This window comes from Felis catus, chromosome B4, assembly GCF_018350175.1.
Source record: "Felis catus isolate Fca126 chromosome B4, F.catus_Fca126_mat1.0, whole genome shotgun sequence".
Taxonomy (NCBI): domain Eukaryota; kingdom Metazoa; phylum Chordata; class Mammalia; order Carnivora; family Felidae; genus Felis; species Felis catus.
The window spans coordinates 123,057,576-123,201,754 of record NC_058374.1 but is presented as its reverse complement, the minus strand read 5'-3'; the positions used below and the strand labels follow the sequence as shown (position 1 = coordinate 123,201,754).

The 144,179-nt window shown below is 44.3% G+C and overlaps 2 protein-coding genes across 4 annotated transcripts; one reads left to right on the top strand and one right to left on the bottom strand.

Annotated features, from left to right (window-relative positions):
• Positions 1–35,108: 35,108 nt before the first annotated feature.
• On the bottom strand, positions 35,109–37,416 carry ASCL1 (achaete-scute family bHLH transcription factor 1). Of its 2 annotated transcripts, none has more exons than XM_006933981.4 (2): positions 36,625–37,416; positions 35,109–36,260 (listed from the first exon to the last, which is right to left on the bottom strand). In XM_006933981.4, exon 1 carries the CDS (start codon positions 37,414–37,416, stop codon positions 36,673–36,675), a length of 744 nt encoding a protein of 247 aa, XP_006934043.2. In that variant the 3' UTR covers positions 35,109–36,260; positions 36,625–36,672. The 2 variants fall into 2 exon arrangements, with proteins under 2 accessions (XP_006934043.2, XP_019690980.2); XM_019835421.3 differs by having other exon boundaries at positions 35,109–36,254.
• Positions 37,417–37,449: 33 nt separating this feature from the next.
• On the top strand, positions 37,450–142,208 carry PAH (phenylalanine hydroxylase). 2 transcript variants are annotated; one of them, XM_019835418.3, is made up of 16 exons: positions 37,450–37,466; positions 56,006–56,081; positions 56,793–56,912; positions 68,236–68,384; positions 74,635–74,742; positions 91,356–91,539; positions 106,233–106,321; positions 117,826–117,893; positions 124,715–124,911; positions 127,056–127,191; positions 128,491–128,560; positions 130,761–130,817; positions 132,143–132,238; positions 132,897–133,030; positions 137,427–137,542; positions 139,558–142,208. In XM_019835418.3, the coding sequence occupies exons 4-16, from the start codon at positions 68,328–68,330 to the stop codon at positions 139,599–139,601; spliced, it is 1,356 nt and encodes a 451-aa protein (XP_019690977.1). In that variant the 5' UTR covers positions 37,450–37,466; positions 56,006–56,081; positions 56,793–56,912; positions 68,236–68,327; the 3' UTR covers positions 139,602–142,208. The 2 variants fall into 2 exon arrangements, with proteins under 2 accessions (XP_019690977.1, XP_044918180.1); XM_045062245.1 differs by lacking the exons at positions 37,450–37,466; positions 56,793–56,912 and having other exon boundaries at positions 56,025–56,081.
• The last annotated feature ends 1,971 nt before the right edge of the window (positions 142,209–144,179 follow it).

Below are 144,179 nucleotides of genomic sequence, written 5' to 3'. Positions count from 1 at the left end.
TCAGTTGGTTAAGCGTCCACCTTTGGCTCAGGTCATCATCTTGCAGTTTGTGAGTTGGAGCCCCGCATCCAGCTCTGTGCTGACAGCTCAGAGCCTGGAGCCTGTTCCGGATTCTGTGTCTCCCTCTCTCTCTGCCCCTCCCCTGCTCACACTCTCTCTCTGTCTCAAAAATAAATAAACATTAAAAAAAAAAACTGCTGACAATCTGATATACCCTGTTATGAAATAACTCACCCAAGGTTGCAAAATAGGATTAGCCAAGAGTTAGCATCTCTGGAGACAAGCATGTGGTCAATCCAGACCAGCTGAAATTAATCCATTATTTATAGCCCTATCTATTAAAGAAATTGATTTTGTAGTTAGGAAATACTTCCTACACAGAAAACTCTGAATCCAGATGGTTTCACTCATATGAAATATTTAAGAAAATAATGTTTATTCTGCCCAAAACTCCCAGAAAAGTGAAAATCAGAGAAAACGGAATATTCACCAACTCATTCTTTCAGGCCAGCATTATTTTGATACCAAAATCAGACAAGGACGTTACAAGAAAACTGTAGATCAACATCTCCAAAATATAAAGATGATAAATGTATCATGACCAAGCGGGATTTATCCCAGAAATGCAAGGTGGGTTTAACACCTTAAACTTTATCAATGTAATTAACCATATTAATAGACTAAAATTTTAAAAAATATGATAATCTTATTAGATGGAAAAAAGCATTTGGCAAAATTTAACATTCATTCCCGATTAAAAAAAAAAAAAACTCTCAGAAACCTGGAAATAAGAGGAACTTCCTAAACTTGATAAATGGCATCTATAAAACACTTTCAACCGATGTCACACTTAAGGAGGAAAAACCACATGCTTTTCCACTAAGATCAGAAAAAAAGTGGGGCACCTGTGTGGCTCAGTCAGTTGGGTGGCCAACTACAGCTCAGGTCATGATCTCGTGGTCTGTGAGTTCGAGCCCCGCGTCGGGCTCTGTCCTGAGCACTCAGAGCCTGGAGCCTGCTTCCTATTCTGGGTCTCCCTCTCTCTCTGCCCCTTCCTTGCTTGCTCTCTGTCTCTCTGTCTCTCTCGCTCTCAAAAACAATAAACAATAAACAAATTTTTTTTTAATTTTTTTTCAACTTTTATTTATTTTTGGGACAGAGAGAGAAAGAGAGAGCATGAACGGGGGAGGGGCAGAGAGAGAGGGAGACACAGAATCGGAAGCAGGCTCCAGGCTCTGAGCCATCAGCCCAGAGCCTGACGCGGGGCTCGAACTCACAGACCGTGAGATCGTGACCTGGCTGAAGTCGGACGCTTAACCGACTGCGCCACCCAGGCGCCCCAACAATAAACAAATTTTTAACAAAGTATTCTATTCAACACTGTACTGTAATTTCTAGCAAATACACTAAAGCAAGAAGAAAAAAGATATCTACATTAAGAAGGGTAAGATAAAACTGCTATTATTTGAAGATGACACGATCATCAGTGAAGAAAACCTATGTGGAAAATTAAATGGAATTTGCAACATAGCAACTAGAACTATTAAGTGGCAGAATGTAAGATCAAAATGCAGAAATCGATTTTATTTCCACATATGAGCAATGAACAATTGGAAATTGAAATTTTTACAGAATCAATACCATTTATAATCCTATAAAAATTGTATCAACAGATACAATTATTATAGAACAGAGTAGTATTGAGCAGAAGTCAGAAACCTGTGGACTAATAACAAAGATCCAATATTTACATCATTATGGTGCCAGAAGAAAAGGAGAAAAAGAGGGAACTGAAACAGGATTTGAAGAAATATGCACTGAAAATGTCCCAAACTTGGCAAAAGACACAAAACTACAGATCCAAGAAGCCTAGTGAACTCCAAAGAGAATAATCCCAAAGAATCCCATGCTGAGACACAACATAATTCAACTTTGGAAAACTAAAGACAAAGGAAAAAGAAATTGAAATGACACACTGTCTCTAGGGAATAGAAGACCCTAGAATAGAATAGAATAGAATAGAATAGAATAGAATGGAATAGAATAGAATGACCAATCTGAATGACAATGGCTTTCTCATCAGAAACCACTGAGGCCAGAAGGAAGTGACACCACATTTCTCAAGTGCTGGAAGGAAAAAAAAGACTGTCAAGTATGAATTCTGAATTCTAGAATAGGTGAAATAATCTTGATAAAGAAGAATAAAATAGAAATTACCACTCTACCCAGTAGTAAGTTTCACTATTTACCTACAGTAATCAAGACAGTGTGGTACTGATGGATCACTACATAGTTAAATGCAACAGAAGAGAGAACCCAGAAATAGTTTCACATAAATATGCCAGACTAATTTTTGACAAGGGCGCAAAAACAACACAAGGGAGAAAAGAACTTCGCAACAAATGATGCTAGAGCAGTTAGATGTCCATAGTCACAAGAATGAACTTCAATCTAAGATAAAAACAGAGAGGGAAGCAAACTATGAGACTCTTAAATACAGAAAACAAACTGAGGGTTGCTGGAGGGGAGGTGGGTGGGGGGATGGGCTAAATGGGTGATGGGCATTAAGGAGGGCACTTTTCAGGGTGAGCACTGGGTGTCATAGGCAAGAGATAAATCGCTGGGTTCCACTCTTGAAGCCAAGACTACACTGTATGTTAACTAACTTGAACATAAATTTTAAAAAAAGAATATATGAAAAAAAGAATGAACTTCAACCTATACCTTACACTTTATAGAAAAATTAACTCAAAATAGATCATGAACTTAAACATAAAATGTAAAACTGTAAAACTTTTTAGAATAAAAAATAAGAGAAAACTTTGGGGGCCTAAGGCTAGGCAAGGAGTTCTTAGATCTGTACGAGGAAAGATTAATACATAAAACTGCAACAATATTAGACATTTTTACTTTGTGAAAGCCTATGTGAAGAGAAGGAAAAGATAAGCTACGGCCTGGGAGAAAAATCTTTGCAAAACCACACACCTGACAAAAGATAAGTATCTAGACTATATAAGCAACTTCCAAAACTTAACAGGAAAGAAAAATTTAAATTAGAAGGCAAGAGATACGAACAGACATTTCACAGAGAAGGATATGTATATGGCAAATAAGCCCATGGGAAAACAGTCCACATACTTAGCCATCGGGAGATGAGTGTTAAAACCATCATGGGATATCACCGCATACCTATTAGGATGGCTAAAATTGAAAATAGTTAAAACACCAAATGATGGAGAAACTGGTTAACTCATGCGTTGCTTGTGGGAATATAAGATGGTCCAGCCACTCAGGAAAGGAATTATTTATTTTAGTTTCTAATAAAGTTAAACATTCAATTATCACACAATCCAGCATTGTACTTTTGGGGATTTACCCCAGAGAAATAAAAACCTACGTCTACACACACACACACACACACACACACACACACACACCCTGTATACAAATGTTCATAGCAGCTTTATTTATAACAGCCAACGACTGAAATAAGATTGCATGTCCTTCAACAGGTGAATGGTTAAATGGGTGTGGTACACATACACTATGGAATACAACCCAGCAATAAACAAAGAGCAGGCTACTGGTACACAGAACAACGTGGACAAATCTTCAGGGAAGTATACTGATTGGGAAAAAAGAAAGCCAACCCAAAAAGATTAGATTCTACACAATTGCACCTATATAACTTCTTTAAAAATTACAAAATTGTATAAGTGAAGGGACAATTTATAGCTACCAGGGATTAGGGATGTAGGGAAAGAGGAGGGTCTATAAAGGGCAACAAGAGAGATCCTTGTGGTGATGTGCCCGGTCAGTATCTTGACTGTGGTAGTGGATACACAATCCTGCACAGGTGGTAAGATTGCACAGAATTAAAGACACACAGAACTGAAGATGAGAATAATCACACTCATAAATGAGTGCATTGAATAAGATTGGTGGATTATAGCAATGTCAATACCCTGGTTGTGATATTATACTATAGTTCTGTAAAAGGTTACCATTTGTGCAAACTGGGAAGAGCGTATATGGGATCTCTATTATTATTTACAACCACAAGTGAATCTACCATCATCTCAGTAAAAATTCCAATTAAAAATCAAACCAAATCATACACTTACCCTACAATCCAGCCGTTCACTTCTCAGGTATTTGCCCAAGAGAATTGAAAGCGTTTGTCATACAAAGACTTTTACATCAATATTTGTCACAGTCAAAAGCTGTTAACAACTTCAATGTCCATCAACAGGTGAGTGAATAAACAGAGTTATGTTGCATCCATACAATGGGAAACTACTCAGAACTGAAAAAGAATGAACTACTGATACACACAACAACACGGATGAATCTCAAAATAATTATGCTGAGTGGAAGAACCCAAACAAATAAACAAGATGAATACATGCCGTATGTTTCCATTTCACAAAAATTCTAGGAAATCTAAACTAGTCTACACTGACAGAGAGCAGATCAATTGTTGCCTGGGGAGGGAAGAAGGGTTGAGGTAAAAACAAAAACAAAACAAAACAAAACAAAAAACAAAAACAAAAAAAGGAGGACTTACAAAAAGGCCCCAGGAAACTTTTCTGGGTGATAGATCTGTTCATTACCTTAACTGTGATGATAGTTCACAGCTGCACATATACGTCAAGCTTATCCTATTATCCACATTACACACATGTAATTCATTGTATATCAATTATTCCTGAATGAAGCTGTTTTAAAAAGATGATTTAGGAAAAGGGAAGCGAGGAAGAGATTATTATTTCCGTTAGCCTAAGAACCGAGGCTCAAAGAGGTTTCCCCCAAAGTCCCAGAGCTAGTAAATATTTGGAATTCAGGATTCTAAACTAAGTCTATCTTATTCACAAATCTATATTATTTCCATGACATCTTACCGAATGGCAAGATGTACGTATGAGTTATCACCACGATAATTCTGTGTAACGAACCATCCCCAAATTAAACATATATCCTTGCTCATTCATCGGCAAGTCAGCTGGAGGTCTGCTGATCCAGGTTAAGTTCAACTGGGCTTGGCTCCTAGGTGCAAGTTTCATGCAGGTGGGCTCCACAGAACGTGCCGTCTTCTAGGCAATGTCAGCAGGGCAAGTGCACAAAGCCCAGCTGCTTAAGCATGACTCAAGCCCCTGCTTCTATCCCATCCCATTGCCCGAAGCAACTCACCTCCACAGGAGGGGCAGGAAACTTGCTCGACCTCAAGTGGGAGGAGCTGGAAAGCCACATGGCAAAAGCAGTTGATACAAAAAGTACAAAGGGAATGAGAACAATAATACAATCTACCCGGGCAGGCGCCTGGGTGGCTCAGTTGGTTAAGCCTCTGGCTTCGGCTCAGAGCCTGATCCCACAGTTGGTGGATTCAAGCCCCGTGTCCAGGCTCTGTGCTGCCAGCTCAGAGCCTGGAGCCTGCTTGGGCTTCTGTGTCCCCCTCTCTCTCTGCCCCTCCCCTGCTCATACTCTGTCTCTCAAAAATAAAGAAATGTTAAAAAAAATTCATTAATGAATTAAAAAAATTATGCAATCCCAACGCTTGATCAATAAAAGGAAGAAAAAATGAATACCATTTCAAGATAGAGGCAACACTGGAGTCGATCAAGGAGGACCACTTCTGTGATGGTGACCTCAGGTGCCGGGAGGTGGCAGCAGGAACCAGAAGCCAGGGTCGGGAGCCTGACACAGCCATACCCGAAAGGACAAGATGACTATTTCTTTTTTCCCTACAAGCATCCAGCCGGCCCATACTTCAGTTAAAGAAGCCTAATTTCCATCAAACGAAATTTCCTTCCACTCCCTCTCAGCAAGTAGGGCCACGGCAACGCATTCAGACTATCTCTGTGATGCTTTAACTCTTGAGTGGAGTGAGGTCCGAGTCGTGCCGGACTCACCGCAGCGGAGAACCCAGGAGGACCTTGCGTCCTGGCCCTCAAAGATGTCTCTCCCCTGCTCTCCACCAAACCTGCTTCTTTGACCGTTCTGTAGGTTTATGAGCCTCCCCACACCTTTCCAACGCGCTTCCTTTTTCCTCACGTCATCAGAGTTAACTGGTTTGCAGCCCAAAGAACAGAGTAACAGAGTCCACGTTCCTGTTTGCGGTGCCCCAAAGACCACAAGGTCTGAATCAAGTCTCCGGTGGTTCCACAGCCACGGTAGCAACTGCCCCCTCAGATGGTCTTCATCACAACTCCTCTGTACTCAGGACTCAGTCCCTCTCTCTGCCTCCACTCCACCTTCTCCTCCAGACGGGCCTTCCCTCCACCCGTCAGCTGATTCCCCTTCCTGGTCCATATTTCCCTCAGGGTGTCTCCAGTTGACGTCCTCAAAAGAGAAGAGCTGTCTGGGCGCTGAGGTCACCATGAGGCACTGAGCCCCCTTGGTGGCCAGAAGTCATAAGCCACCGCCCTCCTTCTTAGGCTGCCTATAGATGGCTTCTCCTGGGGCAGACACCTGTGGTCAAAGTCATGCAGCTAGAAAGCATCAAGACTTACGCATGAAGTGGCCTCCCTCAGGAAGGGCTGTAGGCACGCCAGCACCGGGAGCCCTGCCCACGTACCAGCCTTTGTCTGAGTGATGAAGCAGCGAGGGCGAGATGCGGGGAAGGGAGGAGAAGGGGAGCTAGAAGGCTAACGTTACAAATGAGGGATTCCCAGGGGTGTGGGCGAGGGAGCCAGGCAAGTGTTTTAGCGGCCCATTAGAATACCCCGGTGAAGACCTTGACAGATGTTCTGTCTTGCCCCGAGCTGCTGCTGCTCGAGCTGAAACAGGTCTAGGGAAGCCAGCCGCGCGGCAGCTTGGAGCCACCTCTGAGCCACGCTCTGATGCGTGCTGTCGGGTCACGGAGTGTGCAGACGAGGATGAGCTAATGAGGGATGTGTCAAGAGACCCTGAGATCTTACAGAGCCTAAACCAGGCTGCTGGCGCTCCCCCTATTTGGGGAGTGGTGCATCCAGGAACTCTTGTCCAGCTCCCTCGTGGCGGGAGCTTTTGTCCTCCCTCCTACGTGGCAAATCTCCAGCCAAGAGAGTGGCTCTGCTTTTAGGGTTGCGCGGAGGCTTAATTACAGCTGGGGTCAGACCTGGGTGATGTTCAGTTAGAAAAAAAACCAGGGAAATCACCCTGCCTTCTGAGAGCACCTGATGCAAATCAGCCCCAAAATAAAATGCAAGTTTAATAACTGGCATTAATTAAAACTTTGCACTTTAGAAAATGCTTTTAAATACCCAACTATAGATCATCTTTGAGGTCTCACTTACTATTGGCAGATACGGAGCTAAATGTGTTAAATATATAATCTTATTCAATCTTTTCAATAAATCCTTAAAGTAGAGGATATTATCTCCCTTTTACAGATAAAAAAAAAAAAATCAAGGGCTTGAGAAGCTTATACAACATGCCCAGAATCACACAGAGCCAAGACTCTAACTTAAGGTCATTTAAACCCAAAACCTAGCCCTTACCACTACATTCTACTTCAATTTTCTAGAGACTCATAAAAATCAGTGGAGATGACATTTATTAGCTCCATTTTAAAGAGGAGAGATTTCAGCAAAATTAAGAGATCGAGAGACTTACTCGAGGTCACATCACTTAGTAGAAAATGGACCAGGACTAGACCTGGGTCTGACACCAAAGACAATGCACCAGGCACAGTAGAAAGATCATGTGCTTGAAATCAGACAGACTTGATTCAAATGCCTGTTGCAGAATGTATTTACTGTGTGACGTAGGCAAATTTCTCAACATCTCTGAGTTATAAGACAGAATTTTTATACTTACACCAAAGGGGAATTGTAAGGATTCAATGAGGTAACTTACATGCTATCAATGTTAGCTTCCTTTTTCCTCTCCAAAATGATATAATCTCCCTTGGTGATCTTTTCACCAAGCTGGTAAAAAATGGCATACTCCCATCTTAAACCCACAAATATATTCATAAAAACTAGAAGCTTAACTTATCAATGATGGTATTCAAAAGATTCCTTTAGCAGGTATTATTTAGAACCCTGGATGGATTTTCCAATAGAAGTAATTCAACAGTGGGTTAAATTGTGTCTCCCCAAAAAGATACATTGAAACTTCTGCCCCTGAAACCTGTGAATGCGACCTCACTGGAAATAGAGTTTTTGAAGATGTAATTAAGATGAGGTTGTACTGGATTGAGGTGGATCTTAATTCAATGTCTGGGGTTCTTCTAAGATGAGGGAAGTTTAGACAGAGGCACAGAGAAGAGAACACCATGTGGTGACACAGGCAGACCCCGGGGGGGGGGCGGGGTGTGGGGGGGGGGTGGGCAATGCATCCGCAAAGCCAAGGAACATCAAGGATTGCAGGTAAGGATCAGAAGCTAGGAAACCCGGCGGGAAACAGATTCTCCCTCACCATCTCCAGAAGACAAGAACTCACCAATTTCAGACTCCTAGTCTCCAGAATAGCAGAGAATAAATTTCTGTGGTTTTAAGCCACCTTGCATATGCTACATTGTTACAGAAGCTCTAGGTGAGAACACAGTATGTTACATGGAGTGTCAGCTTCTGCTGCCTAAAATATAAAACCAGCATGAAGCTTCCTGGCCTAAAGCAACAGGTATTTATGTAGCCCATGCTTAGTGAGTCAGCAATTTAGACTGGGTTCTGCCGAGCAGTTCTTCTGGTGCTGGCTGGGCTTATTCATGCATCTGCTGTCAGCGGGCAAGTCAGCCAGGAAACAGCTGATCTGTTTCAGCCACCGCTGGGATGGCTGGCTTGCCTGGCTACTTCTGATGGGGGCAGGACAACGTTCCAGAGGTGCACAGGGTAGAAACATACAAAGCCTTTTGAGACCTAGATTTGGAATTGGTACACCACTCTTGCCATATTTGGCCATATTTGGCCAAACAAGTCATAACTCCAGTCCAGATTCAAACTGGGGAAATAAACTCTATCTGTTGGCGGGAGATCTGAAAGTCAAGCATCAAGGGGGCTTGGTCACCTGGAGGGGAATAATGGTGGCCATTTTTACCAACAACTCCCCTCAAAAGGCAGAGAAAGCCACTATCCCCACTCAGGAGGAATCTCTAGTAGGTTCTTATGAGGACCTCTCCTCCTAACAAGTTACAGGACAAGGGGATTTTCCTTTGCCTTCCCCCTTCCCGCAGTAGCTCTATTGGGCATCTGGGGCCTCACCCTCCCTCTCTCGGGTCTACAAGCATCCTGGGATACCTGGGAGAGAGCTGTCCTGATAGATGTGCAAGGTGGGAATGGAGAAAGTCCTGGGACACAGCTCTCTCCCCACTGCCCCACAATGCAAGGTGCTGGGGCTATAGAAAGGATGTCCACGTCAGAGGCTGACCATAAAATAAGCTCTCTCAGTCTTGGGACACCAAGGATGGTGGATAATGCTCACTCATGGGAGGGCTTGGCAGGCTATAGGTGATTCCATTCCTGGGTACTCCATAGAGGCCCTGCATCTCTAATTCCTGAATGCATGGTATTAGGGTCCCATTGACCTTCGTCACTCTTTCTTCTACTTTTTTTTTTTTCAACGTTTATTTATTTTTGGGACAGAGAGAGACAGAGCATGAACGGGGGAGGGGCAGAGAAAGAGGGAGACACAGAATCGGAAACAGGCTCCAGGCTCTGAGCCATCAGCCCAGAGCCTGACGCAGGGCTCTAACTCACGGACCGCGAGATCGTGACCTGGCTGAAGTCGGACGCTTAACCGACTGCGCCACCCAGGTGCCCCTCACTCTTTCTTCTAAACATTTCATTTTACCCAGAATTTCTTCCGTTACTGAATATGCAGGTGATGGAAATGAGTCAAGTGGACCAGGTAGGGGCTGTGGCCCACAGGGGACCCTGTCTCTGCCATGTGGGAGGGTAGGCCGTTGTACCCAGACTATCCAAGTTTTTAAAAGAAGACAGCAATATGAATTTGTATGTGAAATCCAACTATTTTTACATATTAAAACAGTTAAAATTCTAAGCATGTGTTAATATAAAATTCTAAGATGTGTTAATTGGAACCTATCTTCAGGATAGATTTGGCCTGAGGGGCACCAGATTGTGAAATTTCGGAAAGGAAGGAATATTCCTTTACTTCTGTTTCCAGTCTTCTCAATCCTTTCCCTGAGGCGGAGTACAGAACTGACTCTCTTTTTCACTAAGACCTGATGGGGGCTGGAGGGGCACAGGGGATGTTGGAAAATTGTGGACCATGAGGACCAAAGCATATGATATTATCACTGGTGAAGCCTAGTGTGAAGTCAGCCTGTGGGAGTTGAAGGCATGGCCCAACCCCCTTCAGAACCTGGCATCTGGCAAGTGGATTGATCCCTTGTTAATCAAAGTGTGGTCCAGGAACCAGCAGAATCAGCACCATCTGGGAGCTTGTTAGAAATCTCAAGCCCAACCTAGCTAGGCCTACTGAACAGGAACCCACATTTAAAAAAAATACTTGATTCTTACGCACATTAAAGTTTGAGAAGGACTGAATTAACACATCTAAGTCTCAGGCTCCCATTAATAAAATGGGGAGAACCATAGTAGCCTCATAGGATATAGAAAGATTGAATGAGTTAATGAGTGTAAAACATTCAGCACAATGCCTTGCAAACACCACACGCTCAGTCATCTTAAACAAACAAGGCTTAGATTTCTAGACCTCTGTAAAATGAATGATAAGAATGATAAAAAGAGTCATATGTGAGAAGCTGACTCCACCGCCCCACCCCCCGCCATTGCCAATGTTTTTTGGTATTCTGAATTCTGGCTGAGAACACAGGGATTTGTCTTTTTCTTCCCTTCTCTGTGTGGCAGCCCCAGGTCCCACCAGAGAGGACCTAGCAGAGGGGGCCCCTGGATAGGACAGGGGCAGTGGGTGTTCAGCAGCCAAAGTGAAATACTGTTTACCAAGTACCCAACATCCTGCCTGGCACATAAAGGGTGCTCAATAAATGGCATTTTTATATCCCATCATTAACTTCCTATGAATGAATCTGTGAATCAAACCCAGCTTTATTCTGGGCTTTGTGAGTCAAAAAAAGCCCCAGACTCTGAAAAAGTACTTATTCCCTAAATCATTTATGATGCATATGGGGGAGTAGGGAAGGAGGGAAAGGGAGGTTGCTTGTTTGTCTACCTGTTGCTAGATTTCATACCATTTGCATTTTCCTGTTTATATAAATAAAATGCACTCTCACACAGGAAGTGTTTAAAAAGATAATTAAAACCATTTGAAATCCTGCTACCCAGGAATGTTAGCATGCTGTTTCTTTTCTTTTCTACTCTCTCTGGGTGGTTGTATATACCATATTTATACAGTTGGTTGGGGGACGTACTGAATATGCAGTTTCTGGATCCCTCTTTTCACATTTCACTTCACATTTTATTGTGATCATCTCCATGTTAATAAATAGACTTTGAACAAACACTTTTTTTTTTAACATTTACTTATTTTTGAGAGACAGAGAGAGACAGAGCAGGAGTAGGGCAGAGTCAGAGAAAGGAGACACAGAGCCCGAAGCAGGCTCCAGGCTCTGAGCTGTCAGCACAGAGCCCGACATGGGGCTCAAACCCATGAACTGTGAGATCATGACCTGAGCCAAAGTCCAACGCTGAACCAACCCAGCCACCCAGGCGTCCAAAACAAACACTTTTTGATGGAGACTCTAATAGTTCTCGTTATGGCTCCACCAGCATTTATGTTACGATTCCTCTGTTGTTGGTCACTGAGCTTATTTCCAGGCTTTTGCTATGACAAACAGTCCTTCAATTATGGTCTTTGTAGATAAATCTTTGGCTATATTTCTGATTGTTTCTTTCTGATTGTTTTCTTGGATGTTAATCCCAATGAGTGGTATTTCTGTTTTACAGGGTATGAGATTGTCAAAATACTTTTTTTAATGTTTACATTTATTTTGAGAAAGAGAGAGAGATAATACGCATGTGTGAGCAGGAGAGGAACAGAGAGAGGGAGAGAACCCCAAGCAGGCTCTGAACTGTCAGCTCAGAGCCCAATCGGGGCTCCATCTCACAAACCATGAGATCATGATCTGAGCTGATATCAAGAGTCGGCTCGACCAACTGAGGCACCCCAATTGTCAAAATTCTTGAATGTGTGTTGTAAAATTACTTTCCAAAGGGCTACATCAACTTGGATTCCCACTTACTGTTGTGAAATATTTATTCCCATGGTCTGAATTGAGTCTTACCAATTTTTTAAACTTTATATTTTAGGGGTGCCTGGGTGGCTCAGTGGGCTGAATGTGTCCTTTATAAAAACTCTTTTCCTTGGACAGAAGACATAAATAGACATTTTCCCAAAGAAGACATCCAGATGGCTAACAGACACATGAAAAGATGCTCAACATCACTCATCATCAGGGAAATACAAATCAAAACCACTGTGAGAAACCACCTCACACCTGTCAGAGTGGCTAAAATTAACAACACAAGAAACAGCAGGTGTTGGTGACGATACAAAGAAAGGGGAACCCTCTTGCCCTGCTGATGGGATTGCAAACTGGTGCAGCCACTCTGGAAAACAGTATGGCGGTCCCTCAAGAAACTGAAAATAGAACTACCCTACGATCCAGCAATTGCACTATTAGGTATTTACCCAAAGGATACAAAAATACAGACTTGAAGGGGTACACGCACCCCAATGTTTATAGCAACATTATCAACAATAGCCAAACTGTGGAGAGAGCCCAAATGTCCATCGACTGATGAACAGATAAAGAAGAGATGGTGTATATACTTGCAGTGGAATATTGCTCAGTCATCCAAAAGAATGAAATCTTGCCATTTGCAATGACGTGGATGGACCTAGATGGCCCATGTGGGATGGACATGTTCCACTTACTAAGTGAAATAAGTCAATCAGAGTTAAGACCATACCATATGATTCCACTCATATGTGGAATTTAAGAAACGAAACAGATGAACATATGGGAAGGGGGAAAGAAAGAAGAGAGAAGGAAAAAAACCCGCAAGAGACTCTTAAGTATAGAGAACAAACTGAGGGTTGACAGAGGAAGGTGGATGGAAATGGGTTAGATGGGTGAGGGGTACTAAGGAGGGCACTGATTGTGATGAGCACTGGGTGTTGTAAGTAAGTGATGAATCACTGAATTCCGTTCCTGAAACCAATATTGCACTGTATGTTAACTAGCTAGAGTTTAAATTTAAAAAACTCTTTTCTTATTGAAAGTACCAAATATTTATAATATGCGTTGCAAATGTTTTTCCAGATTGTCTTTCACTTTTTAATGTGATGATGACAATTTAATATACTGAATTTTAAATTGTCCTTACAGTCTAATTTATTTATTTTTTTTTTTTTGGTCTCATGTGTTTTCTTTTTGTCTTTGTGCTGAAAAATGTCTTCACATTCCACAAATCAATTAAATGAGGATGTACTTTGTCTTTTAATTATTCATGGCTCTATTTTTTTTATATTCCCTCTAGTCCCTCGCCCAAGCCAGATTTTATTGCGTTATAGAGTAAGTAAGGTCAGAAGGTCACTTACTGTTTTCTCCTCAGCCAATTTTACCATCATATGTTGAATAAAGCATCCATTCCCAACTGATTTATAGTGTTCCACTATCTCACGCTACTTTCTTTTTTGAAACATTGTTTCAAGATGCTGTATTCCATTCCACTGATTCATTTGTTAACTTGTGGATTATTACCATACTGTTTTCATTATTGTAGCTTTCCAAGAATCTTTAACTTCTGGCGGTTGCACTCAGACTTTTGATATAATTACTCAGTTAGAACTTCTAAACATTCCGGTCACACATGAAAAATAATCACTAACCATCAACTCCGACATATAAGAGCCCTTGTGTCTTAACTCGCTAAACAGACAAGTTTATTCATGTAAAAAAAAAAAAAGCTGAAATAACTTGCCCAAGATTTCTGAGCTCACTAGAAGCAGGGCTAGAATTTGACCCCAGGCTGCTACAACCAGTCTAGAGTACTTTCCACCAGTTCATACGATGTTTTGCTTTTATGAGGCATCAACAAAATGCAATATTGGATGGTTTCGGTTCAGCCAGAGTGAGTGTTAGCAAGATGCAAGTACTGTAATATGGTTCCTGACACCGGAAGCACTACTATTCTACAAGTTTCTTCAATAAAGTATCCAAGCGTGGGAAGTGTTGAAGGAAGGGTAGAGAGGGAGGGAGAGAGTCATTCCAGCTGGAGGTTGGAGGTTTCCAACAAGGGATGACCTCTGTACGGAGGCTCGAAGGATGGGTGGGACTGAGATAGAAAGGAGACAATGAACAGTACAGAATGGATGAAAGCATAAAGCATAAAGCAACAGGATTTTCGGGGGCTCTTTTATTCTGTTCCCTCACCCTAACGCCACTCAGCCAGTCCATGAGCTCCACTGACGACTCCACTTTCAAAGTAAGTCCTGTGCCAGCTCATCATCATGTTAGTGATCATCTCAGATAATTGTGTTCCTTCAAAATGAGGGGCGCCTGGGTGGCTCAGTCGGTTGAGCGTCCGACTTCGGCTCAGGTCACGATCTCACGGTCCGTGGGTTCGAGCCCGGCATCGGGCTCTGTGCTGACAGCTCGGTGCCCGAAGCCTGCTTCCGATTGTGTGTCTCCCTCTCTCTCTGCCCCTCCCCTGCTCACACTCTGTCTCTCTTTCTGTCAAAAATAAATAAACATCAAAATGCTGCTTATCCCTGTGGTCCTGTCTGGCTGCTGAGCTCCCAGAGCTGCCTCCCTGCATCCTCCACCTTTCCTCTTTACCTCGTTATTCCAATAAGCTTTCATTTTTGCATCTGAAAAAAAAGAAAAGAAAAGAAAAGAAAAGAAAAGAAAAGAAAAGAAAAGAAAAGAAAAGAAAAGAAAAGAAAAGGAAAGAAAAGAAAAGAAAAGATCTTCACTTCTCTCAGGAAACCCATTCTCTGCAGAATCAACCATTTGGGATAATAAGAGTGTATTTCATTAATGACCCAATGAGGCTTTTAAATTAAGTACAGCAGGTGACAATGCTTACTCCTAATGTAATTTTCCAAACCATCCATTTTGTCAGATTCTTGAGCCCGCTTTTCCAATTCACCAGCTTACATGACAGCAAAATGAGACAACATATATGAGAACACTTCTTAAAACATAAGTGGCTGTAGAGATGTGAACTGCGATTGTTCCATGGTTGTGAAAATCCTGTGCAATGGCCCTTTTGACATGTACAGCAAGCCATTGTCTGTCAACATCTGATCTCGCTTTCTCTTTCATAGTAATGGAACCATTGTTGGTGGGTTTTTGTAGCTGAATGCTTGACTATATTAAAAAACAAAACAGCTCAACATTTCCCAGACACCTTTGCAGATAGATGTGGCCACGTGACTAAATTTTGTGCATGAGCAGCGAATGTGACTTCAGGGTGCATGCTCCTCCTGTCCTTGGCTGGAAGGCGGATGTGACCATGGGCCATCTTGGACAAGATGGAACAAGACAACACCTTAAGACAAGTGAAGTAAGATAAAAGGCTCTGCGTTCCTACCACGATGGATCTTCAGAGCCATCCCTGGACTTATTACATATTGATACTTATGTGTGAGAACTCATTTTCCAAACTTAGTTTAGCCACTATTATTTTGGATCTCAGCTCACCACCCTAAGTGATGCAACATGGATGGGCCAGAGGTTTTACAGTTTCTGTCATTTTCAACCCCTTACTCTGAAACGCTGGACCTCTGCTTAGCTCAGTTGGTCAAAGCACAGTGCTCAGATAAGAAGTACCACCCCTGCCTGGGTCAGGTAAGTCCACAGTTTCCAACCACCTCTAACGGACTTCTCCTGTGTTGGAAATGAGAGTGTGGATAGATCTAGGCAAATATATCCCTTCCATCATGGGTGAGAAGATTTCAACGAATACAGCACCTACAAACAGTAGTACTCTGAAAGACACAACCAAGAAATGGTACATGATCCTATAGTCTGGTATAAGTTGGTTAGGTTATTGAGGAGGCTAATTTGGCAGTATATATTAAAATTAAAATGCTAATGCTCTGTAACCCAGTAATTTCACTTTTCAGTAGCTATCCTAGAGACAGACTCGTTGATGTGTGACAAAGAGGTATGCAAAGCATGTTCATGGACAGTCAGGCAACATTGACAGACGACGGATGTCTTTAGAATGTAGATGCTTACTTTGAAACTCTGTGCAGCCATTTCTTGAATGAGGTGATTCATGTATACCGATTTCACAGATATCATTGATTAGGACTAGAGTAAAGTAAGAATTTAAACAAAAGGCATGAGTCCATTTTACACATCTGTGGCAAATATAATGAAGTCGTAATTTGAATGAGTTATGTTTGTGATAGATACACTGACAGTCAGCATCCCACAACAGGCTTTACTATTCTGTGCCGAGCTCGGTGTCTGAAGAACGGTTATCATGTGTCTTGTCTCCCCAACGGCACAGACCTTGCTCTCCTTTGCATGGCCACTGCTGTGCATATAGCCTGTGCACAGAGAGCTCTTAATGAGATATTGCCTTTGAACCAAGTGACGGCTAGTTGCTTCGATATTGTAAATTGTAAGATGGCTTTCCTCAGTGACAAACAGCCCCTGGGAGGGTTATGTTGGGGCTGACCTGCTTGCTGTAGGTCAGCAGTTCTTGACCTTGAATGCACATAAAAAACACCTGTGGAGGTTTGTAATCTCTCCATGCCTAGGCTGCACCCCAGACCAATTAAATCAGAATCTCTGGCCAGGGGGACGAGGCCTCTGTACTTTTGTAGTTCCCAGGGGACTTTTGACATGTAGCCAAAGTTGAAAACCACGAATCTGTGATAAAGCTGCCACCAGCTAGCTAAGTGACTGAAGGACAGTTGATCTTAAGGAAAATGACGGCCTCAATAGATTCTTAGACTGTGAAGGACTTCACTGTAGGATGTTCTCTCTGCTAGAATGCTTTGCCTTTGTATAAATGCGTCGCTGACTCTCTCATTTCCTAAAGGTCGCCACCAAATCCCGCTTTCTCACTGAGACTTACTCTGACCACCATATTTCATACTTCAGTCTGCCTCCAACCCCACCCCGTGGGGTTCCTGTGCCCCTTATTCTGCCCTCCTCTTTCCTTATTACCTTATAAAATATATACTTTACTCATTAATTGCCTTTACTGTTTATGATTGGCTCATCCCTCTAGGATATAAGCTTCTGGGGCACAGGGATCTTTGTCTGCTTTCTTCCCTACATATCTCAAGAGTCTGGAAGAGTGCTGTGTACATGGTAGGCGCTCAGTAAATATTTGCTAACTGAACAAAACTCAGAGCCAGCAAAGGCCTGTGAGATCGTTTGCTCAACCCAACCTTCTCATTGAACTGATAATAAAACCGCTGCCCAGAGAAGGGAAGAAAATGCATCCAGGGCCACAGAGCAAGGACTGGACCCCAGTCCCATGATGCCCAGCCCAATCCTCCTTCAATCCAGTAAGCAGATTTTCTGTTTAGAAGTGTGCATGCAGGGGCACCTGGGTGGCTCTGCCGGTTAAGAATCAGACTCTTGGTTTCAGCTCGGGTAACAACTCACTGTGAGTTTGAGCCCCACATCAGGCTCTGCACTGACAGCAAGGAGACTGCTTGGAATTCTCTCTCTCCCTCTCTCTCTGCCCCTTCCCGGATCTCTCTCTCTCTCTCTCTCTCTCTCTCTCTCAAAATAAATAAATAAACACTAAAAATTTTTTAAATAAATAAAAGGACGTGTGCATGCAAACAAGTTCCAAACTGTGAACCATGAAGAGAAGGCTTTGTTTCTGCCAGCATTTGCAAAAATCTCTTTGCTTTGAGAGGGCATCATTGGCATTAGGCCTTGATGAATGTGATTCAAAATTTGGGAACACCACTGTATGCTGTCTATGTAATCACTCAGAACCTAGAGACCGTATAGACAGATTGGTTTTTACCAGGCTTTTCTTCCTTCCTTCCTTCCTTCCTTCCTTCCTTCCTTCCTTCCTTCCTTCCTTCCTTCCTTCTCTTTCTTTCTTTCTTTCTTTCTTTCTTTCTTTCTTTCTTTCCTCTCCTCTCCTCTCCTCTCCTCTCCTCTCCTCTCCTCTCCTCTCCTCTCCTCTCCTCTCCTCTCCTTTCTTTTGTGATTTTTGTTTGTTTTTTGTTTTCCCTAATCTGGGCTGAAATAAAGAAGCCCCGAGATCTGCTCTTTGGATGTTGTAAATGAGCCCGCCGCTCATTGCACTTTCCAGCAAGATAAGGCACAAATGGCATTTGCAGAAATGCTTCGCTATCTCTCAAGCAATCCGGCTCCTGTGTGGGCCCCTTGGTAACAGCTTGGCAAATCCGCAAAAGGAATGCGACTATATAGTTTGTGTGTGGACTGCGGAGTTATTATGGCTTCCAAATTGCCTAGCAGGTCATTAATCATAGGCCAAGATAGGCCATCGCCGCGGCAGTGGAGTGAAAGCGTCCAGCATAATGCCAGCGAAATCATGTTTAACATGCAGCTCTTGGCGGTGTAGATATGGAAGGGGGAGAGGCAAGGAAAAAAATCACTCCCCTTTTAGGAAAGAAAACTTCTACTTATCTTTGATTTGCATTCAGTCTTCCCTCAATAGTCCTTAAGCCTGTTATTTAATTCATTTTGGTGCCAGGGTTCATCACAAAGCAAAAACCCTAAGCGAGACCTATGCAGTCTGTGACCTCCAAACCCCCTGTCTTTTCTTGTCAGTTCTATGTCATTTGTGCAGTTGAACTCCACCAATTTGAAATGCTGACCTCTTCCATAGACAACCTTATTCTCCTCCAGTGAAAGAAAGGCCCAGGGCCGACAAACCACTCAAGCGGAGATGGCAAGAAAAGAGAAAAGTGGTTGACTCGTAAATCAATTTCCACAGCCCACCCAAAACCCACACACACATTGAATTTGTATAAATTTAAAAAAAAAATTGCTGAATGGATCTATAAAGAAGAGGGCTCCAAGAACAAAATAAAAAAAATTATGAATCAGGGCCAGAAAGAATGGGAGTCGGATCCCCGCTCCTCGTGGGCCCAAACAGCACTGAGCCTCCCCCCACCCCCACTTCTTTTACACCTGGACTTCCTTCCTGAGGTTGTTTGAAAAGAAAAGTTGAAAATAAAATGCAGGAATAAAGTTCCATGTCACTGGCAAAGGCAACAAAAGAAAGGGGGTGGGGAAAGTGCTGGAAGAGCAGAACTTGAGTTGTGGAGCCCAGAACTGCTAGGCACAAGACCTGGGAAGTGCATACGGCCCCCGTGCACCGTGTTCCATGTATGCACAGGTAAGACAAATTCCCCAGGGCTGTGCACGGGTCCTGTCTACCCACAAACACAGAACTAGACCATCCCCTGTGGCCTGTGATTTTGCACAGCCAGTGTTTTTGTTTTTTTTTTTTCTTGCCATGTCTACCACTTCCTTTAGATTTTAGATCTTTTCCCATCAAAACCAATCACCAGCTAGATAATGTTATTTAATTACAATCGGCACTTACTGAGCACAGACTGTGTTTCTGCAGTAGGCATTGAGGATATAAACCACAGTTGCTTTCCCAAATATCCAACAATCTATTGTGAAAACAAAATTCAAAAGCCCCTCTTATGGGAAAAAAATATTATGAGAATAGAAATATGAGTTTCTCTTTTAACATGTGAATCCGTTTTTCGTAGATTCTTTCCATACCCCCCATATTCTTGCTACCTGGATTTTTTAGGCTGAGAAGAAAAGCCCAAAGTCAGTTTGCATTTTGCTACAGACTGTTCTTTCTGCTCTCTTCTGACACCTAAAGAGAAAAAAAGAAAGAACGAACGAATGAAAGAAAGAAAGGAAAAGGAAAAAAATAGTTCTCTTCTTGTGTTCTGAAAATTGAGGGTTTCTCCCTAATTTGAAGCACACACTAATACCCCTTATATTCAGCTACTTTTAAAACTTGTGAAGCATTGGTAGACAATTAATGAGGGTTCACAAATTGTTACAGTTGAGAAGCATCATGGAGTTTCCTGGCTCCTTTTCTTAAGAGCTATTGTTCTCAGAGCTACAAAATGCTCATTGTAACTCCTGGTGGTCAATATGAAAATTGTCATCATTTCCCTTGTTGATACAGCAGAGTCTACTTAATAAAAGTGATTAGGGCAGTTTTTCTGAATTTTAAACACAATTCAAAGTCCTTTTGTTTTAATCATTTCTTTACCAAAAAAAAAAAAAAAAAAAGGGAAGATCCATAGTCAAATAGAGGAGGGAACATTGTGATAAGGGCAACTAAATAACAACAGCATATATAAGAGTTCCAGAGAAAAAGTGATTCATCTGTGTAAGGTAAGGTCAAGAAAGGCTTCCTGGAGGAGGCAGTGTCTGAGCTGGAACGTAAAGAAAGGGTAAACGAATACACGAGACTAACAAAGAGGGCATGTGCAAAGGTAGTGAGAGGAGAAAAAGCAGGAGCATGCAAGGGATCAGAAACTGATTGGTGCTGCTGGGGTTTCAAGGTCCACGGGGATGACTGGAGATCTGGATGGGGCTGCAGGCAGAAGCAAGGTTTATCAACCATTCATAAGTGAAGCACTATCATGGGCAGAGGGAAAACCATAGAAGTGTCTTAAACAATAAAGATACATGGTCACACTTCAGAATGGTCACTTCGGTGGCAGGGGTGTGGTCTGCATATTATGTTTAAAGTACTCAGTTGTGCACAGTACAGATTGGATGTGACACAACAAGGGGAGAGGCAGAGACCCCGGGAGAAAAGAGAAGGTCTTAAACATAGGAGCAATGGGGCTGGGAAGGCAGGAGCTGAATCTAAGAGATCAATGTAGGGTGTCTAAAAAGTCTGGAAACGGAGAAAAAAAATTATATCTAAACAATAGATTTGCTACATTTTCAAATAACATGCTCCGTATGTTTCCTTCAACTGCTAGATGCCTTTACAGGCAAAATATCTCTAAATTAAAGCCTAATGGGTCTAACTTTTAATCTGAGGAGTTCAATAACAATTTGGGTATGTTCCCTGTTTTTATAGATCTTTCAGATATTATATAGCATCTTTTGGATTTAGTGATGCTCCCTGGGTGCCAGTTGGAGAGGATGTGAGAGAGAGTCTTGCAAATGACTCTTGGGTTTCCAGTGGAAGACACGGGGTGTGTGGCAATATCAGCCACGCAGATTTGGAAACTAAGTTCCGTATGTTCTTTCAATTAACATATTCAAACCTCCTCAACACCTAATGACCCTTAGAGGCTCTAGGAATGGAAAAAAATAGGAATAACTGAACATGGAGTTCCAAACATCAAGGTCAGTGCCATGGGCTTAAATGTAGAATCCAGCAGCAAAAGGAACTAGTTAGAAAAGATGCCACCTGGTCTTGATGGTTTGAGATTCTTGCCATCTTGAAATCTGAGAACATAACCCTTTGAAAGGATATACCTGGCATTCTGTCCATGTGTTCTAATCTTGGAAATACTCCTTCCTAGCTGTGTGGTGTCGGGCAAGTCAGTATCTCTGGGCCTCCGTTTCATCATCTGTAGCTCACAGGACTGAAAGAGGACACCTTCAAATATTCAGTGACTCCACAAATGAAATTGGTGATGCTGTATTGAGAAATCTGATCTAGTTTCCAACTTAAAAGAGACAAATAAGGGAGGCTGAAAGGACTGAGAACAGATGCGTGCTTGGCGTGGGCCCCAGGAATCAGTGAAAAGCGACTCTTGGGGTAGAATCTACTGTAGAGGGACCTTGAGTGCCTTTGAGACCCAATGTTCAGCCTCCTCTTGTTGGTTAACAGAATCCCATTTGTGTTTGAAGCAGCCACATTCCCGGCTTAAAAAGTTGGTTTCTGGCTTTTTTTTTTCTCCCATTCCATAAGCCATTTGATATAGTTCTGGCCAAAGGGATAAAATCGGGGCTATGGGAAGAGGTTTCAGGAAAGCACTTCAGAGGAGAACAGCTTTGGTGGGCACAGCCCTCCTTCTCCTTACGCTCCCCTCTGCTTGCCTTAGAAAGCAGACATGATCTGGAGGTGGAAGGGCCACCCTGGGGCCACAGGGCACCGAGCCAAATGCTAAGTAAGGATGGAAAGGTAGTCAGCACAGGTGGCCTGGGAGCACCATGAGCTATCACCCCAACCCTAATTCCAACAGCCAGACTTCTTGCTCAGAGAGAAAGGAAAGGAGGGAGGGAAGGAGGAAGGAAGGGAGGGAGGAAGAGGAAGGGAGGGAGGGGCAAGCCCCTCATGTCTGGCTCACCATCATGGGTTGGCTATTTTGCACATATGCTGCCAAACCTATTTCTGATAAAAGTGACGCCTGAGCTCCCTCCTATCATGATGAATAAGCGCATTTCCCTGCAGCATTTAGTAGGCTTGGGAGACCCAGATATAATAAATGACTGCTTCTGGAAAAGAGCTTGCTTATAAAGATAAAACTAATTGCAATCCTCCAGGACAGAGATGCTATTTTATTCATCTTTACAGCCCCAGTGCCCAATGTGGACATGACATACTTTAGGATCACAGTCCCCGAGTTAAATGAATGATGAAGAGAAGGAGACGATCTTTTTCCGTCAAGGAGTTATTCTATCTATATGACAGCAAACATTCCCCTGTGATGATTCGTCAATGAGTCCATGGCACTGACTTTCGGGCCCCCCACCCTCCAGGTCACATAAACCAGCCTATGGGAATGTCACATAGAAAATATAAGAAGCTATTGATTTTTTCACCAGTGTGGTTGACAAGCCTCAGGAAGAAATGAATCTCTAGGCTCCTGGAGTAAACTAAAGGCTCTTCTGGTACCATCATGGCAAGCAATGATGACGCTTGCCCTAAAAGATGTAGCAGAGCTGCAGAGAGAAGCACCTGGGAGAGCCAGGGGGCCCCTGGGGTGACCGTGCAGGAAGGCAGAGACAAAGAAGGCTCTTCTTTTGCTGCCTCTCCTCTGCCACACTCCTCACCTGGACAGTGTCTCATCTAAGGCTTAGCTCTGAACTTCAATTCTATTCAGATGCAAACCGTTTCTCTTTTTTTAACCCCCCAAACTAGGAAACAATTTTCAGAGAAACCAACAGTTTCCAGTGGCAGAGGCACCGAATGAGGGGAGATATCCTGCCAGAGCACAATGTAAATATTGCTCCTATCTCCACCTGCATCCATTTCCAGCCAGGACCCGAAGGACAGTTTCTAAAGTTACCCTAGTTGTCACCATCAGCATCGCTCTAGAGCAAGTAGCTGCAAACTATGATCTGAAAGCCAAATCCCGTCTTTGCAAATAAAGTTTTATTGGAACACAGCCACCTTTTCATTTCCATATTGTTCCTGCTGCTCTTAAACTGCAGTTGCAGAAACCATCTGCTTGTTACTCTTTACAGATAGTTTCATGATCCCTGCCCTAAAAGCTGTTTGTTGGCTTTTATTGTTACTTTTTTGTTTGTTTGCTTGCTTGTTCTTTTGGTTTTTTGGTCTTTGTGTTGTGCTACCCAGCATCTGAGTGTCCTTCCTTGCATGCTGCTAAGCATTTTGGTCGAAAGCAAAGCCTATCTGCTGCTCTAAAAGCTGGCGAGGCCAGACGCTGCCTTCCTGTCTCCCCTGCATCTATGTCTCAACCAATCAGAAGCTCCTACTCCAGCTGTGGACTTGACAGCTAGTGGCACAAAGAAGCAGGGCCGGCAGAGAATTCATCTTTATCACAATCGCAGCTGGGGCTATGGCCGCGGCCGGCCAATTTCACAACCAGTATCTAGCGCTGGAGATGGTGTCAGCATCAATGGTGGTATCCAGAGGCTGGAGGCAGAAGGGACTGCAGCTTTACCCAACTATTATGGAGAAATATGTTGGCCATGATCTTGACTTCTGTCAGCCTCATTTTCTGACCCCAGGAATCAGCCTTTCCAATAACTCTGTGAACAACTGAGAGCCTTTCAGTAAGTTTCTTTTCAGTGTAAGCCACCCAATGCATCTCTGTAGCTTACAACTGAGAGCTCTGACCAATGAAACCACCTTGGGTATTTTTGGGGTTTTTTTTTTTTACACTAGTAGAGCCACTAGCAGATTACAAATCACCATCACATAACCTGTTTTGTTCTTAAGACAATCCTGTGAAGTGTGTTTTTATGCCCTCTTCACAAATGAAGAAACTGAGGCTAGGTGAGGTCAAGCAATCTCTTTGAGTCAGTCGACCCTCGGAATCCCTTTTGCTGCAATCTCTTTCTATTGTGCAAAGCAGGCAGAGCTGTTTTATAACATCAGGGACATGCTCATTGGTTATACTTACAAATTAAACAAGTCACATCTCAGCCTCAAAGGGCACAGAGGGTTGAAAGCTCTGTTAATCTTGTCAACTTTTGCCTCCTTTATTCCAGTCCAGGTGGCTTTATTTTTGCATTTGAAAATGTCATCACCGCGTCATTAGCAATGCACTGTTACCTGGCAGTAGGAAGAAGCATCCTGGGCCATATGGCTGAGTTTAATCTACATGGTCACGGTGTAATCCCGTTGAAATGGCTTCCCTTTGCAATCAAAACCGAATTTCACACTTTACCAAGATGGGGACAGCTCTTGTCTTCCCCAGAGTAATATAGATCTCCCCAGGCAGCCAAGGCCAATGGAAATGGCTTTCTTCTCTAGGCCAGCAGCAGGTGGGGAGCAGGGCTGGGAGGTCAGCATGAATGGGACGAAGCTGGAAAGGAGAGAGGCGGGAACACTTGGGGAGTCAGAATCCAAAGTAATCCTTCACGTTCCCCACCTATGGATTACCATTGGGAACATGCAATCTCTGGAACTTCAGAAAAGTAATTTTGGGATATAAATCACTTCTATGCTATTGGTGGTTTTATCCCATTCACCGTTGTCATTTCTAATGTTGGTTCTCTGACTTACCTCCCCAGGAGGGCTCTAACATTAAAATCACTGTCCACCGACAGGCCTTATATCAGAATCATTTAGTTCATCAGAATCTCCAGGAATATGTATGTTAGGCAGATATGCCCCCATTTCTTATAATGCAGCTTCATTATAATGCAGTCTAGTATATGAGAAACACTGGTGTAAATAAATATGGAAAAAAATTGAATGTCACTAATGATGTAAGACAAGCAGAATGCAAGAAAGAGATGTTGCTTTTAAAAAAGCAATTGGTAAGGTTGTTTGTTTGTTTGTTTGTTTGTTTGTTTAAAATATAATAATATCTAGTGAGGTCATGGTCTTCATCATTGCTGGTGAAATTGCAACTGATTCAGCCTTTCTTTTTTTTTTTTTTTTTTTTCCAACGTTTATTTATTTTTGGGACAGAGAGAGACAGAGCATGAACGGGGGAGGGGCAGAGAGAGAGGGAGACACAGAATCAGAAACAGGCTCCAGGCTCTGAGCCATCAGCCCAGAGCCCGACGCGGGGCTCGAACTCACGGACCGCGAGATCGTGACCTGGCTGAAGTCGGACGCTTAACCGACTGCGCCACCCAGGCGCCCCTGATTCAGCCTTTCTGAAGGCAATTATGTAACATGAATCCAAAAGTCTTCAGAAAACACATTTCCTTTAACAGAACCATTCTCCTTCTTCCCATATGTCCTAAGGATATAATTATGTTTGGTTATAAAGTTTTTCATCACAGGATTTAGTCACACATGGCAAAAATAAAAAAATAAAATAAAATAAAGAAAAAGAAATCTCTTTGTGTAAAATTACACAGATTAGTTAAGATGTTATGGTACATTCAGTCAACATTTGAAATGATGTTGTAGAAGACTGTGATGAATCAGAAATATGTAACTACAAGATTTTTCTCATGTCTTTCTTACCGCACAGACTGTAAGGGCTGGGGTCATGTTGGTCTCTCATTCTGGTATCCTGAGGGTCTAGAACAGGGCGTGGGAAAATACGTGTGGAATTAATAGCTAAACTGATTAACGTTCATATTTTAAGTAAAAAAGTGAATTATATGAAACCACTTTGCCAAAAAATATATAGATAATTGTACATTGACTGGTTTTCTCTGGCTGGTAAAAGTATAAATGATGGCTATTCGTTTTACTTACAAGATAGTTATATCACAGATTCACCAATCTACATAAATTTCCTAAATATATATCACTACTTACAATTCTGCACAATATACTATCGTAGAATCCGGCCAATACGTATTTGAACCAAAACTCCAACATAAAAGTTTGGGGTTGTTTTAAATTCTTCAACACTATAAAAAAAAATAATAATAATACTACAACACTCTTTGCTGTGTGTCTTTTGAGCATATCGGATTTTTTTTTTCCTTAGGAAAAGTACCTAGAATTAGCATTAGCCTGTGTTTTTTTTTTTTTTCATCTCTAGAGGATCTCTGTCAACATAGAAGCTGTTCACTGAAATGTTTACCCTATTTAGGTGCCACGGGAAAACCTGCCCTTTGTTTGTGTATCCCAGTGAAGCAGGGGAATATTCCTGAGGGTGGGAAGGTGGGTACAGAGCAAGCTTCTTGGCCACTCTGACAGGAAAAGACTGGGAAAAGAACATGCCCAGAGCGGGCTCCGCCTTCTCCCCAAGCCTTTGCCTCCATCCCCTTGGAAAGTGGAGACATTAGGAACTGTCTGAAACCTGAAGCTGGACTGGTCCGGCCTGGCCCCCTCCCAGGCCTGCGATGTTTGCTCATTCTGGTTTTTTTTTTTTTTTTTTCTTTCACAGAAAAAATATCATCAGTTTATATAAACCACTACTGGCTGTATCCCTGCAGTAAAAGAAACCAGTTTTCACTTCAGCCATCTTTGATCATGTGCTTGAGGAGGGGGGGCACTCCTAAAGATTGGCCTGCCTTTCAACATGACTGTATTCTGAACATACTCAGGCAACATAATATTCTCATAAAATATGCTCAGAGTAGACCCTGTGTTTACACTCCTCCCTGATCACGGCCAGCAGTCCATGAGGTAATGATTATTTATCAAGGACAGACTCTATCTTCTGGAAGATGGAGAAGGCTGTTCAGAGAATGAGTGAAAATGAAAATGTGGGAGAGACAAAGGACGTGACAATCATTCACTCCTGTTCTCTGGAAACCAAAACATCCCCACAAGAGATCGGAGGAAAAACAATGATGGAGAAGCTGACCAACTGTTGCAGAATTATTAAAAATTCCTGGGCTTATAAAAAAGCTTTACTGGTTTCCTTTCTTTCTTTTCCTTTTCTTCCTTCCTTCCTTTCCTTCCTTCCTTCATTCATTTTCTTCCTTCCTTCTTTCCTTTCTTTCTTTCTTTCTTCCTTTCTTTTTCTTTCTCTCTCTCTCCTCCCTCTCTCCCTTCTTTTCTTCCTTCCTTCCTTCTTCCTCCCTCCCTCCCTCCCTCACCCCTCCTCTCTCTTTTTCTTTCTCAAATTGGTGGTTAGGAGCCTGGAAGAACTGATTGGTGGAATTACAGAGATTTGAGAGTTGATACAAATGGAAGCAATCTCAGGAGGCCCAGGTGGCTCAGTTGGTTAAGCAGCTGACTCCTGATTTCAGCTCAGGTTATGATCTCACGGTTTGTGGGATTGAGCTCCCTGTCAGGCTCTGCAACGACAATGCAATGATTCTCTCTCTCAAACTAAATAAACCTGAGAAAAAAATGAAGTCATCTCACCAGTGCCAGATGCAATGGCAGTGATGGCCATCCTTGAATTTCTATGAATGAAATGTGCTTCCTTTCTCCTGGCAAAGTGATCACTTCTTGGAGCTACATTTTTGCCTTCCACAAAATGGGCTGATGATTTCCTGCCTGTCTCGCCGGGGAGCAATAAGCCACAGCCAAACCATTTGGCTCTTACTAGACGGTGACTGCTCTCTTCTTGGGGGCCCTGGAATTCTTGCCCACCACCAGACAGTCTCCCTAAGACCCATCCGCATGGATTCTGCTGTAGCTCATACCTTCCTGTGGTAGGAGCACCACAGAGCAACAATACAGAACCTCCTGATGGCTTAGCCATAGCCGTCATCTCATCACATCCAAAGATCATTTTTGTTTCACGGATGTAATTGCACACGCAGCATTTTTCTCCTGGTCCGCAAAAATAAAGGACTCAATCCTACTTAATTTTCACCTGAATTTTCTTGAGCAGCCTACTGTGTGCTACATACCAAGCTAGGCACTTTTACGTGGTTTATCCTATTCTATCTTTGTAATTACTCTCACGGATAACTGTTGTTATCTCCACTTCTGCAGATGAGGAAATGGAGATTCAAGTCCCTAGCTAATTGATGATAGTACATGGAGAACCCCAGCCTGATTTCTTGACCCCAAAATCAAACACCTGGAACCTGGAACAAAATCTTGTTCAAAGAAAATCAGAAGGACCATTCTAAGGAATCCCACCCTCCCTTCCTCCTTTCATTTCTTCCTTCCTTCGTCTTTCTTTCCTTCCACAAGGTTTTGAGTGTCAAGATGTGGGCCAGATGCTGTTCTACAAGCAGGAAGTGTTCTTGGGAATACAAGAAAGAACATGCTTGCGTCTTGGTCATGTTTTCAGAAGCAGACAAACGGAAAGTTGGTCTCTGGATCTTATTGGAAAGACTACGTATGGGCTAGATTATGGTTGAAAGATGTGGAATTGGGAGTCAGGCAAAACTGAGTTCACATCCTGACTCTGCCACTACTTAGCTTTGTGATCATGGAGAAGTCATGGAGCTTTCCCTGAGCCCCTCATTTTTTTTCCATCCATAAGGTAAATATAATAACACAACACCTTACAGGATTGCTCTCATTATGAACAAAAGGAGACGCCTGGCACTTGGAAAATGCTCAGTCAGGAGAGATGAGGGTCTGGCCACGTGCGCCCAGCCACACCACGCCATTGCCAGAAAAGGGCCTCCTACACTGCCCTCCTCTGGGAGGCCCCTGTGCCCATCCACAGGACTATCTCCTATGACCTCTCCCAGGCATCTGGTGCTGACTCTTAGGAAGAAGAAGCCGGAGGTATCTTTGCACACCCCCGACACTGAAGGAACCTCACTCGGGACCCATCTCCTTCCGCTTTCAAATCTGCGCCCCTTCCGCCCGGCGGGTGCTTCACCGGGTAGCCGGGCCAATTCGCCATGGCGGTTTGTATCTGCAGCACGCCTGACAGGCTGGGAGAGGAAGGCGTTAATGTTTTCTGACAGGCGACCCCTAATTGTGGGAGCTTTTCTTCTCCGGCTTTCTGTGAAATTCTGACTTAGGCGAGCAGCATAACAAAGTGGTAGGGCATTGAGTGGGGCTTGCACTACACTGAGCTGGGGGGGTAGGGGGGGTGGGCCCAGCATTATTCATGAAGACTTTCAGCTGTTTTTGTCTTTTAACTAACCTTTGAGTTTGATCAGAGGCCTGGCCGGCCTCCCTTTCGCCAAAGGCCTTGCTGGCATCTGCACAATGGGGACAGACTGTTTTTCCTAGTAAAGAGCGATAGCTGGGGGAGGCCAGGGCTGTGTGCACTGGAGGTGGGAGGAGAGGGGGAAGCCAGCTTTACTTCTGTCCTGGTCTTAGGAGAGGGGTGATTACTGATAGAATTTCCAAGCCCCAGCGCTAGCGGCCACTCTGATGGCTCCGCGACTTTACCCAGGAAAATGCACACAGTGGGCTGTTTTTCCCATTTGATTTTCAAATGCCACACTCCCTTTCGCCCCAAATATTTTTCTTCCTCACCCACTCCCTCCTTCCAAAGGGCCCACTGGCTGGAGCAGGGGTCCCATCTAGAAGTGTTTGGGTGTTGTTAATTGAAAATAATGATAGGGGAAAAGAGGAGACAGCAAATGAGGGAAGAAAGGCGAGGGGAAGGAAGAAATAAGGGGAGAAAGGGAAATGAGAGTGGAGAGGGAGAAAGTGACTCAAAAGGCAGGGAAAGACCCAGAGGAAGGCTGGCCGAGGGATCCCGCCAGGCAGGGTCTGGGAGGGCGGGCTGAGCGGCGGGGCTGGGCAATGCCCGAGCCCAGAGGCGCAGCCTCCCCGCCCTCCCTCCCGCAGGGGAGTGGTGGGGGGGCGTCGAGACGCGAGGGGGGAGGTGCCCTCCAAGCGCTCTTGCGTTTGGCAGGTGCCGCGCTTTTGTCCCCGGAGTCCACTTCCTGCCCCGACTGCCCGGACCAGGGCCCAGTCCTCTCCAACGTACTTTGCAGAAAGTGACTCCCGTCAAGGAGTGTGGGTTGGCGCCTTTTCCCCCCATCTCATTCCCAAAATAGCCCTGGTAGCCAGCGCATCAAAGGCGGCTTTGTGAGCGGCCGCCTGCAGGCTGCCTGGAGGGGGGCGCACGTGGGACGTTCTGGGAGCGCTTCCCACTCCCCTCTCCAGCCTCTCTCGATTCTCTCATTCATTTCTCCCCCCTCCTTCTTTGTCTCTTTTCCCCCTCTGGTTTTCTCCTCTTCTGTCCCCTCTCACCTCTCGCTCTCGCCTCCCCTCTCTACCCCGGACTTCATTCTCGAGTTTTTCTTCCTCCTCTCTCCTGCCTCCCCGCTTCTCCCCCCTCCCCCCATCCCAATCTCTCTTCCCCTTGTTCTCTCCCTCTCCTCTCCCCCCACATCCCCCCCCCCCGTCTCTCTCTTCTCCTCTCGCTCACCTTCTGCCTCTTCCGCCCTTTCACACCTCCGGGCTCCGGCGCCCCCCCCCCCCCGCCCCGCTCCCCTCCGGCCCCCACCGCACCCCTGCAGTCAGGTAGCTGGGCGAGGCCGGCGCGCGCAGCTGACAGCGGACGCATGCCTGGAGCCAATCAGCGCCCGGATGCTCTGCAGCTTGAATAAATCATTAAACCTGACACGCGCTCGGGGCCCGCGCTCCGCGCTGCAACTTGCTTCTTGCCATTAACCTACACACCCTCTTTTGTAACAACCTAATCTTGCATACAAAGGAAGAAGGAATATAACTTCGACCTGCCTTAGAGCCCAGCCCTTTGCACGCGCAGCGGGAAAAGAACGTTAGCGTCAGTGAAACCACGTCCCTCCCTCCCGTTGACTCGGATAACCTGGAGTTTCTGGGGGAATCCGAAAACGGATCATTTCTTGGCCCGGGAGTGGAAAGAGGGAGAAAAAAAAAAGTTCAGAGCCTTCTCGACAGTGGGAAAAGGAACATAGGATTGAGGGCATTCAATACTATCAGAGACGCATCCACAGTGTTCTGAAAGGAGGTTGCAATAAAACAAGCTTCTCAGAGAGTTCACTCTAGCAGATACAAGTTAGGACAATGAAGTCCTAGAAATGTGGGCTAAATTTAGTAACTCGTTCCTCCGTTTCCGTGAGGACATAAATGGCTGAGTGAATGAACGAGTGGCTCCCCCACCTTAAGCATGGCCTTTGTCTTCGTGGCAAGCCTCCAGCACCACCTTTCTATCTGGTTCAGGAAGATAGGAGAAACGGTTATTTTCTTGCAGTGACATTTCTTGTGCTGTCAGCTCTAAAGCCCTTACGTTTTCTATTTACCAAGAGAGGGTGTTATCCTCATTTTCCAGAAAAGCAAACTATAATTGACTTCTTTTGCCAACGCTCTGCTAAGTCATTCCTAGCTCAAAAAGATGAAGTGATTCTCCAAAGTTAGGTCCTGAACAGACCTAGGTCCACCTCTGACCTAAGAAGTTTCTTACTGACAGACCTACGAGTCCCTGGAAGTCTTAAGCAAAATGAACACATCCTGGAGATCCTGTAGAATAACCAGTGTACCAGCCAAGGTCAACAGGACCGAATGGCACACTTGAAAAGGTAAATGAAAGGAGTTTAACGGGGAGACAGAGTTGTGGGTGGGACTAAGGGAAGCAAAACCGTGCAGCACCCTGAAGACTCCCAACAAGGGGGAGCCATTACCACCTCTGTGCCTGAAGGAGCAAGAGGAAGAAGCTGTTACTACATCCCAGCAAGATCTGCAGTCGTGGGAGAGAGGCCTCCTGACAAGAGCCGTGGCCTTAGACCAAGGAGCAGAGCCACTGCCAGAACAACTGAGCCCAAGCAGTGAGGAGCAGGTCTATAAACCTCCCAGCCTACCTCCCCTACTACCTCTCAATCTCCTCTTGGTGCCTCCCACTGGCCACACCCAGCAGAAAGCCGGAGGGCAAGGGAGCCCTCCGGAGGAAGTCCACAGCAACCAGCCTCCTCAAACACAAAGCAGAGCAGAGAAGGGGGGATGGGGGAGACTGGAGGAGGAAAAGAAGGTTAAGTAGCTCGGCTATGAATCCAACAGGGCAGACCATTCAGTCAGCAAATACCTATCGCCACAGCAGGGGCTGTGGAGATTTCAGTGCGCAAGACGGGTAAGGTCCCTGTCCTCATGGAGCTTACTGTCTAGCAGGGGGCGACTGACAGCAATCATATAAACAAAGATATAGCTTTCTCACATAGTAGTAAATGCCAGGAAGGAGAAATAGCGTAATGGGTAGTGAGTGCCTAGGGCCAGCGGAGAGCTGCTTTAGATAGAGTGTTCAGGGAAACTTCTTGGAGGAGGTGGCATTTGAAGTAAGGTGACCCGAACTTCCCGGTAAAGCGGACCTTAACTGCACGTCGACTCCCAGACTTCTTTCTGTTTTATGGGTAAGCCTCAAATCTAGGCTGTGATTTACACGCATCAGCTGACTGTTCCTGTGGAAACTAGGGGCAGGACTGGAAGTCAAGAATTCACAACCACAGGCTCTGCCATTTCCATATAGCTTGTAAACTCCCCCAGAAGGCAAATGCTAACTGCTTTCCATTGTCTCCTCTTGCTGCTGTGGGGACCATCAACACCAGGTTACAAACAAGAATACTGAAACTCAGAAGGAATGGAATTGCCCTGGCTTCTGTGTTCCACCAGCCCCAGCCCTGCAAAAACAGCCAAGTGGGAATGCACAGCCACTCCTTTCTTATTACATCTCAGCCCTATTCCTTTGATGCTCTGTGCAGAGAACAGACTCATTTCTTCACTCTCCCTTGGGCCAGCCTGATGTGAACTAGAGATAAGTTCTCCACACACACACAGTCCTACTGCCAATTAAAAAAAAAAAATTTTTTTTTTAAGGCTTTGTTTGCCAGGGAGGTGCAAAGTGTGTCCCAGCAGCTCCAGCTCAGCCTATAATACTCGCGTTCAACAGTTCGGCCGCCAGCGAAAGTCTGCTTTTTTCTTTAGCTCCAGCACTTTGCACTCCTCGTCAATTTCAGGCGTGCCTCCGGTCTTAACTCGGTGGTCTCCAGGCTATTCTTTGAATAGGTAAGATTTCTCAGTCAATAAAGTCAAGGCAGTTTTCTTCTCCAGTTACCCCTCTCCCAAAAAAAAAAAAAAAAAAAAAGTGAGGTGGGGGCTAGGACGGGGGAGAGGCCGCGATTGCTAGTCGCTGGGGTCTACATTTTGTATTTCGCTGACAGCCCAGGGCCGCTGCAAAGCCCGCGGCGCAGCCAATGGGCAGCGGTGATTTATGGAGCTGACTAATGCTGGCTGAATGCGGCCTGTCAGAGCAGTGTGAATGGCTTCCCTTCCCCGCACAAGCCCCGGCTTTGTGTTGCTAAGCGATTAGAGCAGATGTAATGAGATTTTGCCCAATCCCCGCTTTGCCCTTTCCTAGCTTCGGCAAAATTGTGTGTGTTTTTGTGAATTTTTAGAGTTTGCCTTCGCATTGTGGCAAACAACGGCTAACTTTGCCTCGAGTTTAACGAGACTGGATATTTCCCATTCAGAAGTGAGTAAAAGAACACCTGTCTTCACCAGGAGAAGGGGGGAAAAATCCCCTTTGTGGGTGCTGAAACATTATCCTAATGTTATATTCATAGCCATAAATGACTTGCTACACTTTCTTTGCATACCTTATCTGGAAACTTGCAAAGGAGCTAAATTAAAAGAAATTGGGGGGGGGGGACCCCAGCTCTGGTCCTCCAAATGAGAAGATAAAAATAAAAGCAGGCATCACAAAGGCATTACTTCCCTCAAGTAAGCTCTAAATTGGCCCACTGCTGGCAGAAAGTCCGATTATTTATGGCGATGAGGAATTTACTGATTTTTTTTCCCCTTAATTACGCTCATCTCTTTGAAAAGGACTGAAGCTTCAATGTGCATTCTATAGAGGGTCATTTACCAAAATGACATCAGACGCTGTGGCGTGCTCCGTGCATCGCGGCTTTAAAAAATGATTATTCTGTGCACTAAATGGTATAGATGTACCAACACAGACTAGATTTTTAACTCTGGAAGACATGCTGGCTCTCCGTTCTTTGTTGGGTTTTGTAAGATGCATTTTGCGCTAGGCTTTCCGCTTGGCTGGAGACACGCAAACTGAATCTGCAAGTAATGCAGGCAGGGAGCGAAGAGCCAACGAGAGAGGGGGTAGGATTCTGATCACGTCCTTGCTAACTGACAAGAAGCAAGCCAGCCAAAAACCCACCAATTTCTTTTTGAATCTTGGTAATTGGGTACTTTTACACGCAGCTCACGCTATTCGGATAGAGTCACAAACGTAGATAGGCCAAGTGTCTCAAAGCGACCACACATTTCTAAGGCTTTTATTCATTTAAATCTAACTCCTTCTGCAGAGAATTCATATCATAGGTGCTCCTTACTTAAAATCAATATGGGAAGTGTGTGGAGTGGGGAAAAGGAACAGAAAATGTGTGCCTAGCCTAGAAGTGAAGGAAGAACACACCCACCACTGGGAGCACAGCAAAGACTGCCTCCCCCCCCACCCCTGCCCTGCACAAGCTCCAGTACCAGCAGCTATACCCCCACCCCTAATATCCATTATCTCATCCAGCTTTTCCATGGTTTCACAATGAGAAACTCTCCAAATGGGGTTAAGGGTTAGAAAGTGAAGGTGAGGATCCTCTCCTTCCAGTTCATTTTTCTGGGAGATATTTTAAATATGCAATCATGTCATCAAAAGACATTGCAGTCATTACTCACCACCTGTTCTCTAGGTGTGTGTGTGTGTGTGTGTGTGTGTGTGTGTGTGTGTGCACGCTTGCGCGTTTGCAGCATAAAAGTGGAAGAAAGTTGTCTTTACTTACCTATCTTTTCCCTCTACGTTTGTCATAGAGTCACCTTGGGTAGGACTGGTTATAGCACTTATCTTTGTCAATTCTGCCACTTAGCATGCTGTATACCACCCTCTTCTCCCCCACCCACTCCTCCCCTTTGGCATTTCGAAAATAACTTGTACAGGGACCGTGGAGTCAAGGAAGACGTGGAGGAGGCTGATTATTTTCATTTGTAAAAAAAGAAAAAAGTTTTATTACGAAACTAGTTTGTATAAAACAGGGTTATACACGTTTCTTGTAAGTCTGTAATAAAACAGTAAGGAAAAAAAAAAAGGCAGTGATAGAAATTTCCCAAAAGGCAACCTATCAAAACCAACTGGCTGCCACTTTACGTTTGGACAGTAGCTGCATAAACTTTGTTCTTCTTGAACAGTATTTAATAACATCATTAATACATTAACAAAGTTTCTATAAAGTAAGACACATTGGTGCTGAAGTACATCTGGTGGCCTCTTGATCTCACCTGTGAGGAGAGTTCTTTACAAAACCACGTGGGGAAAATGGCAGTTGTAAGGTGAACTACACATCTAAGATAGGCAGAGGTAATAGCATTACATGTTAAAGTATCAAGATATACACATTTTAAACCATTTGTACAAAACTCTATAAATTTTTTCTCTCTTTCTCTCTTATGTACAAAAATATCTTAATATATCCCCAAACTGGTTAGGATAGATACAAATAGATTTTTCTTATAATAAAAAAATTCACAAAAGATTGGAAGCATTCTATGATGAAAATGGTAGAAAAGATGCTGTGAGGAAATGGGGTTTGGGGAGCCCCCCCGCCCCGGGGAGGATCTGGGTTTCAAAGGACTGAGTATAGCATAATTTCACTGCAGACAAATGTCCACAGCATATTGGGATGGGGATAATGAGAAGAAAGACACCAACCCATTTCTACAGGGCTTAGAACTGCACTTTCAGAGAGGGCGGGGAGGTGAGGGCACCCTAGCAAGTGCTTTCAGTTCTGCCTGTTACTGGTGGGTGGGAGTTTTCTCTAGGGCTGTGCTGCTCCCTTCCGCCAGGAGCCCACTGCTTTTGCACGCAAGCTGCATCCTGCACTTTGACTCAGGTCCTAGTCACCCTTCATATCCCCGTAAAGAATTGGGAGTGCAAAGATAGAGTTCGGAGCGCATCCCTGTTTTGAGAGAGCCTTGCTTCTCAGGCATGCGCTGCTTAGTTGGTCTTGCGGTTGGTTGCCTGAATTTATTTTTTTCTTTCCTTCTTCTCTTCTTTTTTCTTTTTTTTTTCCTCCCTTCCAACATCGCTGACAAGAAAGCACTAAAGATGTAGGTTGTGCGGTGACCCTATAACTTGAGAAGAAGGGGAGAGGTTAGTATGAACTTGGAGGCTGGCAGTGGGGGAAAGTGGAGGTTTGAGGGAGGATCTGTCAGGTGCAGCACCTCTTTTGACAGGTCCCAGTACTCGGTTCTCCATCGTTCGCAAACCGCCCCCCCCCCGTTATCCCCCTCCTCCAGCCACTCTTAGAGGCCAATCCTGAAACTAACAAACCAGGGTTTGAAACCGACAAACTTTAAATTAATTTACAAATTCTTTAAATCAACCCCCCTCCCCCCTCCATCTCCGTGGAGACAGTCCCCCTCCTACAGACACTGAGACGGAGGAAAAAGAATGAAGGTAAGAATATCACACTGTTCACTCCCAAATGCAACCTACCTGCTTCCAAAGTCCACTCGCACCGGGGCCGGGACAAGGCCGAGCCCCTCAGAACCAGTTGGTGAAGTCGAGCAGCTCTTGCTCCTCGGGGCTGAGTGGGTCGTAAGAGCCCTCGTCGGACGAGTAGGAGGAGACCGGCGAGCCGGCCATGGAGTTCATGTCGTTGGAGTAGTTGGGGGAGATGGTGGGCGACAGGACGCCAGCCTGGAAGGCGGCGCTCACCGCGTCGTGTTCGTCCAGCAGCTGCTGTAGCGCGCGGATGTACTCGACCGCGGAGCGCAGCGTCTCCACCTTGCTCATCTTCTTGTTGGCCGCGCCGTTGGGGACGTGCTCCCGGAGCGTGGCAAAGCCCAGGTTGACCAGTTTGACGCGGTTGCGCTCGCGCTCGTTGCGGCGGGCCACGGCGGCCGGCTGCTGCTGCGGCAGGCTGTAGCCGAAGCCGCTGAAGTTGAGCCGGCGTTTGCAGCGCATCAGTTCGGGCGAGGACGAGCGCTGTCGCTTGACTTGCTTGGACGCTGACTTGTGACCGCCCCCTGAGGGCTGGCCGTCGGCCGCCGGGCTCAGCTGCGGCGCCTGCTGCTGCTGCTGCTGCTGCTGCTGCTGCTGCTGCTGCTGTTGCTGCTGCTGCTGTGCGCTCTGCGCCGCCGCCGCCGCTGCCGCCGCCGCCGCCGCCGCGGCCGTGGCAAAGAAGCAGGCTGCGGGCGGCAGGAAGGGCTGCTGCGGCTGCGGCTGCGGCTGCGGCTGCGGCTGCTGGCCGGCGCCGCCGCTCTCCATCTTGGCAGAGCTCTCCATGCGCAGCGGCCGCCAAAGAGTCGCCGAAGGGGAGCAAGCGGGGACGCGAGGTGCGGGCGCGCGAGGGGACACAGACAGGACTTGGGTGCACGAACAGAGAGGGAAAGAAGGGGAGAGGTGAAGAGGCAGCCCGGAGGGAAGTTAAAAAAACAAAACAACAACAAAAAAAACCCAAACAAAATCCCGGGGAGACTTCTTTGGGTGGGAGCAGCGAAGGTGCAAACGCTTTTCCTCCTCCCTCCACTCCTCCTCCTCCTCCCTCCCCTCCTCCCTTCGCGGGTTGGCTTCAGGAGCCTCGCGTGGCGCTCGCGTGTGAGCCTGCCGCTCGCGCCTTCTTGTTTTTTTTTTGTTGTTGTTGTTGTTTTTGTTTTGTTTTGTTTTGTTTTAAAGGCAGAAGGAGCAAAAGTCAGTGGTGAGCACGCTCTGCTGAGTCTCCCGTTCCTCGCCCCCTAGGGCTGCGCTCGCTTGCGCCGGGGTCTCGGTCTCTCCAGCCGTGGCTCAGGCTGTTTTTGTTTTGTTTTGTTTTTTTAAATTTTGTTAACTCCCTTTCTTTCTTATTTCCTTCTTGCCCTCGCCCTCCCTGGCCGGTGCCCTGTCGGTGCGCCTTCCACGTTCCCTGGCCAGAAGTGAGAGAGTGCTGGGCGGCCGGAGTGCGGCCGCCTTTTCAATGGGACACCCAGCCCCACGCGCAGCGCTGGCCCCGCCTCGCCCCCCACTCCCCGCTGCTGTAGCGAGCGGCTGCAGCCCCCACTCCCCCCTCCTCCTCCCTCCTCCTCCCACCCACTCCCTAAACTCTCCCTCCTCCTCTCCCCTCCCCCCGCCCGGTCCCTGCGCCGGCTCCTTGCAAACTCTCCATTCAGCCGGGTTTGTTGTTGCAGTGCGTGCGCCTGGCGCGTGCCGGACTCCCGGCTGAATAAACAGCCGGCGCGCTTAGGGCGGGCTGCAGCCGGGGGTGGCTCTAGAAAGGGGGGGCCGGCGTGTCTGGACGGGCGAATGGCCCTGGGAATTGGGGGTGTATGGGTGGAAAGGTTTGGGGTGAAGTGCCTCGGGATTCTCCTGAGAACTTGGAGCAAAGCTCAGGGAAGGCTTTGAGCAGAAAAAGTGCCACGAGGCGGTGTGCGGGTTGACGAGACTGGGGCTCCATTTTTCCTGCTTTCTTCTACCTACTGTCATTCTCTTGGGGGGGGGGGTCTTCGCCGTTCTTGGGAGCTGAAGCAAATTTGGGATCGAAGGTTAGAAAGATGGGGAGAACTCCGTGGGAATTACTGGACTGCGAAAGTTAATAAAAGTACCGTTAAGGCTGGGCTCTAGTCCCAAAGCATCCTCTCGCTAGCTCTGCGGCCCTTGGTGAGTGGAATCCGCTCCGAGCCTCAGTTTCCTCGTCTGTAGCAACATAAGTTTGGATTGGATGGTCTCTGATGTCCCATCCAGGTATAAAAACTAGGATATGCTCCTCACAACTGAACAACTGTGGAGGGGGCCGATAAAGACGGGAGGTGATCTCCTTGAGGGTTGGTTGGGATCAGAACTATACGTAGGTGTTTGGCCGCGATGCCCCCCAGGATGACCTCAGTGGCTTTATCCCAAAGGATGATTTCCGGACCGGCTGGGGGATGCATAAAGCGCGGGGCGCTCTGGGGTTTCCCAAAGTGGGTCTGAGAAAAGAGTTGGGGGTGGAGGTTGAGGGGCCAGAGGAGTTTCTCTGGTCGTTGGGCACCGCCGCAGTTACCTCGGCTGCCTTGGCGCAGCCTCCATCCCGCCCCAGGCGTGTGCCCGGCGGGCCGGTGGCAGGCGACTGGGAGCGGAGCCCGGCGGGGCCGCGTGCTGGCGCCGCGAGGGAGGGGGAGTCGCTTGCAGCCGTCGCTCGGCCGCTGGGACTGCGCCCACCCAGGCGCCCTTCCTGGGCCTCGGCCCTGGCGCTCTCCGGCCGGAGCCAGGTCCAGCTTCGGGGCGCCTTGGGAAGCGGCCCTTTGGAGAATGCTGACCCAGCCGCCGCTCCCATCTCTGCACCGCTCTGCTGGAGGCGGGGGAAGGAGGCTGGGGGCACGTCTCAGGTCGCGTAGTAGACAGAAGAAGAGGGAATCGTCCGGTTGATTTGTGCAGTAGAAATAGACAGTTTTGATCGGAGACCTGCAAGCAGGGATGATTGTGGAGAATTATCCAAATAATTGCTTCTCATTGGACTTCCCTTTGGGGAGATGGGTCTTTCTAAAGGATCTACGGGGGTGACCCAAGGAGCCACCTTTGGTTTGTGTGCCTAGCTTCGAGGGTTGCCAGAACAGTAGTGGTGGTGGTGATGGGCAGTGAGGAGGAATGGCTCCGAGATGAAGCACCTGTCTTCTCTGCCTCAGTTTCCTCTTTGAAAACGTGTGGGTTTGGGAAGCACTGGACCTAACCGTGCCAACAGAGACCAGTTCTGTAACCCTCTTTCCCCACCCAGCCTCCTTCCTCACAGTAACCTGTGGCTTGTCGACCCCACAGGACTGATGGACTCGGTGGCATTTACACTTCTGTCCTCTCCCCTCACCCCCACCCCCCGCCCCCCACCCCGGGAAAGGAGTTGAGAGGACTCCAAGATAACTTTTGTCTTCATTTCTGGGAAGTATAGGAGGCTGTGAGGCCTAAAACAGCCACATCACCGCTTTGCTACCCCAAGAAGCCCCTGGTAGACCACCTGACCAAATAGCGGTTATTCAGGCGTGTATCCCCACCCTCACGCCCCGGCGGTGAGCCCCGGGTGCAGGCCGCTAGGAGGCGTCCACGAAAAGCCGCCTGTGCCCCATCCACTCCTCTTGAGCAAAATGAGTGGAGTCGCCAACACGGACCCATCGAAGTGCATTTTCTTTCGCAGGCTGATTCAAGCGCCCTTCCAATTCAGACTCTATCATTCCGTCATTTGACAAAGTCTGTGGTCCTGGCTCTAGCACTGTTTCTGCGTTTTAACCTTGAACAAGCTCCTCTTTCTCTACGGCCCTCAGTTTCTCGATCAGTGCAAGAGCGGCGAACACCAGCTCATTTCCAGTGGTGTGTCTAGGGGTGCGGAAGAGTTGCCAATAGCCCGCCCGCGTCCTCGGTTTCTTTTTCGGGTGCGGACTTCACTCCTGCGCCGAGATCCTAATTGTCAGAGACTTCAAGGCCACAGCCTAAGCCCAACCCCCAGCCCCCCCCCATCACATGGGCTCCCGAATAGTCCTACTAGTGAAGCCATGCATTGTAGTGGTCCTGCGTGTTGGCCTCAGCCCAGGAGAAAAAACAGCGAGCGCTGGGATCCTTCCGGCCAAAGCCACCGGAACGTTTGTCCCTTTTCTCCCTGCTCCAGCCCAGAGCCAGCTCCCATTCTCAACCCGCCCCACTCCCGCATCCTCAGCCTGAGACCTTACCAGCTTTGCAAAATCTCCAAAAACCCAGGCGTTCCCTTCTGCCTACTTGAGTGAGCGCAAAGCAGGCTCCTCCTGCCACCCACCCTTCCCAGCCCGGCAGTGTCCTCTCCATCTTCTCCGACCGCAAGGTTGAGTGGGCTAGCTTCCCTTTCGAGGGGCTTGGCCTCTGTCTTTGGGGATCGTGCACCACCAGCAAGAGTTTGCCACGGAAATTGCCCTTCTGGTTGTTTCATTGGTTTGAAACAAACACTGAGGCTTAAAAGGCCATTGGAATCCTGCCTCTGACCCTGTGACCTAGATTAGGACCCACCCCTGCACACACACACACACACACACACACACACACACCCCTGAGAGAACTGCCGTATACTCTCTGAGGCCCAGGGAACCTAGACTTTGCACTGGCAGATAGAACAAATGGATTTGATTTGGTATCCAGGCTCTGTTGCTTAACAGCTATGACTTTGAGCAAATAGCCTCTGTTCTAGTCCTCATAGCTAGGACTTGATACAGTCCTCACCTGCCCCATGCTCGGAGTTATGGTACCTACTTCCAAGAGTTGTGAGGTTTCAACCAGATGTATGTGGAGCGCTCTGGGCCAGGGGTAAATAGGAAGGGATTAATGAGAATAGCCTTTCTAAAACTATGAGGAAGTCGCTGCTCACACAGCCCATGCAGGAAAGGGATTGTGGGAGGATGCTTCCTGGTACCACGCTGTGATAATCGCTGTAGCCATTGTCCAGCCATCGGATCTTCATCACCACCTTGTCCCACTGTCCCAGCACCTGGAAGTGGGTAATTCTTGTCATTTTAGAGGAATGGGGTGATGCTCAAAAATCAAGGTGGCACTGAACCCAACATTTTAACATAAAACAGAAGCAAGTGAGGTCAGATATGGACAAGCTTCACGGCTTGTGCATGTAGGGGCTTTAGCAGAACCACTGGCCCTGACCTCTAGCTTTCTGTGGCTCTCTTGGCAACCAGGGGGCCTGCCTCTGAGCAAGTCCCCTGGGCTTTACTTGACTAGGACACTCAAAATGCCATTTATCTAGATGCGGAGGGAGAAGAAAACTCACAAAAGGAGTGTTTAATACCTTCATCCATAAATGGAGTAGTGACACTTTCTTTGCTCATCTGTCAAGGCTGTCAGGAGAATTAAATCTGATGTTTGTGAATTCACTTTGTAAATCCCTCCACACATATCAGGGATTGCCATTCTTGTAATGGGGTGGCAGGACATTGACCGCCTTTGGTGTGTATTACCCAGAATATAGACATCCCGGAAAGATGGGAAGGTTTCTCTTTCTCCTGCAAAACAATGAAAGCCGTTCTGTTCTAGCATTGCAGGCCCCTCTTCTGTTAGGGAATCCTGGAACTGGACCATACTTTAGTTTAATCCTGGTCTGCCTTCAGCACTGGTATCTACATGGGGAGCCGGCTTTCCTGGTGATACAGGAGGATTTGCTGCCCCAGAGACCTGAGGCCCTGGTACCCCAAGTCTGTTACCGTAATTTCCACTCACAGTTAAAGGCCAGACCAGTGCTACCTTTGCTCACACACTCTCCTCAAGCTCCAGAATTGTGCACCTTCTCTCCACGGAAAGGAGATATGCCTTATGTCTTTTAAAAGGTTCCATCCATCCTTTTTGTTTGGGGGGAAGGGAGTTAACATTAAAAGTGAAACTAGATTTTCCATTGAACAGATCACTTAACAAAATTACATTTAAGTACAAAGATGAATACAGGCCTTGATTCTTGATTTGGAGACAATATTTTTAGCATAAACCTCAATTTCAGTGAACGCTAAGTCCCAGAAGTCACAGATGCTTCAGGAAAAGTGGGTATACAGAGTATTCATGGCCTGTAGTCGACACCGTCCTATCCAGGAAAAATGAAAAGTTTATTAGTGCTTAATCTGTTGTCTCCAAGCTCACCCTTCCCAAGGTAACTTCAGAAACTGTTGCTGCCCAGCCCCGAGTTAGGTCTGACCGGCCTGGGATGGCCTGGGGAAGGGGGGGTGGTGGTGGGGGGGGGGGTGTGAGGCAGAATAGCATGAACCACAGATTTGGCTTGGCTTCTTGGTCACAGCAGCCAGGCCTGCACCTGCATTAAGGAATCCAGGCTTCAAACAAATCTATTTGCTTTTTCAATACGCCTTAAAAAGGAGAAAAAGAAAAGCTGGAGAAAAAAACAAAACAATAAAAGCACAAACTATTATTTTATTGTGGCTTTTTGGTTGGGGGGGGGTTTCGGGCGGGGTGAGGGAGTAATTTGCAGCCACTCTCACAAGTCCTTTTGAAGTTCTCCAAATAGGAGAACTAACGCTGCTAAGTCTTTATTTTTTCTAAAGCCCCATTTACATTATGATTAAATACCTTCCTGGGATAAGCATAAAGAAAGTCGTTAATCTATATAGCTCTCCAAAGAATCAATACATTCTAAACTTTTGTAGGATTTGTTACACTCTATTTTGTTACAGTAGGCCAGCTCCTCTCCGTCTAGGCACATGGCTCTCTGTCCCTCCCCCCCCCCCACCTCCTCCAAGAATGAAAATAAAGTAAAGGTCTTTCACGGTAAACAAAACCAGCTGATTCTTCACAGAGACCCCATGAATAGCTGCAGAAGAAAAAAAAAACTTACAATAAATGGTGCATTTTTTTCTCTGCTGGGTATAGTATTCAAGGATCAGGGCAGTATTCAAACAGAGGTCCATTTTTTGCTCAGCAAGAGAGTTTAGAAAAGAAGCGTGGGGTCCATTCAGAGCTTTCCCCCCTTCACAATCGCAGGGTTCTATGAAACCTATATTCCATGCCTTGTCGGAGTGTTTCTGGGGACCAATTATTGCTTTGTTGCACGGCTTCTTTGCTGAATCTTTGAGCAGCAAGAAAAAGAGCTCTCGAGTCTACCCTTATTTTGACCATTTCAGTCATTACTCAGTGTAATAATTAATATGACAACTGGACGCTTGAGTTTGTATAGAAACACCTCAGCTACAGGAGCGAGCGTGCAGTGGGTGGTAACATCAGCCAGGGAAGCCACACACACAAAAAAAGGAATGAATGGCCAAAGAGAAAGAGAAGGAATAAAGATAAAATAGTTGGCACAACGCAGAGGAACATAAAACAGACTGGAATGGAGGGCGGGAGGGGGAAGGGGGGGACAATTAGAAGGGGAGAGGGGGGGACACCCTACCGAGGTTAACTTATTTTGAAACTGTTTTCTGAATAGAGCCCTGGACATGAGTGGCCGGCTTGCAGCCGGGCGCCTTTCCCCCCAATTTACCAACTCTCTCGGAACGCGGCGGGGGTAGCGGTGGGGGAGAGGGGGAAGAGGGCACCCCCACCTTCGGGCTCTCCCCAGGGTCCTTCTGGGAGGTGCACCCAACATACCACCCAACCCAAGCTCCAGCTCCTTGTTCTTTTGCAAAAATACTGTTTCCTTCCCACCAACTTCGGTCTTTAGATTTGTTAATTCAGAGGACCGGGCGCAAGCATAGACTGGAGAGGCGAGGGCTGCGCCACGTCACTGGGATGGATGCGGGGGTGGGGGGGGGGTCTTTCTGGTACGCCCCAATAATTCTGCCGCGTTGCCCTGAGGAACAGCTCCCCGCGGGGCTCCTAGCAAGGAGGATCTCACCCTGGTAGCTTCGAGTCGCACTGGGCGCTGCGCCCCAGCGGCGCGCAGTGTCCGCCTCTGCGGGTCCCCGCAAGGGCGCCCCGGGGTTGCGACCTGCTCCGTGACGGCATAATAAATAATTAGAGGGTTTAAGCGCGTTCGCCACAGCTCATGCTAATGAGCCAGATAAGGGCTCACGCTAACCCGAAGTGACAGTTTGCATATAAGGAGGGAAGAAAAAAAAAAAAAAAAGCCTTGCTATTTTTTCCCCAACTTGATCGCTCCTTCTCAAATTCATACGGCCTCCACTCCCATCCCCCCTTCCTCTCGGTTGCCTCTCCTCCTATCCCTCCCCCCCCCCCACCTCCCACAACACCCTCTCCACCCTCTTTTGGCCTTTCCTCTGTCTTTCGCCCTGCCCCGCCGCGAGGAGGCGTCACCCAGTCCCTGGGTGCCGGCATCTGACACGCGGGGAAAGTTCGCTCCCAGCACGTCCTGGCCAGAATCAGCCCCAAGGAAATGGTCCTTGTGCCTGTCTTCACACAGTGTGCACCGCATCAAGGCTCCCGTGCTCCAGGAAAGGCTTTAAAGCTCAGGGTGAGGGGCCTCTCAGAGCTCTGGAGGGGGTGGGGGATGAGCGCCCTTGGGTGCTCTCTGCCCTCAACAGGGTGACGCGAGCTACGGGCTGGGGCGAAGGACGCAGGCGCCCAGGGTTCCGGAGCTCCTGAAGCTTTCCTGCCGCTCTCCGAAAGCAGGGGCAGTTTGCCGAAGTGACTGAGGTCAGTCGTGTGTCCCCATTGTGTGGCCACGTGTCCTGTGTCCATCATCACCTCCCAAAGTCCGAGCTCAGCCCGACTCCTTGCGGCGCGGCCCGGGAATGCGCTGGCCTATAAATCAGCCAGGCGGCTGGGAGCCGTCTCCACCTCGGTGCAGACCTGGCCGTCTGCCCCAAGGGCCAAGGGCGTTTGCTCACTTGAGGTGAGGAAGGAGGCCACCGCCAGGGTCCCGGAGTCTATTTGGGAAACTGAGCCCCCAGGTGGGCCAGTTAACTCTTTCCTTTCCCCCCAACACTCTTCCCTATGCCCGGTATTGCAGGGTCTTTTGGGGGGAGGAGGAGGGAGAGGAAGAGGGTGATTTCTGACACGTGGATATTTATTGACAGGGAACCTTAGAGAAACAGCAACAGAAACGAAATGAAATGAGTTAATATTTGTAACATTCTGAGAACAGTGCTTGCCACAGAGTGAACACTGTATGCATTTGCTAAATAAGTGTGAGCATACTGAGTACATAACAGGAGGAATATGCTATTCATCTAAGGTGTTAGAAAATGCCACTTTGATCCCAAAGTGATCAGGGTCGATATGCTCATTGATGCATCAACTAACTATAGATCATAGTTAGAGGTAACTAAGACAAGCATTGCCTTCACTAAGCTTGTAGTTTAGCAGGCAGAAGAGGAGGTGTGTAAGAAAAGGAGGTCCATTAAAAAGTCACGGTGGGGCAACAATGGAGAGCCCTCTGACTCAAGTTCCATTAGTCTAGACTCTCACCCTCCCTCATCTGCCAGCCTACCCCCATTGGGTAAATACACAATCTAGTTAGGAAGGGGAGATTCTTCTTGGAATCCTAAAGTCAAACAGCTTCTCTTCCCCAACCAAATGGTCATCCCTAGCTTCTCCCATATGGCAAGTCACGAGCAGACCCTGGTGAACTGCAGACACATGCAGACCCGTAGTGTTAAGGACAGTGCAAAAGCAAGCCACTTGAATTCAAAGAGATAGACTCCAGGTTCTGGAACTTTCTAGCGCTGTGTCCTCAGGCAAATTGCTCACCTTCTTCCTAGACTAGTTTTCATCCACAAAATGAGGGACTGAGTAGGATACCTCCCCTCCGGCTCTGACTATATAGACAATACAGACATCACCACGTGACCCTTTTGTGGTCATGGCTTGCTTCTTTGAGCAGACAAACATCTTTTCCAGTTTTTTATGGAAAGAACCTTCAGGGGGCAAATGATCTCATCCACAACTTCATGATGTAGACCAGTACCTACTGGTACCAGTACCTGCCAGACCAGTACCTGCTGGCCTCCTGAGGAAAGGGAAAGATGTGGGTGGGCCATTGCTCATCAGGAATCTGGTGTAAAGGGAAGTAACTCACCTTATCACTAACAGCTTTGCTTAGGAAACAGGATTCTTCTTTATTGGCCTGAGCAGTTTTTGGTCAGGGATTTGGGGACCAGGAAAACTCACAGTCCTCCACTGCGGGTTGTGTGAGTCGCTCGCCACCTGCCGGTTGTTTCTAAATCTGCAGGGAGTACTGCGTGAAAAACCTTGGCATTTCGATTCATTCTACTGATTCTACTCTGTACAATTGACTTCAACCATAGAGTGCTGTGCGGCTTGTATCGGGTCCCCACAATACCCACATTAGAAACACACGAGGGGCACCTGGGTGGCTCAGTAGGTTAAGCGTCCCACTCTTGATTTCCGCTCAGGTCATGATCTCACCGTTTGTGAGTTCGAGCCCTGAAATGGGCTCTGTGCTGACATTGCAGAATCTGCTTGGGATCCTCTCTCTCTCTATATGTGTTCCTCCCCCACTTGTGCTCTCTCTCTCTCTCTCTCTCTCTCTTTCTGTCTCTCAAAGTAAATAAATGAACTTAAAAAAAAAAAAGAAACATACGCGGTGATTGTTAATGTTCAGATTCTGAAACTTCATTCCTGACCCATCAAGTTATAATCTGGGCCAATTGGCCTTTTTAAAAAATGTTTATTTTTATTTTTTTTAGAGAGAGAGAGACAGAGAGAACAAGAGAGGGGCATAGAGAGGGAGACAGAGAATCCAACACTGTCAGCACAGAGTCCAACATGGGGCTCAAACTCAGGAACTGTGAGATCATGACCTCAGCTGAAATCAGGACTCCGGTGCTCAATTGACTGAGCCACCCAGGTGCCCTCCAATTGGCCTTTTTGACAAGTTATAGAGTGAAATTTTTGTACTCTGAAAATGGAGTACTCTAGAGGTATTCGAGATGATGAGACACAGTCCATTATTCAGAGCTGTGAAGAAGGAATCTCTTCTGGTAAAGAAATTACACTAGTCCCATAGATACTCTCTCTTTGGGTAAAGGGGATGCCCTGGTGACTTCTGAAGGGGGTGGAGAGGTTTGGTAAGTTATTACAGAGATAGTCTTTGATGACGGCATGAAGAATGGTCAGAACTGTTCAGTCTGAATAAAAGGGCCATGGGAACACCCAGTACCCAGCTTCCTTGACTTTTGAAACTCAAGCAAACTTCACTTCCCCTTTGGCCACTCCTTTTGAGGCTACATCTTGGACTTTGCACCCAGAACAGCTCCACCTTGGAAACCTTAGCTTTCCATTCTCCACTTTGATTCCTTCTCATCCTTATTCCTACTGGATGTCTCTCCAACCTCCTTTCCCAAATTCTATTTCTTCCCAATCTGGTCTCTCCCCAGCTGAGTCTGGAAGGTGTGATTGATTATTTCATAAACCTGTAGCATAAAATGCTTACCTTCCCATCCTAAAAATCAGCCAACCCACTCCTTGATCTTATGACCACCTTAAGCTGTCAATCATATTTCTTAGAACAGTAGTCTACACCACAGTTCCATTTATTTAATTCCAACTGATGCTCCGAGGTTTGTCCCCAATGTAGGTGGGGAGCACCCAATTCACTGAAGGCCAGAATAGAACAAAAAAGGTAAGTAAGGGAGAGTCCCCCCCACCCCCCTCTCTCGTACTCTCCCTGATTGTCTTCAAGCTAGAACATTGGTTTTCTCCTATCTCTAGACTTGGACTTGTACTGGAACTTACACCATTTGTTTTGCTAATTATCAGGCCTTTGGATGCAGGCTGGAACTACCCAATTCTGTTCTCCTGGGTTTCTATCTTGCTGACTGCAGGTTTGAGGACTTTTCAGCCTTCATAACCACTGATCAATTTCTTATAGTCTCTCTCTCTCTCTCTCTCTCTCTCTCTCTCTCTCTCTCTTAGTATTTATCTATCTATCTATCTATCTATCTAATCTATCATCTATTTACTAGTATAGATATAGATAGATACATATATAGATACAGATCTCTCCTACTGGTTCTGTTTCTCTGAAGAATACAGACTAACACACTCACCAGTACTCCACTTTGTTAAATGTAATAGCTACTTCCGGTCCTACATTACTTGGCTGTCCCAATGTCCTTGGCCTTGTTGATTGCTCACCTCTTCTTAATGTTCTCTCCTCCTTTGGCTACCGTGATTCTTATCCCTTGGGTAATTTTTTCTCAGTACTAGTTTTTAGTTTCCCATCTCCAGTTTCCCAAGGACACATGTTATCTGTAGATTTGAGCTTCCACATCTTTTGCTGACGACTCTCAAATTCCTTTTAAACTTTTAAAAATATTTTTAATGTATGTTTATTTTTAAAATTTGTCTTTTTGAGAGAGAGAGAGAGAGAGAGAGAGAGAGAGAGAGCATGAGTGGGGAAGAATGGCAGAGGGAAAGAGGGAGAGAGAGAGAGAGAGAGAGAGAGAGAGAGAGAGAGAGAATCTTTTTTATTTTTTTAGGTGAATTCTACCAAACATTCATTTATTTTTTTCAGGTCTTTAGATTTTAACTTTTTTAATTTAACTAATCAATTAATCTTTAATTTTATTTTAAAATAAATAAAATTTATTTTTAATAAATAAATATAGTGTAATAATGGTTTCAGGAGTAGAATTTAGTGATTCATCACTTACATATAACACCCCGTGCTCATCCCAACAAGTGCCCTCCTTAATGCCCATCACCCATTTAGCCCATCCTCCACACCTAACACCCCTCCAGCAACCCTCAGTCTGTTCTCTGTATTTAAAAGACTCTTATGGTTTGGGGCACCTGAGTGGCTCAGTTGGTTAAGCTCCCGACTTGGCTCAGGTTATGATCTCACAGTTCCTGGGTTCAATCTCCGCATCAGGCTCTGTGCTGATGGCTCAGAACCTGCAGCCTGCTTTGGATTCTGTCTCTCCCTCTCTCTCTGCTCCTCCCCTGCTTGCACTCTGTCTCTCTCTCAAAAATAAATAAACATTTAAAAAATGTTTAAAGAGACTCTTATGGTTTGCCCTCCTCTCTGTTTTTATCTTATTTTTCCTTCCCTTCCCCTATACTCATCTGTTTTGTTTCCTAAATTCCACATATGAGTGAGATCATATGATATTTATCTTTCTCTGACTGACTTATTTCACTTAGCATAATATACTCTAGTTCCATCTATGTTATTGCAAATGGGAAGATTTCATTCTTTTTGACCCCTGAGTAATATTCTGTTGTGTGTGTGTGTATATATATATCTATATATCTATATACCTATATATCTATATCTATATATCTATATCTATATATCTATATCTATACAGATAGATATATATATATATATATATATATATATATATATATATATACCACATCTTTATCCATTCATCAGTCAATGGACATTTGAGCTTTTTCCATAATTTGCCTATTGTCAATAGCACTACTATAAACATGGGGGTGCATGTGCCCCTTCAAAACAGCACACCTGTATCCTTTGGATAAATACCTAGTAGTGCAATTGCTGGGTCATAAGGTAGCTCTATTTTTAATTTTTTGAGGAGACTCCATACTGTTTTCCAGAGCGGCTGCACCAGCTTGCATTCCCATCAGCGGTGCAAGAGGGTTCCTCTTTCTCCGCATCCTCACCCACATCTGTTGTTTCCTGAGTTGTTAATTTTAGCCATTCTGACAGGTGTGAGGCAGTAGAGAGAGAATCTTAAGCAGGCTTCACACGTGAAGCCTGATGCAGGGCTCAATCCCATGACCCTGGGATCATGACCTGCGCCGAAATCAAGAGTGTGACGCTCAACCCAGTGAGCCACCCAGGTGCCCTGACTCTCAAATTCTTATTTCTACCCTGGACCTCTGCCTGGGATCTCAAACTGCACCACCAACATGGCTACTGGGGTGTTCCCCTGGTGTATCCACTACAACACGTGTAACACTGGGCTCATCATTCTGACTCCCTCAAATCCTTACTTCCTTTTTGTTCTATAATTCAGGGCTTGGCATCATCCATCCACACACTCAAAACAAAATCATGGGAGTCGTCCTACATTCTCACTGCTCTCTCACGCCCTCTCCACAATGGCCAAGTCTTAACTATATATAACCTCTTTCATCGCCTGTTTGTATAATTTATATATCGTTATATCGATCAATGTATATATTTATGTATTTATATGGATTTAAAAATATATGTTTATATAAATAAATATTTCCCTCCCGTCTAGTGCTAATATCATTGCCCTATGACAATAGTCTTCCAGTTGGTCAACCTGCTTCGGGTTTTTTCCTGCTTCCAGTACAATCTCCCTCAAACATCGTCACTGCTGCCGGAACAATATAAGTAGATGACACAGTCAAATGCATAAAAGGCATCAGAGTGCAAAGAAATGGTACTTTATGTCACAGTTCAGGCAAAGTAAGTTTTTCAAAGTGTAACATAACCTATTGCTCCTCTATTCAAACCTTTCAATAGCCTCCCAATTTTCTTAGGACAAGAATCCACTGCCCTGACTGCTCCATAATAGTAGGGGTTCTGCTTGGCCTCCTTTTGCATGCTCAGCATGGTGTCTGGAACAAGGCAGGTGCTCAATAAATGCTTGTTGATTGAATGAATGGACTTGGTGGAACTAAAGCTGTTTGAATGTGTGCATCTGTGATACAGAGAGTGGCATGCAAAATGCTCTTAATGAAGAATTTAAAGGATTCAGAGAAACCATCCCCCTCCTTTGGGGTGTCTGTCCCCTCACTTCCACTTGCCCTAGGCTCCCTAGAGTCAGCAGTGATCTTTTATGTGAATAGCTTCCTCGCCTCTAGGAAAGCAATCAGATCTTCTCTCCAAGGAACACACAGAACCTGGTATTTAGCAGGTAATTAGGACTCGGTGTACTTGACATTGATGGGGTCACATAATGAGGGTTGTTAACGTGTCAGAACTCTTCGTGTCTGTTTTCACACACGTGTGAGCAGGGGAAGATAGGGAGGAGCGGGGGCCATGTTATGGTGAATGGTAAGGGCTGGGTTGGGTTGGTTTGGGCAGGGTAGGCTGGGCTATGGGAAACCTTGAATGACCGACTGATGGTCTAAGTGTGGTGGTCTGGGACATTTTAAAATAGGAGAGTGACACCATCATATCCATGGGGTCAGTCTGGAGCTAAGGAAGAGAGATTGGTGGGGACAGACTTTGATTAGCTCAGTTCCCTTTCCTAGCATCTCTTTTAGTGAGCTGTCTTAACATACACACTACCATTCATTCATTCTTTCAACAGACACTAGAACGTAGGCCCCAGGAGGGCAGGGATTTTGCCTGTTCCGTTTGTTAGTGGGTTTTGGTGTCCAGAACAGGGCCTGACACATGACAGGAGCTGAATAAATATTATTTGCAAAAACATTTATCGAATACCTCCTCTATGCCAAGCATGTAGTATGCTCCAGGATGCAAAACTTGAAAAAAGACTCAGTTCCTGTGTTCTGAGAGCTCACGTAATACTCCGTTTTGCAAGAGGGCAAGCAAAAAGGCAGTTTTCAATGCAAGACCAGACCGAAGGAAGGGGCAGTTGACTCTCCTTGGTGAAGTTGGGCCAGGTAATTCAGGGAAGCAGTAAAGGAGGAGGAGCTCCCAAGCTATTTCGAGTCATCAAAGCTTTCATTAAAAGCCATTCATGAACCTTAGATCAGCTAGTGAAGATTTCATGCCACACTTATGTGAGCTCAGGCTCTTCTTTCTACATAGGAAATTCTCACCTCACCTTGCTGCTTGGGTATCAGGGTATCCCCATCCTTTCCTAACCATTCCAATGGACCGTAAACACAGTAGGGCGCTTCCGATGCTCTCCCACACCACTTGGCCTTCACCTAGCCTAACCTGTGCTCACCTGCTGCTACTGCTTGTTTCATGGTCTATTTTCTCACTAGACTTTACATTGGATCCAAGCAGGGCACTTTTTTCCCTGTCTTAACCACGTAATTCCTACGCGGGCACAGATCCAGATTAGGGGACTCTGATGCATATAAAACTTTGGGGGCTCTATTTAGGAAAAAGATAAAAAAAAATTATAAATATTATTTAGAAAAATGAATATACCTTTAGAGCAGAAATATAAACAAATCACACATTACATAAAGCTAGCAAAATGCCACACAGTTCAGACAATTTAACATATTTTTATAAATTAAGTGCCTGATAAACTTCTACAACTTGTTCTATATTTTTGGTGAAGACCCTTATCATCTCATCAAAATGTTTACTCTTACCTACAGAGCAAATGAAAAGATAAATCATTTTTTTCAATAACATATGGTTGATATTTGTTCTTTAGTTTTGATAGTTTGGAAGCTTAAAGCATATTACTTTACAAACTAAAGTTTACAGAACCGCTGTAGATTTGTGCCATATAAACATGAGAATTCTGATAAATTTATTTCACAAAATTCTTATTGAAAAAGGAAAAAATGATGTGTTAATAATTTTCATGCTTTACTGTCAAGTATATTCCTAATAAGGAAGGAAATTCTGATTTTTTTTAATTAGGGGAGGGGTTATCCAGGCATATGATATTTTTCTTCAGCTTTATTGAGGTATAATTGACAAATAAATATGGTGTATATTAAAAGTACACAACTTGATGCTTGGATATTTGTAACACCACAATCAAGTTAATTAACATACTCATCATGTCACATAGTTACCACTTTCTTTCTCTTTTGTTCTCCTTTTTTCTGTGTGTGTGTGTGTGTGTGAGAGAGAGAGAGAGACAGAGAGAGAACACTTAAGATCCACTCTCTTAGTAAATTTCGTGTATACAACACAGTATTTCTAACTGCTGTCACGTTGTTGTATGTTAGATCTCCAGAAAGGAAATTGTTTTGACCAGGGTTGGAAGAAAACTGGACACTTAGAACATAGCCTCAAGACTTCTGTTCCCAAACCTTAAGACTCCCTGACTTAAGAGGGTGGACAGTGGGCGTGTTCCTGGAAACCCTTCTTATATCCAGACAACCAGCAATAAATCTCCATGAAAGCGACCACAAAGATAATAAATGCATCCACCAAATGCAGATAAAATGCACCTTCATCTTAACTTCTCCTTAGGTCGATCTCAAAGATGTCTGGACCACTGGACACAACAAGTGTGATACAGAGGATGTCAGAGTAGAAAGACAGGGCAGTCTTTTTTTTAATTTTTTTTTAACGTTTGTTTATTTTTGAGACAGAGAGAGACAGAGCGTGAATGGGGGAGGGGCAGAGAGAGAGGGAGACACAGAATCTGAAGCAGGCTCCAGGCTGAGCCATCAGCCCAGAGCCTGACGCGGGCTCAAACTCATGGACCTCGAGATCGTGACCTGAGTTGAAGTCGGACGCTTAACCAACTGAGCCACCCAGACGCCCCAAGACAGGGAAGTCTTATCTGACTGTGGTGTAAGTATCTTTGGAAAGCTTTACAAAAATAGAAGCCCACTTATGGCCAGATGAAACTATTGCTAAGGTCCCTTCCAGGGCTGTGGAGTGGTGTTTGTAGGTGCAGGGCCCCGATGAAGCTTTAGCGACATTAGCTCTGTGACAAATCTGCCTTTGGTGCCTGTGAGTAGGTGGTAAACATAGAGAATGAATGGCTGAAACAAAGTTTTAAAAGCATGGAATTTGGATTCAGATGGCCTGTGTGACTTTGAACACATCACTTATATATTCAGGGTTTATTTCCTAAATTTTTAAAACAGGAAGAGAACTTCATATCTTACTGATAATGTGTGTGAAAGTACTCTATAAATAAAAAGAGCAAAATACACATAGAAAACTTGTTTTTAGAAATACAGCACGTAAAGGGAGATCTAGCTTCTCCACCTTTAATTTAATATCCCAATGAGTTCCAGTTCCACAGGGATCTTCTCAATGGCTAGCTAGAGAGTCCAACTCTGACAGAGCTCCTTGGTCCGTCAAGAGCAGGGACACAACACCTCCAAGAATGGTACTATCTTGGTCGACTCAGCAGCTCAGGATTCATCTTTGACCTGTTACTCCCCTTCACTCCTCATATCTAAGCTGACTCCTTCTTTCAATCTTCTGACTCTCAAATCCATCCCATTTTCTTCATCTCAGCCATCCGTCATCGATGCCACTTTAATCTGAGGAACCATGGCCATTTCTCACCTGGACAACTCTATTCATCTCTTAACTGCTCTTGTTGCCCTCCCTCCACTCTCCACACTGAAGCCAGAGTGGTCTTATGACCACTTATGGTCAAATCTCAAAGAAGCACCTTCTAATTATATACCTTGCTGGTTTCCCAACTTTTTCAAGATAAAGATTTAAAAAAAAACAAAAAAACATGGAGTTCCTCGGTGGTTCAGTTGGTTAAGCATCCGACTTTGGCTCAGGTAACGATCTCATGGTTTGTGAGTTTGAGCCCCACATCAGGCTCTCTGCTCTCAGCACAGAGCCTGCTTCAGATCCTCTGTCCCTCTTTCTTTCTGCCCCTCCCTTGCTCATTCTCTCTCTCTCTCTCTCAAAATAAATAAATAAACTTAAAACAAAAAACCCTCAACATGGTCTACAAAGCTGTCCCTAGTTCTCCAGTGGCATCTTCAACCATGAATCCTATTGTTTATACCACATGAATTTTGCATACACTGCTTATTTTGTTTGGAGGTGCCAGGCAGTTCCAGGTTCTTCTCTTTCCCTTTTGTCTGGGGATTTTCTACTTCCTAAATTTAGACTGAGAACACTTCCTGTGGTGAAGTTCTTACAACAGCACGTACATCTCCTTCATGCCATTCATTGCAGTTGTAAATTTAAATGTATTCCTATGGTTTGATTAATATCCATTCTAAAAGAGTATTCTAAAAAAAAATATAAATTCAGGGAGGCAGTTACATCCTTGAACCTAGAACAGTGTTTGTCTTACAGCACAAGCTTCATAGATATTTTTAAGTTGTATGGATGAATCTCACTTACTTCTAGTTCCCCAAGTGTCTTCTTAATCTTAGAGTTCATCCACCTGCCCCCCTGATGAGACAGAGGCAGAAGAATCCAAGCTTCAGAGCACATATTTGTCTTATCAAGGAACCGAGCACTCCATGGTCTGGTGGGTTGAGTGCCTCAGTAGATGTTTCCCAAAGTTATTACTCAGTGAGTAGTGACAGCGGCCTCCAAGACTTAGATTTCAAATGGTCAAACCTACTGAGGAGGCTCCACAGGGGCCAGGAGTGTTTGAATGGACAGGGATGTTTATACCACCGTCTTCTTCTGAAGAGGAAGGATTCATGCAGGAGTCAGAGAGAAAGGATAAGAGGTAATTTTCCCAACCCTAACATCACCACCCCAGGTCTTTTGTCCCCTATTCCACAAGACCACACTATCCTCATTCATCCAGTGAGAATACTAAAAATCTATCTCATTGGATTGTAGAAAGCGTTAAATAAGATGACCTCTGCAGTATGCCTGGTACTAAATAAATATTTAAGTGCTGAATAAATATTTATCCCTTTCTCTTCCCAGAGAGGATGAGATGGAAAGAATGATGCTGAGGGATGGCTAACTAGAAATCCAGTATGGCTCTGGGCAAATTCTTTAGGTAAGCTACTTTTTCTCTTTGCAACTTTTCTTCCATACAAATATAAATGTGAAAGCATAAAGATAACAAAAAAACCTCTTTCCTAATCCTACAATCTAAAGAAAACACCTCTTTCCCCTCCTTTTTTGTGGTTGTATGCCTCTTTACATATTTGCACAATGGGAAATACAAGACTTTATATTTTATCAATCACCAATTGAATTGTGAGCGTTTTGAGATACACAAATTTTTAATGATTTAAAAAATAATTTTTATGGCTGAATCTAATATGAGAATGAACTGTATTTTAATAATTCCCTTACTGCTGAAGTGTTAATTTCTCCCTAAGCTTTTTTGTCCCAGACATTTTTGTGTATGTTTTTCTACATTTCTGATTAAACTAATATGAATTGGGTGCTTAGTATGCACTAAGCATCATGCTTAGTCCTGGAATTTGAAAAGACTAAGATTTGGTCTCTGGTCTGAGAGCTCTTTATCTAGAAGGAGGAGACAGAAAAGTGAAAATAAGACATGAAAGTTGATGAGTTTAGTTATAGCGGAAATTTCAAGATGCTGAGTTGACTGGGGGCAGTGAGAGAGAAGGCTTTTTGGAAGAGGTCGTACTTGGGTTACGACTTGGAGTACTAATTACCTACTTGGTGTACTAAGCCTTCCTCCTGAGTCCCACCATTGAGGCGCCTTCCCTAACTTTGACTTTGGATTTTTCTTCAGACTGAATCTTACCCTGATCTGCTTAGATTTGATGGTGTTACTCCACTGACCGGTGACTGAGTTCATTCTGCCCTAAAATGTCTTCAATCACTGAGTGACATTGCTCTCCTGCCCTCTAAGGTATCTGGCTTCAATCCGGTTCTACTTGTGGTTTTGCTGCCATAGTTATGGTCAGTGGGATGTGGTAGATGTTTATTTAGCAAATCACTGACTCTACCCCTGATTTGTAGTGTTGGCCAATTTCCCTGGTGTAAATATTCCCGCTATGGCAGATTTCACGCTACCAATATGAACACGAAACTGAGAAGGGGTATGCAGTAGCATTTAATATAGTATTTCTACCACACAGATATCATAGGCATAAATAACCTTGAGAGCATGGACAATGAAATTGGTAAAATAATTGTGAAATAATGAATTTTGAGTATTTATTACCTTTGTTTTTAATACACTTCATTCAATTATAAGTTTACGTAATTTAGTTTTTAATCATGGGTATGTTTAGCAACAGGCTCACCAAACCTCTGAAAAATCAGCTCTCACAAGTCTGTATGAGCTGACCTTTGGACACCACTGGTCATAAATACAGGAACTGGTTCTGCCCCCTCTCCAAACTCAGTGCACACTTCTTTGCCCTCCATTCTTTCTACTTCAACCACAACTGGCCTCTGTCTGCCCTTCAAAGAAGTCCCACAGGTTCAATATCTCAGAGATTTTGTACAGAAGTTCCCTCCACTGGGAGCCTCTTCCCCCAGATCTTTTTATTTAGAATGAAGCCTTCTCATAATTCAGTTCTCAGCTCCAACAATGCCTTCTTGAATAGGTCTTCCTTGTGCATCCCACTGCTTTATTTCTACTCAGTGCATCTTGCTTTTTTTTTTTTTTTTAATACTGCTTGCTCACTGGTCATGTTCCCTAATGGAATCAATGAGAGCTTTGACTGTCATGCTCGTTACTATGTGGAACGGTTTCTGACACCTAGTACATTCTCAACAAATATTTGTTGAATCAAGTGGACGTATGAATGACAACACTCAGTGACCTTACGCTGATGTTGCCAACAAGGAAGGCTAATGTAATGACTTCAGAGTCTTCAGACTACACATTCATTCACACACACACACACACACACACACACACTAAACCTCTGATCAAATACACTTGATTTACCAGCTGATTTTATTATAATCTGAAGAAATGTCTAAGTTTTCCTGAGAATTCCAGGAAGAGCCCGCTTTAAATTTTATCTTGGTTAAAACCACAACTTCACATGTTAATTGCGTTTAGTTTGTGTGGGCACCGGTCGGCGGTGATCTTCAGACTTCTGGATCGTCTACGTGGGAAAAGCTAGACGAAGAAGAAGTGTGCCACAGAAACCAGGATCTGAAGAAGCTCACAGTTAACTGATTTTGCTGGGTGGGAATTTCCCAAGTTTTTCCAATGAGACTTTGCATTGTTCTCTAAATTCTGATGACAAAAGAGTGGTTCTTGGACAGAGAAATCCATCTGAAGTATCATTTCCATGCTTCTCATATTCTTAGAATTAGATTTGGCTGTGAGTGACAAAAATTTCAAAATAAAGGCTTGAACAAAACAGAAGTTAATTTTTTCCTATATCAAATAAGTCCAAAGTCCAAGGCTGCCGGAGTGATGCTCCATGATGTCAAGAACCAGGCTTCTTTTACCTTTATCCTTCTCTCTTCTTACTCTGAAAAGCACAGCCCCCACTCCTACATTTACCTCATAATCCAACACGGCTGTTCCGATTCCAGTCAGCATTTCTGCCTTCCAACCTGCAAGAAGGAAACCATAGAAGGAGAAAGGCATGCCTCCTGCAGATACACCTCTCCGATGTTGCACAGACCTCTATTCCTTGCATTTCTTTGGTCGGATATGAGACCTGCAGTACGTCTAGCTTCAGGGAAGGCTAGGAAGTGTGGGTTTTTATTCTGGGAAGTCTTGGGGCTGGCTAGCTAAAATTTAGAGCTTTTGTTTCCATGAGAGAGAAGGAAGGAAAATGCTAGCCATCATATGCCACATCTCTGTGCTTTCTCTGTCAAGTAGGTCAAGTGGTTCCTAAACATCAGTGTGACTGTTGGGATATTTGCCATACTTCCATGAAAGTGGCCAGCAGGGGATGATGAGCCCAGTGGTTTAAACAGTTTATTGTTCAGAGCACAACAGACATGTGCGTCATGTTTACATGACTCGTCGCCCACGTCCTATGGATGTCAAAGCACAGTGGATCTGGTGAATGCTGAACACCCACTGGATCTGTGTCACAGATGAGGAACACTGAGCTTAGGAAAGTTACATCTTCTCTGGGGCTGCTGGCAACTTCTACAACCTTCTCTCCAAAGAGAGGTGTTTTCTTTACTCTGGGATGTAAGCACATTTTCTTCAGGGAGAGGGGAAAGAATTTATTACCACGGGATATTTTGGGGGATGGATATCTTCTCTATCTTTCATACTGGTCAGGAACCAAATCTGCCCTTTGATCCAGAAGGAGATACCATCTCCTTCTTCCAAGGCTGTTTCTGTGCAAAGATCCTTGAAAAGATGGTCCAAGATGGGTACAAGTGCCAGGGAAAGTATGTCTCAACTTTCACCTTCTCTAAATTCTGCATACATGCATAGACTTCGTTAAATATTTAAGGGAAAACCTCAAATTTAAAAACATCCATCAGTCCAGTTAATACTCCAATTATATGTTAAATGGAGTATGTTTTGGAATATTAGACTTTCTATACAGGACATGGGGAAGCCCATTTTGCAATCCTTGGCTCAACACTTATTGTAAAGATTTATAAAAGGAGACTAAGACACTAACACAGATGACTGGAAAGAGAGAATTTTATTAAAGAGAGTTCTGTTAGTGTGCTGTGATATTTCTCTTTTCTTTCCAGAAATCCCTCTCCTTCCCCTTGTACCAGATTAAGGAGGGTAAAAAGAACCTATCAGAGAACAGCCTATGTCCTCTGAAATTTGAGGGCCGTAGGGATTCTACCTAAGTCATGTATAAAGGCAAGAAACTGTCTAGCTTCTCTGAATATTAAATATAGACAGATGGCCACAGTGAGGACAAGCTGTACTTCACCATTGGCAAGAGAAAGGTATATAGTTTACTGTGAGATGGACCTCTCTTAGCATGGATCACAGAACCGTGTTTCAAAGTCCCTCGTGAGTAATCTCCAAGGCACATACAAAATTCCCCATTAGAGAAATAACCAGAAAGTAGACATATTTTTTTGGTACCAAATGACAACAATGCTACATTGTAACTGTAGATGCTTCCATGAAGAGCACGTATCTTCCGTGGTTTAGTGTATCTGATTTTGGGGGTGGAGGTTAGGGATGAAGCCTAGGCCAAAGATTTTAAAAATAAGTGGCAGGGATATAATCCAAGGAATAGATGGTTCACGGAAAAGTAAACGCAAAGACAAACCTTGCTCAAAATAAAAGATATAGTAATGAAAAGTATAATGAGTTTTTTGTTCTCCAGATGGTCAGGGATTTGAAAATTTGGTAAGTGCAGGAGCCTCATGGCTGGTCTAAAGGCCACATGTCTGGGCATCTAACATTTGTTCTGGTCCCACAACAATAAATTCTTAAGTGTTCTTAGCTCAAGCAGTTTATGTTGTTAGTGTAAGGAGTTTGAATGTGATACATGGGAAATTGGTTCTGAGTTTTGTGCTATATATAGCCTCTCCATCAGCCTGTGGAATGTATGGCTGAGATTAATGAGTTATGTCTATTTTAGAAAAGACTCTGTCCAGAACTGCTTTAATCTCATGGCCATTAGTTGGGTATAAAGGTGGTGGTGGCGTTGAGCTTCCAGAAGGAGTGATACATCTCTCATTCCCAGAAGGAGCACAAGTGTGTGCTCCTTGGTGAGGGTTATGGGCTAGAAACGTAGACTCCTGCTTGTCCCTAGATAATGTTGACGATCTTTTTGCTGTGACTGTTGACTCAGCAGGCTTGTTTGATTTACCCAAGTGATATCTGGTCTTTTTGTGTATCTGAACCGATCTGTTGACCTTTCTTTTTTCTTTAAACAGAAAAGCACTACATATGCTTGTTGACATTTCTTAATACTGAGGTAAGCAACCTCCCATGGGGTGGAAACATTATAAAGAAATAGAAGCTGTCACATTTTTGTTGTCGTGTGTAAATTGGCAGAACACGTGTGTATTGGGAGACCATACATAACAGTTTGCCTGTGATAGTCCCAATTTATACCCGTTTTCTCACTATATATACCACGAGCGCTTCTTTTCACTCTCAAAAAACTCCAGTTTGGATAATAAATTATATGGGCACCCTCTGGAGGATTATTTGTCAATATCTACTAAAGTGGTAAATGCCCATATCCTTCGACGTGGAAATTCTGCTTACAGTATGTTTTCATACAGACATATCCTTCCATGTATATAAAATGTGCACACATGTGCACACATGAAATTATTCATCACAGCATTAGTCGTAATAGCAAAAGATCGGAAACAATAACATTAACAAGTACTGATTAAATTATGACAACCCATACAAAGAAATACAATGGAGCTATTAAAACCAATCGAGGAAGATTTGCATGTAGCAAGCAGGTGATCTCAAGATATATAAATTAAAAGTTTGAAGTGGCAAAGTACATAACCGTGGCTGCTATGCTGCCATTTGAAAGGGAGAGGAACACAGGCTCACAAACAAACATGAATCAGATGTGCTTAAAAATCCCTGAAAGAAACTGATAACACTCGTTGTCTTTGGGGAAGACAATCAGGTGTCTGAAGGATAGGGAAGTGTGAGAGAATTTTCACTATGTGTGTTATAACTTTTTTCTTTTTGATTCATATGAGTATTTAACTCTTCAAAAATAAATAAATGACATAAAAATTATGTCTAACTTAAAAAATGAATAAAGACTTAGAGATAACCAGTTTCTTAAGCAGTGTGGGATGGCACGTTTAAACAACAAACATTTATTTCTCACAGTTGTGGAGGCCACCAAATCGGAGACTGAGTCGCTTGCAGATCCACCCTTTGGTGAGGGGCCCCCGTCTGGTTGGCAGATGGCCATCTTCTTGTATCCTCAGGCAGAGAGAGAGGAAGAGCAGAGGGAGAGGAAGCAAGTTGTCTCTACTGGGAAGGGCACTAATCCCATTTATAAGGGCTCTGCCCTCATGACCTAACTACTTCCCAAAGTCCTCAAATACCATCACACTGGAGATTATACTTTCAACAGAGAAATTTGGTGGGGTCAGGGGACAAACATTTCAGTCCAGCAAAGGAATTAATGGACCAGCAAAGGAATTAAAATAGAAAGGAGAACTTTCAAATCAGCAAAAGAAAACTTGACCTATTCCTCCAGTGGAAGGCTTAAAAAGAGAAAACGAAATAAATGGAAGTGTGGGAAGTGGAAAATATGAAATAAAATGGCAGAAATATGTACTAGCATAAAAGTTTTTATAACAAAGTAATGGGCTAAACTTACCAGTAAAAAGAAACTATCAGATTAGATTAAAATACAAGTTATACACACATACACACACACATTTGTATCTATGTATAAATGCATGGTCTACAACTTTTTTCTCTGATTTATATATTAATTTATGAAATAGGGATTTTAAAATATAATAGATATATGTACACACACACACACACCACATATATACCTTCAAGAAATAAAGAATACCCATTCTTTGCTAGTATACCTGAACATTTACACAAATGGACGATATGTGCCTGGTCACAAAGCTTTGATAAATTTCAAAGAGTAAAATCATGAAGACTGGCTTTTTAACTATAATGTAATATAGTTAGAAGTTAAAAAAAAAGAAAGAAAACCAACAATATCCCAAATACCTTGACTTTAAATAATACACTTTTAATAACTCTTGGGTTATTGAGAAAATTACATTCCAAACTTAGAACTAAACAATGATAAAAACACTAACTGTATCAAATTAATGAGACACAGCCAAAATGGTACTAATAGTACTTAAAAAAATATTTCATTTTAAATGTTTTCTTCAGGAAACAAAGAACTTTGAAAACAAATAAGCCAAGGGTTCAACTCAAGAAGTTGGGAGCAGTGCAGTAAATAAAGCAAGCTCAAGTAAGGAAATAATAAAGAAAACTGGGGAGAAACAATTCAATAGAAAACAACACAAACCCTAAAGAAGATCAGTCTTATGAATGCTGAGTCTTCACGGACAAACATCTGGCAAGATGGGGAAAGACACAGATAAAATATGGAACTAGAAAGAGAGAATAAAGACAGACAATATAACTTTTAAAAACAAGGAAAGAATGTTATGAACAGGAATATGTCCGTTTTGTTGAGATCTTGATGGACTGAATTAATTTTGGAAAACTATAGAATGAGAAGAAATAGCATAACTAGGCCAATAATAGTTAAGTAAATTGAAATATAATCTACTACTTTTCCTGGCCCTTCAAATTTTAGATCCATTGTATTTATAAGAAATATTACTTGGGGCGCCTGGGTGGCACAGTCGGTTAAGCGTCCGACTTCCGCAGGTCACGATCTCGCGGTCCGTGAGTTCGAGCCCCGCGTCAGGCTCTGGGCTGATGGCTCGGAGCCTGGAGCCTGTTTCCGATTCTGTGTCTCCCTCTCTCTCTGCCCCTCCCCCGTTCATGCTCTGTCTCTCTCTGTCCCCCCAAAAATAAATAAAAAACGTTGAAAATAAATTAAAAAAAAAAAGAAATATTACCAAATTTTCAAGAAACAAATAATTTGCATCTTCTGTAGTTTTTCCCAAAATTATAAAAACAGGGAAAAAAATTTTTTTACAACTCCTTGTGTAAGGCTACCGTAATCTTGATTTCAAAATAAAATAATGATGGAACAAGTAGTAAAATGGTTTATCTTAGTATGCAAGGAGAGCTTAACATCCAAAAGTTTTGCCAGTATAATTTTCCATGTTAATAGACTAGAAGGAAGCCATCGCATAATTTTCTCAGTAGATGCAGAAAAGGCGCTTGCTAAGTTCAACACTTCGTGATGAAAACAAACAAACCTCAGCACACGAGGGATAGAGAGGATTTCATAAATTTAATGATGGTTCCGACACCAAAACCCTATAACACACATAATAGGAATGGAGAAACTTTGGCTGCATGTATGTCTGCTATTAATGCTATTGTTTAACACAAGCATCCCCTGATGAAGCCAAATCAGAGCCAAATTCAGAGCCAAATCAATAAAAATCTCAGCTGGAATATGGAAGAATAGATGTGCATAACAGATAAGTACACTTCGGGAAAAATAAGAGAAGAAGGGGGACTTGCCAACTTGATATTAAGATACATTACCAAACCATACTGGGATATTAATAAATGCAGCAGGATAATGACACAAAAGGAGGCATAACAGAATGAACCAATGGAATAAAAATTAAATCTCAGAGGCAGGCTCAAATATAAATGGCAATTTGGAAAACTGTACACGTGGTACCAAAAGTCAAAGGGGTGTCTCTTATTATGTATCTCTGAGAAGGGGTCATTTCATCTCAGCGGAGAAAGTTCTGACATAAAAAGTCAATGACGAAAAGTCTTTGTCCATGTTGTTGAAAAACTGACTCATGACATGAAGAGAGGAGAGACAGAAAAACAAAAACAAAAACAACTCTGGGTCAGTACTCTATCCCACCCACAAAGAGATACAGATAGATTAGAGATCCAAATGTGAAAGATAAAACCAGTGATGATGAAAGGAGAGAATATTTTGTAACTTGAACGACTTCTTAAACAAGACACTAAGAGTACAAACCACAAAAATTTTAAAAGATCGATCTTTATTACATCAGAATTATTATTTTTTTTCTCAAGGAAGAACACCAGTTGACGACTGATGGTGATAGATTAGTGACTGAGAAAGGCATATGGCTGACATCTAGACTATACAAGTTATGCCTGCAAGTCAACATGGAAAGACAGGAGTCCTAGTAGAAAAATAGGCAAAGGATATAACGAACTATTGACAGCATGGGAAATCTAAGTGGCATAAATGTCTAAAGAGATATTCAAACTCAGTTGTCACAAGAGAAATGCAAAATAAAAACAGCAAAGGCATACATTTTTCAAACTGATCAGATTGACAAAGAATCAGACATTTAGAAGATGCCAGGTACTGGGGATGCTCAGCAACAGGAACTATTTGGCCCTTTCGGTAGGGGTGTGGGCTAGTACAAGCCTTTCTAATGGGCAATCTGGCAGTAGTCTGTGCAGTTAAGAATGCATGTTCCCTAGGATTTAGGATCCCACCCTTCCATCCAAGACAAATTCTCACACAGGTCTCTAAGGGGACAAGGAGTAAGGTGTTTCTTGCAGAATTGTTTGGGGTGGGACGGCCGAGGTGTCCATCACTGGGGAATGGAGAAATCAAATATGGTGGAGTAGTCCACACCAGTTAGGAAAGCAAAGAACTAGATGCACATTCACAGCATGGTTAGATCCTAAGGATATGGTCAAAGAAAAAGTTAGAAACTGTGAAATCTATAGTCCATCTATGTTCTATAGTAATACTATACCACAACATCACTCACATCCACAAAAAGTACATACAAGCACCAATATTTCCATACATTCTAAAAATCCAAGGCTAAGGGTGCCTGGCTGGGTGGCTCAGTCGGTTAAGCGTCAGACTTCGGCTCAGGTCATGATCTTGAAGTTTGTGGGTTCGCCCCCCGAACGTCAAGCTCTGTGCTGACAGCTCGGAGCCTGGATCCTGCTTCAGATTCTGTGTTTCCCTCTCTCTCTGCTCCTCCCTCACCCACGCTCTGTCTCTTTCAAAAATAAATAAACATTAAAAAATTTAAAAAAATAAAAATCCAAGGCTAAGTATTAAACACAAGGATGATACCTCCGGGGGAAGGGAGTAGAGGTAGGGAATGAAGATGAAAAAGAATGAATAAATTAAACAAGACAGGACCTTGTAGGTTTTGATTATGTGCCATGAATTCATAGATTATGATTAACTCAACTCTCCGCATATGAGGTTAAATAAAAGAGATTGATAACCTGCAGTGGTTGGGAAATCTTCAACTTCCAAATCGGTGAAGGTCAGCTCTAAGTGTACCATATACACAACTTGCGACATGGTGGACCTCTCTGTGGCCATTCACAATATCTCAATGGTCTGCACACTGCATTCTTGGATGCACCGGGGTCTAGACTTGCACCGGGGTCCAAAGCAACTTTTTTTAGGCCTCAGCACCACCCTTGTTATAAGAGCAACACATTATATTCCACACACATTTAACAAGAAGACAGCTTAAAAATCACCTACAAAATTTATATAACAACCATTGGGAGTTTTTATCTTAGTGCATAGAGAAATGTTCTCTTTTTTGCCAGAATAATATTTTTATTTTTTATTAAATTTTTTTTCAACGTTTTTTTATTTATTTTTGGGACAGAGAGCGACAGAGCATGAACGGGGGAGGGGCAGAGAGAGAGGGAGACACAGAATCGGAAACAGGCTCCAGGCTCTGAGCCATGAGCCCAGAGCCTGACGCGGGGCTCGAACTCACGGACCGCGAGATCGTGACCTGGCGGAAGTCGGACGCTTAACCGACTGCGCCACCCAGGAGCCCCCCCAGAATAATATTTTTAAAAGAAGGCATTAGTGTTTTTCTCTGAAGTAACTGAAAATTAAGTGTGCTCTAAAACCCAGGTCTGGGGCATTTTTACGTGGGACTAGCTGTCATTGTTTGCTTTTATTTATGGCATGCCTGTTATATGGCAGTTGCCATCACATCCGTTGCCGTCCTTAGGATGCCAAGAACAACAATGGATGAAATGATGCTTGTGAGGCAGTCCTGGGGCTGAAGAAAACTCTTCATCTCATGTCTACCATGCTAAAAAAAAGTATTGACATTAGATAAAGGATAGAGTCTCCTGAGGGTGGAAGTCAGGGTTTGCCCTTTCACGTTCAACAACATTGATCTTCCAGTTTACCGTAGGAAATACCAATCAGACACTCAAAGACTCCTTTTGGACCGAAGTCACATTTAATTATGTCTATATTCTTAGCATCCAGTAGAAAGCCTGGCACATCATAGAGGCTCAAGGAACCCTAAACAACAACCCTTAAAACCCCCATTTTGAAGACGAAGAAACTGAGGCATGGATTTGTCCAAAGCTACATAGCATGGCTAATCAGTGATGGAACCAGGAGTTAGTCCATTTGTTTTGGATCTCAAATAGGAGATTTTTTTTTTTTTTTTTTTTTTTTTTGGCAGATGTTTGGTCATTCTGTCACAGCATCGTGGGATAGGAGGGGGTGGATCTCTAGCAACCTCTATTATTGGCTTGTTTTCTCTCCTGGGTAAATATTAGGCAGGCCCTCGAGGCCTTGATGCCCCTGATTTTTTCACATCTCCTCTGAACCTCTGACGTGGCTGTGTCCTCGTTATTTTGTTTTCCTTCTGGCAACGAACGCTTCATCTCAGATTCCTGCTCTGAAAATATGGGAGTGAATGACATCTTCCTGCTCATTTGGAGGAGTGCAGTCTCCAGTACCCATCAGCTCTGTCCTAGCCCGTCTCCTTGTTTCATATTCTTCAGAAGGCTTAGCTCTGCCTAAATTTATGTATTAACGTATTCTCTGTCTCGCTCACAGAAAGGCAGCTTGGCCAGGGAGGCAGGGGGGGGGGGGGGCTCTGTTTCATTCACTGCTTCACCCTCAGTGCGGAGAATACCTCCCCACACACAGTACAGGTGTTCGATGATTATTTGTGGTCACACACTTTTAAACAGGATCTTCCATTTATTGAGGGTTCAACTCTATGGCGAGAACTGTACTCAGGGCGTCATACGGTACCTCGTTCTCATTCTTACTCATATTCTCACAGCATCCCGGCCAGGTGGCTGTCCCACTCTCCTCTGGGCGCTCCCGGCACTTGCCACTTGCGTGGACAGCTCGAGGGCGTGCGAATGCATTTCTGAAGTCCCAGCACAGAAAGTCTTGCTTTCTGAAGTCCCAGCACAGAAAGATGATTGGCTTAATGGTTAATAGAAAGGACCCCGCCCCCCACCAATGTAAATCGAAATTAAGATCCTGGCTGTGCTCCTATGGGGAGGGGGGTTGGGGAAGAAAGGATTATTTCTTACAGGTTTTGTCATTAGGGGATCGCGGGGTTGTTCGCACTGCACAGAACCCGCTTCCCGTGCTCTTGCGTCCTGGAGGTGCCAACCCTGTCTCACCGCCAGCGCGGAGGCGGCCCCGCGCCCCACCGAGGGCCGAGGGCCGGCAGCCAAGTCCTGCCTCCCCGCATCCGCCACACCCTCCCCTCTGGGCCGTCGGGCCAGGTGACCCGGAGCCCACTACGTCAGGACAACGCCCACCTGGGGCTTCACTGTGGCCGGTAAGTGGCAGGGGACATCCTTGCAATCTCTCCTCTCCTCCTAACGCCAGGTTAAAAACCTCAGCAGCAGCACTTGGTGTTTGCGAAACCGCCTGCCACCGACGCCCCGGAGTTAGACGCCTCACTCGCGCGGGGAGCCAGCATGTCGGCTGTGGTCCTGGAAAACCGAGGTTTTGGCAGGAAACTCTCTGACGGACAGGTGAGCCGGGGCTGGCCTCAGGGAGGGACGGACGTCTGGTCCCCGGTAGGAAAGGGTCTGAGGAATGTTGTTCTTTCCTACTCCCTTAAGCTCTCCAAGAAGTCTGAATTTATTTGAAGAATGATGGAAATGTCCAGGAAGGCAACAGATAACACGTGTCCTCAACGACCGCTCCCTAGGGAAGGACATCTGTCTTGTGTGGCTTTCAGGGAAAGAGCACTGCTTTAGGAGATGGGGATCTGGCTTCCAGAGCTGCCCCCAAGTAGCTGTGTGTCTTTTGACAAGTCACAGGCCCTCTCTGTTGCCTGCTTTCTCTTTCCTACAGTGAAGGGGCTGGTTCTCAACGATCCTCTGGTATGGGAGGTGGGATTCTTCTAGATCTGCTCTCCTGTGATGTTTATGTAGCGCTCTCAGCCAGCTTTCAAAATGGCAACGTTGTAAGAAATTGTATTCTTTTTTTCACCTTTGGGAGAAAAGGAGGCATGAAGAAGTCTTGCACTTACTCAGACCTGGGGAAGGAGAAAAATTAAACAGAGAGGGAAATGAACAGGACTTAGCCTTGGACTTGGAATGTGAGAGAACCCTAAACGTGACTTGGGGATAATACTCAGGGTGCATTCTGTTCTTCGGGACCCGTTGCCTTTGTCTTGAGGTGAAAAATGGCAGCATACATTCTTGAATTGACTTATCACACTTGCAGACTCTGGGGTTCAGACGTAAAGCCCAGCCCTGGGAGATAACGTGAGCTTACAGACAGCTGTCATTTACAAGGTCAGTGAGACCCGTCTAGGGAACAGAAGCTGGAGGGGAGAGGATAGTTGATGTTTTAGCCTAACTAGAGAGACCACAGAACTTTGGACTGACTTTTTTTTTTCTTTCTTTTTTTGAGTGCTGTGAGAAAGACTTCCTTTGGAAAGGTAGCACTTGGGAGACAGTTTGTGTTGAGGAGGGACAGTGAGGTTGTCAGATGGATGGCAGAATAGATTCTGGCCCGGTCATCATTCAGTCCTGGTGTTTCTGGCAGTGGGGCCCCTACAACCAAGGGAGGAAGTTAGGGGCTATGATCTGGTTAGGGAGCCATGGGGGCTTAAAGCTTTCTTCATAGAACACTTAGAAGATTGAGAACCACAGATGATCGCTCTTGATGACTGGGGGGTAAAAAATGAGAGTTTACAGCATGTCTTACCTTTGCATGGAAAGCAGGGTATTTAACTTTGCAAAGCTGCAGGTTTATTCATTTGAAAAATTAGGATAAAAATACCCATGTCCTAGGGTTAGGATGAGCATGAAATGAAATAGTGTCTGTAAAGCTTTTAGCACAGTTCCTGGAGCACCGTGTCTAGCCAGAACTGACTTACTTGTTCACCAAACTGGGTATGGAACACTGGCAAGAGACACAGGCACTGAGTCAAGCACAGTGGTTGGTACAGCTACACCATGGAAGGATGCTAGACAGGCAGTGAGCGGACATGGGCTCTTGTCTTTGGTTTACCGAAGCTGTGTATCGGGGAAGTCATCTAACTGGGGCAAAGAGGCTCAGTTTGGTATTTGTAAAACTGAGGGCGGGGGAGTTGGACTGGAATAGTCTTAAGCATTCCTTCCAGCTCTGAAAGTCTGCAAGAAAGACCTACTTTATGCCCTCTCGAAGCTCCCGACCCAGATGAACAGCACGTGCTGGACGTAATGCTGACATAAGGCTGGAGAGCCTGTGATGTGTCAAGTGCTCTACCCACGCCACAGGCACAACAACCCTGCAAGAGATGTTCGGCTCATGCATTCACCCAGTAGGCCTATTGTGCACCTACTCTGTGCCAGGCCCAGTGGAATTTCTGCGCTAGTGAAACTTACATTCTAGTGGAGGACAAAAGTAATACAAAACTAATCAAATGAACAAATAATTTCGTGTAGGGGAAAGAGCTGTGAAGAAAAATAGAACAGGGCAGTGGAATACAGGATAAGAGGAACTCAGAAATCATAGCTCTGAATGGCGAAGCCAGTGTTCAAATGTAGATCACACTTCAACACCCTGGGCGCTCGCTGCCACACTTCTTCCTCCTGTAGAAACACGCTGGAATATGGGGTGTAGTGTGTCCATGGCAGGATGTCTGCATCTTTTTTTCTGGTTGCCTTACACTGTGCATGTGTATACATGTAATCACACTTGCAAATACAGGCCTCCTACCATGACACTAAGATTGAAGGTGCCCTTAGAATACCTTGCTAAAGAGTATTATTGTTTGCAATTTTGAAAAATGCTCTTTCCAAGGATAACAGAATGCATTTGTTAGGTAAAACCATAGGGAATATATTTCTGCTGTCAAACGTATTGCCCAATGATCAAAACTCTTTCCATCCTGGGTGCTAGTAAAGTTCATTTTCCCTGCACTATTTCTTCCTATCTGGTGTCTGAGCTACTTTTCTCTACCTTTGCCCATCCCGGCTCTACATGTGTTTCTAAGCCAACTCATACGCTTTTGGGAAACAAATAAAGCATGGATGATGAGCCAAGACAAATATATTCTGGAAGAGACTTGCCCAAGGTCCCATGCTGGATCCACATAGTGATGTTGGAATCAGAATCTACCCAAGGCCACCTTATTTCACAAACTCCCTTGAGCTTCTTTTCATTTAAAGTCCCTCAAGTTTTGCAAAGGGGAGCTATATGTTGTCTCCCTTGGGTCTGTCACTGGGAGGCAGAATACGGATTTTGGAACTGTTGGACTCATGTTCAAATCCAGGCTCTGCCACCATTGGTGGGCTGTCCTTGGACAATCCACTTAAGCTGGCAGAGTCTGTGTCCTCCTTTGCAAAATAACATCACCCACCTCATGGGGCTATTGTGAAGACCAGATGAGCTACAACTTGGAGACTCTTATAACGGTACTAGCCGCTGCCAATGATGATGCTTATTAACTATAAAAATCACCAAGTATGGCTCCTGGCACATAGTGGGGATTCATTCAATGCCACGTCCCATTATTAATATTAATAACAATAAAGAGTAGTACCTTTCCATATGGCAAATGTGAATTTGCAGACATATTTGGGAAAAGTCACAATTTAAAAACTTGGGCTGTGTATTTATCAGTGGTTTCAAAATCTTCCACGGTGAAGAATCATCTGGGACCTTTTGAAAATGCAGATTCTAAGATCCTACCCCACATACTCAGATATGATGGGCTAGGGCAGGGCCCAGGAATCTGCATTTGAACAAAGACTCCCCAGGTAATTTTGGAATGGAGAAAAAAGGAACACTCATTGACAATCTGATCTAGAAAGTGAACCGGGGGAAAGAAGAAAGTGAAGGGGGCAGGTGTGGATTAGTATGGGCGGTCAGGAATGATATTGGATAACTGGTCTGCAAGACACAGAGGCCTTAATGTGGACATAATGCACATAGCAGAAGGAATTGTACAGAATGATACTTAGGAGCCTGGGTTTTTTACCTGCTACCTACCCCCTGTGTGACTTTAGAGGAGTCACACCTTTCTCTCTGTGGCCCATAGTTTCCCCGTCTGCAAAATATGGGGGTGGAACTAGATCAACTCTAAAGACAGGGCCAGCTCTGCCAGTCAAGTCCCACATGGACATCAGAAGCCAAATGGAATGCATAGGTCAAGGAGGGATTATTCACTTCAGCTGGGGAGGACAGAGGTCTTCTGACAGAAGTGAGACCCAAGAGGGCTTTAGAAGCAGACTTAGATATTTGAAAGGGGAGCGCGGAGGCTGGGGCAGGGCATCTGTTCTAATGAGCTGAAAAGGCAAGAAGAAAGATGATTTGCTAGAGAGGCAGTTCCTGTGGGCGGCCTTGGGAGATAAGGTACCAAGGAACTCTTGAATATCAGAAAGAGGTATTTTCTCCTGCTGGCCTTGGGAGCCTTTGGGGAATTCTGAGTAGTAGAAGGACACAAACAAAATTCTGTTAGAACCAGACTGATACAGATCACTAAGGCTGGATCACAGCGGTGGCAGTAGGAACAAAAGAAGGACCTGACCCCAAGGGTCACTTCTAGAGGTCAGGTGGGACTTGGACATGTACAGGAGCGGGAAGGTGGTGGTGACAGAGTTTTGAGCCCAGGTGCCTTCAGGTCTGAGTTGTCCCAGTTATGGGTGGCACCTGTTGAGGTATATCTGCAATGTGTTATTTTCTTGGAGGCCAACAGAAGAGAACGTTGCCAAGTGAACCAGAAATGGAAATCTTTTGTCATTTCAAAGAAATCAGAAAAGACTAAGGACTCAGTGTTCTCTGGGAGGAAGAAGATGTATATCAGACACTCCTCTGCATGTCTGTGGCAGGGTTTAAAAGAGGGAGAAGCAGGATAGAGTCTTACAAGAAGCCGTGATTCATGGATGAATGCTGGGCTCAAATGGCGTGGGGTCTCACCCTGGCTCCATTGCTGACTGTATATCTCTGAGACTTCATTTTGTTCATCAGTAAAAGCAGACACCTGCTGGATAATAAAACCTGCCTCCCAATTGTATCAAAATTAAATGAGATAATCCAAATCAAGTGCCTATTATAATGCCTGGGACATTACAGGCTCTTAATAAATGGTAGATTAACTCTACTGGAATTTTTTAAAAAGACAAAACAAATGTTTTTTAAGAAAGATAATATCACGGTCCATATAGGGATATATAATGGTTCAGTCTTCCAGTTCATTTGAAGATCTCTCTAATTACACCTGCTGATAATTTAGAGCCTGGGTTATTGACCTGCTACCCAACACCTGTGTGGCTTTAGAGGCATTACACCTTTCTCTCTCTGGCCCACAGTTTCCCCATCTGCAAAATAAGGGGGTGGTTGCCCCACCTCTGTGAGGTTCTGGGAAAATCTGAAATTTCTGAATGAAAAGAATTTCATCCTAAAGGTCATCAATATTCATGCAAGGGTTATTATGCCATCACTGGTAGAGTCTGCCCAACACAGCCTTCTCATTAAGATGATGTAACATCCATCCCACTAATTTCATTAACTTGCTTATAAGAGAGTAATTGTTCTGCATGGTTTTTTTCTTCCTAGTTTGGGGTACGTGCTATTTATTTGTCAGCACACATGGAGCTTTGTATATTATTATTGCAAAACTTTATAATTTTTAAAGGTTTCAGCTAACCCTGAGACGCCAACCCTAATCCCACATTAGTTTGCTGACATGTGGATGTAGAAAGTGCTAGATCCTTGACAAGCTTTGCTATATAGTTTAGGACATCCCTCTTCTGGTAGGTTATTTGTGTTTCTTTTATGCATTTTGTGACTTTTTCAGTAATTGGATATCATAGATCCCAGCATACAGGACAATGCTTTCCTGAGCATAATGCTTCCCTGGGATCTTTGCCAAGGCTAAAGAGTCATTCTTGTGTATTTACAATATTTCCATCATTAAAAAAATTTTATTGTTATTTATTTTATTTTAGAGAGAGTGTGTGTGAGAACAGAGGAGGGGGGCAGAGAGAGAGAGAGAGAGAGAGAGAGAGAGAGAATCCCAAGCAGGCTCTGTGTTCAGCACAGAGCCTGACATGGGGCTTAATCCCATGACCCTGGGATCATGACCTGAGTTGAAATCAAGAGTTGGACGCTCAACCAACTGATCCACCCAGGTGCCCCGTATTTCCATCATTTTTATATGTAAACTGTTTTATCTTTTTTTTTCATCATGTGAATATTGCTTTGACAGGGTTTATTATTAGCATAATTTTCCAGATAAGGAAACTAAAAAGGCCAAGCTATTGCCCAAAGTGTTTCAGCTGATAACTGGAAGACAGAGGGCTCCAACCGAGGTCTTTGGTCTCAACCACCCATTTTTAGTACTTTCCACACCATAGTTTTCAGTGTTTTTCTGGACTCTTTTTGAATTGTATTATACTACCTCTAAGGCTCTTTGTGTTATGTGTCTATTAAGACAAATATTGAGCTCCTGAAGGATGGGAATTGTTTTATTCATTTTTGTATCTCAGAGCCCTAGTAGTGCCTGGCACTTGGTAGATGCTCATTAAAAGGTACTGGGGCTATAGGGTGACTGGTGATATCAGTGAATAATGAGAGTTTTCTAAAAGTGAATCCTGACCTAGGAGCATCATTGTCAATATCACTCCCCTTGACTTACATGTTTTCTACCAGAAAACATATACTTACTGTGTAGAATATATGTAACTCATTGCATTCCAAGCCTTAACCAGAAGAGAGGGTTTATGCCTCTTGCTTGCAGATTTCATAGGAAAACATTTTAACCAGGAGCACTTCATCTTGTAGGAAACAAGCTATATTGAAGACAATTCCAGTCAAGATGGTGCCATATCACTGATCTTCTCGCTCAAGGAAGAAGTTGGTGCCCTGGCCAAGGTCTTGCGCTTGTTTGAGGTAAGTATTCATTTCCGCCTTGGATAACGCATAGCAGGCTTCTGTGTTATTTCCTAGTTGGATGCATTGAAAAGAACATGGGATCTGGAATTGGAAGACTTGCTTTTCAGCTCAGGCGCTCACGTTAACCAACTGTGAGACCTTAGTGAAGTCTTTCATTCTCCCTGGGCTTCAGTTTCTCCGTTCATAGTCAGAATCGTTCAGAATCACTGGTTGCACACACGGGAAGCTGGCCCTGATTTCAGACTTCTTTTATCGAGCTTTCCTTGAATTAATTACTATCTTCTCAGTGTTCCCAAAGCACTTTACTTTTAACTGCAACACTTATTTGCCTGGTTATGCATGCACATTTTCTGTCTGGGCCTGTTTCTTCAGGCAGGGAACCTTGGCTCAGCCATCTTATATCCTCTACAGACCAGTGTTATATATATTAAATGTTCAGTTAAGAGTGAAATTAAATTTAAATACAAGCAAAGTCAATTAGGCTTTATTTTTTTCTTAAATTTTTTTTTTTTTGCCCTGGATTTTAAGAAGGAATATTTTTGAACCAATTAACTTTTACCCCAGGTAAATTTTATTCTTTAATAAAATTATATCTGGTGGCTGGATACATAAGTAAATGGGGTACAGACACATGTCCATGCAGAAGATTTCAAATAATCTAAATAGATATTCTGTACTTACAGAAGAAGAGTATATGCACTCTTTAAATGTGAGTGGCACAGTGTGACTTTCTTCCAAACCAGATGGGATGGAAAGGGTGTGGGAAGCCCAACAAACAGTAGCTCAGCCAGGTAATCAAGGTCAATACCAGCAATGATGAGTCATGTAGATCGTATGAACCTTTGATACAACATGATGAAAATGACACTTTACCTCTGTGGTCTTCTTCCCCTAAAACCATAACCCAGTCTAGCTATGAGAAAAACATCACACAACTCAGTTAAAGGACATCATACAAAATGCCTGACCCATACTTCTCAAAACTGTCAAGGTCATCAAAAATAAGAAGTGTCTGAGGAATTGTCACAATCAAGGGGAGCCTAGAGGAATGTAACATCTAAATGTAATGTGGTGTCTGGAATGAGATCCTACTACAGAAAAAAGGACATTAGATACAAACTAAAAAAATTCAAATACATATGGTCTTTAGTTTATGAAAAGGCATAAGTGTTGGGCGCCCGGGGGGCTCAGTCGGTTGAACGACCAACTTCGGCTCAGGTCATGATCTCATGGTTTGTGAGTTCGAGCCCTGCATCGGGCTCTGTGCTGACAGCTCGGAGCCTGGAGGCTGCTTCGGATTCTGTGTCTCCCTCTCTCTCTCTGCCCCTCCCCCATTCATGCTCTGTCTCTCTCTCTCAGAAATAAATAAATGTAAAAAAAAATTTTTTTTAAAGAAAATGCATAAGTGTTAATGCATTAACTCTGACACATTCCACACTAACACAAGACGCTAATAATAGGGGGGTCTGGGTACAGAGTGTGTGGAAATTTTTCTACTATCCTTTCAATTTTTCTATAAATCTAAAATCTACCTAAAAAGTAGGGTCTATTTTTAAAAATAGAGGAGGCAGGGGTGGGTTGGGGAGGGGAAGGTCTGCCTGAGTGAGAGCAAGAAATGAGAACAGAGAAGAGAGACTGAGTACTTTCTGAATGACAAACTGTTCACGAGAAAGAATGTATCCGTAAAATGCTCCTATGCAACATCTTAGCCTTTGTATTATCTGGTTAATCAGCATTTTCCCCTTGAGAGGTCAGGCCTTAATCAGTTAATAAATTAAATAATAGCAAATTAACAGGATGTTTTCAACCTAATTAATAAACCACAAGTAACTAAATTACCAGGACTAGATAAAATACGCCCAAAGGGTCTGTGTGTGTGTGTGTGTGTGTGTGTGTGTGTGTGTACTCTGGGTGAACTTTTTTAAAGCATTATCCCAAATCTCAACTTCCATGGTCAGTAAGTGGTATTCTACACATTCACAGAGGAGGAAACAGAGGTCTCTCTATCAGTGATTGGTGAAGGGTTTTTTGTTGCTGTTATTGTTAGTGTGTGTTGATTTTTTTTCCCAAATATATTTCAGAAGCTGCTCTAGGCATTGTATAGGCCAGCATGCCTTCTACCCTTCTTAACAGCCTGGCAAAACGCACAGTTAAGTTACAATCATTCAAAGCGTTGAGGGAAGATAGAAAGTCAAATTCTAGTGTCCGTGGAACCACAGTATGTGACAAACCAGACACGGAGCGGGCAGGATTTGGGTCCCATTCAATTTGGTGGAGGAGGTATTACTCCATTTTATGCATGGAGGAGCTGAGGTTCTGAGAGGCTAATTTGTTCAAGATCACGCAGCTAATGTGTAGTGATGATGGGAGACGGGATCCCGGTTTTCAAAGCCGTGAGCTTTCCCTAGAGCCCCACACCTCTGCCAAATACAGCTGTCCCTGCCATCTGAATACCTCTGGAGGGTTTTTTTTAATGCAGATATCCTGGCGCCATCTATGGGGACAGGGATGCTTTCCTATTCTTTGGGGAAAGGGATCTGACACCAAGTATTCTTTTTTTTTTTTTTAATGTTTCTTATTTATTTTTGAGAGACAGTAAGAAAGCTCAAGCGGGGGAGGGGCAGAGAGAGGGGCGGGGGACAGAAGATCTGAAGCAGGCTCTGTGCTCATAGCAGAGAGCCCCATGTGGGGCTGGAACTCATGAACCTCGAGATCATGACCTCAGAGGAAGTCGGACACTTAACTGACTGAGTCACCCAGGCGCCCCACCAAGTATTCTTTCTTTCTTTCAAATTGAACCATGTATCAAAGTGCAAAAAAAAAAAAAAAAAAAAAATTAAAAAAATAAATAAATAACTATCCATATTGCCCTCATCTGTGTCAACCACTGTTAAAATTTTGCCAAGTTCATTTTCATTTTTTCATGTTTGATTATGGTTTCAAAAATTACAAATTAACATACTGTTTCTCAAAAAAAGAAATACAATGCTAAAGATACTGCTGTAGTCCTTTCTGATTTCTCCTCAGTCCCGTCACGCTGCAAACTTCCTGGCCAAGACAGCATGAAAATGAGTTTAGTATACTTCTTCCCATATTTCAGTCCTTTAAAAAATGATATTGATACTAACAGCTACTCCCCTGTGCACACGGTCTTGCAGCCTCTTTGGGCCAGGTGAGTAGAGCCGTCAAAAGCATGGACTCTGGAGAGACAGAGCTGTAACTTTGGGAAAGTTGCTTGACATGTCTGTGCTTTGGTTCCTCATAATAATGATAGAATCTGCTTCAAATAGATCTGAGTATAAACAACTTAATGCATGTAAAACCCTCAGAGTAGATACACATTAAGTGTCCAAGAAGAATTGCTACATATATTTTTTCTGAACGCATATATTTTTCTGAATTGCTACATATATTTTTTCTGTTTTCGAGATTTATATAAATTAAGTTAAAAACTTCTGAAGAGTTGTTCTTAAAATGCATGGACCATATTTTATTTATCCAGACCCCGATTTTTTACATCTATGGTGTTTCCTATTTTCTGAAGTCACAGACAATTCTGCAGTACTTTGTTCTCTCTTTTTTTTTTTTTTTGTATGCAATGTGCAAATATTTCTCGAGGGTAGATAGCAAGAATTTTGATTGCTGGTCGTAGGTCATGGACATTTTTAGTTTTAAAAGAAACTACTAAGTCGTTCTGCAAATGTTCTTTAACAATTTAGGCTCCCATTAGTTCACTGTGGGAATACTTATACTTCTAAAGTTATTCACGTATTATTGCTTTTTAATCATGGACAATATAATGGGTGGGATGTGGTGATTTATTTTTTAATTGTTTTTTTAATGTTTATTTATTTTTGAAAGAGAGAGAGACACAGAGTGCGAGTGGGGGAGGGACAGAGAGGGAGACACAGAATCTGAAGCAGGCTCTAGGCTCTGAGCTGTCAGCACAGAGCCTGATGTGGGGCTCCAACTCACGAACGAACCGTGAGATCATGACCTGAGCCAAAGTCGGGACGCTTAACTGACTGAGCCACCCAGGCACCCCGGGATGTGGTAATTTATTGTTTAAATTTTCATTTCTCTGATTATGAATGAAATGATGGGGTGTCTTCATATTACATGACATTGGGTTTTATTCTTTTGTAAATTGTGACATGTCCATTCAGGCTTTAATCTTTTTCTGCTACAAATTTATCTTTTTCTTACCCATTTCTTGACATTTTATATAATCTGAATACCATTCTGTTTGTGATAAATATTTTCTCCCTGTCTCTTTATGTTACTTGGGTTTATCATATTATTTGTCATACTGAACTTTCACATTCTACTGTGATTAATATTTTCAGTCATTTCCTTTATGAGTTTTGGATTTGTTTGTTTGTTTGTTCTTGAGTTTTCCTTAAATTCCACTGGTGACTCTGGTGCCCAATCAGGAATGAGAACCACTGCTCTAAGCTGTTGCCGGGGAAGGAGTTCCTGCTGTCACCAGGGACTGTACCCTCTACTTTCCATGAAATAAATCATATTTAGCACTCAGAATATTTTAATATTTTCCATAAATTAAATAACTTAGTGGAGGTGAGTGATACCATACTCATCATAGAGACAAGGAAACTAAAGTTCAGGGGGCTCAATAGCTCGTCTCAGGTGAACACATAATGTGGTAGAACCTCAGAAATTGACTAGGATTCTGGGGCGCCTGGGTGGCACAGTCGGTTAAGCGTCCGACTTCAGTCAGGTCACGATCTCGCGGTCCGTGAGTTCGAGCCCCGCATCGGGCTCTGGGCTGATGGCTCAGAGCCTGGAGCCTGTTTCCGATTCTGTGTCTCCCTCTCTCTCTGCCCCTCCCCCGTTCATGCTCTGTCTCTGTCCCAAAAATAAATAAAAAACGTTGAAAAAAATTAAAAAAAAAGAAATTGACTAGGATTCTAAAATGCCAAGCTTATCATTTTTATCAGAGTACAATCAGTTGTTTATGAGAAAGCAGAACAACTTAGCCTTTATCTTGCATGTGTTCTTTTCAAGACAACGGTCTTTGAACTGGGAACGCTGGAATAAAGTATTGAAAACCAAGAGAAACATGGCTGGGCTTTAGTATTTCAGGATCTGGGTCCATGGTGAAGTCACTTTATCCTATCATCCATCTGACACTTACAAATAGGTGGATTAGGGAACTTTACGGGGCCAAGACTTTATGAGGATTCAAGGGATCACTCATTTGCCTTTAGATGAGATCCTATCTTTGGTTCTAAATAGCATACTAGCTCCATGTTGTGATATAAGGCGTATAAGGAGCAGCAGTTTTGTACTGCGCAATTTAGATCCCAGATATCATTGACTTTGGCAGATAATTTAACATATGTGCCTGTGTTTATTCATCTATAAAGTGGGGCTAATGATCTACCTCCAGGGGGCTATGAGATTTTACATGGTACATAAAATGTGTGATACAAGTTGGGCCTGCAGAAGACGCTCATACAATGTCTTTTCCTTTATCCCTTCCACATGTGATCTATGAACCCTATTAGAAATCTTGGAAAAGATATAATGATGGGGAGGCTGTTAGAAGACTAGAGGGAGTCAGAAGCCTTGATGTTTAATTTTTCTTTCCAAAACAAAGTGAAAAACCTAGAGTGAATGATTTAATATAGCCTGTGAGCATTCACAGGCAAATGGCAATGAGTTGGGGCAGGGCCATGAAAGAAAGGCAGAGTCGCTTGGTAGAGCAGAGAGATTGTGGTGGCCAGAGAGTGTTTGTGTATTTATATCTCTCATCATATCTTTGTGAATGAGGCGTACGAGCAAGCATTAGGTGAAAATATAGACAAACCCCCTAAAGTGTGTCATTGACACTGAACTTCTGGACCATGTATAATGAAACCAAAGGTAATAAAAAGAAAATCCAAGGAAGGAATCTAAACTATACCTTATACAGTGTTTCCTAAACAACAGTCTATCAGATTCTACACATTAGTAGGTGTTTTATTAGAAAAGAGTTCTGAGAGGGGCTATGTCTGGAAAATTCTACATTTAGATTTTGGAAACCCATTATACGCGTAAACATATTAAAGGCTCTGAGAAGCCCTGCAGAGAGGAAATTTATCCAATGTTATGTTGCTTGGTATTTCCTAAATGTATTTGGCCAGGAGGTATTGTTCAAGAAAGGCCTATTAACATTTTTGCAGGCATGAGCATTCCACTAAGCTTATGCTGTTTCAGAGTTATGAGCTCCAGACCATCAGTTGTAACCTAAGTTTGGGGCCCTGAGGAGTAGAACAGGACTGGGTCAAGTGTACTGTTGGGAACCAAACTGAGTTCAACACCCTGTTGCACCACCTGTGAGCTGGATGGCCTTGAAAAAGTTATTTATCCCTTGGTAGCTTTGTTTCCTTATTTTTATTGATCTATTTTTAAACACAAGCTGTTTGTTTTAAGTTTCTTTATTTATTTATTTATTTATTTTTTTTTTTTTTTAATTTTTTTTTTTTCAACGTTTTTATTTATTTTTTGGGACAGAGAGAGACAGAGCATGAACGGGGGAGGGGCAGAGAGAGAGGGAGACACAGAATCGGAAACAGGCTCCAGGCTCTGAGCCATCAGCCCAGAGCCTGACGCGGGGCTCGAACTCACGGACCGCGAGATCGTGACCTGGCTGAAGTCGGACGCTTAACCGACTGCGCCACCCAGGCGCCCCTCTTTATTTATTTTGAGAGAGAGAGGGAAGGACAGAGAGAGAGAGAGGGAGAGAGAATCCCAATCGGGCTCCATGCTGATGGTGCACAGCCTGACGTAGGGCTTCATCTGACCAACTGAGAGATCATGACCTGAGCCGAAATCAAGAGTTGCACACGTAACCGACAGAGCCACCTAGGTGCCCCTTCTGTATATCCTGTTTCCTTATTTTTCAAATAAAGGAAATACTAAGCCTGTATTAGAGGGTTGCTGTGAGACAGGGATTAACACGTGTAAAATATTTGTCACAGTGTCAGACACAGGGTAAGAGCTCTATTAACTGTCATTCTATGCACCACATTTTTAGAGTGCCTAGAACTTCTGGAACTCTTAAATTCTTGGCAATATGAAAAGGAGTTAAAGGGTTAGAATTGTTTGCCTTGAAGAGGGAAGATGGGGCAATGAAATCTCTTTTTTTCCTCCCAAATATTTGAAGGACCATTATGGAAGAAAAACCCTGCTTACTTTCCATTACTTCAGAGGTAAAAGGGCACGGTGTCGCAATTACAAGAAGCATATTTTAAATCAAGTAAAGGCAATATCTCTGTGGTAGAAGAGTGCTAGAAGGCACTAGTTTCGAGCATTACTACTATGAAAACAGGCAGCAAAAGGCAGGGCAGAGTCAAAGCAGACATTATGGTGTAAACAAACCTACTTTCCCTAAATAGAGACAAAGGATACAAATCTCTCCACCTCCCCCAAGACTGGCAGTAGAAGGAGAACATTCCATATGAGAGAATCACCTGTACCCTGTGAATCCTTCACTGCAGTCCCGTCCATGTTTAATGAGCGGGACCATCCTTTGACGCCTTGTAGCAGAGATACATCGGGGACTTTTAACTAAACCTTAACACGCGCTCAGAGTAATAAATGAAAGACGAACAGTCATGGGAGCCTAGACCATCTTACTCCCCTCCCCCTCCCCCCGGCCTGACTCCATATGGTGAAAACTTTCTTAACCCCTGAGCTACCAGGAGCACACACAGATATCCCAGCCCCTCAAACAAGAAGTGAGATCTGCAGAGTGAGCGCAGATTTGTCCCTGCATCGCCAGGCTTCATTCCTTGCCCAAGAGCCTGTTCTTTTCCTCAGGTGCTTAGCACCAAAGTCACCATTCCATTAAGATGTCACCGGGCAGTGGACGTGCGTCCTTGTAAACCTCAGCCAGGGACTACATCAGAATGTAACACAATCAGTTTGGTATTTATCATAAAGATACAGAAGAACTGTGTTTACGTATGTTGTCTGGGTGGTGAGACAGGGAAGCAGATGTTTTAGTAATTGGGGTCCAGCATCCCCTGTCCCCAGTTGTTCTAACTTTCAATTCTTTATGCATTTATTTAAGCATTTTCTGTAGCTCTCTATATTTTTAGCCTCTGCTGGCTCATGTCTGTGCCTTCTTAGAAAAATGGTCTCCTGAGAGTCTTTGCTGCAAGTGGCTTAGTAATGGGCTATAAAATTAGATGCCAGCTCCCTGGGGAAGTTGCAAAGAGGTCTCCCTCCACCAGTCAGCATTCCACTAATCACCTTACCTGAGATCCTCTAGGGAAAAGAACAAGCAAATGCATGGGTATACAGAGTGCTGAAGTTCATGGGTATGCTCAATTAGCATCATTTAGTTGATGGAGACACAGAGGTTCTGACGAAGCAAGCTGCCCAAGGCTAGACGCTTAGAGCCAAAAGTGCCTCAGAGTTCACCCTCTGTTTTCACAGTAGCCTGGGCTTTTGGAAACAAATGGAAAGGGCCAGTCAGGGTTTGTCACGTTCACGTCCTATGCTCTGCCTCTGCCCCGCTGACCCATGTCTTTTCCCCATCGGATATTCAGTGAGCTCATCCTCCCTCATTTACGTGTTCAATTAATATTTTTTGAGTACCTACCATTGTCAGACCCTATATGGGTGCTGGAGAGCCTGGGGTGAGTCAGATAGTCATTCTCTGACCCTACAATAATCAGAGAAGTTCAGGGCTCCGTGAGACAGAGTCAGCCAGGGAAGGCTTCTTGCAGATGGAATGTTCAAGCGGAAGCTTGAAAGCGGTGACCGGGAGAGAGGAAAGGGGAAGTTCATTCTAGAACAAAGAAACAAATGACTTGACGTGAGTGAACAAACAAGTGGTCAGGTCACAGAATCCTGAAATCCTTTCTATCTCGCCACCTCAGCATTCCTGGGGACAGAGGCTGGGTTGCAGAGGGGACATCTAAGCAGATATCCAATGTTTACTACTCTAAAGTTTGGACTTTAAGGTCGCGCCTGTGACCCCTGGGGCCTGGTGAGCGGGGCAGGATCTAGAATGACCCACGAGGGTTATTAAGGGTTGCCTTAACCCCTCTGGGCTTAGGTCCGGAGCAGTCGTGAGCAGTACAGCGTTTGCTGGAACATTGCTTCTTTCATCAAAATAAGAAGAGCTTTGAGTTTCACCAGAAGAAAAAAAGTTCTTAGAGCCAGGATGACTTTCAGAATTTTCTTTAAAGCCCTTAGTACAGATAATGATGTAAAGAACACCCATGTAACTCCTTGCTTAAGAAATGAAACCTCGCAAAGGGATCACTTCTATAGTTCGTTACTAGAGAAGTTTCTCTGAATGTGTAGAAATGACACATGGCATAAATGACTGAAGCCCCTGGGGACCCTTCCCCGTGAACTTCCTCTTCATGTGTAGCTATTAATCTGAATTCGATGTTCCTCCCACTTATCTTTTTATGCTTGTATAGAGCCACCCATTAATGATCTACGGCATAGTTTTGCAGACTTTGACTCTTCATAAAATTGGAATCATATTACAGCTCTATTTTTGCAGTTTTCTTTCCCGATGACAGAGAGGCGAGCACTGTTTTTGAGGTTTGTCCGTGATGTCCTGGCTCATTCATTTCCCCCTCTGTATGTTCACTGGGTGACTATACCTTAACCTCTCCTGTTGGTGGGATATTTAGGTCATGATCGTTGTTTACCCCCAGGAATGGTGCCGCACTAAACTTTTTGTGCAGCCAGATGACTGTATTGACTAGAAGAGCCTCTAATTGAAAATCAGTGCTGTTTTTAGCTGTTAACAGTTTAGAGTTGGACGTATTGGAGAATTAGCAACACAGAGCTTACGTTTTGAACTTTTATTATGAAGTTTGAGCTCCCATGGTGAAAATTTGAAGCGTGCCATGACCCCCTGATGGCACGTGAGTTTGGATTGCTCTCCAGTAGCTTGGGCTAAAACAGGACACAGGGGCTTTTAGATCTTATGACTCTGGTGGCAAGAAAAGGGGTACAAAGAGGAACACACGGACAAAAAGGCTCTTTTCTCCAAAGCCTCGAAAAGAGCCTGGATTGAGCTGCTTCCCCAGTTATCCCCAGACTGGGGTCTTCCCTGAGTTGAATGCAACCCCAATAAGTGGAGGGGAGGGTGGAGAAGAAATAATCTGACAAAGAGGGGGAAGGCTGAGGAAGAAAAGGTCCAGAGATCACAACAGAGACACTTCCAGAGGAGGCAAGAGTGTGTCCCAAAAGATGGTCTCCAGGGTGTGAATCCTGCTTGAACCGGTCCGAGAACGCTCTTCCAGAGCACCGCGGGGAACAATCGGGAGCTCGCTCCAGGATTTAACTGTGCTGCCCGTACTTTCCTGAATGTTTTTGGTTTCCTGTTCACCCCAGCGGGTTTAATTTCTAGATTCTTGGTCAACCAAGGCCGTTCCTGGCCCCCTCACAAGAGGAGATCAGTAAAATATATCAGCAGCCTCGCCCGCGTCTCCATGAGACCTCTTCTCTAATCTTTTAACTGTCGTTTCTTACCCCAAATAGTGTAGCGGCCTCCAGACTGCTTCTGCCTTTGCCTCATATGGTCTATTCTTAAAACAGCTGCCAGAGTGGCTCCTTTTGAAACGTGAGTCAAAGACCGTATCTTCTCTGCCTGATTACCTTCCATAGCTTCTTAATATCACTCTGTGTGAAAAGCTCAGTTCAGGTAATGGCCGATAGGTCACGCTCGGTTACCGCTCTGCCTCAGTCCTGTTGCCCGACCTCTGGCTCATTCTGCTCCAGTCATGCCAGCCTGCTTGGGGTTCCTCAGTCATGTTGTGCACTGTCTTGCCCCAGGACCCTTGCACTTGCTGTTCCCTCATGGCTTGCTCTCTCATTGACTTCAGGTCTGTGCTTAAATGTCACTTGTTTATTTTTTGAGAACTTCCTGACCACACCGTTTCAAATAGCACCTTCATGGCACCCCCGGGATATCCGATCCCTCTTTCTGGCTCTGTTTTTCTCCATTCCATCTGAAGACTGTAAATTCTACTTATTTTTCATAGTTACTGTTTGTCTCCTGCTTTGAGAATATAAGCTCCAGAAAGGCAGGGATTTTTCCCTCTCTGTTCGCTGTTGTATCCCAGCACCTGGAACAGCGTTTGGCACATGGAAGGTGCTTCATTAAATGAGTTCTCGAAAGCTCCTGTCTGTTTACTTGAGACCAATGATTTGGGGGCATATTTTGTGAACATCTTTGATGTTGCCCCCAGAAATCTCTGAATAGGCCAGAACATAACTTCATTTAAGTTTATTCTAAGGCAACAGCACGGAGTTAGTCCAAAAGATCTTCCTTTTCCAACCTAGTACCATATGAAAATACCCTCAGCTTTCCTTCTCCTTTTTGAAACATGCTCTCAGGAAAGGACCTGAGAAAAATTTAAGGTAAAGCAAATATTAAAGGGTAAAATAGCTCATAAAACATAATGTGTTTTGCCTCCCAGGAAAGTGTGTTTATCTATACCAAATTGAGAGAGGCAGAGTATAGTAAGTCCTTAGTGGGTCTCCAGCAGCAAAGCCAAAATCATATGAGGTGAATTTCCCCTTTTTGTTACTGAGATGCCATGTAATATGATTAGTTTTACTTTAAACACAAGCAAACAGAAGTTTAGAATGACCAACTAATGTATTCAAAGGTGGTGAGCAGCTGAACCAGACCTTGAGCTAAGATTGCTTCCAAAGCCCACACTCTCTTCGTTATACCATTCTCCTTTTCTTGAGGAATGCAATTAAGATGCAAAGGATGGGCCCTAAGCCTGAAAAGATCCAGAAGGATAGATCCATTTTGCACCATTGTGAAGTCTGTATCTGTAATTTTATTCACCAGCTGACCAAACCCCCTTTAGAAAGATTTTCCTCAAGGGCGGGAACAGAAAGGGATTTCTGGCCAATCCCGATTGAAATAGGCCCTTCATTTCTATTTACTTTTCTCTGAGTCCTCAATCTCTGCTCAAGAGACCTGATTAATTAAGGTGTTACGCGGCTGTCTTTTATGCATAAATTAGCTATTGGACAAATTATGAAATTGTCTTCGAAATATTTAACTCTAAACCTTTCTTGCCTCTCTCCAGATGTCCATGTGGGGTAACAGGCAGAGTTCTTTGTCCCTCACCCAAAGATGTGGTGATGTTAGATGGGTCGATTTGTAAACCTACACAGACCCCTTGTTTAAAAATAAAAGTTCATTTACTGAATGGTAATTATGATCATAATCAGGTTTAGAGGTTCATTTCTAAAGCCTCTCTTAGCAACCAAAATTAATGGTATCTAAGGATCCACACTGATAAGCTGGAAAAACTCCAATAAGGAAATTGCACGCCAAACTTGAGAGTTAATTATTAACAAATTGATTCAAAAAGGAGAGAAATGGTTTAGAGAATTTGGCTCAGTGTTCTTAGCCAAAAACTTCACTCACATTTTAAAAGAGGGAGAGAGATGGAGAGAGATAGCAAGAAGGAGAGAGGAAGAGGGAGGGAGAGGGAGAGGGAGGGAGAGGGAGAGGGAGAGGGAGGGAGGGAGAGGGAGAGAGAGAGAGGAGAGGGAGAGGGAGGGAGAGAGAGGGAGAAAGGGAGAGGGAGAGAGAGGGAGAGAGAGGGAGAGAAGGAGAGGGAGGGAGAGGGAGGGAGAGGAAGAGGGGGAGAGAGAGAGAGAGAGAGAGAGAGAGAGAGAGAGAGAGAGAGAGAGAGAATGCCAACAGGCTCTGTACTGGGCTTAATCCCATGACCCTGGGATCATGACCTGAGCTGAAATCAAGAATCAGACCTTCTAGGTCCATCCATGTTATTGCAAATGGCCAGATTTTTTCTTTATTTTTTATGACTGAATAACATTCCTATATATATTCCCACACACACACGTATACATACACATATACACACATGCACACACACCGTATCTTCTTTAGCCATTCACCCATTGATGGACACAGGTTGTTGGCATATCTTGGCTGTTGTAAATAACACTACAATGAACATATGTGTGCATATATCTTTTCAAATTGATGTTTTTTTTTCTTCCAGATAAATACCTAGAGGTGGAATTGCTAGACTGTGTGTAGTCCTATTTTTAATTTTTTGAGGAACCTCCATACTGTTTTCCATAGTGGTTGTACCAGTTTTCATTCCCACCAATGCTATACAAGGGTTCTCTTTTCTCCACATCCTTGCCAACACTTACTTCTTATCTTTCTGATAATAGCCAATCTGACTGGTGTGAGGTGATACTTCATGGTGGTTTTGATCTGCATTTCCTTGAGGATTAATGCTGTTCAGCATCTTTTCATGTACCTGTTGGCCAACTGTATGTCTTCTTTGGAAACAGGTCCTTTCAAGTCCTCTGCTCATTTTTTAATTAGGGTGTTTGCTTTTTGACATTAAGTTGTGTAAGTTCTTTATATATTTTGGATATTAATCCCTTATAGGATATACAATTTGCAAACATCTTCTCTTATTCAGTTGCTTTTTTGTTTGGTTTCCTTTGCTGTGCAAAAGCTTTTCAGTTTGACACAGTCCCATTTGTTTATTTTAGCTTTTGTTGAACTTGCCTTGAGGAGGCTGGTCCAAAAAATATTGCTAAGACCAATGTCAAAGAGCTTACTATGTTTTCTTCTAGTAGATTTATGGTTTCAGATCCTACATTCAAGTCTTTAATCTATTTTGAATTTATTTTTGTGTATGGTATAAGATAGTGGCCCAGTTTCATTCTTTTGCATGTGACTGTCCAGTTTTTCCCAGAACCATTTATGGAAGAGATTGTCCTTTCCCCCATTGTCTTCCTCCATATTCTTCCTCCATTGTCATAGATTAATTTCTATATATCCATGGGTTTGTTTCTGGGCTCTCTGTTCTATTTCAGTGATCTGTGTGTCTAGTTTTGTACCAGTACCATACTGTTTTGATTGCTACAGTTTTGTAGTGTAGTTTAAAATCAAGAAATATAATATTTCCAGTTTTGTTCTTCTTTCTCAATTGCCCTGGCTACTTAGGGTGTTTTGTGGGTCCATACAAATTTTAGGATTTGTTGTTCTAGTTCTGTGAAGAATGACACTGGTATTTTGATGGGGATTTCATTTATTTAACCTGTTGATTGCTTTGGGTAGTGTGGACATTTTAACAATATTAATTCTTCCAATTCATGAATACAGTATAGCTCTCCATTTCTTTTCTTTGATCAGTTTCTTTTATCAATGTCTTATAGTTTTCAGAGTACAGGTCTTTCACATCCTTGCTTAAATTTATTCCTAAGTATTTTATTCTGCTTGATGCAATTGTAAATGGGATTGTTTTCTTAATTTCTCTTCCTGATAGCTCATTATTAGCATATGGAAACTCAACTGATTTCTGAATGTTAATTTTATATTCCATAATTTTACTGAATATATTTATTTGTTCCAGTTGTTTCTGGGTGGAATCTTTAGAGTTTTCTTCATGTTGCATTACGTCATCTGAAAATGGTGATAGTTTTACTTCTTCATTTCCAATTTAGATGCCTTTTGTTTCTTTTTCTTGCCTAATTGCTTGGCTAGGGCTTCCATGTTTTGTTTTGTTCCAGATCTTACAGGAGAAGCTTTCAATTTTTCACTGTTGAGTAAGATGTTGGCCATATATGGGCTTTATTATGTGGAGTTATGTTCCTTCTGTACCCTACTTTGTTGAGAGTTCTTATGATAAATGGATATTGTATATTGTCATATGCTTTTTCTATGTCTATTGAGATGACTGCATGGTTTTATCCTTTGTTTTGTTAATGTGTTAATGGTGTACCATGCTGATTGACTTGATTGTTACTAGCTTTTCAATGGTTGCATAATCTCCACGGAGTGATTCCACTGCAATTCACCTAATCATTCTCCCATAGCAGGAGTTTAGTTAGCTTACGGATTTTGGTGAAAATTTCCCCCATACGTTAGATCTCCAGAATTATAAAAACTGAGTCATGGCTATTGCGAAAGTGAGAGACTTCTCTCTGGAAGTGCTTTTGCTGAGGGTAGAGCGTGGGTGTTGAACATTAACAGCCTATAGTCTGTCTGCCAGCCCTCCCAGCCCCTTTTCCACCTCCCACCCTTCCTACCCCTCCCACCCCTGCTGTACTCTTGTAAATAAGCATGCCAGAGGTGTGTCCACTCTCGGTTCTTGGCTTTGATGTATTCTCTGGTCTACACAAGGCAGGAATTGGTTATCTCTTCTTTTAAACTTTCAACTTAGGCAAATAGTAGATGAAACTTATCCCTTTTCTTTCTTTCTGAGCCAAGAGGATGACGTTGCTCTTTGCTTTGTTTAGGAAGTCACCTCTGTTTGTCTAGAAAGCTTCAGAGCGACCGCTATCTCTCTGACCTTCCCTCCTCTAAGCACTCTCTCTCTCTCTTCAGTTGGGGCCCGCAAATTGGGCTACCTGGCCATCACCGTTAGGGGTATATTTTCTGCAGCTGGTGCCCATAAACAATGGCTCCATCATGTGCCTTCGGGGATTATGAGGAAGAAAGTTCAGGAAGAGTACCTGTATGGGGTTACTTATTGCTGTGCTTGCTATTTCCAGAGGGTTCCATTTCTTGTGCTTGCCACACTAGTAGTAATAATGATAAAAGCTGGTGCTTGCAGAATCCTCACTGTATCTGGCAGGAAAGGCAGTGTAGTCAGAACACCATGACTCCCAGGTTGGAAAAAAATGGTCCTCTCTCTCCAGCCGCTTTCAGCAAAGCACCATCATCTCTGATTTCACATATTACATCCCCCTTAACCTACTCAAAGGCTTGTTGGGAAGGTCATAGAACAATTCTAAACTGTGAAGTAATACTCAAAATGGAAATGTTATTGGGTCACCTGGGTGGCTCGGTCAGTTAAGCTTCTGACTTTGGCTCAGGTCATGATCTTGTGATTCGTGGGTTCAAGTTCTGCATCAGGCTCTGTGCTGACAGCTCAGGGCCTGGAGCCTGCTTCACATGCTGTGTCTCCCTCTCTGTCTGCCCTTTCCCTGCTCACACTCTGTCTCTCTCTCTTTCTCAAAAATAAATAAACATTAAACAATTTTTTAAAAATTCAAAATGAAAAGGTATCATCATTGTAATTATCCATATTTTCTCTTCAACCCTATGCTACTAACAATCAAGGAGAAAGATACACTTCCCGAACTACAAGGGATTTAAACCCAATAAGCCTGACTCCCCTGGGCCCTATTTAAAACCAGGCAATGTTGCTTCTGTGTTGTTAATTTAATGAGATATTATTATTGAGATTCTATGGGATTTTATTTGGGAAAGGAGGTTTCCTTATGTAAACATTTTTGGCAACCGCTGCTCTAGTCATTTGAACCAAACCAAAATCTTAGGTTTGCAACACTAGGCTTTTAGCAGATTTCCATGTGATTAAATTCTGTCATTTGCACTGTTTCCCCCACCTTTTGTTACTTGGTTTTGCCGAAGAAAAGTAAACAACTTTTGCCACTTGAAGGACTTGCTTCTACCCCAACGTGTGTAACAAAAGTCCTGTTCCTCCTCTCTCTGCCTTGTATCGTGTTGTGTGTTTTGCTCTGGTTTTGCAGGTTTTGTCTGTGTTCATTCCACTGACAGGCCCCTCGGCCCTCCTACTTCTCCCTTTTAGGAGAATGCTATAAACCTGACCCACATTGAATCCAGACCTTCGCGCTTGAAGAAAGATGAGTATGAATTTTTTACCTATCTGGATAAACGTAGCATGCCTGTCCTGGCGAACATCATCAAGATCTTGAGGCATGACATCGGTGCCACCGTCCATGAACTTTCCCGGGATAAGAAGAAAGACACAGGTAACAAACAGAGGGATTTTGCAACACCAGCAGTTTGACGCTCTATTCAAGAAACAGTGGCAAAAATACCATCCACTCTGGTAGACCATTGTGGGGGATTAATCTGGAAGGTGTATGTTAGGGACCTGGAGGAACCCCTGGATATTTTAGACATTGAGTAAATGTTAGTTCTTTCTTCACTTTCTCAAGATAGAGATTTCTTATATTAATACTTTTCTTTCTCTTGCTGCAATTTTTTTGTGTTCTAAATTTTGGCGATCACGAGTAAAGCTATTATAAACATTCGCGTGCAGGGTTGTGTGTGGACGTGAGTCAAAAACTCATTTGGGTAAATACTTAGGAGTGCGATTGCCGAGAGGAACTATTTTTTCTCTTAAATAATCAAACCGCTTTGTCCTACCGTGAAATCAAAAGTTTTGCATTTGTTTTTGTTTTGTTTTGTTTTTGTTTTTTGCCAACATGGAAGAATTTAGGTCAGGAGGATTTCAAACGTTATTTTAAATAACAATTTGAATGGGCAGAGATGCTTTCAAATGAGACCCACCTCTTCGCAGAGGCCTTTGAAACATTTTCTAAAAGATACCCCCAGGGCCTTCCTAGGGGACTTCTCTTGTTTTCCTGCCCCCATCCTTCTGTGGCTATCACCAGGACAAGGAAGTTTATTCCCAGATTCTGCCCCTGTGGAGCCCAGACGGCCTCGCACATGGGCTCAGGTCACCGAGGGGCGGCCACTTGGAATTCCTCCTCAGTTCAACCCTTTCTGCCCTCCTTCTCTTCCACCTCCCGAGCTGCTTCGCTGATGACCGCCTTCTCTTGCTTTTCCGGCCACCTGCTCCCGACAGGAGCTGCAGGCCCTCAGGACAAAGGGCCTGCCGGATCCTGGGGCTAACTGCCTGGCTTGGAGCAGGTGGAGGCTGGGCCGGCTGGGGCCCTGGGGTAAGAAATCAAAGCGATTGACAAGCAGGCAGGCAGCCCCTTGGGGAGCCAGGGAAAATGTATGTAGATCAGCTGAAGGGCTGGTAGCCTGAACTGGAGGCTCAGAAAGGAGGTTCTTAACGGGGACGTGCAACAGTAGTTAGGAGCCCAGACCCCTGAACCAGGGGTGACTTTGGGCAGATGACTGACCTTCACAATCTCCCACTGCATCGAATGGGAGTAACAAGAGTGTCCGCTTCGTAGGGTTAATGAAACACCACCGGTGGAGCATCGAGAACGGTGCAGAGCATGTTTAAGGGCTTAGTACATATTCTCTATTCTTAACCATTATCATCACTGTTACTATAAATAATGGCCCCAGCGCAGGAGCTGTGAAAAGCCAGCCTGTACACAGCAACTTTTCCAGAGAATCTGAGACCTGGCAAATGACCTCAAAGGTCGTGTGGCCCAACAGACGTCTTCATTTTTCATTGGAAAAAACGGAGGCCATGACTTGCCTTAAGGCACAGAGTGAATTCTGTGCCGCTGTGGGTGAGCATGTGTCGCGGGCTTCTCTGCGCCAGACCTGGTGATGCGAGCTGCGGGGAGAGAGGCCCAACACTCCCCGTTCTTAAGGTGCTCACAGGCTGACCAGGGCGACAAGACACCCAGGTATTCGAATACAGTCCAGGGACAGGTTCTGTAACGAGGACAAGGTGATGGAATCTGGCAGGGTGCTGACCTTTGAAACTGGGTTGACATCTGACCTGTGAAGACAATCCTGGAGGGACTAACCCTTGACAACAACACGTTTCATTTTATTTATTCATGTGGTCGGTCATCCCATCCCATACTGGCTGTCCCTACCTGACACAGTTTCCTGACCCCAATGTCCGCATAACGGAAGGGCTGCTGAGGGTGCTGGTCCTGCTCGAACAGCACAGCCTCACCCCTGCAGGGAGGGGCGGCTCTTGGGTTTCTCGGTTTTGAGAATTGCAGTCTGGGCCCAGAAAGATTTTTTTTAGGGAAAACAACTCATCCCTTTGCAGAGTCGTTCTTGCCATGGAACTCAGTGGGAGAATGATTAGAGGGAGAAAGGCATCGTGGTAGATCTGAATCTTTGATTCTGTCACTTGACAAAATGCCCTTTCTTTTGAGGGGCTAAGATCTCAGGAGCGAGTCTGACAGCAGGTTGAAGTGGGAGATCTGAACCCCTCGCATCAATTAGGCTAAATCACTTTTCACTCTAGTTTTTAAGCCATTCCAACGGCCATGTGGATGATAGAGAATGAAAGTTTCCAGTTTCTTAATCGCCAAAGTTCCCCACCCAAAACAGCTTAAGGGAAGGTTAATTATGGTGACATGTTAAAGAGACTCCAACCTTCTAAAATGCCTCCTGGAGGAGCTGATGTGACTTTAATAGGATTTTAATCCAGAGAGTCTTTTGAGTACTTGAGATCTATTCTCTTGCTACCCTCTCTCCCGATGACCTCAAATCCTTCTTCAACCCAACATGAAAGAGCATTAATATCTTCCATCGATCAATCTACTAATCCTTTTACCTTTCCCTTTGAGTCTTCTGCATGACATTACATTTAGAGGGGGATGGAAAATTCCTACATGGAGGCAGATTGCAGCCAGGAGAAGCAGACGGACAGAATGTCTCGGCTAGACGGACGTATGGGATTATTACCTTCTTAGAAGTGTATCCGTTTGGGGTTATTTTCCAAGAGCAAATGGACCCCTGGTGGATTTTGTTCAGGTTGTGGTAACGATGGGAATCCTGGTGTGGAAGCAGAGGGGGTCCAAACTTCCCGTACAATTGTATTTTCTGTGGGGAGTGGAAGGGCTGTTTATATATTTATTCGTCTGTCTGTTTACCTGTTTCTATCTGTCTGGCCTGGGGGCATTTATGATTTTGTCTTTTTTATTTGGATCAATGCCTGAAGCAATGATTTAAGGGAACATATGTTGTGAGAAGACAAGAGCAACATGATTACTCAGTCCTACCCCGGACACTGCCCCTCCGCCCCCGCTCCCAGCTCCGTCTTCGGGCCCCTTGCTGCTCCAGTAGTGCTCCCCTGAGAAGCCTGAGGTCTCAGACCGGTCGTCGGTGGAGGAAGGATGGGACTCCTTGCAGGAGTCTGAAAAGCCCCTGGGATTGTGGGCAAGACGGTACACATACGTGTGCATGCATATTTTTCAAGAGCGATTTTCCAAGGGGTCGTGGTCCCCAAGGAGTTGAGGACCCTTAGAGAGAAGCCAGTTTAGGGCTGGTGGGGGGTCCAGATGGCTGGAAGTTTCCCCACTCCCACTGCCCGTGGCAGCCTTTCCTTTCTCCCTTCCTTTGCTCTTCTGTTCTGTGCTTCCGCCTTCCCTCTGTCCTCTTCCCCCTTCCAAATCATCTCCGGTGCATTTCCCTTTGCCCCAAAGGGCACATCTCAGGGCTATAGGTGCTTGTGGCCCTGGGTCTGCAGGGGACCAAGGATATTTATGTTTGTAAAAACACACAGGATTGACAGCCTTTTTCAGTCTACCTGGAAGCTTTCAGGATGCACTGACGTTGTCATAAGTCATGGCGGCTGGGGATGAGACTTGTATTCCAGCAAAATGCCTCATTGATACAAGCCGACACACTCCTAAGAGAGTAAGCAAAGCATGGGGTGTGTACCAAGCCCTGAGCTGAAGCAGAAGCTCTTGGGGTTGTCAGCATAGGGCGGCTCCCTTGCAGTGGGTTAGAGGCAGCTCCATTCACCTGTGAGGGAAGGTCCAGGGCAAATGCTCTTTCTACAGCCCAGTCCATTTGCCAGGCTGGGAGATGCTCATGAAGATCAGAAATTTAGAAGCAGGCTCTCTTTCTAAGGTGGGATCCCTCATTTGCATGCCAAGTCCAGTGTTTTCAAAATTCTTTCCTATTAGGTTGTTTCAGTTAAGAAACGGCCGCGTTTGCAACGGCCACCTCAGCTAGAGCAAGCAGATGACATTATTGTCATTTTCCATATTAGGAAATGAGACGCAGTGCATCTTTCGGAACAATGAAGACTCCACACTCCAGGCAGCCATTCAAGTTTACCCTGTCAAATATCTTTCCTCTGGGTGGCAGGTGTGTTCCCTCCCTTGGAGGAGCTACTAAGAGAATATGAAATGATTGTAACAGTGTTGATTGGCCATTCATGTTGGATTGAGGGACCATGATAGCAACTCAGAAAAAAGCCATGAATTTAGAGCCAAGAATTAGGATTTGGACTCCTATTCTGTACACCGCCTGCTAGATTTGACTCCCGTGTGACCCCCTGACAGCTGGGTGGCCTCATTACCTCTTCTTTCTCATAGGTGAAGTAGAGCTGAGACCGACCAGGCCATTTTTTAGAACTTATGGGGAAGATCATGCAAGATACTCTGAAGGTTATGGTGTGCTATGGGTTGAACTTGCTTGAGTTGAATAGCCCCTGAACTTAGACATCCTTAAGCCTCGGTAGGGAGGGGCTCTATGATCTACAACGCCAGCCTGCTCTCGGGCGATTTGACACCCCCAGCTCCGTGGGTCTGGACACTGGCCAGGCTAATAATATATAGAGAGTTGGTGGCAGCCACCCCCTCGCTGGGTCCAGCCTCACCTGGCAGCCAGGGAGACAACTTCATGTGTGAGATGATAGGAGGGGCGCTGGGAATGACCTCTCATTTCCAAGTATCACTTCCTATGAACGTGATTGTGATGCTTACCATAATCCACTTGGCTGTGTGTTATATTGGAAACAGCACTGTTCTAAGAGACAGAAGGCCAGCTTCTCATACGGGTTCCCTCCTTCTTCCCTCCCTCCCTCCTTCCCTCTCTTCTCCCTTCCTTCTTTTTTCTTCTCTTCTTCCTTACCATTCTAACAACACCCATTACCCAAACCAGGAGCCTTTTTTTCTTGTTGTTTTCATTCCTTTTGAAACTTTTGTAGTGCTTGACCATGCTACCCCTGGCATTCTCTCTTTCCTTAGCATTTTGTAAATTATGTGGCTCTTACTTATTCAGATTCTGACTCTTGGGGTTTCCTTTCATATTCTTTTACTACTCTTTCTCAAAAACCACAGTCAGCTTTGCCACCTTCTCCTCTTTCATTCACATTTATGCCCTAATTCAGTTGATCATTCATTTGCGCAATTCATATTCATTGAGCCCCCATTCGGTGCCAGTCACAGGATGGGGAGGGTGGGAAAAAGGATACACACGGTGCTGAGACCCGTGTATCTTATAATCTAGTAGGTGGTTCCTATGTGGCACGATGCGGGCAGGATTAGGAAAGTGTGGTTTGCATCAGGAGCACTTAGGAGGTGCCCTGAAGCCAGTTTGGGGCGTGGTGGGGAGAAGGGGGAGCAGGGTCAGGGAGGGACACGTGGCGGGAGACAGACATACTGTGGAAGAGGCTTTAAATGTAGTCTGTTCGTCTCAAGGTAGGCCGGCCATAACTGCAGGGGTAGGTGGCAGGTGTGCAAGGAAGGCTCTCAGAAAACACGACTCGGTATCTGGGGACATAGTGGGCAACTCGCCAGTGGATATGTTTATAAGATACATGGAATCTTAGAGACGATATTGCGAGGATAGTTCCAGCTTAAGGTGGAGATTGGAATAAAGGATTGTGCAGGCCGTTCTTTTATTTATTCATGATTTCACGCGTATCCATTCACTCATTCCATCACTGATTTATTTCAACAGCCTTTCACCCCTTTTTGCCCCTTTGCTTCATGCCTGGGTCCTTTTATTTGCCTGGTTCTCATTCTCATTTTAACATGGGGACGCAGAGGTCAGACGCTTTGCCATCATGTCACCGATACAGGTGCACCCTGAGCCCTCCGCGCCTCCGCTCTGCCCAGGAGGGCGCAGGAACTAACTCGGCACCGTCAGCCAGCATTTGGCTCACCCGTTCTTGCCAAGACCTTTCTGCGGGCATTCCTTACCGGGAAAGAAAGTCGAAGCACCTTAAAAGAGAAAAAATAAAACCCTCCAAAGCCTTCATCCTGCAGGGTGTTGGCACTCTACCTTCTCCCTGTTGGGATCGGCACACCAACGCTTCTCTGCGAGGCTGGAGGCCATTGACTCAGAGGAGACATCCAGGAGCCTGGGAAGAGGGAGTGAAAACACCCTTCTATTTTGGGCCCAGGAAAGGAGGATTTATCGCCCTCCCTGAGCCGGCTGGAGGCAGAAGTCTGGGGCAAGGCTGGGTGCCTCACTGGCTGGACCCTGGGGCTGGTGAACGTCTGGTGGACGGAGGGGGTTCGTGGGACTCAGCCTGCACCTTGAACTGCTATAAATTTAATAGGCCTCCTCTGACCCGTTGGCCAGGAAGCAGGCTCCCTCCAGGCCCGCGGGGGCCTGTTGCTCAGGAGTACTCCTGAGCCAGCCACCCCTTGGCGTCCGGGCTGAGCAGTTGACCCCGACTTAACGAGACCACGACGTGGGTGTCCAGGGCCGGTTCTCCTGCAGGCTGCTTCCCCTGGAGCCAAATCAATATTTATTAATGATCTGCGCCCCCTCCAGTGCCTCTGACTTCACAGAGGGCCTCTGTTGCACCAGCCTGCCCAAGTCATTCATTAACGCCGAGCCCAGCGGCCCGTGAGGCAGGCGAGGGGCCCGCAGAGGCCAGCCCACCACGGAGATATTTGCAAAGGTCATTAATGAGCTAATCTGATTTAACTTTTCAAGACGGAGGCGTGGGTCGCTGGGGTCAGTCTCTATTCCCAGCACTGGCCGGGGTGGGGGAGAGGCCCGCTGCCGACCCTGAAGAAGAGAATGGAAAAGTGAAGGTGTCTTTGAGGAGCTGAGAACTTTGGTGTTAAAGAGTTCCTATCCCCAAATCCAGGGAGGTTTGGGATGGGAGATGGGCAGGACCTGAGGCTGTCCAAGGGATGTGCTTCAAGCGCTTTAGATTCCTGCTTTAGCTCGTTGCCCCCTTTCCCTCTCCAGGTGGAAGATCCGGAATCTAAGACACAGCACCTGCCCCCCTCCCCACCTTATTCTGAGCTTGCCCAGCACAGCGGGAGTTGCAGCGTCCTCATTTCCAGTGAGCTCCATCATCTCGAAAAAGTCCCTTCCCCTCCGTGAGCCTCAGTTTGCTCATCAGTAAGGTGGAAATAATGTCTACCTCCTAGCATTGTTTTGAGAATGAAAACAGACAATGGAAGTGAAGCGCTTAGCACAGTATCTGGTGCAGACTCAGCTCTTAAAAAATTAACTTCGGGGGCACCTGGGTGGCTCAGTCGGTTGAGCATTGGGCTCAGGTTATGGTCTCATGGTTTGTGAGTTCGAGCCCCAAAGAATCGGGCTCACTGCTGTCAGTACAGAGCCTGCTTTGGATCCTCTGTTCCCCTCTCTCCACCCCTCCCCTGCGCACGTGCTCTCTCTCAAGGATAAATAAACATTAAAAAAATTAACCTCAAAGGGAAAAATGTAGCTGTAACTTTTGCCTGGGAAAATCGGAAGATCCCAGGTGTAGAGGACAGGGGCACAGGTGTGAGCTCTGACCCTCCCGCCAGTGGCCTGTGCGACCCTACTTAACCAGACAGGTGTCTCTGGGTTCTGCTTGTGAATTCACATGTAAGGGTGACAGATCGACCTACGGTGAACCAGTTGCTTCTCCCCTCAACCGAAGAAGCCAGCCAGGGTTTGGCTGCCTCGCCCATTTCACAGATGAGAAGCCAGAGGCTTGGGAACCAAGTGACTTGCTCAGAGTCACAGAGCTTATGGGTGGGAGAGATGAAATTTGAACACAGACCTGCTGGCTTCAAGTCCAGGATGTGCACGCCCTTTGCACGGTATACGATGTAGGCTTTCCAGCTGGGTTTGCAACCAGTCCGCCTTCCCTGGATCCTGACAGCCTCTCTGACTCCTGGGCCGGGTGAGTGTCATCAAGCTATAGACAAGGGACCCCTGCTCCTGCAGGACACCTGCTTCATCAAGGTTGAGGCACTTAGATGTATAGACATATAATGGCTCTGAGCTCTGGTACACATGCCTACCTACATACATAAATATATGTGACTTACGTATGTAAATATATATGTAATAGTGCAAGGAATAAACACAATAGACTGTAAAAAGAAAAAGTGTAGGGGCGCCTGGGTAACTCAGTCGGTTAAGCGTCTGACTTCGGCTCAGGTCATGATCTCGCGGTTCCTGGGTTTGAGCCTTGTGTCAGGCGCTGTGCTGACAGCTCGGAGCCTGGAGCCTGTTTCGGATTCTGTGTCTCCCTCCCTCTCTCTGCCCCTCCCCCTTTCATGCTCTGTTTCTCTCTGTCTCAAAAGTAAATAAACAATTTTTTTTTTAATTGTAGGCTTCCTATAAAAATGTAAAGGCTTGGTCCTGTTTTGTCTGGGGTCCGCTGTAGTCTCCTTTAGGACCTGGTGTCCATCTGCCACACCGCTTGCTTCCGGCCTTGCTGAGTGGGCCTCTTCCCCAGGAAGTGAGCCATGTCAGAACCTTGCTTCCCCCATTCCCAACAGCTTGCACTCACCTCTCTTGGGTCTCATCTCCTTAAACCTTGTCCTGCTCTCCAAGGTGGTGGCTGGTGAACTCCTCTTAGCTGTGAGGCCTGGCCTGTGTCTTCCTTCCACCTCGGATGACACATTGGCTGTACTGAGTGGCCTCTGGGAGGTGATGCTTTAACCTCACGTGGGACCTGGGGAGGCGACGGGGAACAGATTTAAAGGTAGGGCTGGGCTGCTGCCTGGAGAGAGACTGTACCGGACTTACTGCTCCTTGTCACTTGGCTTCCTACAATGATTATAATAAAACCAAATACTTATAAAGCACTTGCTGTGTGCCAAGCCCGGTTCTGAGCACTATTCGTGCATTAGCTCATTTAATCCTCACACACTCTGAAGTGCATACATTTACTCTAGTCTTTTTACCAATGGGACACTGGAGGACTTTGCCGGAAGTCCTGAAGTTTCACAGTAGCAGAGGCCAGGTTTGGACCCAAGCAGTTTGGCTCTGAAGCCGATACGATTAGCCAACCAAGCTTTGCTGCTCCTCCAACCTGGCTGTGTCCTGGGCCTCTTCTGGGTGGTGACAAGGCCCAGAAGGTACCAGAGGCCCCTGGACATGGGTGAGCGCCCCACAGGCTCATGGCACTGTCTGGGGGTCCCTCACAGTCTCTGTGAGAAGGGCTTGGGGCCTGGTGGGCAGCTTCTGCCTTTGTCTTCTCTTGGCCAAACCTTGAATCCTTTGAGGTTTTGCCACCTTCTCATGTTCTCTGATTATTTTTTCGTTTCGACCAAGAAGTCTGAACTGAGCCATGTGGTCCAACAAGTGTTCTCCGTTTGGAGGAGGGGGTGAGAGGGGGGTGGGGAAGAAATCAGCCAGAGCTAAAAATATGCTGATTCTGCTGCCCTCTGGCGTTCAGTGGGGAGCCTGCAGGCTCGCACAGCTCTGAATCAAGGTGGGAAAAGGCTTCTGTGGAGTAGAACCTTGTTCTCTTGGTGAGAGGACCAAGGGAAATGGGAGGTGCAATGCATTTTGGGAGCCGTGGTTATGCTTCCAGAAGCAAGCAAGATTGACCCAGTAAGTCCCTGGAAGCGTGTCTCCATGTCCCCTCTGACCAGCCTCAGCCCTTCACTGGCATTCTGTGGGGCTGAAAACCCAAACCCAAAGAGGATTCCAGCCACAGGTCAATCCAACTCCTACATTTTATAGAAGGGGAAACTGAGGCCCAAGATTAGAAAGCCTATTAATACTGGAGCTTGATTGCCAATGGGCTTCTGACTCCAGTTTCCCTTCTTCCCTCTTCCTCCTCCTCCTCTCCCTCCTTCTCTTCCCCCCTCCTGCTCTTCTTCCTCCTTTTTCTTCCTTTTTATCATCATCATTAAAATCTCTGTCACCCTAATGGTTAATACAGATAAGCACTTGCTGTGGACCACTTAACTGTATCACATTGGCTGTAGTATTTAATGCAATAATATAGAAAGATGGTTCTAACCGATATGGTGGAATAAAAACTAAGGCTCCGAGAGATAAACTACTTGCACAATTACACAACAAAATAAGTGGCCTACTTTCTAGTCCTGCTGGAAGGCTTTCAACTCTGCTCTCTGTGCTACGCTGGACTAAGGACAGAGTGTTAAAAAAATTCCTGGAGCTTGCAGGTGAACAATAATAGTATTTACTATGTGCCAGTACTGTGCTCAGTGAATCACGTGTATTAACTCATTCAACCTTGTACTGTTCCTATAAAGTAGTACTTTATAGTGCTATTATTATCTCCATTTTACAGATAGGGAGACCGAGGCACAAAAAGATTTAATAATTTGTTCTGAGTGGCACAGATAGTAAGTAGAGTGACAACATTCCAGCCTAAGCTGTCTGGCTCTGTTGCCCAGGCCCTCGACGATTGCTAGACTGACTCTCCCTAAGCCAGACGGGGAGCCAGCTCTGAACTGACGACAGACTCTAGCTCTCCCAGATCCCCTTGAGCAATGGGAAGACGACATCAAGTTGCCAAGGCCCTCGTTCTGGGGTCTGGAGCCACAGGATGACATAGGAGGTAGTGTCCCCCTTCCTCTCCATCTCCTGAGTTCAGGAACTTCCTGGCATTGGTATCTATTTAAATTTCTTTATAATTTCTTTCTTGTCACCCATACCCACTAGAATGGAAGCACCACAGGAGTGAAGACTCCCTCAGTGTCTAGTGCCTGGTAGCAGTCGGTGCTGAACATATATTTGTAGAATCTACTTCGACGAGGTTAAGGGTGACCAGAGTCAGAAAGTGGGGGAGCCAGACAGGGCTGGCCTGTCCTGTCTCTGGGGCAACTGTGACCGCTGGAGCTACGGATGACTCCCGAGCAAGAGAGATAATGATGGCATGGGGAAAAGGTGCCTTGGGAGAGAGTTGATGGGACGGCAACATTCTGGGGAAGCAGGAATGGTCTCAGAGGGGATCCCAAGCCCTGGCTGACTACAATAAGATGTCCTTTCTGAAGTCCTTCCAAACCTGAGTAAGAGATAGACCCCATTTTCAGTGCCAACAACAGAGATCCATTGTACAGGGGGAAGCAGTGGACACAAGGAGAAAGGAATGCCTGGAGAAAAGTTCAGGAGACAAAGTGGGAAGCCAGGTGCCATGCTGGGTGAGCCGCGCATGGTGAGGTCGTCCCAGACTCCAAAGTCCGGCAGTTGGGACTCAGAAGGTCTATGAAGAGACTTATCCTCTCTGTTCCTCCTTGTCCTCATCTGTGAAATGGGGATAATAATAACGCCTACCTCTTGGGGTTATTATGCGGATTGGGTGAGGTGCTACATGTAGTGTGTCTAAGATAGTGCCTGGCACAAAGCAAGTGCTATATAAGCCTTAGCTCCTGGAATATTCCTGCAGTGTCTGTTCCTGTGCCTATTACCACAGAGAGCCACCCTTGAGCAGTGGGCTGGGCTGTAAGGGCATGGAAACGTCCAGCTGGGGAACTGAAAGGACAATCAAGCAGTCAGGCTCCGGAGGCCAGCTAACAATGTGCTCCGTGTAACTCCCCAAGGCGGCAGGATGGATTCATGGTCAGGACGGAAGGCACCAAGTCATCCAGGCCTGAGTTTGAATCCTGACCTCCTCTGTTTCCTGGCAGTTAGGTATTTGGGTTTGCCACTTAACCTCTCTGTACCTCAGTTTCCTCATTTGTAATGTGGGAGACTACAGGTTAAATATTTAGAATGGCATTCAGTGCTAGTTTTTATCACTACCATAGGCAGTAGAGAGCTTTGCACCTCTTATCTATGGAAACAGCTCTCTAAATGGATCTTTATCAATGCTGTTGAAGTAAGTGTCTTGTTTTGGTGGAATGTGGAAGATTCTTGCCTGATGCTTCCATGTATAGATCATGGCTGGCATTTCCCCAGGCTGGCCACTAGATGGCATGCATGCCCTTTCCCGTCTGACCTGAGCTGGGCCAGAATCAGAAAGAAGGTGCCAGAGATGGAAAGCTACCTTTTATGGGCTAGACACTGGGCCAGCCCTTTGCCTACATTCTTATTGACTCCTCACTGTAATACTCAGATTAAAAGAGATATTGAACCAAAATAGTAAGCATAGTGGATGCCACATGGTTAGGCCTCAAGAAACATCTTCTTCCTATTACTGTTGTTATTATTGCCACTTTTACAGTTAGGACTGAGGCACAGAGAGGAAAAGTAGGTAGATGGAGCCTGGATTCCAAGCCAGACCTTACTGACTACAAGTTCAGCATCTTTTCTCTAAACCTCATTTCAGGGGAAGCATTGGATGGCTGGACCTCACTTCACAGCTCTCCCTGCCTCCCATGTCCTCTTTGGCTCTGTTTTTCTGTCTCTTACTTCCTGTGTGGTCTTCAACTAGTTATTTAGACTTTCAGAGCTGTGCAGTCTGTACAATAGGGGTCACTGTGCCTTCCTTATTTTGGCGATACTTCAGAAATAGCAACTAGATCAGAGTTGATGCTCCATGGATGACAGTTACTGTTGTGAATGCCTTACAGGTTAGCACAACCAGGCTTCCTTCCTTCCTTCCTTTCTTCCTCCCTTCCTTCCTTCCTTCCTTCCTCCTTTCCTTCCTTCCTTTCTTCCTCCCTTCCTTCTTTCCTTCCTTCCTTCCTTCCTTCCTTCCTTCCTTCCTTCCTTCTTTCCTTCCTTCCTTTCTTCCTCCCTTCCTTCCTTCCTTCCTTCCTTCCTTTCCTTCCTTCTTTCCTTCCTTCCTTCCTTCCTTCCTTCCTTCCTTCCTTCCTTCCTCCTTTCCTTCCTTCCTTCCTTCTTTCTTCCTTTCCTTTCCTTTCCTTTCCTTTCCTTTCCTTTCCTTTCCTTTCCTTTCCTTTCCTTTCCTTTCCTTCCTTCCTTCCTTCCTTCCTCCCTCCCTCCCTCCCTCCCTCCCTTCCTTCCTTCCTTTCCTTCCTTTCCTTTCCTTTCCTTCCTTCCTTCCTTCCTTCCTTCCTTCCTTCCTCCCTCCCTCCCTCCCTCCCTCCCTCCCTCCCTCCCTCCTTCCTTTCCTTTCCTTTCCTTTCCTTTCCTCCCTCCCTCCCTCCCTCCCTCCCTTCCTTTCCTTCCTTCCTTCCTTTCCTTTCCTTTCCTTCCTTCCTTCCTCCCTCCCTCCCTCCCTTCCTTCCTTCCTTCCTTCCTTCCCTCCCTCCCTTCCTTCCTCCCTCCCTCCCTCCCTTCCTTCCTTCCTTCCTTCCTTCCCTCCCTCCCTTCCTTCCTTCCTTCCTTCCCTCCCTCCCTCCCTTCCTTCCTTCCTTCCTTCCCTCCCTCCCTCCCTTCCTTCCTTCCTTCCTTCCTCCCTCCCTCCCTCCCTTCCTTCCTTCCTTCCCTCCCTCCCTTCCTTCCTTCCTTCCCTCCCTCCCTCCCTCCCTTCCTTCCTTCCTTCCTTCCCTCCCTCCCTTCCTTCCTTCCTTCCTTCCTTCCCTCCTCCTTTCCTTCCTTCCTTCCTTCCTTCCTTCCTTCCTTCCTTCCTTCCTTCTTTCCTTCCTTCCTTTCCTTCCTTCCTTCCTTCCTTCCTTCCATTCATCCTTCCTTCCATCTTTCTTTCCTCCTGCCTCTACCGCTCCTTCCCTTTCTTTCTTCTTTCTTTTCTTCCTTGCTCTCTCCCTCCCTCCCTCATGACCTCCCTCTCCTCCATGCAGTTGAACTACAGTGCACTTATGGTTCCTACCCTCATGGACCTTACAATCCAAATGTCCTAGTCTCTGTTTATTCCCGGGCAATTCCTCCCCCAGGGGGTCTTCTCTGTAGACCACAAGCCCAGGCCTGATCTACTCCCCCACTAGGCTGCTCCAAAAGCAACCTGCAGATTCTCTAGGTACTATGAAGTGCTGTCAGATCCTAGACTGACTGACTCCATTCTGTTTCACCAGTGACTTTCAAATTGGCTTTGGCATCAAAAGATTCTGCCAGGATGCCTGGACGTCTTTGTGAGGGAAGCATGTGTTAGGAAGATGGGGTCATGAGATAGGGTCCCTTGCTTAAGACAGAACAGCTCTGGTTTTATCTAATTTATATTCTGGGGTACATGCAATACTCTGCCACGAAAGAAAACTATAAAAAACCACTCCCCTTTGCTATTAGAGGTAGGAGGAGGCAAATTTTGAGGAAATTCAGAGAAAATCTCTAGGAAAGAGAATATGTTTGAGAATGTGTTTTCAAATTATTTTTCCAAGGTGCTAAGTGAAATAAGTCAGAGAAACACAAATAATGCATGCTATCTCTTACGTATGGAACCTTTAAAAAAAAAAGGCATGAAACTCATAGAAACAGACAAAAGACAACAGATTAGTGATTGCCAAGGGCTGGGGGCTGGGGAAAATAAGGAGAGGTTGGTAAAAGGGTATATTTCAGCTATGAGGTAGATAAGGTCTGAGGACCTACTGTAAAACGTGGTGACTGTAGTTGATAACACTGTATTATATAACTGAAATTTGCTAAGAGAGTAGAGCTTATTTTTTATATTTTTATATTTTTACTAACCCCCAAAGGTAAATATGTGTGAGTTGACAGATATGTTAATTGACTAGATGGGGGAAATGCTTTCACAATGTATACCTATGTCAAATCACAACGATGTACACTTTAAATATCTTATAATTTTATCTGTCAGTTACACTTGAACAAGGCTGAAATTTTAAGAAATTAGTTTCCAAGGAAAATGGGATTCAACTTTTGAATTACAGTAATTTGGGGAGCCCACTTGCCCCCTCACTGGTTTGTCTAATTGGGGCTGATCCCATGCTTCTGACCTTCGGCCATGTCCTGCCAATCCCCTACTCAGCATGTTGCCCTCTCTGTGTTTCAGTGCCCTGGTTCCCAAGAACCATTCAAGAGCTCGACAGATTTGCCAACCAGATCCTCAGCTATGGAGCAGAACTGGATGCAGACCACCCTGTGAGTCCCCGTGTCTGTGGTCCTTCCCATGAGATCCTTTCAGCCCACCCCTCCCTGCCCCTACTCCCCTCCCTGATCCCCAGCAATGTGTCTTCATTTGTTTGCTTGTACTACAGACATCTGGAGGGTGTCTTCTTGTACATCATCAGCACCATCATTATCACGGTCATTTTTATTGTTGGAGCAAATATGGATCGGCCTCCAGAAACTATTGTTTATGTATAATATATGCATGTAGGTGTGTGTTTGCACACACACACATACACACACACACACACACACACACACGTAAATCATCTTTCTGGCTTTGTACAATTAAAGAGGTTCAGTTCAAGTGTTTGGGAAACAGTAAACCACTAACAACTCTGCCAGGTACAGCAGGACAGTGAGGAGAGGTGACATTGGAACTGGATCCCCCAAACTGAGTAGAAGATGCTGAGGGAACAGTATATGTGAAGGCTCAGAGTCCTGAAAGTATCTGGAATATTTTGGAATGGCTGGCTGGTGCATGAGGTGTGAGGGTCAGATTTTAAAAGGTCTGATATACCAGACAAAGAAGTCAGACTGCATCCCATCCCCTGTGGGCAGGGGAGCAGGTTGTTCTTTACTGGTTTTTGAGAAAAGGCCCAGGGTGGGGGGACTTTATCACCATATTTTTGTGTGGTGCAGGGGTTTGGGGAGGGGGAGCAGCTCAGGCTGGACTCAGGGTCAGGACCAGTTCTGACAGCCTCCATAGATGAAAAGTGCCACAGCCATATCGGCTGTCACTTACTCTCTGCCCAGATAGATGGCTCCTTAATCTTTAAATGACTTGGAAGCTGTTTCATTACAGTGGTTTAGTGGAACTCAGTGAGAGTGTCTGCATTTCAGCAGTTTTCTTACATCTCTGTGGATCTTTACAGTTGAGTGAATCGTGGACTTGCTCTTCACAAAGGCTCTTTGCAGTAAGCAAAGCAGATGTTCCCATTTTACAGGTAGACTCATTGAGGCCCAGTGAGAGTAAATGGGACTTTTCCAAGGTCCCATGCTAAGCTTTGGGTTTTAAGATTCCTAATCCAGTCCTCATGGTGCCAAAGACAAAGGTCTAGCCAGTGGCAGAAACGCTGGTGCTTTCTCAGAGACAAAGAGAGACCTATTTCTGGAGTAGGCTGGCCTTTTCAAATATGAACAAGTGTTGCTTATTCTAACTCAAATAGTAAACCCCTGATAGTGGACTCAAAAATACAGAAAAGCATGAGAGGAAAATGAAGATCACCCATAATTCCAGTTATTTCCCTTTTTCTCTTGGTAGTATTCTGCATTTTTTTTTTACAACGAGAAACTATTTTAGAAACAGAGGCGAGTTCCCTCCTGACACCCACACATCAAAATTGAAAAAAAGTATCCCCTATTGTCACACTGTCCGGAAACAATCAGTGTTAATTTTGGTGTGCTCCCTTTCTCTTCTCCACATCTCTTTCCCCCTCTCTTTCTATTATTTAGAAATTCATACATATTATTAAATTATATATATCATAAAATTATTATATATATAATTTTTTGTGCATTGCCATAACTTACTAAGCAGCCCCCAATGGCAAGCATTTAGGAAGTTTCTAGTCTTTCCCTAGGACAATAATTTGCTTGCCTGGGTATCTTGATGTGGGCTCTCCATAGCTTCCTTGATGCTTCCTTGTGAAACTACTTAGTCTAGGGATAGAAATTGTAGTTCAGTCTCCTAATATATATACTTCAGTACCTTATCCCCCCCCAAAATAAAGCTGGATCCCCATTCACCTTCCTGGGGATGGTGCAGCCTTGTCCTGTGGCTCCTGGGGGCGCCAGACCTGAGCCAAGAGAGGTTCTAGATCCCCACTGACAGGTCTTCGGCCGTGGGCCTTGGGAGCAAAGCATCTGCAAAGATATTGTTCCCCTGGAAGACCTGTCTGGCCACCTTGGCCCAGTCAATGGAAAATTAGCCCATCTTACCAGCCTCCAGACCTCCTGCCGTGACCCAAGACCCTTCTGCTGGTCACACTCACCGCTCACTTGGGGGAACGAGTATGGCCAGGAAAGAGGGAAGAGGTCACAGACATGGACATTTCCCTCCCTTTATCCTTGTGTCTCTTCAGGTAGATAAGCTGGTCTTAGAATTCTCTAGAATTCATTTCTCCTTACAGACCCAGCCCCTATCTTCGTTTCCCTGGCCTCTCACTGTGATGAATTTTATCATAAAAAAAACCCCATCTGTCTGGTACACGGTCCTCCCGATGAGGAGGCCAGGCTCTCTCTGTTCCTTCTTGTGGCTTTTCATCAGATCCTGGGAACTGATGGGCCAAGGACAGAGTAAACCCTCCAGAGTGCTCACAGGCCCTGGCTGCCATGTGTGAGGAGTGGCGGTGTTCTTCGCGAAAGGACCCTCTGTTCCGCTCTGTACCAGGTTCACAGCATGCTCCCCTGCCCTTGGCAGTGTGCACTGACGTTTGACCCAATATCTCACTTCAAGGCCTCCAAAACAGCCACTCTGAAGAATGCGGCCAAGGAAGGATTGTTCCTGCCCCAGAGGGTAAAGGGCATCTGCCTGTGTGCGTTAGCCAAGTGGGAAAATAAATTAAGAGCCGCATTCCACCCCGTGCACACTGCCTTCTTTCCTTTGTTGCCTGTGTCTCGCCTTTCTTCCTTCCCCAGGCATTTACTAAGCGAGTGACATTCATAGCAAACGTTTCTTGAGCGTGGACTGTGTGCCGGCACTGTGCTAAATGCTCTCCCTGCATTTTTAAAATTTCGGTGTTATAACCATCCATCCTGGGAGGGTTGCGCTTTCCTATTTTCAGAGAAGTCTCAGACAGAGACGGCCGTGTGGCCTCACGTATATGTGAGCCGCCTCCCAGGCTATGTAAAGGAAAGGGGGCTGAAATGATGAATACGGCATGACCTCTGCCCTCCTGGGGCCTCCAGTTGTGGGGTGGAGGGAAAAGGGGTGTCCGCTCTTCCCAAAAGGGTGCCAGAGGTGACGGGGATACAACTGTAAGCTTGGTAGACAGAATCCAAGTGGTCTGTTTGATTTCCGTTCTCCAACGGACTCTTTCTCTGCCTGTTCCCCAGCGTCTGTGGTCCTGTCCCTGTTGTCTCCTTCACCTGGGGTAATTTTCCTTATCGTCTCACCTGTTCTTGCCCTGCTGGCAAACCTCTATTCGTTTTCTACGGCCTAGCTCATATGCTGGCCTCCCTGAAGACGTGGCTTCCACTGGCCCCTTCCCCAGGCTAAGTTTTCTGACACTGATGTCATAGAACTGTGTGTGCTGTGCTTTATACTTTGAGCACAGACTGTCAGAGAAAAATAAATTCACTTCCTCATGACTTGTAAAGGCATAAGACAGATACACACGCGCACACACACACACACACACACACACACACACGTGAAAGGGTCATATGCATGTTTCCCAAACTATAATCTACGAAAGAAATTTTTTTCATGATCAAAGGGAGAAACAGTATATGCTAGAGCCCCATTTGAAGCATATGCAAGTCCCGTGATCTCATTAGGGATGTTGGAAAGTCCCGTAAACATGAACTCGTTCAACCTAATGTTTCTCAAACTTTTTTTTACTGATGGAACCCCTTTTTAATGGCATACCTAGCGATATTATCTAAAATGGTAGTGTTCCATGGAACGCAGTTCAGGTAATATTTAGTTTAAATCATAACACACAAAAAGTAGACGATTAAACACCAGGTTTAATGAGTCAGATGGCATGTACTATCACTGTGGACCGGAATGGTTAGGGAGGACTTCTGGAAAGAGGGAGAGGTGAGTGGAGCCTTCTAACAACTAGGGTAGGCTAACCGTTGATCAAACAATCCCCGAATCACCATGGATTAACTGAAGGTGTATTTCCAGTGTAAGCCAGTAGGGAGATTTCTGCATACAGTCTTGCAGAGACTAAGCCCCTCCCACTTCAGGGCCATACCTTCCTCCAAGTCTCAGACCCTTTCTTTTTTTTTCTGCCAGCACCTGGGAAAAGAGAGACAATTGCTCCCAGGAGGTTTCTGTGGGCCATGTCTGGAGGTGACTCACATCCTTCACTCAAATTTCATTGACTGCAGCCCAGTCACATAGCCGCTAGGAACTTCAAAGAAGACTGAGAAATGTGGGTTAGCAATGTTCTCTGAAAGAGGGATGAGACACAGGCCTTCGGGAGCACCAGCAGCCTTGGCCACACAGATCCTAACCCCAGAGCTCCCTATGCCAGCTCCACTGGCACCTACACCAGTGTCTAGACTGAAGATTCACATGAGGGGGTGCTTTCTGGTGGAGAAAATATCAATCAGCAGTACTGTGCATCTGTGTTATTTCTTCTACTATCCAAAGGTCTCAAACTGTTTTTTAGTCTTTCAGATGTAGGTACGGAGTTTCTCTTCTCTCCAGAAAGAGCCTTGCTCTTCCCTGAGTGGAGGGCTATCATTCTAGTACTCCTCTCCTCTTCCTTTCTGCCAATTAAAATTCTCCACCCGAAGGCCCCATTAAAGTCTATTCTAAAGATGTCGGCCAGTTATCAAAGACTTGTGGCCCTGCTACTAAGTTGCTCTGTCCAAACATAATTTTCAAAAAAGTAAAAACAACTATCATGCAGGTATATAGTCAACATCGGTCAAAAATCTATTAGCTCAGTAGTGAGGGAACCAGCAAGATGACGACGTTGGTGCAAAGGAAGCTATAAGAGACTAAATTATGGATGGTCACTGAAAAATTGAGTGCTGGAGCAAGACCACAGAGATGGAGTTATAAGTGATTAATGCTCTCAAAGGCAAGAAAGCCATAACTGTGAGTGTTCTTATCTACCGGACATAAATCATTTGCAACTTGATCATAAAATAAATCTTCTGCTACTTGCCCATCTTCTGTAAGTTGGCATCTAACCCTGAAGAATCTGGGCCTTACTAAGTAGTAAATTGCCCATCAGACAGATATACATGCCTCTAGAGCTTACCGTGAACTTGTTAGGCAATGATCTCATGTGACTTTGGAAAGGCACATGGTAATTTTTTTGCGTAATTTTTTGACAGCTCCTACCCAGAAGTATGCTGAGTTATGCCATGCACTTAAAATCTAGTGATAAGTAAGACTAACAGAGTCCCGAATTTAATGATATTAACAAGTATAATGATTGTCTGAAAGGAGAAACACTCAGGTTGTTGAGAAAGTGTATTGTAGGGGAAAATCAATAAGTTTGGGAAAAAGCAAAGAAGGTCTATAAAATGCAATTGAACCAGATGGAAAGGCCAATTAGTAGCTTATTGGTCTAGAAGAATGGGGAAGGGTATTTCAATAACAGGGAACAGCATGTGTAAAGGCCTTGATGTGGCAAAAAGCTTGGTGGGTTTAAAGAATAAAAATAAAACCAACTGGGACAAATTTGGGACATAGTATGCAGGACTACCATTGTAGTTCAACACAGAATTGGAAATGGAGGAAGAGCCAGATTGCATAACGCCTTGTGGACTGTGGACTTTACCCTTAAATTGATGAGAAGCCATTGAGAGTTTTTAAAGATGAGAGTGACTGCACCAGATCTGTACTTTGCAAATCTACCGGGGCTGCATGAGGGGGGAGGTATGGAAAGGACACAAAGAAAGTCCACTTGGAAAGCAGTTGTGCTACCCCAGGCAAGAAGTGATGGGGTCCTGAACGAAGGGACAGCAGTGAGGATAAAGTAAGAAGGACAGACTTAAGATATTTGGAAGGAAGAATGGACAAAGATTGGTTATGGGATGTGAAGGAAGAGAGGAGGAGAGAAGTAAAACTATGACTCTCAGGTTATTGGCTTGGGCAACCAGGTATCCGAATCCTTTCCAAAACAGACTTTGTGGCTTTATAGGTGGTAGGCACGGCCAGCAACAGAGAGTGGGCAAGGGGCGGGGCTGTTGTTGGTGCTGCCCTGGTCTATTGGTTTGCACATCTCTGGGCGGGGTCTGCAGGATGGCAATGGCAGTTACTAAACCACTTTGAGACTCTTGTCTCCTGTGTACCACCCTTTCTCCACTTGGTGTGGGGCTGATGGAATGCAAAAAGTCTCTCACTGTTGGCATAGATGGAATATAAATAGGAAAGAAAGGATTGTACAGATGCTGTTTAGAAGGCCCAACCGTGGGTGATGGGGCTCAGTGACCCTCTCCAGACTCTATCCTTTTTATGTTCTGAACCAGACTTCTCAGCTTTTGAACTTTCCACCATTTTGCACACATGTGTCATTTTTTGATTGTCTCCTTTGTGTTCAGAATTTTACTTGGTGCCCTGCGTACCTTACCTACTCTAACCCACCCAACACCATGAGGGAACTGGAGCTAACAGTCTCACTTTACTGACGCAGAAACGTAGGCTCTGAGAATCGAACTGGCCAACCTCAAGCCAAGCTCCTAGTGACTGGGGTTAGTAATCCACCCAGCCCGCCTGACTTGAAAACCCCTGTTCTCCTTGCTAGTCTAAAGATGACATTTCTGAGATTTAACCTCAGCCATGATATCAAGAAAGGGTAACATGAAAAGCTCAGTATGAAATACCCAGAAGACTTTTCCGAACGGTTACCTGCTCCCTGAAATCCCCACAAAAACAGAACCACACACGTCAACACCCAAGTCACAAAAATGCTGAGATTTAGGAAAGTGATTGCATGTAGACTGCCTCCTGTAGAATTCCCTCCACTTTGTCCCTTCCACTCCTCCCCCCCCCCTTCCCCACTCCTCCTTCACCAACAATATATTTTCCTGTCAAAACATACTTGGTTACACGCAGGGCAACCAAAATTGCTGCTATTAGCTTAATTGAGACAGGGTGATTATAAATAAATTACATGCAGTGCTACTGAAATTGCTGCTATTAGCTTAATTGAGACAGGATGATTAGTCATCATCAACTGAAGCTTAATTCAGAGTGTACTGTGCATGGCTGCAGAGATCCTGTGGTCATCTGGCTGCCCAAAGGATCAAGGCCAAGCCACCAAGAGATGGACTTCGGGGCCACAGCTCCCTTTCCCTGGCAACCGAGAGAACAAAAGTCCTTGCAGCCTGGTTGGGGGGGGGGGGCGTTCTTGACGGCTGATAATGAACTTCTTAGGCACTTTGAGCTGGAAAGGACTGTGGTTAGAAACGTTCCCTGTGGAAAATCTGTGTAGAAAAGTATATATGTACGTGTGTCGACGTATCTCAGTATGTGTATCTTCTGTCGCTTCCTCACAATGATTTGAGACGGATTTGTAATGCTATTTTACTTTTTTTACTAATTATAAAAGAAATCCATACTCACAGTACAAAACCTCAAAAGCATGAATCGTATAGAAAAATCAAGGTTACTCTCTCATTTTTGTAACGTTTGTTAGGCCCTGGTGTACTTTTTCCATCACTTCATTTGTACATTCCCTCCATCATAGTTGATACCTCCTGGATATGCAATTTTATATTAAGTTTTTTTTTTTCACTGATGAAAATATCTTCAAACTACCTAGACAACGTACATTACGGATCAAAGATAAAGAGCCGAATAGGGCAGAGAGATTGTCATGGGCTTCTCACTCCTGGAGGCAGCATGATGAAGTGAAAATCCACTGGTTAAGGGAGATCTTCCCTCATCCCCCTGGTTTCCTGCCTCAACCCTCAAACCTCAGCTCATCAGCCATGGTGCAAACAGAAAACTCCCATGGAGGTGCTCCGTGGGCTTCATTTTTCTCATATCTTGATCAAAATATAGAAACATTCTCCAAGACGGCTTATAGGTGCAAAAGTCTATGCTGTATACTTAAGGGCTGGGGAGAGCCATTTATCACAGACTGTTATTTTTTTTAAATTTTTGTTTATGTTTATTTATTTCTGAGACAGAGAGAGACAGAGCACGAGTGGGGGAGGGGCAGAGAGAGAGGGAGACACAGAATCAGAAGCAGGCTCCAGACTCTGAGCTGTCGGCACAGAGCCTGACGTGGGGCTCCAACTCACAAACCGTGAGATCATGACCTGAGCCGAAGTCGGTCGCTCAACCGACTGAGCGACCCAGGCGCCCCTATTACAGACTGTTAAATAAGACTTGTAGGTGAGGATGACTGTGGTCACCAGACCTTAATGACTGGCAAGTATTAAGTTCATATTTTGAGTCCTAACTATGGAGATGTGTTCTTCCCTTAGCCCAGTAGGCAGGCTCCTAAAGGGATGCATTCAGTGCTGCTTGGAAATCAAATCATGGTGCCCAGTTTACTTACTGCATCATCCCAAGGCAACTTATCTTCATCCAATAGAAGGGCACCAAGGGTAGTTTTAAGTTTTCAGATTCCTAAGCCTTCCTTCCTGTGATTAATGACTCCAAACCATTCAGCACTGTGAGGAAAACCGAAGAGCTATATTTTGTAATAGCTGTGTCATGGAATGTTTTCCAAACTGAATAATCACTTAATTTACTTGGGATTTGAATTTGGAATAAGAATACGTAGTAATTTTAATTTTCTGGTGTGAAACATTTAGATTTCTCTTTCTCAAAATATATCTTAAGAAGCAAACTAAGACATTCTTTCTTCCCTCCTTCCCTCTGATCATCCCTTCCTCCTTCCTCCTTTCCCTCTTTCAACAAGTGTTTGTAGTTCTTTCTGTATGGCGAACTTTATGCTACAGACTCTCAGATTACATATATATATGGACCCTGGTTCTTTGGAACTGCTGGCAGACTCTGATTGAAAACAATGACACCACCAACAACAAAATAACCAACCAACCAGCTAATCAGACAAGACAAAACAAGAAAATATCTAAAAATCAGGGAGTACTTATCCTTTAAAAATACTTCTCTAAATATGACACTCCATGATGCAAGCCCTTGTTTATGATTCATCAACACCTTGGTTTGAAGGGAAGGTGGGGCGGGTGGTAGAGGTCCTCCCTTATTGGGAAATTCTTGGAATGAACAAAGTAAGTTCTAGTATGATGCTAGTCTCTTGTTTTTCTAAAATTCAGGTACTATCATTTTTTTGGTAAAATACCCCCCCTCCCTTTCCAGATTTATTAAGATATAATTGACATATAACATTGTGTAACTTTAAAGTGTATAACGTGATGATTTGATACACATATATATCGCAAAATGATTATAACAGTAAGGTTAGTTAACACCTCTGTCGCTTCACATGATTGCCATTTGTGTGTGTGTGTGTGTGTGTGTGTGTGTGTGTGTGTGTGATGAGAATATTTAAGATCTACTCTGTTACCAACTTCCAAGTATATAATACAGTATTATTAATTGTAGCTACTATGCTGTACATTACATTTCCAGAACTTACTCATCTTACAATTGCAAGTCTGTACCCTTTGACCAACATCTGCTCATTTCTCCCACCCCAGCCCCTGGCAACCACCATTCGACTTTGCTTCTATGAATTCAGCGTTTTTTCAATTTTACATAGAAGTAAGACAATGCAGTATTTGTATTTCTCCGTCTGACTTAGCACAATAACTTCACAAGTCATCCATGTTGTCGGAAGTGGCAGGATTTCCTTCTTTTATGGTTGAGTGGTAGGATATATATCTGTATTATATTACTATACTATATATTATATATTATAATACATGTAATATATATGGGTACATCTTCTTCATCCTTTCGTCTATTGACAGACACTTAGGTTGTTTCCATATGTTGGCTATTGTGAGTAATGCTACAGTGAACATGGAATATAGATATCTCTTCAAGATCTTATTTTCATTTCCTCTAGATGGAAACCCAGAAGTGAGACTGCTGGTTCATATGGTAGTTCTGTATTTAATTTTTTGAGGAATCTTCGTACTGTTTTCCATAGTGGCTGCACCAATATACATTCCCATACGCAGTACGTGAGGATTCCCTTTCTTCCATATCCTCACTCATTCTCTCTTGTCTTTATGATGATAGCCATTCTAAAAGGTGTCAGGTGGTATCTCATTGTGGTTTAGATTTACATTTCCCTGAAGATGAGTGTTGGGCATCTTCTCAGGTACTTACTGACTATGTGTATTTCGTCTTTAGAAAATGTCTATTCGGTTCTATGGCTTTTTTTTTTTAAATGGAAAACTTAGGGCTGCGTTGTATGAGTTACTTATATATTTTAGGTATTTACCTTATATTAGATATACGGTTTGCAATATTGTTTTCACATTCCGTTGGTTGCCTTTTCATTTGGTTGGTTGTTTCTTTTACAGTGCAAAAGTATTAGTTTGACATAGTCCTACTGGTTGACTTTTACTTTGTTGCTTGTACTTCTGGAGTTATATCCAGAAAAATTATTTATTGTCAAGAAGCAATCCTTGAGAAAGAAGAACAAAGGTGGAGGTGTCACATGTCTTGATTTCAAATTATATTACAAAGCTATACAAATCAAAACAGTATGGTATCGGCATAAATTGACCAATGGAACAGAATTGAGAGCCCAGAAGTAAAGCCATGCATATGCAGACAGCTAATAGTTGACAAGGGAGCCAAGAATACTCAATGGGGAATGGATGCTAGTCTCTTCAGTAAATGGAGTTGGGAAAACCAGATATTCACATGCAAAAGAATGAAATTAGATGCCTATCTGACACCCCTTGCAAAAATCAACTTGAAATGGATTAAAGACTTAAGTGCAAGACCTTAAACCATAGGACTCCTAGAAGAAAGTGCAGGGAAAATGCCCTTTTAATTAATTGGGCTCATCTCTGACTAAGGTATATGTCCCACCAACACTGAAAGACACCCTTGGATTCTTTCCACTCTTCAGAAATATGCTGCTTATGGGGGTGCCCGGGTGATTCAGTCGGTTGAGCATCTGGCTCTTGATCTTGGCTCCAGTCATGATCTCACAGTTTGTGGGATCGAGCCCCGCCTCAGGCTCCATGCTGAGTGTGGAGCCTGCTTGGGAGTCTCTCTCTCTTCCTCTCTCTCTGCCCCTCCCCCACTCACATGCCCCCCTCAAATAAATTATATATATATATATATATATATATATATATATATATATATATATGAAACATGCTGCTTATGATTGTTGGGGGAAAGGCTGCCTGCCGGTGGGTGAGCCTCAAAGGAGAAATGATTATCTTCATTTTTCTATATTGAGATTGATTTCTCAGGTGAGCCCCTGCTGCGGTATAAAGGTTGACCCTGAAGTACAATGAAAACAGCATGAAACTGGGTGCTTCAAACCCTGGTCTCATCTTTGCTTGACTCCTTTTCCTGGGCCACTGTTTATGCTGGATGCATGAGGATAATCATACTGAGCTACCATGCAAGATTTTTGTGGGACTTACAGATAAAGTAAGTCCCTAGCACACATAGACAGGCATATAATAAAGACCCAATAAATACTATTTTAAAAAATTGCAATAGCAGCAAGCATGTACCTGTTTGTTTATCAAGAAGCTGAGGAAGGAGAGCGGGGCTGTCAGAGCTCACAGAGCCCCCATTCAAATCCCACAGGGACATGCTAGGCCTCTCTGCCCAAGCCTTGAGAAGTCAAGTGTCTCCTCTCTCCTAGGGTTTTAAGGATCCTGTGTATCGAGCAAGACGGAAGCAGTTTGCTGACATTGCCTACAGCTACCGACAGTAAGTCCACTTTGCTGGTCTTGGGGAAGAAAGAAGCGCACGCTCCTGGCTTACCTTTTCCTTGCCCAAGTTTGGAAAATACCAGCATAGAGAGTCCCGCCTTTGGCGCGCGCGCGCGCGCGCGCGCGCGTGCGTGTGCGTGTGCGTGTGTGTGTGTCTGTGTGCGCGCGCATGTGTGTTTAAACCCTCCCTTTAATAACACATGTTTCAAAAAAAAAAAAATTGCTTCTAGACAAAACAAAATTACCCACCGTGCCGGGCCGGCCTTCTCCCCAGCTTTGTTGTGTCCTTATGCGCTAACGTCTGAAGTAATTACAAAAGGCCTCGCCCTGAATAACACAGCCTCTGGTATTCTCCACATTAAACAGGGAAGAAGGAAAAAGAGAATCATTTACATTCAAGGAGGAGTTGGCTGCTTTACTGAAATAATGAATCATTTGAGGTTTTAGATGAGCCGTGCCTCAGCGTTCTTCTTTGCTCTGATCTGACCCAGCTGCGAAGGGCAATTTTCAGAGGAGCTTATTGTTTTCTGTCTGGGATTCTACCCTATTTTAGCCAAAGGAAAATGCAAATATCAAAGATGTCAGTTTGGGAAGGGAGCTGTTTTTGCTGTTTTGAGCCCTCAGGAACTACAGAAATGCTACCACGGGAAACAGTGTTTGAGGCCTGAGCTCCATTCCTGAGTTAAGACGTGAGAAAAGACATGCTCAAGATGAGACATAAATGTTGACCAGGATCCGGGACACCTGGGTGGCTCAGTCGGTTAAGCATCTGACTCTTGATTTCAGCTTAGGCCATGACTTCATGGTTTGTGGGTTTGAGCCCCATGTCAGGCTCTGCGCTGGAGCCTGCTTGGGATCCTCTCTCTCTCTCTCTCTCTCTCTCTCTGTCTCATTCTCTCTCTCCCCCTCCCCACCCGCCCGTCTCATTCTCTCTCTAAATAAATAAATAAAAAATTTTAAAAAGTTGACCAGAACCCTGAGGGATGGTACTTTAACAGCTTTGATAGATTCTGAGGGCATTGAAAATAATAGGGCTCTGTTGACTGAATACAAAGTTACCGTCCAGATGGAAAGACCTCCGGAGAAAATAAGACAATTCCCTTCTCTGAATGACTCCCGGCAGTGGAAAGATCCAGAACTTTGGTTAAACCTGATTTTGGTTAAACCTAGGCCCATTTGGGTTTGGGGCCTTGGCTTGTGACAAACAGGAACCACAGAACATGGCAACCTCTCCACACTTTGCCTTTGCCCTAACATGGTCAGGTGAACACCATCAAATCGGGTACAGACAGGAGCCTTGTTCAGGTAGCCAATAATAATAACTTAAATTTATGATCTCCTTGCTCTGTCTGGGGCTTTGTTAAATGCTTTGCTTACATTATTTCATTATCTTATTTAGTCTTAATAATAATTCCCTGGTTTTCAGATGGGAAAAGTAATGCTCAATACAGTTAAGTAACTTACCAAGGTCATAATATAACTAGTAGGTGACATCATCCCCTTTTGAATTCAGATTTCTCTAACTCCAAAGTCATTCTTACCCACTTCCCTGAGCGCCGGGATTCTCAGCGTCAGGAGACCACACTTCTCCATATAATCCAGGAGCTGCTTAGGAAGGACATTCACTTACTGCCTGGCTCTTGCGATTTGAGGAGAGAAACTGATCCCCTAACCTTCTTTCCATAAAAATGTTAAACCTGGGGCACCTGGGTGGCTCAGTCAGTTAAACGTCTGACATCAGCTCAGGTCATAATCTCACAGTTTGTGAGTTCAAGCACCACATCTGGCCGTCTGCTGTCAGCGCAGAGCCCGCTTCAGCTTCTCCGTCCACCTCCTTCTGTCTGTCCCTCTCCTGCTCATGCTTTCTCTCTCTCAAACATAAGTAAACATTTAAAAAAATAAATAAAAATGTGAAACCTAATGGAGAAGCCTGGAATGGATTGAATGCCTCACCATTCTCCATGTTTATCAAGTAAGTTAAATTGATTATTGAAAACCATCCATGGGGGCTCCTGGGTGGCTCAGTCGGTTGAGCGTCCGACTTCAGCTCAGGTCATGATCTCGAGGTCCATGAGTTCGAGCCCCGCATCAGGCTCTGGGCTGATGGCTCGGAGCCTGGAGCCTGCTTCCGATTCTGTGTCTCCCTCTCTCTCTGCCCCTCCCCCGTTCATGCTCTGTCTCTTTCTGTCTCAAAAATAAGTAAATGTTAAAAAAATTAAAAAAAAAAAAAGAAAACCATCCATGGATGCCTGGCTCTCTGAGAATCGTTAGAGACCTTCTAGTCAATTTCCCCATTTTTACAAATGAATCTCAGATGGTTAAGTGATGTGGCCAAGGTCATGTGGCTAGTAGGGCTGAACTTGTTCTCAAATTCAAAGCCTATTTCAGAACTCATTTTATCTCCTCTCTTTTAAACTTCTGACCTTGTTTACCATCCATCCCTTTCTTCTTTGAAATGGTCTCTTAGCTCAGTATCTGGCACAGTGGATTTTCATTATTCGAGGATTACTTGCTTCATTTATTTGAGACCTCCAATTCAATTCTTGTGGCACTTTTGCAATCGTTCCCAGACATGCACAGAGTGGGGGAAGATTGGAGTTGCCTGATGCATGAGGTCTCAGACTGAACAAGGTGACACTGCCTTCTTATTTCAGCTTCTATACTATAAACAACTATTCTTATTGAAGTCTATTTAGATTAGAGACCCGGTTGCCGAATTTTTGCATTTTTTTGTTGATCGTTTTCCTGTTTAAAGTGCCCCCCTCCCCCCAGTACAGTGGTGAAGTGCCGTCTAGGGTTCCTAAGTGTGAGAAGGCTGTAATGTGTTTATGGAGAAAATGCGTGTGTTAGATAAGCTTCGTTCAGGCAGGAGTTATAGTGCTGTCGAGATCAACGTTAATGAATCAGCCGTATGTATTAAATAAGATTTCTTTATACAAAAGCCCACACAAAACGAAGTTAGGTGTTATTAGTTGATGAAAATGTGATGAGAGCTCATGGGACCCTAGTCCTGTATTTTCTTCTGGACCAGTGGTTCTGAGTTCAGAGTTCAGCTCAGAGCTCATGGTGACCTTATGTAGCACAACTACCACATATAAAGAGAATCAAATGTATTCTACTCTCTACTGATTTCCCTCCCTCCTTTCTGAGGTTTGTTCCCAGTTCTCCCTGGCCTGTTCATCTCACCCCAGAGCTTGTAATGTCTTTCAGACTCAACTTTGGCCCTCTTCCTTGGTTTCTGCCACCCTCCATACCAATAGCCCCCACATTCAGATCTCTGGCACTTTCCGCATGGGGAATGAGGCCCAAGCTCCTGCGCTATGAGTCATGGAACCACAGGATATTGATCACGTGACAGAATGTATCTACTAAGTTCCAGGGCCCACCCCAAGAGCAAGACCCACAGAGCCATGCCCTCTGGGGAATACGGGGAAGGCAGTGACAAAAGTAACAGTAAACGAGATAGGTGTTCCCAAAGTTAAAACTTGGCTGTCCCGAGGCCGTATAATTAGGAGTTGGAATGTAGATTGGGCAACTAGGTCAGCAGGAAGTAAAGTTTCGGCTGAGAATTAAAGATTGAGCTGGAGTTTACAGCCAAAGAGAATGGGAGTAGTGAAGGAGAGAGGGTGGCCCGTCTAGCTACAGGGCTTTTGTTTTGAGATGTGAATATTTGGGGCCAGAGTCAATTCCTATAGAGAGTAAAGAAGCAACTAACCCCCACCACTGCTAACTAACGACCTCTTCTCCGCCCATCTGCCGTGTGGTGCTCCGACTCTCCTGCCCAAGAACATTTAATGAAAGTCTTAAAACATCAGATTGAAGAGGCGCTGAAAAATGGCAGTTGCAGTTCTGAGGCACCAAATTATTTGTCTTGTAATAATTACCTATGTGGGAAGATCTGGTGTAAAATAAGACTCCAAGGAGAGGGAAGGCTGTGCCAGGTGCTGGAGTATCTTGAATGCCGTATTTGGTTGGTGAAATAATTCAGAAACAACGTCGTCTACTTAAAACACTTTTTTGAAGAAGGATCCTAATTGGCTTAACTAGATATCTCTTCCTTATTTCAAACTAAATGGACACTCTACCTAAAATGTCTTAGTTTAGTTTACTTAATGAGACCATGACTTGATGAGAATAATTGACAATTTCTTCAAAGATCAAGGATCTTATGAAACCTCAGGTCTCTTGATGCAAGTGGAAGATGGAATAAAATGTGCTGTGTTTACTTTCTAAGTAAACCTTGGAAGTTAGTGTGTAAGTAAGAGACAGAGAGAGAAAATAAATTCTGAAATGTTTACTACATCCAGACAGCACTTCAGAGATGACGTATTTGATTCTTATTACAATATTACAAGATGGATTTGACTGTCCTTATGTTGAATATATATATGGCTCAGAAAGTGGCAATAACTTGCTCAAGTTGCCACACGCTTCTGTCCCTCCCACCCTCCCTCCCTCTCTCTGACTCTGGAGTCCTCTGCATTGGCCCTGTTCTCTGGCCATCGGTGGCGTCTCTCTTGGAGGTGGGCCCAGAACCACAAGGCTGACACCTCAACACAATCAGAGGTTCTATCTCCTTCCAACAGGTTCCACAAAAGTTTTCTCTGTGAGTCTCATTGGCTCTGATTAGAACATGGGCCTGTCTCTCAGCCACTGTCTGTGACCAGGGAAATGAGATGCTCTAAATAGCCAGGCCTGGTCACATGCCCAGGTAAGAGTGGTGGAGTCTCCTCCCACCTGAACCTGAGGCTGGGAGGGGAGGAGGCTGCTTTACTGGAAGAATGGGGAAGGGACATGGCACACCCTGGAAAGGTAACTATTAACCAAAGGGACATCATGGTACCCAGGATGTTACTATCTCTTTTTTTTTTTTAATTTTTTTTTTTTAGCGTTTATTTATTTTTGAGACAGAGAGAGACAGAGCATGAACAGGGGAGGGGCAGAGAGAGAGGGAGACACAGAATCGGAAACAGGCTCCAGGCTCTGAGCTGTCAGCACAGAGCGCGACGCGGGGCTCGAACTCACGGACCATGAGATCATGACCTGAGCTGAAGTCGGATGCTTAACCGCTTAACCGACCGAGCCACCCAGGTGCCCCTGTTACTATCTCTTAAAATTGTATTATCAAATAGCAAATCACCTTTCTTTTTAAATAAGACTCAGTTATGATAATTATCCATTACCCAGTGGTATTATTATTTGTCAGCACCAATATTTGGTACTTTGTACATAGTATTTCACCTAATTCTCCTCTATACCTCCCAAATAGTTACTTATCAGCCTATGTACCAGCGGCACAGACTAGATTTAGAGAGGTTTTCTAAACTGCCAGAGCATTTATTCAGCTAGGAACTTGTAGAGCCAAGTAGTGAACCCTTCTCTGTCCATGTTTGAAGCCTGCTTTTTCCCTCCATCAGCACTTAGCCCGGAAATAATGGTGCATCCTCAGTCAGGGGCTTGCCTGATGTTTTCTTTTCACAAACCCTGCTGGCCATTATAGGGTCTTCTGAGTTTGTGTTGCTTCCAATGCATCAGCAAAAATCTGCCCTAATCTCTGCCCACCTTTCTGTGGAACATAACACTGACTTTGCTTTAATGGCCTTGGATGAGCTACAGCTTCGAAAGGGCAGGAGAAACCTAGTTTGGAGCCTGAGGATGATCCAGCCTGAGAATGATCCAGATTCTTAAGCGAAAAGTTCTGCCTCGTCCTAGACACTGTGTACCCTGTTAGGAAACAGGTCTGTAGTGCAAAGAACAGTCGCTAGATTTTTAAAAGTCAGGCTCTGTTTGATTTTCATTTGTTTTTACTCTTGAGAACACAGCTCATTCTTAGATGTTTTTCAAAAGGACCTTTTGAACTACTGACTCTCCAACCATAGTGTATCCCCTGGAAGCTTTTTGCAGTCCAGATGCCTGGGCTTTCTCCTCCCCCACAGATTCAGGATCTATGGGACAGGGTCCAACATATGTATTTTAACCAGCTCCCTGTAGCTCTGTTATGTCATAACAGAAAATGCTACAAAAGCAGATCTTATACCTGGCATGGGTTTAAATCCCTAAGGTCAGAAATATCAAATCTAGGGGCACCTGAGTGGCTCAGTCTGTTAAGCGTCCAACTTCAGCTCAGCTCATAATGTCATGGTTCATGAGTTCAAGCCTCATGTCGGACTCTGTGCTGACAGCTCAGAGCCTGAAGCTTGTTTCAGATTCTGTCTGTCTCTCTCAAAAATAAATACAACATTAAAAAAATTATAAAAAAAGAAATATCAAATCTAGCAAGCGCATGCCCACTAAACAAGGGTCTCAGGCTCACAGTCCATATATTAAATCCACTTTAGACCGCAGATATAATTGCGTTAGTTGACATAATGCAAAACACGATATTGCTTTACTTGAACTTGGATGCCTTTGTTTAGAAAGAGGATGTGTCTTTCAGTTGTCTTGGCTGCCACCCTCCACTGTCCATACCCACTACTTTGCCCCTTTACGTTACCCGCTGGGCCCTTGCAGTTAAGTGAATTTCCACTCTGGGTAAACAATTGGAGAGAGAGAAGAGCAGAAAGGCCAAGTGATTTTCCAAAGCGAGAACAAATCTCTGGTGTGGTTGGTGAGTTGAGAGCTTGTATCGTGGCTTAGCCAAATTGCATGAATGTTTCCTATATCAAGAAGTGGAACTTTCTTCTTTCGAATAACTTATGAAACCCCCTGTAGTCTGTGACGGTTCACAGATTCTGGACCTTCCTCCCTCTGCTAATGCTCCTTCTTCCTCTGCTTTACGTCTGCCTTTCTGGAGACAAATCTTTCACGCCTGTATTCCAGTGGGCAGCCCATCCCTCGAGTGGAATACACAGAGGAAGAAAAGAAAACCTGGGGGACGGTGTTCAGGACCCTGAAGTCCTTGTATAAAACTCATGCTTGCTATGAGCACAATCACATCTTCCCGCTTCTGGAAAAGTACTGTGGCTTCCGCGAAGATAACATTCCCCAGCTGGAAGAGGTTTCTCAATTTCTGCAGAGTAAGTCTACTTCAGGGGCAAAAGTGGGGGGAGCAGGAGGGAAGGGAAAGGGAAGAAAGTAAATCACGGCTAGTACCAGGGTATGTGTGGTGATGCAGGCAGGTTGATGGTCGGAAAAACAAATCTCACTGCTGGGCTCTGCCTCACCACCAGCTTCCACTGTTAATCCACTCATCCAAGACAAGGCATCGTGTGTGGGTTTTGCCGTATCCCTGTCCCTGAAAAGCTTTTTTTTCCCATTCTCAAGGTCCCAGGTGCCCAAGCAGGGTTCTCCTCGCAGTTCCCGCTGGGTTATAGATGGCTGCAGTGTGCGTTTGTGTACGAAATGTGTTATTTGCGGCAGTACCAAGAGCCCTGAGCTCTTAGTCCATGCCTCTGACTAGTAGGAATCTTGCTTTGACCCCATCTAGTTGGGTGAACCTGCCTCAGTTTGCTCACCTGTCAAGTAGAGACTGTCTCATAGGGAAATTGTGGGAATGAAAAAAGACATAGTAAGTGAAAACACCCAGCGTGGTGCTACATATACAGGGGGTGCTCAGTGAATTTGGGCTGAATTGGAATCTGAGTAACTCTTGGGGGGAAAACATTATTGGGTGCCTGGTCTCTGCACATCATTTCCAAGTGAGGTAAGTATTTTCCTTTCTGCCTGGAGACATTAATTTGGCAAAACCAAGATAAGACCCACCAGCTAACGCATACTAAACACCTAGTATGTGGCAGGTAGAATGAGAGAAAGTAGGAGGACAGACCACAGGTTTACAGAAATGAAGAAGTTTCTATGGCTCTGAGCTGTGTGGAAATGGTATGGCCGGCTCTGGGGCAAGGAGCCAGGGAAATTATGTGGCAGGGAAGGAAGTGGCAGCTGGGATAGACTGGGGATGAGCTAGATGAGCTTTGGGTCCCTTCTATCTAGAGGGTCTCTACTTGCCAGTTGAAGAGGGAAATGAGAGGCCAAGCAGAGTGAATTTTAGCCTGCAGGTCCAAGGAACATAGGCAGATGGACAGCAGGTCCTAAAGGCATGCTCTGGCTAAATATCCATTTTGCCATGACCAATAGTGAGATAATAAAGTGGTAACACTAGCAGCTGGGGAGTTACAGAGAAGTCATTCAGAGAACAGACTTTGGAGCCAGACTGACTGTAGATGTAACCTTGGACAAGAAATTAAACCTCTCTGTGTCTCAGCTTTCCCATCTGTAAAGTGGGAATAATACAAGTATCTACCTCGTAGGGTTATTAGGAGGATTAGTTAGTAGATATAAAGTGCTTAGAACAGTATGGCAGGTAGTATATGGTGCTAGCTATCATTACCATCATCATCGTCATCGTCATCATCATCATCACCATCATCACTGATTATTATTCTCCTTCCAAGTTTGAAACAAACTGGGAGACAGATAATTGGAACCAGAGAGAGGATCAAAATGTCAACTTTATTACTGATAAAAGCTACTTAGAGAATGCGGTGTGGATGTACAAACAAAATGAACTTCCTAATATTTCACCTCTGAATTATGTAAACTTATCTACCAGTTCATGGTCAAGTGTATATTCCATTGCATGGCCAAGAGCAGACCAGAATGTGCACCTCTGTGAGCAGACAGGTGAGAAAGGACCAAAGAGGTCACACGGAGAACATTCGTTTTCTCTTCCCAAATGCTCCAATCAGACAAGTCCTTGCTCTTTGGGGGGTGTATATGTGAAGGGCAGTAAAGAAGCTGGAAGTATTCCTTTCATCCTTTTCCCTTCTGGAAGTGTAGTGAAAAGTCCCTTTCAACTCTAGAGACATGAGAAATAGGGAATAAGTGTTTCATCCTAATAAACAAGAATGAAAGCTAAATTTATTAAATGTCTCCAATGTGCTAAGGACTTTATATTTACTAGCTCTTTTGATTCTTGGAATAAAGCTAGTAAACATCTATCTACATTTTGCAGATGAGGAAATGAGGCTCAGAGAAATGAAGTTACTTGATGCAAATCGCCCAGCTACAAAGTGTAGGGACAGAGCTGTGAAGCCAAGTCTACTTGGCATCGGCATCTATTCTCCTAGACAGTTGGGTCTACTGCTCCCTTGCCTAAAGCTTTTCAGGCTCCTCTGCCTCTGCCGTGATGGGCATTGAGTTTTCTTTCTCTTTTGCTTCCCAGCTTGCACTGGATTCCGCCTCCGACCTGTGGCTGGCCTGCTTTCCTCTCGGGATTTCTTGGGTGGCCTGGCCTTCCGAGTCTTCCACTGCACTCAATACATCAGACATGGGTCCAAGCCCATGTACACGCCTGAACCGTGAGTATTCTCCTCCTGCTACCAGTATCCAGCCACCGTGAGTGCCATTGATCCCTGCTCCAGGACTGAGGTTTGGGTTCATCGTGGGCTGATCCACAGGACTAGTTTTCTGGATTGTTTGATGGTAGTACAAAGAGAGAGATTCATCTCTTCTGGGGATTTTCTCTGTCCAGATAGACCTTACTGATTGGAGATTTGGGCATCTTATGAACCACATATTCAGATTTTCTCTGGCTGTGGGAATAAGAGGTCACAGTCAACCTCCAAAGGGATTATAGGAATCAGAGCTATGAAGCTCCAAATGTGAACAGGAGCAAGTGGTGGCCAGGTGATCTCAGCACCTCCTGAATACACATCTGGATGATTCTGATCTTTCTATGTCTAGATGTGTTTGTATGGAGGTAGAGAATGACCTTACTTTGACAGTTAGCCATCTTCTTAATCAAATCAAATAGAACTTATGCAATTTATACAAAAAGTAGGACACCTGGGGCACCTGGGTGGCTCAGTCAGTTTAGCGTCTGACTTTGGCTCAGGGCATGATCTCACAGTTGGTGGGTTCGAGCCCCGTGTTGGGCTCTGTGCTGACAGCTCGGAGCCTGGAGCCTGCTTTGGATTCTGTGTCTCTCTTTCTCTTTGCCCCTCCCCTGTTCATGCTCTGTCTCTGTCTCTGTCTCTCTCAAAAATGAAGTAAAAAAATTTTTTTTAATAGGACACCCAAAATATTTTTTGCCTGTCCACAAAATTTATAACTACAAATCAGAAAAGACCTATTTCTAATGGGCCTGGCACATTAAGTGTTAAATAAATGTAAATTTTCTCCTCTGAATGACTTTTGCCCCTCTCTTGAATAAATAAGCAAAGAACAGCACTATTTTTTAAATTTAACTTTTATTTCTCATGGGGAATAACTGAACACATTGAATTTGCCCATGATGTCACTACCAAGATGAAGACTTGGGTTGGGAAGTGTTTGTGACCTACAGCTCACTCAGGTGTATGGGAGGAGGTCCATGGGAATATTGGCTCTTCTGTTCTGCACCCCACTGAGGATATATCTAAGGCCCTCTGGCGTTTGTTCCCTGATTTGCTCCTTACTTTTCTTTTCCCTTCTTCCTTTTCTCTTGTATCTTGCCTCATTTGATCCCAAGTTTTGCATGCCACTAATGCTTGGGAGTGAGGTCATAAACCTGAATGGCTTACCTCCTTTCTACCTGCCTATTTCTTATGTAGAAAGAATGCATCTGGCTTGACTTATAACCTTCCTCACTTCCAAGCTCTGTCCTTTGTGTCTTTCAGTGACATCTGCCATGAGCTGCTGGGACATGTGCCCTTGTTTTCAGATCGCAGCTTTGCCCAGTTTTCCCAGGTGAGGAGTGAATCTTTTTGGCCTTTTAATTATAGAATGAGATCTGGGATTGCTCAATGAATTGAACATATGGAGGGGTCCTTGTGTCCTCTGCAAGGGTGGAAAGCAGACACAGTTCTGTGATCCCACTAGAGATGGGCGTATGGTCTCATGGAGATGGCTAAATACCCTTTCAGGGACCCCAGCATGGGGTTGATAAATCCCTCATCCTGGGAATTATATATGTGCTGTTGAATTTGCTAATCTCATTCATCCTACCAGGTTTAGCTTAAGGGTCTTTTTGTCCATGAAATCTTGCCTGATCCTCACAGAGAAGTAACCTTACCTTCTTCCAAGTTCTCCTGGTACCTTTCCCCTCCTCTTTAGGGACTTGTTGCTTCCAGGCAGCCATTTTTGTATATGCTTTAATTAGATAAGATAATATTTGCTAAGAATCCAATGCTGGTAGCCCAATTCATAGTTGGCAAAACTAACTAACTAACTAACTAAATAAATAAATAAAGTGCCAAATGTCTTGCCATTATAATCAAAGCTGTAGTCTAGGCCTTGATTCATCTATCACTGTAGTGAGCTTTCTAGATGAGTGACAGGATCCTAGTAATAGCTTCAGGGCACTGAGAGGATAAACTGTGGTTGGGGAGAATTGAGTGATGCACCCACATGTCCCACCCTGACTCTAACCAGCCATGTGACCTGTGTGCCTCAGTCTCCACAAATGTGAACCAATACAAAGCTTTGCCTGCCAATCTTCTTCCTCACAGGGAAGAATAAAGATCAACTGGAATAAAGATCAACTTGAGATCACATACTGCAGCAAATGTGAATTATGGGTTTGTGTGTATTGGGATTGTGTGTAAATTTCATAAGTTTCCCCTCAGCTGGAAGAAATAAATATTTCTATTGTGGATTGAAGAGGTGATCACTTAATACCTGAAACAAACAAGCAAACAAACAAACAAACAAACAAACAAACAAAAAAGCTGAATTAACTGCCTGCTAGGTAAGGGAGAACTGCACTTGTAAGACACAATCTCTCTAAACAAAGAAAACTATTGCTTTTATGTGGGGTTTTGGGAGCTGTGGTGTTCAGAGATTGTTGGACTTTTGTAAATGGAAGTGTTTGAGGATTAGCTAAACTTTAACTCACAAGTGTCACCATTGGATTGAGGCTATTGTTGACCAGCTGACCTTCAGAAAAATCGTTCCTGCTGTCAAGTTGTCATTGATTGCTTTGGACAGCTTTAAAACTGGGTTTTGTTCTTATGGCCAAAGAAAAATCAGTTTCTTCCTTAGAACATAGGAACTTTTTATTCTCACTACCAGAAGCTATTCTGCCCAGTCAGAGGCTAAGTGACAATCCTCCATATGCCATTCCCAGAGGAGTGAACAATTACTTGAGTCGATAGATGGATGCTACTGGGCCATCAGTGTCACATGCTCCAACCTATGCCTGGATAGTCCCAAGGCAGGGTGTCATTTTGAAAGTTCCCTGAGCACATTCTTTTTGGATCTGAAAGGAGGACTTACTTTCCACTTCAATGTAAACACCAGGAGGTCCAGGATCTTTATTGATCTTGTACACTGCCATCCACACAGAAGGCATTCAATAAACATTTTGGAATAAATAAATGCATATAGTAGAGAAGGCAGCATATACCTTTATAGTATCTACACTGTCTGATACAAGACAGGCTGGAGCTCTGATGAGAAGTGGTCCATAGCATTTCAGACTCTCCAGCTATGTATTTACCTGGGTGGCTCTCAAGCACTTCTCTGCAGTTCTCCTGTGGTATCTTCAGGGTACATGACTAAGACACTCCTCTTGTATTCCATACATGTTCCACTTGAGCTATGGGGGGATAATCACTGAGCTGGAATCAAGGAATGAAGTTCATACACAACTTACTGTGTGAATTTGAGTAGATCACCTCCCTTCTCTGTGCCTCAGTTTTCTTATTTGTAAAGTAAGTACAAAGGACGAAGTAATGAAGTAAGGTTTCCCTTCTCTTGAGATCTGTGATTGTATGATGTGTGGCTAGGGAAGACTTGAAAGAATAATCAGGGTCTATCTGAGCCGTTGTGAAGGCATGTTGTCAGCCGTCACCTTCCCGTGGTCAAGTACGAGGTTGGAGCTGAGGGTGAAGGTTGAAGATAGGCAGACCCCAGCCATGCCAGTGACTCTGTTTATCTATAATTACAGGAAATTGGCCTTGCCTCTCTGGGTGCGCCTGATGAGTACATTGAGAAACTGGCCACGGTAAGGCCCCTCTCTCCCTGGCAGGTAGTGGGAGTGCTTTAGACTATAGCCCTCAGATCTTCAAAGCTTTGATCCTCCCCTGAAAGCCACGCCAATTGGGGGAAATATCAGAATGTGCTGACTTACATGAACACAGATGAAATTTCACATTTTGATTTTTCCTTAGTGGTTTGATTTTGAAATCAGCAGCATGCAAAGATTTACATGTGATTTTAAACAAAGAATCTTAAACACAAATAGGCTGTAATGACAGCACTTGAGAACCTTTGGGCATAAAGTGTGTGTGTGTGTGGAATAGCTTGGATTCATGGCTTTGAAGAGGAAATATTTACTCTCTACCTTTGCACTGGAGCCAGCGTGAGGATCTTTCCTTTATTAGATAGGAGGTGGAAGTGGGGGTGGGCTTTCCTCTTCTTGTCAAGCACTTCTCCCTCTCCAGTGAATGTGATAACACTCATCCATTGAAGCATGGAATCCATGATTGTACAGCAGGGGGTTTTCTTCCTACAGACTTCTTTCCAACTTGAGTGCATCCCTCCCCAGCCTCTGAGTCACATTTCTTATAATTTTCTCAGCCTGGAAGATGAAAAAGAAAGCTTTGTAAAGATATTAGAACACGAATGAATGCAAATTTATCATTAAGCTATATCAGTTTAGTAGTTTATTCTTTAGGGTAATAAACCGACTTAACTAGTAACCCATCCTTAATTCTCCAAGACCATGACTGTCTCCAGCAGCTAACTGTGACCTGGGTTCCTCTTGGCCCTGGTCAGTAGGGTTATGCCAGAATTCCAGGACCATCTTTCCCAGGCCAGGCATCTAGGACATGTTGGGCTTGGCTATTTGGAGAGGATAGGTGCAGTGGTTGGCAGTACATCAGAAACCGACCCCCCAAGTTTTAGCACAATGATGGGATACCCCTCAATGATTTTATCACTACTGATCTCCTACCTCCCATGGCTGATGGGATTGTTGGCAAGTCTGACCAACTGAAAGGAACATCTCACTGTAGTCATGCCACAGAGAAGAAAGTGAAAGGGGTTGAGGAGTTCCTGTCCAATAGACTTACTGTTGGGGGTATCTTCTTTGGGCTTCCTCAGTACTCCCTCACTGCTTCCCAACACATCTTGCATTCAGCCAACTCTTGATTCAGCCAGTGACTGGATAGGGTGGGACATAGGACCCAGAGAAGCAACCCCAGGTCATGGTGATTCAGAGAAGAGACCTGCACAAACTCCCACCTGGGAAGTCCTGTCTTTAGCCCTGGGGCATTTGCTGCTTTTCCCCTCCTTGGGGTGTGCTCTGAACTTGACTTTCCATTCCAGATTTATTGGTTTACTGTGGAGTTTGGCCTCTGCAAACAAGGAGACTCCATAAAGGCGTATGGTGCTGGGCTCCTGTCATCCTTTGGTGAATTACAGGTAAGACTCCACTTATATCCATTTTGAGATTCAACCCAGGAGTTAATCCTCAAGTGATTGGTACCTTAACACCTGTGTTTACATTGGTATGTAAACCCCAGGAGGTCCAGGATCTTTATCCATCTTGTACACTGCCATCCACACAGAAGTCATCCACTAAACATTTTGGAATAAATGCATATAGTAGAGAAGGCAGTATATACCTTTATAGTATCTACACTGTGTCTGATACCAGACAGGCTGGAGCTCTGATGAGAAGTGGTCCATAGTATTTCAGACTCTCCAGGTATGTATTGACCTGGATGGCTGTCAAACACTTCTCTGCAGTTCTCCTGTGGATACGTGATTTCTTCAGGGCACATGATTAAGGCGCTCCTCTTGTATCCTCAAGTGATTGGTACCTTAGCAGCTATGATTTGTTCATGACTTTGGGTATTAGATGTAAACTTGAACTGCAAGTACACGGGTCTCCAGGACAGAGGGGCCTCCTGATCCCAAGGCTGAATTGTGCACACAGATGTATGGAAAATATATGCAAAATAACTCAGTTCACTGCATTTGGGCTGGGGTGTGGAAGGAATCAGGGCGAGATGACAGAAGGTATATAGACAGCTTGACCCTGATTTAACTGTGAAAATTTTCCACTCGGGGCCCGCAGTACTGCTTGTCGGGCGAGCCGAAGCTCCTCCCCCTGGAGCTGGAGAAGACAGCCGTCCAGGAGTACACTGTCACGGAGTTCCAGCCTCTCTATTACGTGGCTGAGAGTTTTAATGATGCCAAGGAGAAAGTGAGGTGAGGTGGTGACTAAGGTGGGTCAGCGGCTCTTGGGGCCTCCTGATTTGTCTGGTGCCGCTGATCTGTGGGTGGTTGGCCAGAAGAGTGGATTCCAATGCTTACAACAACAGTGTGCAGCAGACGGTGTCTCCCCACTTTTGTCCCTTTCACTCTCCATTTTGGAGAGGTTCCTTAGTGGGACCCCATTTCACAGCTAATTGTCTGGATATGCTGACCCCTGCAGAAGCTCTGCCACTGGATCCTTGCTTGAATGTAGCCACCAAGTCCAGGTACTGAACTCTTCTGTGTACATAGTAGCCACAGAAGGCCCCCAACAAATCATTCCAGAAATCTTCTAACCTGGGGGAATCGCTTGTTCACTTTATTCTCCCAACACCTGCATCATTCACTTGCTCAACTCCTTCAAGTCTTTTTGACCTTTTTGACCCTTTGACCTTTTGATCTTTTAACCTTCTCTGTGTGTCTTTCTCTAACCAATTTACTTTGTTTGCTTGTTTGTTTGTTTGTTTGAGAGAGAAGGTGTGCAAGTGGAGGAGAGCGGCAGAGAGAGACAGAGAGAGATAGAAAAAATCTTAAGCAGGCTTGATCCCAGAGTTGTGGGATCTGAGCCAAAATCAAGAGTCAGACATTCAACTGATTGAGCCACCCAGGCACCTCGCAACAAACTTATTTAAAATTCTCACACAGGGGCACCTGGGTGGCTCAGTTGCTTAAACCTCTGATTTGAACTCAGGTCATGATCTCACGGTTTGTGAGTTCAAGCCCTGCGTTGGGCTCTGTGGTGACAGCTCAGAGCCTGGAGCCTGCTTCAGATTCTGTGTCTCCCTCTATTTCTGCCCCTCCCCTGCTCTCTCTCTCTCTGTCTCTCTCAAAATGAATAAAGTTAAATTTTTTTTTTTAAACTGGACTCTGTTGTTTTCTTTTCACTGTCCTTCCTTCATAGAAATGGGAAAGGAGAGAGGGACAGATATGTCTGCTTCCCAAGCAGATTCCTTTGCCATATTTGCAAAATCTAAAGTCTTTTTTGGTACCCATTGGCATGGCTAGAAGCCTTGATTTATGTGACATCAGATTTCCTTCAGGAGGGAGACCCCTATGTGGCTCTCACATAAGACCTTTATGGGCAATTCTTGGACCAAGTGACTTATTAAGAAAGCCTCTGGGCGGGGGAGGGGCTGGGTGGTTCAGTCAGTTAAGCATCCAACTTTAGCTCAGGTCATGATCTCACTGTCCGTGGGTTCAAGGTCTGCGTCTTGGGCTCTGTGCTGACGGCTCAGAGCCTGGAGCCTGCTTCAGATTCTGTGTCTCCCTCTCTCTCTGCCCCTCCCCTGCTCATGCTCTGTCTCTCTCTGTCTCAAAAATAAATAAAAACATTAAAAACAAATTTTTTTTAAAGAAAGCCTCTGGGGCACCAGGGTGGCTTAGTTGGTTAACCAACTGACTTTGGCTCAGGTCATGGTCTCATGGTTCGTGGGTTGGAGCCCCACTTCGGGCTCTGTGCTGACATCTCAGAGCCTGGAACCTGCTTCAGATTCTGTGTCTCCTTCTCTCTCTGCCCCTCCCCTGCTTGTGCTCTCTCTCTCTCTCTCAAAAATAAATAAACATTAAAAAACATTCTTTTAAATCCCTACCCAGCCCCACTTCACATCCTTACCCCTTTCTGCAGTTTGTTTTTCTGCTTACCACTTGCTAATGTTTAATACACCAAATGATTTAAGCTTCATTTCCATAGGAATTTTTGTCCTTTCTGTTTTCCTGATCTTTCCCCCGGCTCTAGAACAGTGCCTGATACATAGTGAACATGCAATAAGTAATAGGCAAATGCATCTGTCTCAGAGGCAATTCAGCAAGAGGCTGATGGTGATGGAAAGGTAGCAAGACTCAGGCTCAGCCTTCTGAGCTGACCGCCCTGTCTATAATCTGCTTGAGTGTCTCTCCTCCCAGCAGGAGACAAGCTGGGCAGAGGCCTCCCTGGACATGGCTATCCTGATACTCATTGTTTGTTACCACCTCTTGTTTTATATCTGATGAGTGGGGGGTGATAGACATAGATACAGAAGTTTCTGGGATCCTATGAAGCTGAGTGTGCAGCTTCCACTGCGTTGAACTTAGATGATAGATGGTAAAACGTTGGCTCCCGGGTCCGCACGGTTTGGCCTAAGATGACTCCCTTCCTCCTATCTCTCCAGGGCCTTCAGGTTTTTTCAGTTACTCCTTTCTAGTTATTTCTTAAATCTCCACCCCTCCCTGGGAGCCTAGCCTTCCCTTAGCCCCTAAAGGCTATACTCTGCCATTTTTGGGACCTTTTGGGAGTTATGGATTTCAGTGGATTAGTGCATTACCCCACTTGGATAATAATGATGATAATAATAATAATAATAATATAATAAGCAGGTTAGATGTCTAATATCTATTATGTACCAAACCCTGTTCTAAGTGCTTTTCATGTATTAATTTATTCAAGCTTCAAATAAAACTACGAAGTTTGAGGGTGGGGGTTAGAAGCACAGAGGTGGTTAGTAACTCACCCAGGGTCATACAGCTAGTAAGGGACTGACCCAGGGTTTGGATTCAGGTGTGGGGCTCAGAACCAGTACTCGTAACCATTCTGTCAAACCAGGGTCACATTTAAATGGGTCCCTCCTGGTGGTGACTTTCTAACCCAGGAAGTGATCTGCTCCAGACCAGCAGGAAGAGCTTGCCAGAACCTGGGTTTCTCAGGCCTTTGAAATCCCACCCATCTTGTCAGTGCCCCCCGCCCAGAGGAGACACCCACAAAAACTCCTTTCTGTTGAGAGGTGACTCGGGGTCAAAGGGAAGGCTGAAGAACAGGGTTCCGAGAAGGAAGGGATGTCCTCAGAGCATCCCAGCTAAGAGAAATCAACTTTGACCATTTTCAGTGTCAAGAGTCAAGCTCTAGGCCGAAAGAAACAATGCCGAGTGTGGTCACGTGCCCATTCTCTCTGTCTGTCTGTCTGTCTGTCTCTCTTTCTCTCACTCACTATGTATCAGGCACTGTTCTCTGGCTAGAGGCGGGATGGCCCCAAGACTGACTGCCTCACTGAAGCATTTCTAGTGGTGTGGAGGCAGATTGCCCAGAGCAAAGATGAGCTAAACTATGTAAGAGGGACGAGGTGCAGAGCAGGCCACATCACAGATATGCGCTCTATGCATCATGTCACCAGCAGGGCTGAGAAAGCTCTCTTCAGAGATATAGAGGTGGAGAGACATACTTAACCACTTGTTCCTCTTGAGTCCCCGGTCGCTGATGAAAGAGAACAGCTATCGCACATGTAGCGCTTACTCTATTTTAGAACAGCGTTGGCTACGACCCTCTGAGGTAGCACTGCTCTCGTTCCAGTTTTATAGAGGAATGAGGACACCAAGGTGCAGCCCACAAGGGCTGTCACTAGCAGAGGCAGGATTTGAGTCCAGGCAGCCTGGCTCTGGAACTTGGGTTTCCAGCCACTATAATCTACCGCTCTTGCCGAACTTGGAAAACCCACTAGTTTCCCTTAGAGTTTGTCTTGTTGGGATGGCAGCTTTGACTCTTACCAGCAGCCAACTTAGAAGTATCATTTGTGATGCCGTTGCAATCTATAGGCCATTTTTGGAGTATCTTGTTCATTACATCGCTTGAAGTTCTTCATACGGCCCTCCTGGTACTTTCCCAGATCCAGGAGTAATGCGTCAAGAAGGCAAAGCAGTGAAGGGCACAGGCCGAAGTCAGACTACCTGGGTCCCTTCTCAGCTGCACGATTTATTGCCAGTGTGACCTTGATATTCATTGAAACTTCCCAAGCCTCAGTTTTCTCATCGGTAAAATAGGGATAGTAATAGTACTTTCTTCCTAAGGTTTTCATGAAGACTAAATTAGGAATGATAGTTGTAAAGTGTATACAACAATTGGGATTTCATATAGCTCTTGGTACATGGGAGGCACTCAATCCATGTTAAATTTCATTAATAGCATGGTGTTTTCTTCCACTCTTGAGAGAGGTGCTTCCCTTTCTGCATTGTTTGTCAAGCATCTCGGAGCTTATTTCATTCTATAGCATTCTTTGGCTAGATTTACTTACTCTTTTGATTTTATTTAATGGCAAGAATTTTGGCCTCAGTGTATTCTGTGCTTTTACCATAAGCTACCTCTGTCTTTTTGGAGGTAGGTTACTAAATAAACATGTGCCTACGTGTGTTTGTATATACACCTCAGCACATACACAGCACACAAAGGCTGCCCAACAGGATCCCACTAAAACTCCATTTCCCTTCTCAGTCTGCTTTCTAAAGCCCCGGTTCTAGTAAGATTGAAGTGAAATGCCACTGAGAAATCTTTTAGAATGATTTGTCCCCAAATGGTGCCCTTCACTGAGCTCTGTGGATTCGGTTTCAGGAATTTTGCTGCTACAATCCCACGGCCCTTCTCAGTTCGTTATGATCCATACACCCAAAGGATTGAGGTCTTGGACAATACCCAGCAACTTAAGATTTTGGCTGACTCCATCAACAGTAAGTAACTTACACCTCAAGAGGCTACTCCGTTTACTAGAAATAGAGAGTTCGATTTTCTTACCTTCACCATAGGAACAATATTGAATTAGGGAGAAATGTATCTCCAGGTAAGCTATTTGTTTGTTGAATGAGGAAAACTTGGCAAAAAGGCCACAGTTGCCTTGAGTGTCTTTTCTTCTTTGACTTTCCTAGATTCCACCCTACCTCCTCCCATCATAACATCCTGGCTTGTCACTGCCGTGTTCCTCTTCCTCCTTTGCCACTCCACTCTGTTTCCTCTAAGTGTCCAATGCATATTTCTATGCCTGGGCTTTCAACCCCTACAAGACAGATTCTCACTATTTTAATGGCCATATACTAGCTCATCTGTGGGCCTTCTACCCTTCCAGGACAATGACGATATTATAACAGTTGCTCATAAAAATGTCACAGTGTTACATTGTTCTTCACTGGACTCCCTCTCCAGTGCTTCAGGCACCCCTCCAGCGACATTGGCCAACTTTTAGTTTCCACACTTCCTCCTGGCTTCTGGCCTTTGCTCATGCAGTTCTTTATGTTTAAAATATTCTCATTCCCGCTCTCATTTAGAAGTCCCCAACTCTAGCTCATCTTTTAAGTCTTTCATAGACATCTCTTCTTGTAGGAAGACTCGTCTGGGTGTCCTTCCTATGTCTTGGCATCCACACAGATCCCTCTCTCAGAGCATGTATCACTATATTGTTTTGTAATTATTTACTTGTCTGACTCCCCAGCAAGACATGAGCAGAGGGCCAGGTTGGGTTCACTGTCAAATCCCTAGGGGTTAGCCCTAGTCCTAAAAAAGTATATTAGGTGCTCAAGAGTTGTCAAATGGATGGATGAAACTACTGAAGGGGTGAGCAGCCTAAACAGAGGAATTCTAGACCAGATGGAGGCTCCTACCTCATGTAACACTAACAAAGGCCAAAAATGCAGGTAGGCTTGAAGTATCCCTCTAATACCCCACTGATGTTGCCTGAGGCCACATCCAGCAGTAGAGCTGTCCCTGGCCATTATAGTCATTCTTCATTAGGTATGGCCACCTGTGACCAGACATTTTGAAAAAGTTCAAGGTTGATTCCCCACCCCTGCCCCATAGACTCCATTTTGGATACTCAGCTGGAATAGATCTGTTCACCAAAAAGGCCAGCCAACTGTTCCAGAGGCTGGGATGTAAGACAGAGGGGTCAGCCCATAACTTTTTTTTTGTCTCTCTTATTTACCTTTGAAAGGCAAGAGTAACTTTGTTTTTAAGAGAATTTTTTAAATCACAGAATAACAGATTTAGGAATTGAAGGGTCCTTAGAGCAACGTGACTATGTAAGACTCCATCACCTCTCTATACTTGTTTCCTCAGGATCTAGGAGAGCAAGCTTGTCCATCTTCAAGATTCCTTCCACTTCTCTGAAGTGTCTATGTTCCGGTGACCTCTTGGCATGTGAGAACATGGCATGAATGGGAGTGGACTCCATCATAGTCCAGTGGTCTAGCAATCTAGGCTGAGTTATCTGCTCAAACCAAGCATTCTCATGCCTCAGAATGAGTACATCAGAATCACTGGAGAGCTGGTTAAAAATGAACAGTCCTGAGTCATAACCCCAAACTAAATTTGCTAAATTTGTGGTAAGGCTGAGAAGTTTGTATTTGTAATAAGGCCCTAGGTGATGTTGACACAGGAGGTTTGTGTGAACCACATTTTTAGGTTTCATGGCTTAGATCCTTGCAAGCATGTATAGATGTCCCTATAAAAGAAAAAGAAAGAAACTAACTCTTTCTATGGAAAGGTGAAGCTAACTACATTAAAACTTGTAAGTCCCTATGCTATAACTGCCCAAATACTATCACCATAACTATTCTGTAAGCTCCTTGAAGGTTGGGGTGGTGCTCAGAATATCCATACATCCCACGCATCCTCTAACATGTTGGACATTGTAGACATTTAAAGGGTATTTTCTTAAGATATGAGTGGCTTTTTTTTTTTTTTTAATTTGTAGGTGAAGTTGGAATCCTTTGTAGTGCCCTTCAGAAAATAAAGTGAAGCCATGGACAAAACCTGTCAACTGAGAATCTGTTGATGGAAATCCAGCTACTTTCATTTCATCTGAAAAAGTCTGAAAAGCAAACCTTAATTTGAATTGATAGCCTTAAATCCTTTTTTGGAACAAGATGGAGCACAAACAAATAAATCAAAATAAGTTGAAATGACAGTGTATTAAGACACACCCAAAAGCCTAATCTTTTGGGGTCCTCTTTGATTTAAAGATGGTAATCCCATACCCTCAATTCAGTTAAAATCAATAGTATGTCACATTTCATCAGTTAATTAAAATTTGGGACCTGATTTATTCAAGTTTCTATATGTCACTCGATGTAAAACACAAGCCTGTCATTAGAATTGAATTTGTTGATTTAATCTAAATCTTAACCTACGCAAGTAATTTTTTATTTCAGTGAACTATGATTCTAATATTGCTGTGTTTTACCCATGTAGATTTCCTTTAATTCAAGAGCCCATTAAAATACTATAAAGGTTGAAGTTCATAGTATAATATCTTATATTTTATTGTAATCGTACATACTACTGTAGAAAGTAGTAGAAGTTCTCACCTGACTCCCACAACTTTGAATCTCATCTTCCAGTTAATTGTCAAGTCTGTTTTGGGAGATATTTTGCAGACATGTGTGATGCGACAGAGGTTGACTGAAGGCCTGGCTGGTAGATATTCAGTAAATATTCATTCAAAGAATAAGGGAATACATTATTAACTAGCAAATCCTCAACAAAAATGAGAATTTTAGTTATGTTTAAAAAAAGTCTAGTGGTTATAAAATTTTGCAGTTTCAACTTCATTCTTGGATTGAAATATTCCTCTCCATTCCCCTAGAAATACATTAACTGGATAATCTTGTGACATGAAAAAATGATCAGTCAAAGATTTCCAACCCATTACAGGAGTGCATTGTGATAATCGATGTTATGTCTGGATAGTCAACAGATTTTGACTTCTTATTGCTTGTGCATTTTGCACAAACACATGAAGATCCAGGAAATGGTGGGGAAAATAACAGTGTCTTTAAAGCTATGCTTTGAAATTCTCAACCACTTTAACACTTTATTTTGGAAATAGTTCAGTGTTAAAGAACTTGCATAATATTTCTTCACATGTGATTCTCGGGCCAGCTGTATCATCATCAATGATAAATCCTGGGCACATCCCAGCTTTATCAAACTAGAATCTCTGGGTATGGGGCCACTGAGACCTGCATTTTTAAGTACCCCAGCTGATTTTTTTTATGCCCAGCCAAATCTATCAGGTATGTTAAATTTGAGAAAACCTGACTTCTGGTGGCCAGTTCTGCCACTTATCAATTATGTCACTTTGTATAATTCACTTTGGATCTTGGTTTTACTTGAACAATGAAGGAGTTTAACTGGAGGAATCAAGGTTTCTTCCAGCCTGGAAATACAATTCAAATGCTACCATGTGTCTATAAACAGATGTCCCTGATCCACCAATAGTGTGTAATAATACCAGCCCAAGTATGCTACCAGGCAGGAAGAGCGATTTGGTCTGATTGTGTCTGAGATCTCATTGCTTTCGAGTTGGGTTTTCATGTCTGTATTTAGTTCCTCATGGCTCTGTAGAACCCACTGACAAACGCTGATTCTAAAAGTGACAGTGTTCTTTTTTTCTGTTTCTCTAGGCCCCAAATACTCTGCAAAGGGACTTTTTTTGTAAATGTTTCTTTACACTAAATGTAAATCCGAGAATCTCTTGATTTGGGAACTAAAATGTTTTATAGTACTTTAGACTGGGTATTTTATTTTATAGTGATTTTTAGTCTTACTGAAAGTAGTTTTGTGCGTTTGAAGTTAAATCTTAGGTTTAGGTTGCAATTTTGCAGGAAGAAATTACATACTGAAAGATGATCTTTAAGTGTTTAGTAATGTGTTACTCAGCACTTTAGCTTTTTTTATCTGGATGTAAAAGCCCAACCTACAGCAATGGATTCAACATGTTTTCATGGGTTAGTATTGTTATCAGCCTAATAATTAATAAATGAGCTGGTTTTTTAAAAAAAAAACAATAGTAATGCTTTACTGATAGCTATCCTGTTGTATCCAAAAAAGAGAGATAAATGTAAGAACATTACAAATTTTTATTATTAGTGTTCAATAAGTTTCTAACAGGATGAATCTAAATTTCAATTATAGGTTCCTAAGTTATATAGTTTAACTGTATCAAATAATCTACCACTAAAATGTCAACTTCATAAAAATGTGAACCTTGCCTATCTTCACCTTTAAAAGCCTTAGCATATAATACATAGTAGGTGCTTAATAATCTTTAAAAAAATTCTGAATGAATTGAATCACAGGGAGTGTAGCGAAGATTGTCCCTCACACATAAGCTATTTTTCAAGAAAAACTTGGGAAACAACTAAATCTGCAATTTTCCTTTTTAAATTCTGTTGAAAATGTTGCATCTTAATCTAAATTATGACCTTACTTTAAAAATATATGTATTAGCCCTGTAGACTAGATTATGGCTAGGTAGTTTGTATTTATACTGCTTTGATAACTGACATATGAAAGTGCTTAATAAATGTTTGTTAATTAATAAAGGAAGCAAAATGGCATCAATGAAATGTCTCAGTTATCCACGGTGGGGCTGAAATGGTCAGAGAGCAACGAATGGCTTACCTAACAACTGCAAAAAATTACAGAGGAGGCAAAATAGGAAAGGCTATAAATATGGACTCTGCAAAGGGAAGAGAAAAAAAGTGATCAAAGCTTCTTCTCTTCAGTAGAGTGTGTACCCACCTCCCTGCCCCCACACAACATCCCTGCCCTCTAATAGCTTTCTTGTGCAGTTTCAAAAACTATAAACAGTAGTAGATTTGTTAGGTGCTAGTAACGGCTCTAACAGTTTGTGTGCTGTGAATTTTCTCATTTATAATCTTAAGTTCTGCTAGTTCCAAGATACAGGTTACCTTCTCATATATATTAAGCTTAAAGAATAAGCTCAGAGAGATAAGCAATAGCAGAGAAGACTGAATCTAACCCTCCAGCGTATATATACAACTCTTCTTACAATATAATTCATAGTTGTTCAGGGTTGCTCTTCAACAGTACTTCTTTTGTATGTTTCTTGCATTTTGTTTGTTTTATGACAGCAATCTCTAAATAATAGAACATTAATGGAAAAAAAGACAAGAAGATGTACCTCCCTGAGATATGGATAGACTTCTTACGTCTCTTAGTAGATGATGTTGCTGCAGAAAGCGTAGCACCTGCTTATTTTCCAGTTTGCCCAAATGGATAAAAAAATAAATGATTATAGCTTGAACTGCAGCCTTTATTTTTTTCTCAGGCGATTCTTTGGAAAAAAGGTGATGCCAAAAGAAAGTAAGTGTATCAGTATCCCTTATTGAAATTATAAAAATTGGTGCATACTTTGATGTTTATGATTTATTCTTCCCAGAAGTGAATTAAGGAATATCTACTTAAAAAGAAAGAGACTTGGTCTTCCCTGAGATGTCTTTATTCCTAAAGGTTCTCAAAGAAATGTCAGTTGCATCCTGTCCTTTTTTGCAATAACCTTGCAAGTGGAGATGTTTGTGTGGCAAAGGGCTGATTTCTACTATTCCTTGTGAGTGGTCAAGGGAGAGTGGTGTTTGGACTTAGAAAAGAGGGTTAGTAATGTATCTTTGTTTGTGTCGTTGAGTTTTTCCCTTATGTCTCTCCCTTCAAAAGTGTGGGTTTCTTTGAGAAGTCACTTATCCAGTCACACACACACACACACACACACACACACACACATACACACATGCACACACATGCACACACCATCCCTTTGACCTCTAAGAGGACATAAGATGATTTGGGAATGAGTTGAGGGCTCTGGCAACAAGGATAGAGAGGCTGGCCTTTCCCATAAACCTCTACTGACCCTGTTTGAGAATAATGCAGTTTGAAGCCATTTTTTAGAAGGCCTTCCGCGATTGGCACCACCCAGAAGTAGAGAATCAGCCTGGAACAACAGCATTACTTGCAAAGGGTAACTGTTGGACCGTGAAGGCTTTTAAGCTCCTCCAGGGTCCTAATACTCCTCTCCACCACCATCCCTGATGCTGTGGTGCCCGAAGAGCTCTGTTTCCTTGACCTAACAAAAAGTCAGACTTGGGAGTAAGGAAGGAGAAAACAGAATCTTTCCAAAACTTTCAATTCCCTGGATGTCCTTGGGAAAGCTGGAGATACAAGAGGCTCCCTGCCGAGTCTCTCTTGGGAAAAAGAAAGTTTCCTACAGTGGAGGGCAGTCTGGGACTAAACAATCATGGTTTTATGACTTGACTCCTCAGAAGACAGTGTGCTGAGGCTGGAGAACAATGAGAGGATAAGACCATTTGAACCTTTCAGAGCAGAGTTTCTCAGCATTGTCGACAGTTCCCATGACCAGCAAGGTGTTGTGGGCACAGAGGGGAGTGGTAAAACCCCAAAGCCTATCCTTTTATAGAACAAAAGTCAGAATGGCATAAGGCCATGAAGAAGTATCCAGACCAGGAAACACGATTCTGATGATTTTCTCTGCTCACTGCAGACTTTGAATACATT

Excerpts from the sequence above, each read along its gene's own strand:
- ASCL1 (XM_006933981.4), bottom strand. The coding sequence starts at position 37,416 with ATGGAGAGCTCTGCCAAGATGGAGAGCGGCGGCGCCGGCCAGCAGCCG.
- PAH (XM_019835418.3), top strand. The coding sequence starts at position 68,328 with ATGTCGGCTGTGGTCCTGGAAAACCGAGGTTTTGGCAGGAAACTCTCT. Across the intron at positions 68,385-74,634 it reads GGAAACTCTCTGACGGACAG|GAAACAAGCTATATTGAAGA; the intron begins GTGAGCCGGGGC and ends TTCATCTTGTAG. Across the intron at positions 74,743-91,355 it reads AGGTCTTGCGCTTGTTTGAG|GAGAATGCTATAAACCTGAC; the intron begins GTAAGTATTCAT and ends TCTCCCTTTTAG.